The sequence below is a fragment of the Lissotriton helveticus genome, chromosome 5_1 (genome assembly GCF_964261635.1).
Source record: "Lissotriton helveticus chromosome 5_1, aLisHel1.1, whole genome shotgun sequence".
Taxonomy (NCBI): domain Eukaryota; kingdom Metazoa; phylum Chordata; class Amphibia; order Caudata; family Salamandridae; genus Lissotriton; species Lissotriton helveticus.
The window spans coordinates 2,069,150,429-2,069,294,607 of NC_136065.1; the positions used below are offsets into that span (position 1 = coordinate 2,069,150,429).

The following is a 144,179-nucleotide window of genomic DNA, read 5'->3' on the forward strand; positions in this document are numbered from 1 at the left end:
TACCACATAATGGCGCCCGAACAGGGACTTGCCCTTTCCCCACGCGTCGGTGAAGCCACGCCGACCCCCTGACCCTCTGCAGTCGTGACGGAACTCTTCTGCGCACCGGCAGATATTTCTGCTTCAAGTATCCCTCAGGCCCACGGAGGAGACGGAGGAGGCGGTCCAGCATCCAGACGAGACGGTGGAGGAACGTGGCGAGTCCCGACCAGAGCCCAAGCCGAGAGTCCAAGGTCCGAGGTATCCGGAGGCCCACCTGTAACAGAAGTCCGAAGTTCGTCCGTCCGGCGTCCAAGCAGTCCCGTCCAGTCTGAGGCCTTCCGTTCTTGCTGCCCGGTGAGTACCGTTACTGGGGTAGTATCTAGACAGGGTCAATTCAATTGACTCTGGTCCGTGGGTTGGTGGTACACAGACCCACAAACGAAGTGTCCACTTCGGTGGATACGGGTCCTGACGTGTCTCTTTATGAGACCGGTAAGTTTCGTACTGTTTCAGCAGTGCATCTAGTTTCTGTTCCAGTCAGTTCTGTTCTCGAGAAAATTCATGTATTCTGTTTTCCGTATCCCAGGTAGTATTCTGTTCGAACTGTTATTTTAAATGTTCTTCATGTATTTTAATGTCGTGGTATGAATGGGGAATAAGTATCGTGTTCATTGTGTATTGTATTGTGTCTAGATTACAGTCCAGTTATGCCCTTGTATTCTAAGTTACGTCAGTTAAAAACTAGAAAGGGTCTGCTGGAAGCAGCAGTTCCAGTTCCGCCTAGGGACAGTCCAGGTCATTTTATGTATCAGAAGCATGGCATAAGTGCCATACTATATCTAGATTTATGGGTAGAGTATACCAAACAGTTAGAAGAAAAGTATAGATGGCCCGTATCGGGTACATGGGATGCCGAGTGCATCATGCGAGTAGAAGAGGCATTATGGAAAAAGAAAGCCAGACAGTCACAGAAAGATGCCATCGAGTTATGGCGCAAAGAAGCTCATAAAAGAACTGAAAAAGAAATCAGAAAGTCAGAATTAAGTAGAGAATCCTTAGAACGAGCACAAGAAAAAGAACTAATCGAGATAGGTGAACAAGTCAAAGCCGAACAGTCAGACAGACAGAGGCATGCCCTTATTAGGGGTATGTATCCTCTCCTTGCCGAGGGCTTGCCAAAAGCGACCCCAGAGGCATCCAGTAATTTCCCGCCACCATTAGTTCCGACCAAGCTACGTCACAAACCGACCGCAGCTGATATTTTTATTTCGTCCTATTTGGACGACACAGTCCCAGAATATGCAAATCCTGTTCGCGCTCCGCCAGTCCCTGTAAATCAGGCACTTCCCGCTCCTCCAGACACCGGAGTACCTGTTACGGTACCCCCGGTCCAGCCCGCCATACAAGTCCAGCCTACATTTCCATTTCCCACTCTGCCAGGACGAAGAGCCTCAGTAGACGACTCTAGTTTAGGGGCCGCAGGGGGAGGTACTCCTCAAACCCCGCCGCCACACAAGCGTTTAACGACAGCCGAATTACATATGCAAGCGTCACAGCGTACGCCCAGACATCAGACTGTAGCAGAAATAAGAAAATCCCTTGCCGAATGCGGCTATGATCCAGTCCCAGGCGAGGATAATATGGTTTTATATTCATTCCGCGTAAGAAAGGTGACCGAGTATCTAGTCACCTTACCGAATATGAAAGAAGATCTAGACAGAATATATCGTTTCATCCGTACAGGGGATGATCCAGAAAGCATTGGCGAGGCCATGTCTCAAAGGAAAGCTGAGACCCAGCTCATGATATTAAAGTTTCTGATCAATTGTCTAATAAGAGAACAAGATTACCCGTCTAAAGATCCGGCTGAAATGAAAACCCTGACAAGGTGGAGTGATAATATAGCCGAGGGTAAGCACAAGACCGTCGGTGCTATGGAGAGTATGTACAAGAAAATCCGTAAAGAAATAATAAAGTTACACGAACAGCGTAAAGCAGCACAAGTAAGCGAGAAAGAAAGTAACTCTGATCCTGAAGAGTTAGACGACGAGAATCCCGACAGAATAGCGTATGTAGGAAAATCTAGATTTCCAGATCGCCATTTACGCCTAGAACACAAGTCTATTTTTCATCATCCAGCACCAGAACAAGGTTCTCTAGAACAAGTGTTTCAAGCTACCGATCACATTCTGAAATCACGAATCGGATACAGTGAGTTGAGTACCATGCATGAACAAGAACTAGCCCGATCAGCAGTCCGATGGATTACTGATTCTACCACTTTTCCAGACGAAATAGTGGCACAAATGTTTCTGAAAATGCCCCCAGCCGAACAACGACTGGCGGGTATGTATATGATTCAGCACCTCATTACATTGTATGAGGGTCAACACTCTGATCCAGGTCCGTTACATGATATCCTGAACGAGTTACTCCAGTATAGATGGAAAGGTTTAGGTACCGATTTAATTAGTGTCATTCTAGAACAGCGTCACAAATATAGAACGTTTCTGAATCCGCATTTTGTTCATGTCTCACCCCCAGAAAGTAAACCATTTTACATAGAGAGACAGAATCCGTTACGAGAAGTCCACCCAGTTAGAGGAACGGGTGGCGAACTAGAACGAGTGTTTGTTTACACTCCGATTACAAAGATGGAACTCCTAGAGATGAAGAAATTAATTCCCTGTCATGATAAAGATCCAGCAGGGTTCCATAGAGAATTAAAAGACATGCTCCGTATGGGAGAATACACGTATCCAGATATAATTAAAATGTTAAAAGTTCTGCTGCCCGCAGGGGTGTATGAAAAGCTCAAGGAAAAAGAATGGGAGGTGGGAGAGAAAAAGATCGATTGGGCAGTTCTAGAAGCTGAAGACAAGGCACGAGTACCAGGTACCGGTCTTGGAGCGAAATGTAAAGAATTACCAGAATTATTAATACAAGTTTTGCCCAGATTATTGACAACTAGAAAAGAAGACTGGGATGCAATCTCAGCCTGTAAACAGAAACAAGACGAAGACATTAGTGATTTTTATTCTAGATTTGAGAAATGTTTTAGCATCAACAGTGGCCTCAAGACAAGTAGTGAGTCATACCCTCACCTTTTTGTTACTAAATTAGTCGAGAATTCAAGTCCACAAATTAAAAATCGAGTTTTGAAAGTCGAAAGTACCTGGCAAGCTAATACCCCGTCCCAGATGCTGCAGATGCTCCAATACCACCAGAATAGGATCAGGGAAGAACAAGAACACGAGAGAAAACGTATGAAAGACACGAAAATGAAAGTACTAGTTGCACAATCTGTTCCTCAAGACAGTCAGAAGAGGGGTCCGAATCAAGCCAGTCATCCTGCAGCTCCCGTTAAAGGGAACTGCAATTATTGTAAACAGCCAGGTCATTTTATAAACGAGTGTGCAGTTCTGAAACACAACATAGCTACTGGTAAGACTAAAGAAAGACCACGTCCGCCTAGACAAGAACAAGTTTCACAGACTCCTCAGCCACAGAATGCACCACAGACAGTTACAGCACCGCAGCCTATTGCTGCAACACAGCACGTTACACAGCAGATGTACCAGTATGCACAGTCTGAGTATCCAGAGTACCAGCAGTATTCATGAAACAGCCTAGAGAGGGAGGTAGGCTTGCCTCTCATCGAGATACCTGTAGATCAAGAAGGTCCCTATGTTCACAGTCAAGTATTAGGGAAAGACAGAAAGTTTTTGATTGATACAGGGGCAAGTAGGACCACAATTAGTCACGCCGAAGTTCCAGGGGCTCCGCTCTCAGGCTCAAGAAATGTTTCCCTTGGATTTTCAGGAAAACCCATTGTAAATGAAATATCAAAGCCAGTTACTCTAGAAGTAGGTCCATTGTCCCGCACTACTGATCTGTTACTTACTAAGTCATGTCCAGAAAACCTATTAGGCATTAAAACACTGAAAGAGTTAGGTGCAGTTATATGCTGTTCCCCAGAGGGAATACGATTGTTCCTACGTGACTTTAAGGGTCACTATGTATTACGAGATTTTGATCCCAGATTGTCTAATGTTCCGCAGCATCTATGGGCGCAAGGTCCAACTGATGTTGGTTATATGCAAATCACACCCTATCGTGTGACTCTCAAGCCAGGTGTGGTGTTACCACGAATCAGACAGTACAGATTGCCACCTGAGGCTGTAGCAGCCTTATCCAAAATTATTGACGAGCTCATGGCTCAAGGAGTGGTTGTAGAAACTGACTCCAATGTATGCAATTCCCCGATCATTCCAGTCATGAAACGTACTGATCCAAATGCACCCCCAGTATATCGATTAGTGATTGACCTACGAGAACTTAATAAATGTATTATTCCTCAGTACCCAGTCGTTCCAGATATCTCTTCCCTATTGACAGCCATTGATTCCGAAGCCACGTTCTTTACTGTAATCGACCTCAAGAACGCGTTTTTCAGTGTCCCTATTCATCCAGACAGCCAGTTTCTTTTCGGATTTTGTTTAAATGGAAGGAGCTATATGTTCACACGCGCTCCTCAAGGTTTCACAGAAAGCCCTAGCATTTACAGTCAAACACTTAAAAGACAACTAGACAACATTCACATGCCAACTGACACTGCCCTGCTCCAGTATGTCGATGATCTCCTGATCACAGCCCGTTCTGAACGTGCTTGCGAGCGAGCATCTCTTACAGTCTTGTATTTCCTAGCCGAGATGGGGCACAAGGTGTCCCCTTCTAAGCTTCAATTCTGTGTCCAGCAAGTGGTCTACTTAGGACACTTACTGTCCAAGAGGGGTAGGCAGTTGACACCAGACCGTATCCAGTTAATAGCGAGTCTTCCTCAGCCCAAGACCCAGAAGGAGGTACGTGCTTTTATCGGCCTTACTTCTTACTGCAGACAATGGATTCCTCAGTATGCATTTCTAGCCAAGCCACTGATACAGTTAACGACACAGGAGGCAGCCGTATCGACTGTCCTCCCTTGGACATCTGAACATACACTTAGTTTCAATGAGTTAAAGAAAGCCCTATGCCAAGCTCCAGTTCTAGCGACACCGAACTACAGTAAGCCTTTTACACTTTTCGTCACTGAACGCGAAGGTACAGCATTATCTGTTCTCACACAAGATCAAGCAGGACAATACAAGCCCTGTGCTTATTTTTCGAGCACATTAGATCCTGTAGCCCAGGCTCTGCCTGCGTGCCTCAAGTCAGTTGCAGCCACAGCACTAGCTATCAGACAAAGTGATTCCATAGTCTTAGGACACTCCTTGTCAGTACAAGTTCCACATTCCGTGGAAGTTCTTTTAAACCGAACACAAACTCAGCACTTGACAATTGCACGTTTAACAGGTTATGAATTGACACTGTTCCAGCCACACATAGAAATCAGACGCTGCAACATCCTGAACCCTGCTACACTGTTACCATCAGTTACTCCGAATTCTGCCACACATGACTGCGTGGAAGTAGTTAATATTACGACAAAGCCAAGACAAGATCTGACAGATATTCCGTTACCAGACCCCGACCTGACACTTTATGTGGATGGTTCATGTATGAGAACAAGTACAGGAGAACTAGTCGCCGCGTATGCAGTGACTACCGACACCGAAGTTATTGAAACACACCGTATTGACACCCTGTCCGCTCAAGCAGCAGAGCTAGTTGCTCTGACACAAGCCTGCATGCACGCCAAGAACTTGAAAGTTAATGTTTACACAGATTCACGCTACGCATTTGGAGTTGTACACGACTTCGGAGTGCTCTGGCAGGAGAGAGGTTTCATGACTTCTCATGGAACCAAGATTCAGCATGGTCTCCTTATTCAAGCTCTGTTAGATGCCATACATTTACCGACATCTATCGCTATCATGAAGTGCAAAGCACATACGAAAGTTACTGACATTATTTCTCAAGGTAACGATTTAGCAGATCGCACAGCCAAGCTTACAGCACAGACTCCAGACATTCCAGTTAATCCGACACAGACACACACTCCAGATCCGATTACATGTATGACAGTTAAAGACCCTACACAAGATGTCATAGACATACAGTTACATGCTACTCCTGAAGAAATCAAGAAATGGTCCGAACAAGGAGGGGTCCAGACAGATCAAGGATGGTTAACGAAGGGTAGAGCCACATGGTTTCTCCCCGACTCTATGGTTCAAGTCATTATTAATACCGCACATAGTCCAGCACATTTAGGAGAAAAAGCTATGTTAGACAGTATCCAGAACATTTGGTTCAACAAGCATTTACGAGCTGCAGCCAAGCAGAAAGTCCGTACCTGTATGATATGTTGTCAGTTTAATCCAGGTAAAAGTGTCCCGGTGGAACAAGGTGGATTCCAGCCTCCTGACCACCCTTTTGAAGTCCTCCAGATGGATTATATTCAGATGGAACGATGTCGAGGTTTCAAGTATGTCCTTGTAGTTGTATGGGCTTTGTCCAGGTGGACAGAAGCATATCCAGTCCCAGATTACACAGCCGCGACCACTGCCAAGCAGTTGGTTCGTGAGTTCTTCCCCCGTTATGGACTCCCTAGAGTCGTATATTCTGACAACGGCCAGCCATTCTCATCTGAGTTAATGAAGCATGTTTCCCTTTTGTTGGGGTACCAGTGGAAGTTTCATTGTGTACGCCATCCTGAAGCAGCCGGTCTCGTAGAGAGACATAACCAGACTCTGAAAATCCGTATTGCAAAAGTATGTAAAGAGAAAGGTGTGGACTGGCTAGTAGCTCTGCCAGTCGCTTTATTTTATATGCGCATGGTCGCACATTCCAGATCAGGTCTGTCCCCGTATGAGGTCGTTTTCGGCCGCCCCCCTAACATGTGGGGTACTCCTAGACCCCGAAGTATTACCGATGTTTCAAGTAATATGCTGACAGATTACTTAGCTTCCTTGATGTCTGCCCTCAACTCTTGTCGTTCACAGGTTGCCGCCGCATTTCCAGACAATACCGAGGTGGCACCGCATGAAATCGTTCCAGGATCCATGGTCTTGGTCCGCAATTTTGACCGCTCAAGTCCGCTGGAGCCACGCTGGAAGGAGCCCCGACAGGTCCTCCTCGCCACCCGTACAGCCGTGAAGTTGGAGGGTCGCAAAGGCTGGGTGCACCTTTCACATATAAAGAAGTTTTATGGACTGAAACCCATCTCAAAGAACATTTCCCAGGATTTGAAGGATTGCCAAAATATTGTTCTCAAGGACTGTCCCGCAAAAGACATTGCTACAAACCCTCCCCTGTTAGAGAAAACTCCGCAACAGGAGTATAAGTTGAAACTCCGGTCTAGTAAAATAAGTCAGCCAGTTTGATTGTCTAAGTCCTCCCCTAGGTGAAACGGGTAGACTGTTTCTGACATGTATAAAATAGACCCCCATAGTGAGAGAGTTAGTCAAAACTCAATTCGATGTATCGTTTTTCTATGTTTCATATTATTTCTCAGCATTATGATTTCCTGCACCAGTTATGCATTTTTCTTGTATTTCCCAGTTCTTCATGTAAATAAGTCTGCTAATGCTACAATAGAACACACGTTTAGTGATCTGCCTCCTCATGAACTCTCTTACCGCCTCGCTATGAAAAATAATTCTTTCATCCGCATGTTACATTACTCACATCAGACCAGCAATGCCACTAATTGTTGGGTGTGTGGTCGACTCCCCCCTTTCCAGATACCGAAGGGAGTTCTGCCACTTTTTCCTTATCCATTTTCACATAATGGTTCGTGTGGAGCATGGTCCACGTTAACGTCATCCTCAACAGATATGTCTTTTCTTAACAGTACATGTTTCCCAGACAAGCAAGGTCTTCCCCACAGAACCGGGTTAGATCTAGAAAATGAAGTTTATAATTTAGGTAACTATTCTTCGAATTTCATGGTCCTGAATGTTCAGTCTGATACTACTCCAGACTTACCTGCTATTTCAGTACTACCAGTCAAAGGCGAATTATGTGTCCGAAATAATGGTTCCGTACACGTAGGACATAGTGATTGTACTACTATTGTCAAGTATAGTGACAGTGGGAAATCTATTTTCAAAGCTTCACGTCATTCTTATTTTATTTGTGGTCAAACTGCATATGTTCGTCTGCCCCTCGATTGGGAGGGAACCTGTTACATTGCCTTCCTACTGCCACCAGTTTTCCTAGCCCCACCTGATTATCATAGAAACACACATCTAGTACACATTAGACATAGAAGGGAGTCCCCCATTGTCGATTATACTGAAACTACTCTAGAACAGTATACAGATTTCAATAGAGGTTTCTTTTTCTTTATAGGACCTATCCAGAATAGTAAGCTGATCCGTAGGTTAACCAGAACCCTTGAAGCAGTAGTCAATGAGACTGCCTCTGCTCTAGGTAACTTAACTGAAGAGCAATCTGCTATGAGATTTGTCGTTTTACAGAATCGTCTCGTCCTTGACGTCATACTGGCCGATAGGGGCGGGGCCTGTAGAGTCATCGGATCTAGTTGCTGCATTTTCATTCCAAATAACGCGCCGTCTGTTTATTCAGCTATAACCAGACTCCATAAAATTGCCCATCTGTTACACCAAGATCCAGGCACCTGGACATGGTCCGGTTGGTTCTGGAATATAATTTCTGCCTGGGGATGGAAAGTCTTGTCCTTTCTAGGTATTGCAGTAGCGATCATATTCAGCTGCTGCCTCTGTATACAATGTGGCCCTGCGATTTGCGGCATCTGTGCTACCTCTTGTATTCCTAGTCCCAAGCCCCGTTCTAAATCCCGTTCCAGGATAATTCGAGACGAGCAAATGATACTGTATGAAATGATAGATGGTATCATGAATATTGATGTTTCCTGATGGAAACGTAGTGACAAGGAGGGAATGTGGAAAAGTAAATTTTGCCATGTTCTGTGTCCCTACGTGTCATCCATCATATGTTATGTGTGCATGATTAAATATGCATATGCATTCCCTATGTTCGATTAATGACGCCATTACAGTTGTGTCCACCTCTAGTATGCCAGTTTCCAGTTCTCGTGAATACTACGAATATCAGGCCTATGTAAAGTTACGTTGCCACGTTTCTCAGTGTGCACGTTATTCCATTGTAAAGTCCCCGTTTCTAGGCCTCAAAAGGGCCTGGACACCAGATTCAGCTCCTGTCTCCTGAAGCCTCGCTGAGGAGCGATACAGCCCCCACCTGTATCCTCGACCCTTCACTTACTTCCTGCCTCGCAGTGCCCGGCTCACCCTGGCTCTGCCTCTGAGTCTGCCAAGAATATGTTATGATTCCAGTTATCAGTTCAGTCCTCCTTCTCTGCATTCCTAAAGCTACTGAATCGCATCGATAGTTTCCGTCATTGTCTAGCCTTCACGTCTCCACGTTAGAGAAATACTGCATTTAATGGTCATTTAATATTCTTCATCACGCACTACATGTAGAATAATGCATGGTCCAGTCTTAGAATCAAGTTAGCCTTTCCCCTCCTGACTTCTAGTTTATATCAACATGTTCTCTAAACATCAGACACTAGATACTGTTCAGGTACATGTCGCCCTGACTCTCCAGACTTCAGTCTCTGCTCCTAGCACAGAGTTCATAGCCCCCAGCTTCTCCTAGTAACACGTCATTGCTAGTTTGCGTGCACCATCAGGTTAGAGGTCCCGGCTCCTCAGGTAGCCCCCTCCATGGTTTCCGCCCCATTCATGACATATTCTGTTACGTTTGCATCACATGTCTATGTATACGCCCTGTTACACCTCTTTTCACCCTTATCTTTCGCGACTGCTACGCGTCACGCCTATTGCTCCACCCACTGCTACGCGTCACGCCTATTGCTCCACCCACTGCTACGCCTATTGCAATGTAATGCTATGTGTTTGCGTTATGTATATATGCTCATGCACTGTTATTAAAAAGTGATCCCTTGTCCCGATCCTGACCCCGGCAGCGCTGCTGGGCCTTGCCATCCTATTCCTGTATTTGCTGTATTAAACCTGCAAAACTCCTACTACCTCGAATCTTGACTCTTATTTATTGAGCTATCTGTTATTCATTTATTCATTCAAAAATAGGGTATTATTTATTTATTTACCACAACCTGAATCTACGGCCTGGTCTCCGTAGGCGGATCTTTCCTGCATATCCTAGTGGGGGGGTGGCAGTGCCACATGCATACCTATTCTGGACCTTTTTGCCTTAACGGCCCTTCCTGCCCGTGCCCTGCGCATCCCCACTCGGCCAGTGGAGCAACCGAGGGATCCGGAGATGCATCCTTGGGCTGTCCTCACGCCACGCTACCCTTGTTGGTCTTCTTCTCGACCAACTCCGGGTCCTGTTGGCAGGAATACTTTCTTCAGCCGAACGGGCAGCAGTCTCACTCTGTGCTGTGCCCCCTCACCCAGGCCCCCTGCACGTGACATAACGCCCTGAAGGCAATGATGGAATGGGAGCGGTCCCGCCACATCCCCTAAGGATAACCCGGTGGCAGCCCTGTGGAACAAATCGGGACCAATTGCCACAGTGGACATGACATTGTCAGCCGGGGGACCCTCTGAACCTGTCACACAGCCCTTCACGACCACCTTCATGCATGTACTCAAATCTGAAATTGGCTCACTTCACACAGAGATCCAGGCCTGTGTTAAGGAATTCCGGAGGGATGTGATGGAGCTAGGAGGGAGAATGGACGATCTTGAAAGAACAATTGATGCCCGCTTGGAAGTTCAGGAACACCTTTGGCGATGCCTAGCCATCCTGGAAGAGCAACACATCGAGTTGCAGATTAAACAGGAGGACTTTGAAAAAGGGGGTGTCGCAACAACCTGCGTCTAAGGGGGATTCCAGTTGGGGCTGAAGGCTCAGACATTATGACTTTTGTAGCAGACCTGTTTCAAGACATATGGGGGGATGACGACGCATCCCTACCAGCCCTTGATCTCGCCCATCAAGTGCCTGTCCCGCCAGTACGCCCTGGCCTCATTCCTGACATCTTGGCCCGGGTCCATTTCTTCACAGAGAAAGAAGCCATCGTCAGGGCGGCACGAGCCAAACTCAGGCACTCCCATCCAACTGTTCCAGGACCTTGCGCCCACCACGATCCGACACCGCAGAGACTTTCGACCCATAACAGATAAACTACAGGAGCTGGGAATCCGCTAACAATGGGGACACCTGTTCGCACTTATTTTCCAGTGGGAGTCAAAATGCCAAGTGCTGCGTTGCTTCCGAGAGGCAGCCCAGCTGCTGCAGATCCCTGACACACTGCTCGCTAGCCCCTCACCCATGCCTCCTCTGCACAGCGAGCCTGCAAAGCCCTAATGGACCAAGGTACACTGTTCAAGGCTCCCCTCCCCCCGGGGAATCCACACTTCATCCCAGGAGAAACAGGACATTATTCAGCATAGCCGCTCTTTAGAAGATGATCACTCACCCCCAGGCTCCCAGTCCTCGAAAAAACAGCAACAAAGTATGGCTGCCAAACACCTGTCTTTCCTTTGCCCCAGGTTTCAACTCCTTGAGGGGGTGTGGCTGACATCCCGAACACCAGCCACCTTCTTGACGGCATGACTACTCCGTGCCAGAACTGCAACCCAACAGCGGCACCAGACTGCGCTCCTGATGGGTGTTGCTAATCTCCTATGACCCGCCTTCACTGCTATTCCTGGGAGAGTGACATCTCTGGGATGGCCTGTGTATCTGCACCTGGCTGCTCCCCGGACTGGAATAGACCTTGGTGGCCACGTTGGCCGTTGTTTTTTTTTAGTACTATGTCTCTTTTCTCTCGCTTTTCTTCTCCTTCTTTTCTTTGCCTTATCTTGGGCGGGGGTGGTCCTGATCGTGGTGGGAGTTCCCTCTGTACAGATCGTCCTTTCTTCTCCGCGGACTGCACTAGACCTTGCAGCGACTATCATGGCCTTTGTCTGCTTTGCCTGCTTTGGTGCGGCACTGGAGAGGGGGAGACATCCTGTGCACTGCCTCTACTCTTCTGCCCGGGACAGCGTTCGCACATGGCGCACTGAAATCATGACTTCTGTACCCTGTCTGAAACTTCTCTCCCTTAACGTGAAGAGACTCAACTCCCCAACAAGCGTTTCCTGATCTGGCGATATCTTTTGCTGCAAAATCCGGACATCATATTCTTGCAGGAAACCCATCTACTGCGCAAAGATGTCTTCCGCATGGCTCATCCACGATACCCGCTCCAACTTTGGGCATCTGCACCCACTAAATCAGCGGGGGTAGCAATCAGGTACCAGGGGGACTCCAGGGTAGTCCGTAGTAAGGATGGCAGATTCCTCAAGATGATGGTCAGGATTGGGCATCGAATCCTCACTTTATGCAACACCTACACACCGAACCAAGCTCAGGACTCCTTTTTACGGGGTTTGCTGCGGGAACACATAACACAAGAAGATCCAGGTCTCATCCTGGGGGGAGATTTTAATCTGGTGTGGGAGGCGGACCTTGATCGTAGCGAAGGCTCTTTCCATGGGACGGGGGCCATGTCCTTGACCTTAAAGAAGCAACTAACTGCTCTTGGCCTCATAGATATTTGGAGATACCACTCTCCAGACGTCCGTGATTACTCTTATTAATCTCATGTTCATCGCTCTTACTCTCGCATAGACTACCTTTTCATCTCGCACTCCCATGTCAAAGACACCCTCTCGGCATCCGCGTCTGACATCTCTGTCTCTGATCACGCCCATGTGGAACTTCTCATTCAGGATCGCTTTTCTCGCCCTGGATATCCCTCTTGGTAGCGTTTACCCCTACATATCCTCAAAGACCCGGTAGATGTGGCAGAGATCCGGGAAGCTATAACGTCCTACTTCGAGACCAACGACCTCCCTGAAACCCCACTCCCACTAGTTTGGGATACGTTTAAGGCGCCGATTCGCGACACCATCACATCCATTGCCATAGATCGGGCTCGAGAAGCTCACTTGTTTGAAGACAAACTCTCCCGGGATATTAAGGCGCTTGAACGGTTGGATCAGGAGCACCCCGTGGCTCTGCACAAAAGGCGCCTCGCAATGCTCCGGGTCCAACTCCGGGTGCACAGGACCAACAGAGCGGAACACGCTCTTTTGGCTCGCGACAATGATATTATGACGGGGGTAACACGGTGGGTACGGTGCTGGCGCGCCGCCTTCGGACGCGGGCCACCAAACCGCACTTTGCCAAACTCAAACTGGGAGATGGTACCTGGGCCACCACCGAAGCAGCAAGATGCAAGCATTCCTGAATTACTACTCCCTCTATGCCGGGGAGTCGCCCGAACTAGACCAGGTTCTTGCTGCCTTGGACGCTTGCGAGTGGTCCCCGATTAGCAGCTATCACTCTCAGCTATTGGAGGATCCCATCACTCCGGAGGAACTTTCTGGTGCTTTGAAGGATCTTCCTCTCAACAAAACTCTAGGGCTTACCGGTCTCGTTCTTTCGCGCATTCTTCCCACAGCTCAAGTCACCCATGCTCCGCCTCTTTAATTCCTAAACTGACATAGTAGGACCCTCTGCAGATATGGCCATGGCTGATATCGCCTTAAACTCCAAACCGGGGAAAGATCTCACACTCTGCTCCTCCTCTCGTCCAATCGCGCTCCTAAACACTGACCTCAAACTCTATACTAAAATACTGGCTAAGCATTTGCTCCACACCTTCCTGGACTCATAGAACTGGACCAGGTGGGCCTTGTCCACCAACGACAGGGGGCAGACAATGAGCAGTGAGTTGCACATCTAATCGGGAAGGCGCACCATTGGCAGATTCCCGCTTGATTGCTATCACTTGATGCAGAGAAATCATTTGACCGAGTAGTTTGGGTCTTCCTTCGTGCTGTCCTCCAGAAAATAGGGTTGGATCCGCAGATGATTGCGAGGATTATGGCCCCCTACCTCTCCCCCCTGGCTGGGGTGCGGGTAAACGGCCAGCGAACACAACCATTCTCTATCCACAGGGGCACGCGACAGGGATGTCCCCTATCCCCCCTCTTATTTGCTCTTGTAGTGGAACCGCTGGCCATCATGATCCGCCAGGCTCCTGACATACATTGCATTCCATTGCGGGGTTTAGATCACAAAATAATAACCCTGTTTGTTGATGACTTATTTCTCACTTCATCACGCCCACAAACCTCCCTACCGGCCCTACATAAGGTGCTCCAATAGTTTGAACAGGCCTCGGGGCTTAGAATTAATTATGAAAAATCATAGTCTCTCAACCTCACGATTCTGGCGGAGGAGACTGCCTTGCTCTAATCTCTTGTCCCCTATCAATGGGCGTCACGCTCTATTCGATACCCGGGGCTCAACATAACTCCCATCGTTGCCACATGGTCCTAAGCAAGCTAGCAGGAGTGTAAACACGCTGTTGTGGCAGACTTGAGACGTGGAAATCCCTTCTGCTATCCTGGCTGGGGCGCTTAAACACAATCAAAATGTCAATCCTCCAAAAGATACTTTACCTTTTTCAAACTCATCCCACACCCATCCCGGAGCATCAAAATACAGGGCCTTCAGCGTGAGCTCACCACATTTATATGGGGAGGGAGTAAACTGTGGTTTTCTAATAAAATACTCATGCTTCTGCAGGATAGGGGAGGACTGGCCTGCCCCAACTTGTTGGAATACTATTGGGCTTCGCTCCTCCGCTTCATATTGGAGTGAATGGCATGGGAGAGTGAAAAAGTCTGGTTTCAAATGGACAGGGCAGTGACCTGCCGCCCCATCTGAAACCATGCATGGCTCTCGCGGGACGCTGGCTCGCGCAGCGCCTATATCGCGGTTCCCATTAAGGCAGTACTCAAGATTTAGGACAAATTAGCAGTACGCAGAGGCCTCACATCCTTCCCATTCCCCCTTTCCACCATCGCTCGCAACTTTCACTTACCGCCCACTCTTCACCCGCTCTACTTCTCAGACTGGACGGAGGGGGGGTGCAGGACGATTCGGGACTTCTTCAAGGGAGACACCTTCAAAACCTTTGAGCAATGTAAACAAAATTTTCAGTTACCAGAGGGGGCTTGTTATCAATACATTCAACTGCGACACTGGGTTCAGGCGTCCTCTTTGACACAGGCGGCCACTCGCCCCTTCACTGTGTTTGAGCGGTTAGTGTGCTCATTTTATAACTCCAGGGCCCTAATCTCCCGCACATACCAAGTTCTCCAACACTCACAGCGCACCACCTCTCATGCCTACCAACTGCGATGGCAATCATTCACAGACACTGATATCACACCCACCCAATGGGAACATTTGTGGCGAGATATCCCGAAGGTCTTCCGTAGCATCCCCCAGCGGGAATCCGGATATAAGGTTACGACAAAATGGTACTATACCCCTCACAGGTTGCATAAAATGTTTCCCACCTCCTCCCCTTTATGCTGGCACTTCATTAATGCACCGGATGATTTCTTGCATATTTAGTGGACACGACCAATCTTGACCATCTACTGGAAGGAAGTCCTAAGTCATATCTGACTGGTAATAGACTACCCACTGCCCGAAAACCCGCTTGCGATTGTTCTGGGCCTTGGGCCGGTGAACCTGCGTGCCATGACCCACCAAGACTGGCATCCCAGCCTTCACATGCTTGGGGCTGCCAAGCAAATCATTGCTCTCTACTGGTAAAAAGCTGAAACCCCCCCGATTAACGTTTTGGTTCATCCGCCTGTGGCACACGATTGCCATGGAACTACTCACGGCGCGCTTGCAGCTACAGGACACTAAATTCACCAAACTGTGGCACCCATTTGTGAACTACCTTTGCACACTGGAACACGCTCATCTCCTGTCCCCGAGATTGCAGGCTTTGCGCCTCCGCACCAGACTCTGCAAAAACAACAGTTGATGGACAGAATGCAGAACAATGTCATACATTCACCCCAGTACAGAGATCTGGGCCTAAATCTATCGTTTTTTTGCTCACCGTGCCATTCCAGTTTTAACCCAGCCATATGCAAATCAGTCTTGACCCTGTGCCCCATGGGAACAGTCCAGCCCGAACTGCCAAGCCAGGTCCTCCCTGGACTGGAAACAAGCATCCTAGGACCGGTTTCGGGCTTTCAGCCCTCTTCAGCCAGGATAGCTTGATTCCAGTGGCATGGAGAGCACGGGACTCACGTCTGAGCATACCCGTCCCACTCGGGGTGACAAATGCAAAACCAACAATTGATGATCAGAATGCAGAACAATGTCATACATTCACCCCAGTACAGAGATCTGGGCCTAAATCCATCGTTTTTTTGCTCACCATGCCATTCCAGTTTGAACCCAGCCATATGCAAATCAGTCTTGACCCTGTGCTCCATGGGAACAGTCCACCCCGAACTGTCAAGCCAGGTCCTCCCTGGACTGGAAACAAGCATCCTAGGACCGGTTTCGGGCTTTCAGCCCTCTTCAGCCAGGATAGCTTGAATCCAGTGGGACCCCGCCCCTTCTCTAAAGTAGGTGATTCAGGCCACTACCTACATGACTCCAGTGAACATTAATGATTCTGAACGCCAAAGTGACGACTATACCCCCTGACAACACCCTCTCCCCCGCCGCACCCCTCCCTTGAATCTCACCTCCTTTTCTTCCCTACCTATCAGGGAAGAGGTGTGGTGCCGCGGCCAGGGCGACTGATGCTGGATGCTGGGGATCACGGTTCGATCCCGGCTCCGGTGGCAGGGGCCTGCCCAGCACCATGCGACTCTGGGCAATAGCTCGCTTAACCTCTTCCATGCTCATGACTAGCTGAGCTCGTCATGAGCCACGGCGCTCCAGTGCTCATGACGAGCTCAGCTCGTCATGAGCCGTGGGACGCTCGCATGCGGGGATAATTCCCCTGCTGTGCTGAGCGTTCCACGGCAGGTAATGCACCTGTGACGAGCTGAGCTCGTCATGAGCACAGGAGCGCCGTGCCTCATGACGAGCTCAGATCGTCATGAGCATGCGGGCGCTGTGCGTGCCCCCCTCCCTCCAGCACAGCGGGAAAATAACCCCCGCAGCGAAGGGGTTAATCTTCCCAATGTCCCCCAGCGCAGAGATACCCCTTCGGGGGTGATTTGTGCCCGATACAAGTACTGTATTTTCTTTTTTCTTTTTTTACCTGCTCCTTCTCTGCTATCTCTTTCTCTATCTTCTCGTTCTCTATAGTGAATTTACTGTTAAGTTGAAATTGTGATTCATAAGAGCAGACTGGAAATGTTTGTCCCGCAGGCCACTGCATCCTGGGTTTGAATTTCACTTTGAACTATGGCAATTGGGCAGACGCCTCATGATTTCCAAAATCCTGTGAGCATACCTAAAGGAGGTCTGACCTTGTTATTGTGTCTCCTCTTCTATTCAACACTCTACACTGTATGTACTGTCTCTGAAATTGACGTTGTGGCATTAGATGGAGGGCACTAATGGACACGGTGTGCCCTTATCGCTCTTTTAGCTGAAATGAATTGATGTAATGCTGTGGAGATAATAGTTGACAATCATTTTGTGATCTGCTCCTGTATGTCTACTATAAATGCCAATAAAAACAAGTTTAAAAACAACAGTATGTGGGTTAAAATGAGTGTCCTGTATAACAATCAGGCCACCACACTCAACACAGGCCTGATTCACAGGGGTAAGCTTTAGTTTACCACTTTTAGTTATTCACAAACATCGGGCCCGATTCACAGAACTAACTTAAGACAAAATCCTAAAATTACTACTTTTGGTATTCACAGAAGTTAGGATTTTGTCTTAAGTTTGTCTTAAGACAGACTTAAGACAGACTTAAGACAAAATCCTAACTTACGTTTGTCTTAAGTCTGTCTTAAGTCTGTCTTAAGACAAACTTAAGACAAAATCCTAACTTCTGTGAATACCAAAAGTAGTAAGTTTAGGATTTAGTCTTAAGTTAGTTCTGTGAATCGGGCCCTAGGTGAGGAGTTTTATGACTGTGATCTCTACAGCTGTGTGCTGAGTTCCCCTACCAGGAGACTCCGCACGCATAGGTATAGGGGGTGATCTCATAAAACGGCGCACAAAGTTTGTACCTAAAAATAGTAAACTTATACTCATTCAATCAGAATTTCTGACATTCCAATAACCCACCTACCCCCCACACACACAAATACACTTCATGTCCTTAAGCCCGGTATCAGACTGGCATCATGGGTACCATAGGAGGCAGCCTCTGCCTGGATGCTCCCGGAGATAGCTCAGCTCAGTCACCCCAATACTGCGGTACTGGGGCTCAGGGCTCCATTGCTGCACTGACTGCGCCCACGAAATCCCCACGGATATCAATACTGCCCCCCGCCCACCCGCGACCCCACAACTAGAAAGGCTGAGCCCTTAGAATAGATGATTCACTGATTACCCCCCTGCGAATGTTAAGAACTCCTCAGTTTACTCCTACACCTGTGCTTTAAATGGGCCGGTACTGTCCGGTACGGAGTACCGGCACTTTTTTATTTTGAGAAGGAGAATAACGGCACTTAACGGCACTTCTTAAGAGTGACTTAATGCTTTTGATTGGAGGTTACCGGCACTTCTCAGTGACAAGAAGGTACTCAGGTAGAGAGTACATGCACTTCTATTTTTCCATTTCAAGCACTGTCTACACCACTGATTTCAACAACATACCCCTGATTTTAAGAGTGCCCCTCGGGTTCACGTCTCGTCCGATTATTGCACGACTGCATTCCCGGGTTAATTGACTGAACCCTTGGTAAAGTTTTGCATCCATCTGCACCCCCGTCTTTTAAGACTGTTCCCCATGGTTTTAAGACTTCACCCCCGATATTGAGGCGGCATTGCCTGATTTTGAGACAACAGCCTTGAGTTCACTGACAGCCCCTTGGTTTCAAGAGTGTGATTTCGACGCTGCGCCCTAATTTCTTTTTTTAAAACAAACTTTATTAAGTTTTCATTTAAGGCTCTTTTACATCCAATACATACCCACCCGCCCTACAGTGGACCTTCAGTACTGGATCACCACTGATGCCCCCAGTATAATTTCGCCTCATTTCGCCAAATCCGGTTTGTGCTAGTAAACTGTTCCACAGAAAGAGTGAGGCTTTTCCGGCAGTGAAAATGATATCACAGTTGATCTGTGATACAGTCTTGTGGGGTTTGATTGTGTCGCTCAGTACTCATTCCAACACTGCCAGCCTCTACGCTTCAGCACAGAAAACAAGAACCCCCCCCAACTGAACCCCCCCTCCCCCAGTACTCTCCCCCCAACCCTACCTCCCCCTCCCTTCAGACATGTTGCTTTCCCTAACAACACGTGCAACTACTCAGTATCTGTTCCATACACTCCAGTCGAGCCCTATGTCAGTAGTCCATATCGCCGCTAAGAGGAGACCTCCACCTTAATGGTCACCCCTCCCATTCTCTCATCACACTGCCTGCTGTTGCGGCCCCATGTGTCAAAGAGGACACTCATAGCTGAAGAGATCAGTCATCATCTTCGGCCGGGTTTTTGAGCAGATCCACCAACGCCACCCAGGCTCTCGCCGAGTCCCACAATTTATCATTGTCAGTCCGCCGAGCTAACTGGAGCCGGAGCGTCCCCACTTAGTAAAGTCTCGGAGCCATCGCGCAACGCTAGGGGCCGCGGCCGCCTTCCAATGGCTAGTTATTTCACTCTTGGCTAGAACTAACCCCAGGTCCAGGAACTTACTGGTGGTTTTGTTGCGGGAAGTGTGGGGAAACCAGTAGAGCAGGCACACCCCTGGAGTATTCTGCAAGTCCCTCTCCGTCACCTCTGTCAGTTTGGCCAGTACCTCCCCCCAGTATCCCTGAAGCAATGGACAATCCCAGAACATATGCATGAATGTCGCACCTTCCAGTCTGCACCGTGGGCAGACTGTATGGGAGTCAAAGAACTCATTAATTTTGTGAGGCGTAAGATATGCCAGATGAAACACATAGAATTGGATAAGTTGAAACCTTGCGTTGCGGGAACACTTCCAGGCCCGTTCCATTAGCAATTCCCAGGGTTTCTCCTCTATAGGCGTTCCCAGATCAGTTACCCACTTAGCACGCAGTGCCTCTAGAGGAGTTCTCAAGCCCTGCTAATGTCTGCGATAGCTGTGCGAAAAAAGTGGACTGATCAATATTTGGGGCATATATGCTTCCTAGGGTAATGTCCCGCCCATCCAGTCGCCCCGTTACCACCGTGTACTAACCCTCCGGATCTATCACCTGCCTCACACACTGAAATGGAATGCCCGCCCGTACCCAGACTAAGGTCCCCCGCGCATAAGCCGAATATGAGGTGTGAAAGACCTGCCCTCTCCAGCGGCGTTGTAATGCCACCCCCTCTGCCTTCGTCAAGTGAGTTTCCTGAAGTAGAGCGATCTGTACTCCCCTGCGTATTAAATAAGCGTGTATTTTGTGTCGCCGATACATGGTATGCATCCCCCGTATGTTCCAAGTCATGATTTTAAGACCTATGGAGGTGCCCATGTAGTCCACGCATGCACACACTTGCCTAAACTCCCCCTAGCGACATGTCTGACCCTCCCCTATCTGACCCAACATTCAAACTGCCCCCAACTCCCACATCCCAGGACAGGCACACAAAATCCGGGTCCCATCCAAACCAAACTGTTTATGTCCAGAACCATAACTAGGAGGGAACTCTTAGCTTACGCACAATGCCCCCAGAACCCTTACGCACAATGCCCCCAGAACCCCCCCTTCAGCCCCCCTTCCTTGAGAAAAATCTGCATAGCCAGCAAGAACCCCAGCAACCTGAAAACGTCAATCCCCACCGCAGTGCCCCACATCAACTCGGCCCCCAATACCAGTGCTTGCAACAACCCTGGCAGCAAACGACCCACATATCCTCAGTGGCTTCTTCAACCAAACATCCCGTCAGCTGTCTGCGGGGTGACTTTCGGCAGTTCCATGTCGGAGAGTCCTAGGGCGCTTCCAGATCCTGGACTCCCCGCTCCACTCTTCTCCGTGTCAGTACTCGCCGGACTGGCCACCCCTCTGCTGATATCCACCACCGCTCTCACCGCCCTCTCTCGCTTATGTTGCTGCACCATCGGGGAAGTGGGCCGCCCTCTGGGCGGAGTAGTCGCCTGTCGTTCTCGAGGAGAAGCCGCCCGCGAGGTATTCACGGCCACACCTCCGCGACCCTCCAACCAGTCCCACGCCGCCTGCGGGGTAAGAAAATAATGGGTCTCCTCGTCCGCTGTCACCCGCAGACGCCCTGGGAACAGCATAGCATATGGGAGATGGGCTCTCTGCAGGATGAAGTCCCGGTCCCGGTAATGCAAGAGTCTCACCACCATTGATCGTGGAAGGGCTCCAGGTTTCGGTGGGCGAGTCGGGACCCTATGCGCATGCTCCAGCGCATAAAATGGGGAAAGGCCCTCCAGAGCCACCTCCGACCGCAACCAGTCCTCCAGAAACCTGACCACGTCAGCTCCTTCTTCGCGTTCCGGAACCCCCACTATACGGAGATTATTGCGCCGGAAACGGCCTTCGCTATCCTCCGCCCGCAACTCGAGAACTTTGACTCTGTGAGTCACCTCTTTTAAAGAGTGACGAAGAGCTGCCACCTCTTCAGCAACGTCCTTCATGACGGTTTCATGGGTCGTCACTCTCTCCTTGAGCTTCCGGTGGTCATCCTTCAGCAGGGTAAGATCTGATCCGATGGCATCCATTCGTTTCTCCATCGCTTCCCAGAAGGCCACTATGGCCTGCATTATTTCACTCAGGGTAGGGTCCCCAGACCGTCCCGGTCGCCGGCTCACCTCCTCGTCGTCCTCATCCTCCGTGTGCTGGTCTGGTGCATCCAGGTGCAGCACCTCAAAGCCCTTATTTTTCTTCGACACCCGGCCCATCGTAGTGGTCAGGTGTAGGTAAAAGGAGTAGTGGCAGGGAAGTCCACAGTCACACACCTCCCCAGCAGGGTACCGCTGTCCCCAGTCGTCCGCTCCGAAGACCTCTGCCTCAATCGCCTCCTCAAGCGGGTGCCAAACCAATGTCGCGCGGTGATACCTCACAGAGGAACTTCAACACATGAGGACCTCACCTCACCTTCCTGGTCACCCTACCCAGCTCGTGGACCGTTGTCAGAAGGGATGGGTAGCTTATGCGATTTATTTGCGTTGCTAGTCCACGGGGCAAATGAAGCGTGAACCTACCGCTTAGGGTGCAGTGCCGCTTGTCCTCTGGCGCTCGTGTGCCGCCACCGGAGTTATGTGAGCCAATGGATCTCAAAACCGGGTGTGCTCCTTGCAAATGTCCCCCCGGTACCAGGAGCATAGATGTGAGTCAGGCAGGATCGTGGGTCAATCCCGAGCAGAGGGTCAATAAAGGAGCAGGGGCATAGTGCTATTCCTGTAAATCCCCTTAGCAACAGGGTCTAATTCCAGTGTCCTTCGTCCGGTAATTTACCGATTCCTTAAAATACCGAATCGGTAAATTACCGAATTTGAAATTTAGGCCACCTACATCCCAAATGCCCAATACCGGTCGGTAACGGCCGAAATTCGGTAATTTTGGCCGTTACCGACCGGTATTGGACCACCAACATCTGGCCCCTAATCTACTCTTTTTGCCTTGACCACCCCTATTTTTTGACTGATGATGGTGGTTACTGACTCTGATTGTACCCTGGGCTCTGCTAACTAGGCCTGGGTGTGAAATTCTGCTCCGATTACAGAGTTTGCAGAGTTTTTTCCCACCTATGCGCCGCGTAGTGCATGGAGTTCTGAATATCTGGGGGCCTTATTGACGTGTTTTTGCAGTCCTTTTCCCCTGTGCCTGGCGCACAATGGGCTGCTGTGCGTCAAGGCAGGCACCTTTGCACCATGGTTTCCATGTGTGCTGCATGAAAAAGGAAAAACAAGGAGAAATAACAATGCTTCTCCTCGTTGTGCCTCCCTTACGCCTCCCCTGCGGACGCATACGTTTTTGGCGCTGCCTCAGATTTACGATTTCTCGTAAATCTGGGTCAGTATCAAAATGCCCTGGATGTTGCTGGGAAAGCCCAGCAACACCCGTTGCACGCCCCTTTAACTTAAATAACTGCGTAAAAGGGGGACGATATTTACGAGGCAGCACTAAGCCCAAAAAGTGGCTTAGTGCTGCATCATAAATATGGAGCAGGCTCCTGTGTCACAAAGAGTGGTGTTCCGATGGCGCAAGGGGCCTCGTAAATGAGGCCCTGAGTTTTTCCCACGCGCCTGCTCACCAGCATTAAGTTGGCAAGCACTAGTGAGGAAAATCTAAATCCAGGCTTCTTCCCGGCGAGATTTCTCTATGCGGGGGTTGCAGATGGGTCCTACCGCTAGCATTGAGAAACCTTCAGCTCGCATTGAGGGAGCTACTGCTCAAGTAGAACATCTACTCTGGCGGCAGAAACAAGCAGCGCTTTTTTCACTGTGCATGGTACAATTTCCAGCGCGGGACATACACTTGTTGCTCAAAATCAGCGTGAACGGCAAAACCTACTGCACTCCGCCCCTTGCGGAACTCCGCATAGCGAAGCAGAGTTTTTTTGGTCAGTTCTGCGAACTCCGCCCAGGCCTGCTGCTAACCAGACCCAGCACCAGTGCTCTGTTTAAAAGGTATATGGTAATTAGGTGTAATTACAATGGGCATGACAACCTACCTGTATGCCCCGAGTATATGGCTGGGCAAGTAGGTTCAGAGGCCCAGTAGATTTAATGCACGTAAGTGTGCACCACTGTGGTGTCTGCTGCAATTTTAATAAACAAGTCCTGCCTTGTAGGATGCTTTTAAAATTAAATTATATTAGTAAGAAGAATAGCAGAGGGGCTTGACGGGGAGTGTTAGGGAAACTTAGCCACTTCAGTGAGATGGCTTTGCCAGATCCTTACCTTCAGGAGAGAGTTTGTCCATTTTGGAAGAATAGTGCTTTCTGGGTCAAGCATATGCCATAATTTGGAGAAAGTTGTCATACGTCTGGGTGTCACCTTGTACCCCACTGGTCTGGGGTGCCCCCATGCTTGTCGCTTAGGAACACTGGATAAATATACGAGAGCTTGCCAGCATCTCAGATACATGCCTGAACTACAAGGAGAGGAAGACGCAGCCCTGCTGGAACCCTGGCCTGCGTCCCAAACCACCTGCTGCATACTTTGTCTTGATTCAAGAAGTGAAGGAGTGGACTTCCTGAAAGCAACAGGTCAAAAGATCTCCAATTACAAGAAGAACCCAGCTGGACAGTGTCCAGGACACTTTTAATTATTTGGGCAGGTGCATTCTCGGAAACGCAGTGCCAACACCCCAGGAGCCATCTCAGAGCTTCCAAACCCTTGGATTTGTGTTGTGTACACGTTGAAGAATTAAAGATTACCGGAAAGTAAATTAGCCATTAACTGCTTTGGTAAATCATTGCCGGCCTCTGTGCTTGACATCACCTTAGCCTATACCGCAGACTCGAAGACCTGTTTGTCAGCAAGGCTTTGATGTTATAGAACAGCTTTACCTGAAATATGAAGCTTTTAATGTTTTAATGTGAAGGTCAAGATTAAGGAATTTTTCAAATTTGAAGCCACTTGTTTTTTCAGAATTTGCAATCTTGGTGAAGATGCTCAGGGCTTGTAGATTTTCTTTTTATTCTGTGAGAGCAGCAGCAGCATTGCTGGCAGAGAGGACATGATCTTTGTGCATTAGGTTGGGGTCACCAAGAGATGTGTGATCCACTATTGGGTTGGAACTGAGTGAGTGTCAATGTACTCAGTGCTGTCAGTCTTAAGGTGCTGCTGCATGTCATTCGGGCACCTGCTTAGGCAGGGCACAAGTCCCCCCCAAAAAAGTGGGGCGACGCTGACGTCATGACAGGAAGTGACGTCACAAAAGGTGGCTTTGAAAAGACGCATTGCCTCCCCTCGCTCACCACTTAGATGCGATTGCATCAGAGAAGCCAGCGCGTGAGTTGCGTTCTGAATGGTCTCCGATCTCGCCCCAGAGAGGCCAAAGAGTGAATGTGTCGAGCACCCGGTAAAATAAGTGGGGGGGATGCCGTCCACCCGCGTGGTACCCCGACTCGAGCCCTGTGCCTGGGTGGTCCTCTCACCCAGGGGCACAATGTAAAGGCTGAAGAGCAGAGGGGCAAGGATGGAGCCCCCTGGGCTCCAAAAGGGACAGTAGTGGTAATCTAAGGTGACCTGCCAGTTGTAATGCTGCACAGTGGTGATGAGTGAGGGAACTTCTACAGTCACCATTAACAACATAACCGCTAAGCGCGTTTCTGCAGGCAGGGTAGGGCACATACTCTGGATGTAAAGCAAACAGTGCCGAAGGAATGGTGTAAAACAGGCTGCCTCCAGGAGAGGTTTTCAAACAGGGCCTCTTACGGTATTTCCCCAATAATCTTGTCAGACTGGTTATTGTTGATGAGGTACCGGTGCATGTGAGATTCAGCACAGAGAATGAGTTTCGTTTCTCGAGCTCTCTCTTCCTTCAGTAGGAAGCAGAAAGCACTCCTGGCTGCCCTCCCCTCAGCACCAGTGACGTCACCCTTTGTTGGCCATGAGCATATAAGGGAAGTGTGGCAGCGATGCTCTTCATGACTAGACTGGGCGGCCGTGCAAGCAGTGTAGTATACTGAATAAAGGACTCCCCTCCTATAGGACATTCTGAGTTTCAACACTCCAGCTACGGTTCGACAACTCAGGAAGCCACTCTCCGCAACCTCGAAGACGCGTCAAGTGGAGAGGCATAGCTGCTTCCTGGAGGACGCAAGAGACACAGACCATGGTCAAGTGGATTGTGGTGGGGCTGGCTGCCCTCTGCTGCCTGTCTGTGGGTAAGTGAACGATGGGGCCCTGGGAAGTGCCTACAGATACATAGATAAGGGAATGTTGGGAGCACCACTGGAGACCATGGAGTGGTTTGTGGACTAATAATGGCTGGTATGGACCTTTAACATTCCATTCCATGCCTTTCTCTTTCTTTATTTGGGACCATTCTGCTCTCAGTAAGGGGAATGTTCTAACAGCATTTTAGCCCTTCTGCCTCAGGCTCTTCGGGGTGTTAAAGGTCCTCACCCTCATTATAGGCCCTCACAAGGAGGCACACCTGTAACTCGACTAGGGGGGCCTTTAGTCCTCGGCAGTGGGCTACGGTCCTATTATTGTTACGACATCCCTTACCAGGCCATCGTCACATTACACATTTGAGCAGAAATATCGAATATAAACGCAAAATCTTCTTTAAAGTACATAAAGCAAAAAAAGAAAACACCCTACTCAGAAACGGTGTTTAAAAACAGTATGTGGGTTAAATTGAGCGTCCTGTACAACAACGAGCCTGCCACACACGCAACACAGGCCTGATTCACAGAGGCAAACTTACACTTTTGTGTAAGTTTCCTACTTTTAGGAATTCACAAACTAGGTGAGGAGTTTTATGCCTGCTGAGCTCCCCCTAACCGGAGACTCCGCAATAGGAGCGGAGAAGTCCGCACAAATAAGAATAGGGAAGGTAAAGTCATAAAACGCCGGACAAAAACCAGAGCTTTAAGTGGTATGAAAAAACTAGGGGGTCTCTCAAAGGGGCGTGGCCAGAGGAATTAAGGGCATGGCTTAAAACACATAAGCTAAAAATGTGTGCTCAGCATGGTGTGCCGCCCGACTTGTGTTTTGCTGTTTCTGTCATTGCATCCAGATATATGATACAACAAGTAACATCATGCCTAAAACAAGTCAGGACTATTGGCTCTGTCGATGGGAATGGTTGTTAGTTGCACAAGATAAACAAGCAGCAACTATGGCTTGTATATATTATTGAAAAAGTTTCCAGTTAAAGCCCTGGTGGCACCAAGACAATGTTGCTGCTCCCGAGTTGGAAGGGAAAAAAAGAGAGAAAATGACTCTCTTTAAAGGGTTTCCCCTCTTTACAACGCTCACCTGTGCCTGCTGTCACTGCAGTCCGAAAAAAAAAAACGGACTGCCTGTACCAGGGCACAAAACAAAGCCCGATAGTGTCCCGTTTCGAGGCTCCCTTTAAAAAAGCACCGGTGAGACCCGGCCCACTTAAAGCCCTGCTTAAAACTCATTTAATCGGATTTTCCGGTTGCTCCCGGAGAGAGATGCACTAAGTCCCCCCAATACTGCGGTACTGGGGCTCAGGGCTCCACTGCACAGACTGCGCCCCCGAAATAACCGCGGACATCGTAATGTCCCCCAACTCGAAAACCCGCGCCTATGGATGATTCACTGATTGCCCCCAGCAGATGCTAAGAACCCCACAGTCTACTCCTACGCCACTGATTTCAACAACACCCCCTTGATTTTAAGAGACCCCACCTCCCCCGGGTGACGTCCCGCCAGTTTATTGCACGACTGCTACCCCGTCCCCACCTTCAGTGATTGCAGCCCTTGGTTTTGCATCCGCACCCCCGCCTTTAAGACTGTACCCCTGGTTTTGAGACCACCCCGAAATTGAGACGACATTGCATGATTTCGAGACAGCAGCCTTTAGTTCACTGACAGCCCCTTGGTTTCAAGAGTGTGATTTCGACGCTGCGCCATAATTATACGACTGCACCACTGGTTTTGAGACGGCACCCCCAATTTAAAGACTGCACCCCGCCGGTTTCACGTCCCGCCCTTGATTATTGCCCTACTGTGGGGTGGAGGCGGAGGGGTAGTGGGGATGTGGTGACTTAGTAGCGTGTTGGAGGACATGCTCGTGGTTGGGCGTTTCCGCAGGTTCTGCATGGGCTGTACAGTTCCGGTTACACTTTTGACAATATCTGGCTGCACTACTACCAATTTCACCTCTTCCCCACACACATTTTCTCACACAGACATACATTTGAACTTTTTCTCAGGTTTTCTATCACACGCATTCTCACGCACGCGTTCTCTCAAACACATGCACCCAAGCCCTCTCACGCACATTTCTCTCTCACACATGCCTTCAGTTCAGACACTCTCCCTTACCTCACAGACACTGGTTCACCCTCGCACTCTCTCTTGCTCAGACTCTCCTCTCTCACGCACACTCTTAGCTTGCTCTAACTGATGCGCTGCATCCCGTGAAGGTGTCCCTTCCTGTACATAAACAAACCTCTTTTTAAAAATGTAAATTTTGTAACTTACATGTGTAAGTTACAAAATGGCATTTAAGCTTTGTTTATGTGCAGGAAGGAACTCCTTCCTGTACATAAACAAACCTTACCTGCCTGCGCAGGCGTTACGTTTTAAAACGTAGAGCCATCGCAGGGGAAAACGCTAGGCTGCACCATATCCTTGGTAATATGGTGCAGCCCAGCGTTTCCGAAGTGGCGAAGAGAGGCGTTAAGCCAAGGCGGCTAACACCTCTCTTCGCCACTTTGTTGCTAATATGCCCCTGAGTTTTTTCCTTGCTCTTGCTTGCCAGCATTAAATTGGCGAGCGCTAATGAGGAAAATCTAAATTCAGACCACTTCCTAGCGAGATTTCTCAATGCGGGCGGTCGCAGATGGCCGGTACTGCTCAAGCTGAGAAAAATTCTGTTCAGAGGAAGCTACTGATCTAGTAAAACATCTAATCAAGCGGCCCATGGTGCGGTACCAGAACAACGTGGCCTAAGCATCCTGGGACAAAAATTATGTGGCCCAAATATTGATGCAAAATTATCACCCATTGCAGTTAATAATGGAAAATGTACACCCAGTAGAGCAAAACGCTATTCATGTCAGATAATATATTTGTTATTGACATTCTGATACAACCTTTATCTACTATCCTAGAATTGTCCTACCCTCGCACTTTTGTTTTATAGGCTTATAGGCTCCCTGCCACGTTACCCTCAATTATGCTGTCACCTGGTTTGCTTTAGAGATCCATGTGAATTGTTATATGAATCAATAATTGTTTCACTACTGCCCCATCCTTTAGTACTCACTAGTCTAATCTCCACCCGTCTGACTCCCCAATGCATTGTTTTCCAATGTCATTACAAGCATAGAGTGACCCGGAATGGGCCACACCAAATATGCTGTCTTCGAGAATCTATGTCCCGTATTTGGCAACGAAAAGTGATCCAGACTAGAGAAGGAATGCTGCACTCCTGAGTACAAAGAGAACAGCTATGCCCTGACCTCCAGGGAATACGTATGTACACCCGTGAAACCTAGAGCGTATACGAGTGCCCCTAGGTTTGTCAGACTTTCGGTCTTATAAATGGTAAACAGACATAATATCGAATCACAAATATAGAATGGACATAATATCGAAGGCAAAATATAGAATGGACAAAATATCGAATGGACAGAATATAGTGGTGAAAAATATCGAATTGAAGGTAAGTAATGTAATATCGATTTTTAAAATAGAGAAAGTCAAAATATCGAAGTATATAATATAGGTATTAAAATCTATCGAATTTTTAATAATATTGAATTTTTTAACGTTTTTTTATGTTATTTTATTTTTGCATAATTTAATTCTGTAGCGGGTTGTGGGTTTATAGGGGAATAGGGAGGGAAGTAATTTAATTGTAATTAATTAAATATGTTAATTTATTTATTGGTATTTATTTTGAATTAATTGGTAATTAATTTCGAATTGGTAATTAATTAATGTTTAATTGGTAATTAATTTTTAATTGGTAATTTCTTAAATTAATTGATAATTATGTTCATTTTATTAATTTATTTTCCGTAGCGGGTTGTGGGTTTATAGGGGAATAGGGTGGGAAGTAATTTAATTGTAATTAAATACATATGTTAATTTTTTTATTGGTATTTATTTTGAATTAATTGTTAATACATTTTTAATTGGTAATTAATTATTTTTTAATTGATAATTGATTTTTAATAATTGATGAATTGATAATTATGTTAATTTAATTAATTTATTTTTTGTAGCAGGTTGCGGGTTTATAGGGGAATAGGGTGGAATTGATTTAATTGTAATTAATTAAATATGTTAATTTATTTATTGGTATTCAGTTTGAATTAATTGTAAATTCATTTTTAATTGGTAATTAATTAATTTTTAATTGGTAATTATTTGTTATTGCTTAATTGATAAATATGTTAATCTTATTAATTTATTTTCTGTAGTGGGTTGTGGGTTTATAGGGCAATAGGGTGGGAAGTAGTTTAATTGTAATTAAGTAAATTATTTGTATTTATTTATTGTATTGATTTTTAATTTATTGTTAATTAATTGTTAATTGTTAATTAATTTGTGTTAATAGGTAAATAATTGTAATAACTAATATTCATTTGTATTTTTAATTGATTAATTATTTCATAATATTAAATTGGTAATTTATTTTAATAAATTTTTTCTTGGTATTGATATTTAATTAATTTTTATTAATATATTAAATCTTTACTTTCTCTACTGTTGCACTCTCTGCAGTGGGAATAGTAATTTTTACCCCTAGGCTATCCAACGCTTTCCCTACTGTTGCACTCTCTGGAGAGGGAATAGTAATTTTTACCCCTACGCTATCCAACGCTTTCTCTACTGTTGCACTCTTTGGAGTGGGAATAGTAATTTTTACCCCTACGCTATCCAACGCTTTCCCTACTGTTGCTCCCTCTGGAGTGGGAATAGTAATTTTTACCCCTACGCTATCCAACGCTTTCCCTACTGTTGCAATCACTGGAGTGGGAATAGTAATTTTTACCCTCTCTCTATCCAATGCTTTCCCTACTGTTGCACTCACTGGAGTGGTAATAGTAATTTTTACCCCTATGCTATCCAACGCTTTCTCTACCGTTGCACTCACTGGAGTGGAAATAGTAATTTTTACCCCTACGCTATCCATAGTTTACCCTAGTGTTGCACTCACTGGAGTGGTAATAGTACATTTTACCCTCCTGCTATCTTACGGTAAAAATATTTTATATATTTTATTAATATTATGTTGATATATATATATATATATGTGTTAAACAAAAAATGTGTATTTTTTTTAACTTAAATTAATTATGTAATAATTTTAAGGTTATTTAAGTATTTTTAAGTATGTTTTAGTTAATAATATTTATTATTTTTAAATTACTTTTAAGATATTTAAAAAATTCAATATTTTAACTAACTATATTTTTTTAAACAATACTTTTGATTCAATATTTTTGTACTTACCTGTTTGTAGATAGGACTTCGATATTTTTGTATTCGATATTTTGTCATCGATATTTTAGGTATTCTGTATTAGTGTAATCGATATTTTGTCAGTGAACCCTTATAAACAATAGTCCTACACGCATCCATGGCCAATTTAGAGCCCCCTGCTTTCATTCTCCCCTTTTCTGCTTCTTCCCCTGCCTATTATACCTTTCCTCCTCTGCCTTCTCACACACCGAGCCCAGCCCTCCTGCTGTATTAAAGGTTTGTCTTGCAGCATCTGGGGGTAGTTCTGGGTGTAGTGCTCATATTGCCTTAGCTATCACACATGTGGATTGTAGCAGATGCTCCTCCTTGCATGCCTGCCAGGGGAATATGACTTTTTATGTCAGAAACACTATTTCTGGCAGCTGCAGAGTCCCACACAGATGCCAAAGATCCCACAATGTGATCAAAAGATGAAAATATGATTAGAACTCAGTGCTCCAGGGTTAACAGCTGGGTGCTTGGAATATTGTGGAAGTGGGGATACAAATTATGTATCTGAGTTGGCTAAAATATGCACTTTTTTTGCCATAAAAAACAGCTGCGCAGAACAATATATAATATTTCCTACCATGTACGTGTTTTACCAGGAGGAAATTTAGAATTCAAGGCGAATCCTCAAAAATAAGTAATATTTTTGTGAGTCTTCTAAAGTCGGAGTACCTGGTGAAGTAAATACATCTTTGAAAAAAAATGTCTTTGTACAACGATATCAATATATGATATAAGTGAATTAAAAAAAATCATGACAAAGAAAGCAACCATTTGGCCATCCTGTTTGAATCATGTTTAATTAGCTAAGGCTTTTGTATGTTGCTGTTGACAAAAGCCCTGGGTCAACCAGACACTGGATACCTAACTAGGACAAGAGTATCTCAAAGCAAGTTAGCATTGCAGTGTGGCATCCCAACCGCCACGGTATGGTCTTCCAAAGTGAGGAAAAGCAAGAGCGCTTGCAAACGCCTTGAGAACACATGGCGAAAAAAACTTTGACTCTAATGACAAAATAACTTATAAACAGGCATTGAAGGGGCACTATAAAAAAATTGTGCAGGAGAAAAAACACTTTCTCTCTTCAAACTCACACAGACTGCGAACCAAAGCAAAGAACTTTTAAAAACAGTTAAGGAGTTCTCTTCCCGAAGTGCGTTGGCAAAGCTGTTCACGCCGACTGAGGCCTGGACGAGCCACCTAGCCCCCTACTTCCACGAGAAAATAAAAAAAAAATCAAGACACTTTCTCTTTGCTGCCCCAGGCCAATGGTGCAAATCAAGCGGTCTCCACCCTGTCCACTTGGCCATGTGGCCCGCAGCTCTCGCACTTCCCTCCCATATCCCTGGAGAATTCACTGGATATTATGAAGGCCCTTAAGGCCCTTAAATCAGCCAAAGTCCTGGCATCTATAGCAGAAGTAATTAATCCGACGTTAAATTGGATCCTAAATGACTCCTTGGAGTTTGAGACTCCAAGGAGTTCCTTGCTGGTATGAGAAGGCAAAAATACTCCCCCTGCTGAAAAACCTCAGTTAGATCCAGAAATAGCCCGCAATTACAGGCCAATATCTCTGCTTTCTTCTTTCTCGAAAGTTCTGCAAAAAATCATATGCTGAAACTAATCAAGTTTCCATCAGAGCCAGTCTGGTTTCAGGTAAAACTTTAGCACTGAAACCGCACTCCTAGAAGTCTCTGAGGCCATCAAGGAGACACTAGATAACGGTGGGAAGGCTGTGCTGATATTAGTGGACTTATCTGCGGCTTTCGATACCGTGCCCCACAATCAGCTCCTCCAGAGACTTCGGGAGTGCGGCTGTGGAGTTATGGTACTGCGGTGGTTCTCCTCTTTCCTGAAAGACCATCAACAAACGGTTTGGGCTCCGCCCTTTTCAGCACCATTCCTGTCTTAAAGGTGGGGGTACAGCAGGGCTCAATTCTGAGCCCCACTCTTTTTAATCTTTGTATGACCCCTTGGCTTATCTGGTTGAAGCCCATGGAGCCAAAATGGTATCTTATGCAGACAATACACAATTGCTCTTTACCTGCGATAAGGAGGCAGTTTTAGAGGAGAAGCGATCAATGCTTGTCTTGCTGAGGTATTCTTCTGGCTCCAATTGCACTAACTGAAATGTAACTCAGAGAAATCGGAGATTATTCTTTTTGGTCTCTCTATAGATAATGTATGGCGAAATTGGTGACCCCAGGATATGTCTTCCCCTACCTCCTCAGTCAAGACAGTTAAACACCTAGGAGTCAGTCTGGAGGATAATTTATCAATGAACCCCCAAATACAAGGTGTAGTGGGTGCCTGTTTTGGAGTACTCAAGATGCTCAAGTAGTTCCTACCCCTCCTGTCAGTGGGACACAGAAAAATGGTGGTCCAGGCGCTAGTTACATCTAGGCTGGAGAACGTTAATGTTCTTTACCTGTGAATCCCTGAATACCTGCTGACACGCTTACTGGTAGTACAAAATGCAGCAGTCAGGGCTATACTTATGCTTGCCCCTAGAACACGGATGTCCCCCCACCTGAAAGCCATGCACTGGCTCCCGATCCGCAAGAGGATAACTTTTAAAGCACTCCATGGCACGGGGGCTCCGCATCTCAGGAAAAGAGTCCAATTCTACCACCGCATCGTGCTCTGAGATCCTCTGTGCTTCAGCATGTGCCTATCCCCACATTCCATCGTGCACGAATTGGTGGTCGATCCTTTCAGGTGCAAGCAGTCACTTCTCCAGCAGAATGTGTGTGTGTGTGTGTGTGTGTGTGTGTGTGTGCGTGTGGCAGCTTTAACATGTGTAGGCAGCAAACTGCAGCTCCACATGTAGCATATCAGCCCATGTTACCCTTTAAGGCATGCAAGTGAGCACTGAGAAGTGTCTTAAGTTTGAGCAAGAAGAGTGGTAACTAGTTGTTTGGCTGCTGCCCACATTGAAAGTGTAAAAAACATTTTTTCTACTTTGACCCTCGGATTGGGGCCAAGAAGCATTGCCTAGAAGTTTGGGTATTTTAAGAGCAGCGGGGAAAAAAACAATCCTGAAACTGGCCATATATTGATTACCTAATTTTAAACAAGGATGTATGTTGCTTGTATTGCTTTGCTTTAGTGGCAGACAAATACTTTGGTTTGTTTAAATACTTACTTCTAAAGACTTTTTTTGATCAAATATTATTGCAATTCCTCTTTGAATATCTCCTACATCAGATTTACATTAGGCTTATATGATTTTAATGATTATATTATTTACCGCTCCAAATGGGTGTAATGTGGGGTAAACGAAAATGTAGCTGTCACTTTCAGGGGGCAGCAGCTGAAGGACACTGGCTTATTCCCATTTTGTTCTGTATTGCTCATTGATTGTATATGCTATAGTCAAATCTAAAATACAATGTTTACAGGCAATTTAAATGAACTCCAAAGAGAAGGCAAAAGGAAGTGGACAGAGAAGATAAGTCGGATTTGTTTGCATGCGGACTCTTGCGCCGTGGATAATAACACTCGTGTACACTTGTATCCAGAGGAGTACAGGGAGTAGGAGGTAAAACAAAGCAGTTTCCCTATGCTCGAGTGGGCAAAAACCACTGAAAAGCGCATGCGCGGGTGTGCACGCATGTGCAGTTTTCTTGAGCAGTATCCGAATGGCGAGAGAGAGGAGGAGGGCAGCCCGGGGACGCCCCCGTAAAGAGGTAAGTGGTTTTTACTTGTTTTAAATTACTGCTAATGTATATCTTAAATAGGAGGGTGGAGGCGGGGGGCGTAGCGGAGCTACGCGGAGTGCCACAGAGTTTGTAGCCAACTCCGCGTAGCCCCGCTACGCACACTATGCCCAGGGTTAATATTAGCATAGAGGAGTCCTCATAGCCGGTGAATTCCAACGTCTCCTCCGTAGTGCCATAGATACTACCAGCATTTGGACAGCATAGATAATAGAGGTGACCCCTAAACTGGCTCTGTACAATCTTATTAGTGACTTTGATAAAGAACGTATAATTCAATTCCCACCATACCCTGCAAGACCCATTGTAGGTTAAAGGTAGGAGAATAAGAGGTGCCTTCCTTTTAACTGATGGCAGGAAGCCAAATATCCAACAATCCGTCGCATTATAGCCAAGATGGACATTATGTAAAACCGGAATGACTGTATTATTCACATAATGCAAGTGGTGTGCTTGCTTATGAGGGGCGAGGATTATGCACTGATGCCCTGGTATTGGTGTGGTGACTGGTGGCACTGGCTTGGTGACTGGGTGGTTTTCTTCTAACCACCAGAACAATCCAAGCATTTCTAATATTATTATCAGAAGGCCTAGACACACCACAATTTTCACTTTTTTGTTTCAGAATTGTTGTATCTTAATAGGGATACCAGATACTGGAGTCTTCTTCTTCTCCTGCCACAGATCAAAGGGCGATCTCCTAAACGTTCTCAGTTCAATACTTTTAGTCTTACCCATAATGTATTTCTCATGTATTACATACAAATACCTGTTCTCATTTGCATTGCAGGTCTATGAACCTTGAGCTTCTGGCAGGCTGCCAGATGTATGAGTGTGTAGGCCGTAAGGCACTCATTCCGCTGAGTGTGGTTAGGAATTCCCCTGAGGGCTCTTGTCAGCCCCACCCTTTGTCCCTGAAGCATTCTTTTACGTGGTATCTTGTGAACGCCAGATCTTTGATCAAGAATAAGGTAGAATTTGGGGACTTTGTGTCCCTTCGAAAGCCTGATTGGTTATTCATCACAGAAACCTGGGCCAGAGATTGCTCAGGGCCTGATTTGGTGGAGGCCATCCCCTCTGGGTACGCTCTTGCTAGACTTGATAGGGAAGGTAGGATAGGGGGTGGTTTAGGAGTGCTGTATAAAAACATCTACTCCCTCGGATCCCTATCAGGCCCTATATTTCTCTTTGAAGGTCCTACCAACTGAAAGTTTTGTTGGAGTAGTGACCTATCGGCCTCCTGGACCCTAAGTGATGTTCAATCAGCATTTCAGTAATCGAATAGAGCCCTATCTGGCAAGATCAAATATAATTCTCCTGGTGATTTTAATTTTCATTTGAAGAAGACCCTGTGTACAGAAACGCAAGTATTCTTGGAAACTATGGATTCTTGTGGTCTCGCCCAGCTGGTTAGGAGCTCCACTCATACAGCAGGACACATTCTTGATGGCATTTTTTCTAAGATCCTAGGATTGAGGTGAAGGATCCTATACCACTCTCCTGGACTGATCATTATGCCATTCCATTCCATCTGCAAATTGTAGGATCTTACCCAGACTTAAATATTAAGAACAGGGTGGAGATGAAGAGAAACTTTAGGCTCATGTACAAGAAGGACCTTCTTAGCAGACAATCTACAACAGCTTTTTCAATTGGCTTTCGGCAGCCTTGGATTCTCTTGCCCCCCCTTAAAGAGCACTATGTGGCCAGACAACGCCCTTCGGCTCCTTGGTTCTCGGAAAGACTGAGAAAGCTTAGACAAGTATGCCGACACCAGGAAAGGAAATGGCGCCGGGATCTTACATCAGTCAAAAGAGATCTACACAAACGTAGACTGAGAGAATACAAGCTAGCTATTAATGAGGAAAGGGTATCAAATTATTCTAGAATGACAGAATCCCTAAAGTCCCCAAGGGAACTTTTCACTGTGATTAATTCCCTCCTAGCCCCCAGGGCCATTGCTAACACTGACGTATCCCAGTATCTTTGTGATAAAATGGCATGCTTTTTTCATGCCAAAATCAAGGATATATATCCCCCCCCTGGAGACTTTCAATGCTGGAGGGATAAAGGTAGATCTCCCATTGGATCCTCTGGTTGCGGAACATTTGGTAGCTCCTTTGAAGGAAGTGTTATCATACGCTGATGACACTCAAATTTTGATTACTATTGTTGAGAGTGTTGAAGCATCAGCGGCAAATTTTAAAAACTGTATGAAGGCAGTGGCTTCATGGATGGTAGAGAACTATCTAAGACTCAATGGGGATAAAACAGGTTTTAATTTTTGAAGACATACAGGAGATTTGGTCAGAGGCCTGGTGTCCCGATACGCTTGGATCCTGCCCCCACCCTGGCCCTAGCGCCACAAATCTAGGCATCATCATTAACACCTCCCTTTCTCTGGGCCCTCAAATAAATAGAACAGTTTACACCTGTTTTGGGATGATAAGGACCCTTAAAAAGATCTCTCAATTTCTCTTCTTCCCCTCGCGGAAACCTGTAGTTGTGGCCCTTGTGTTGTCTAGATTAGACTATTGTAATTAACCCTGGGTGTAGTTTGCGTAGCAGCACTACATGTAGCTTCACGTAGTATACTTTGAACTTCACATAGTCTGCGTAGCATAGCTGATGACACTGTGTACTTGTCTGCACTGTGAAAAAATTGCAAAATGCTACCTGCACAGTGCCAGTTATGATAAAATAAGTATCTCTATCAATATATGCTAAAGAGCATATACTAATTTCACAAAAGTGAAACTGAAAAATTAGCAAGCAGTGAGAGAGGTGATGATTTTGGGATCCTCCCTAACCTAGGGGGAGTACCAAACAGATGCCTTGAAAACAAAAAAGCACATCTTATTGAACGATTTGGTGGTGGTCCCATCCTCTTAGGACCACCCCAAGCACAGTTATTGGCAAAAAAAAAATTCCAACCAAAGGCCCTGCAAAGCATTATGGATGAGATTAGCAGTGGGCAGTGAATATTATTTAGTATCCAATATTAAAATAATTCTACAAAGAGCTGCAGTTCAACTGGTGGTTACTCGATGTCCCTCACAAGTCAAATGCAAATGCTTGATGAAAGGGTTTCAATGGTTTTGCATTTGACTCGTGAGGGACATCTAGTAACGACTAGGTGAACTGCAGCTCTTTGTAGAATTATTTTGATATTGGATACTATAATATTCACTGTCCACTGCAGCTTGATGTAAGAATAATTTCAATGCTTTGCATTTGACTCGTGAGGGACATCTAGTAACGACTAGGTGAACTGCAGCTCTTTGTAGAATTATTTTGATATTGGATACTATAATATTCACTGTCCACTGCTAATCTTGTCCCATAATGCTTTGCAGGGCCTTTGGTTGGGATTGTTTTTTTGCAAATAACTGTGTTTGGGGTAGTCCTAAGAGGAGGGGACCACCACTGAAGTTCAACAAAATGTGCTTTTTGTTTATGTTCTTTGTGTTCAAGGCATCTGCTTGGTCCTCCCCCTAGGTTAGGGTGGAGCCCAAAATCATCAGCTCTCTCATTGTCTAATGTTGTCATTGATCAAGTTCATTTTTGAGAATTGGTTATATGCTTTTAAGCATGTAAAATTGCTTTGTCAAAGCATCTGAGGATATTGTTCATTGAGCTGCCAAGCACAGTTTTTGTACTGCACTAGTGCAATTTGTTGTAATGCTCTTTACATGGGCATAAATATGGGGCTTGAGCATCACTTCAACTAGTGCAAATTGCTGCTGCTAGGATGGTGATGGCCCTTCCAAAATACCACTGTATTAAAAAACTATTTCGGCGATCTATCCCCGCTAAGATCTTCCAGCAAGAACCTGGTGATAGTCCCCAGGTTTAGGAAAGCCAGATGGGGGGGTTGGGCTTTCTCGCTGGCTGTGGCTTAACTTTGGAACTCCCTTCCTCTTTCAATCACGGCTCTGGAAATTCATTTTCTGTTCTGTAAGGCTTTGAAGACCTGGCTCTCTACCATCTCAAATCTGTAAACCTTTAACCTATGGGCATCTATGGACCCTGATCCCTTTCCGCAGCGCCTTGAAGCCCCTGGGCTAACTTCGCACTTTATAAACCTTTTATTCATTCATTCATTCATTCTTGGTGAGTGTATGATGCTTTCCCTAATACTTGTTTTTATGCCCAGACCATTCTTTTTCCTACCCTTGTTTTCCTTGGATAGATAACCTTGTTTCTGCAGGGCTCTTCTTTTTACAAAAGACAAACAAATCAAAAGCTTCTAACAGCCACAAGCAGAGTAACGTGTCTAAAACATCCTAAAAATCCCTATCTACTCTACCAAAGAATATCAAGAGTGTCCAGTGTACTTTGCTTCAAAGTCTCCCTGGCAAGCTTAAGCACAGGTCTGGACATTGGCGGTCTTGACCACTGGCTATCTCTCCAGAGATGGTTTCTTTAATCAAAGTCTACAGTTCTTGACAGCCCTTTGTGCCCTTTGTCTCAAATTGTACCTAGGCGAATCACAATCTGGATGCTCAAACAGTGGAATTGGTATCAATGCGGGCCCAACGGGAGTGAGGTTGATCAATCGATGCACTACCTTTCTTTCTCCAAACAGTTCACCATCACCAAAAGGTGCTTGCTGTGGAATTTATTCGCATTCAAAATCAAGAATTCCCTCCTTCGCCCATTGAGAAAAGGGCAAAGGCAATGGAGCTTTCTTGAGGTCACTGGCATGTATCCAGTGATTATTTCCAGTACAATTAACAGCTGTCTGGGTGGTGAGTAGCACTTGCACCAGGCCTTTCCAGTGAGGTTCAACGCTGGATTTTCTTTGGAATTTGCGGGTCAAGACCCAATCTCAAGGCCTCTGTGTGTATCCAGATCCTTCAAGGCGAGGTGGGAGACTGGCCTTGACCTGTAGATGAATGAGATGCAAGTCAATTGTTCACAATAGTCAACCAGCAAAGGAAATTCAATTTCAGAAAATGTCTATGGTTTAGGCCTCCCCATGATGACTTCATAGGGAGATAAACCCATTTTCAAGTGTGCAGTGGTGCAAATAGAAAGCAATGCTATTGGTAAGGCGTCAGGCCATTTTAATGTACTTTTTGCACGTCTTTGCTAACTTATTCTTCAAAATATCCTTATACCTTTCCACTAGGCCTGCAGCCTGTGGATGGTTAGCAGCATGACATTTTTGCTTTATTTGTAGTCCATTACAGAACGGTTCCATTACTTTCAAGTGTGGCCCGTTGTCACTCTAGAGGACACATAGCATACTGAACCTCGGAAAGTACTCCTTGAGGAGCACTTTTGCTGTACTCAAGGCTGTGCTATCCTTCAGGGGATAAACCGCTACCATTTTGCTAAAGGCACGGACCATAACCAAAACATACTTCAGTTTGCCTACTCTTTCCATCTCAATGAAGTCCATTTGGAGGCTCTCAAACGGGAGGTCGGGTGGGGCAAAATGTCCTGGTGGTGCAACGGTGCCTTTACCAACGTTGTGCATGCACAAATCATACAGTTCTTGACTAAAGAGGCAGCTGTTTTTGCTATCAAGGGGTTCCACCAAACATCATCTAAGGTCTTAGTTATTTCCTTCAGGCTGATATGAGCAGGGCTAGGAGCTATAGTGACAACTGCGTTGACATAACAATTTGGGAGCATCTTCTCTGTTTGTCTAATAATTCTACCCAACATTGGGTATTATGTAATCTATCATACATCTGCGATTTCTCTTTCTGTTCCGTGGTAGCTTCCTGTTGTATCTCTCTAACGCATTCTGAGGTATTGTTGAATATCGGTACTTAATGTACCCATGTAGCTGGTCCTACAACATACATTAGACTCTATTCAGATCTGGCTGTTTGCTTGGCTGTTTCACTTGCAAAAGAATTTTCCTTACCTATCTCATCAATAACCTTTTTATGGGCACTGCATTTAATGATTGCAATGCATTTTAATAACACTAATACATTTAACAATTTCACAATCAAATAAGCGAGCGGACCCTCCCGAGCCATTTTCGGCCCCAGGGACCCCATCCCCCGGGGCATAGCCAGGTGATTGGGGATCGTGGGGGTGCCTGAAGGTCCCCACAGTCCAGTCTGGCTCCCTCCTCCTGGGGAGCTGGCATTGCTTTTTACACCTAGGAAACTGCTGACGTGCAGCTCCCTGGGGGTAAAAAGCAAAGTGTACTCGCCTTGACCAAGCGAGAGCAAAATGCTCTTGCTTGGTCAAAGCTGAGCACACTGTATTCTATGGGATGGCCGGAGCAGTTCTCCTGCCATCCCATAGAAAACTTCAATGTCCCGGGAGTGAGAACTCCGGGACATTGATGGAACCGGCCCTCAGGGTGGTGTTCCCCAGGGCCAATTATGGCTCCAGTGGCCCCCAACCCATTGGGAAACTAGCCCCTTGGAGGTAGAGATCCCTGGGATCCGGGGGGGCCTCATGGCCCGTACTAAAATGTATAAGTCCCAGAGAGGTGGCAGTCCCTGGGGTTGTGGAGGCCCCCATTAGTCTATTTATTATTGTTCCTGGGACCTGGCCCACCCGGGGGCCTAAAAGAAACGAGTCAGCGTTTCGTTAAAAAAATATTTCTGCCAGATTTGCAGATCCACCGCAAATCTAGCCGAAAAGTTTTTAAAACATTTTTTTTTCCAGCCCAGGGGGTTCCTGTGGGACTAGTAATCATGAGGGTCCACCTCAACAAGGGTATGTGTATATCCTGTTGTTGTCGGAGTATACACAATGTTTTAAGATACCCCTCACACACCAAAAGGGCCCTTGGTGTCATGCTTCATCATTGGGGTCTTCCCGCCCGGCTGCCGGACGGGGCAGTGCTGCAACAGTGGCTTCCGTGTTGTCACACAACACGGAAGCCACTGACGAAGGAGAAAGCACATCGAGGCTGGGGTTGACTGGACCCTCTAATACCCTTCTGTCCAGCGTTGGCTCATGGGGCATTGTACCTACCTTCCCAAGCATACTACATAAGTATCCAAGCATTAGCTAGGGATCTGTATAAAAATAAATTATATCTATACACATTGATTATTATACTATTACACATATTTGTACATACACTTTTTTTAGTAAAACATTAGTGAGTGACAGGGGGATCTGACCCCGGTCCTGACGAAGGGGCATGTTGCCCCGAAACATGTTGACCTACACAGGAAAATAAGCCCATTAACCCGCTTAATTTTTCCGACACCACATTTTTTTAACAATACCAGCCAGTGCTTATTAAAAAGTTTTTTCTATCACCAGGCCAGGTATTTTTTAACATCACTTTTTCTATATCACCCCTGACCCTACTGACACTCACTCCCATTCACTCACATAGCACCCTCATTTGAAAGGTGCTCCGGCGTAGTCGCTTGTTGCAGCACTGCCCCGTCCAGCAGCCGGGCGGGAAGACCCCAATGATGAAGCATGACACCAAGGGCCCTTTTGGTGTGTGAGGGGTATCTTAAAACATGGTGTATACTCCGACAACAACAGGATATACACATACCCTTGTTGAGGTGGACCCTCATGATTACTAGTACTTTCGCAAGAGGAGGACGTGCCCATCTCGGTGCAACTCAGCACCACCTCTTCTCTCCCTCTTTTTGATTTTTTTACTAGGTTCCTGTGGGACCCCATGAGCAGGCCCAGTATGTCATGGAGTTTTTACTCTGCCCCCATTTCCTGCTTTTTAACCTTTTTTCCTAGCTTGAAGTGTTGGGAGCCAAACAGATTGCAGGCTTGAGATAGGGAGGGTTCATGGATCCTCCCCGGCCACAGTTGTATATCTTAGAAATCTTTAAATTTCTTAGGAACTAACTGAACGGATTTACACCATTTAACAAAAAGAGTGCTTTCTGAACCAAGGGCTACCTTTTTGCTAAATTTGGCAGTTTAGCAGTTCCGGCTGTAGCTGTGTCTAAAGTTTCCTATGGAAATGAACAAGGAGAAAACGTGTTTTGGAACCCCCCCTTTTCTCGGCCCATGCTTGACGAATCACCATGAAACTTTGAACATAGCAGCTGACCTGACAGCCCCATTAACTTTGAAAAATTTGCGAATATTCGTCAAATGCCGCCAAAGGTATTGCCAAAAGAAAAAACTCTTTTTCTGTAGAAACAGGGTCCTAACTATAACTACCTACTGGCGACCACCAGTAGGTAATATATATATGTGTATGAAAAAGGCTTCTGGGTGCAGCCGAAACACGTTTCTCCTGGTTGCTGGGTCGAGGTAGGCCTGAATCAATAAAGAAGCCTTAAACCTGCAGCCCTCGTGTGCGCTTGCTCTTCCATTGGGAGTAGGGGTTGTGCTGATTATATATCGTTAATATATATATATATATATATTCACTGAAAAAACCATAGGTTATAGACCATATATAGTTAGGAATTAGCATTTAAAAAACCTTATTTTACTCACACAAAACCATTGAAATTCCATATATAGTTAGTTGCACTAACTATATATCGCGCACCCGCAATCCACTGCTGATGATGTCACATATTACATCATTCATGACATGGTCAGTGACATCACTGATGACATCACTGATGACATCTCAAATGACATCACTGATGACATCACTGATGACATCTCAAATGACATCACTGATGACATCACTGATGACATCATCCAGTGACTGTGTGTTTCTGTAAAGTTTAAATATGTTTGATATATTGAAGAATGAGTGGATGTATAAGTGTCTGGATGAAGGATTTAGTAGGTGCGTGACTGACTGTATGAGTGAGTGAATAAATGTGTCGTACTAAATGCATGGGTTAGTGACTAAACTGTCTGAATGTGTGCTTCAGTATGTCTGTTGTGATGTAAACTGCTGCATGTGTTGATCATTAGCTATACGAGAGGCTATATGTGTTATTGATTGGTTGCCCAAGTATTTGTATGGGAGATTGAGTTTGTGTGGGGGTGGCTGGGAGGTGTGTGACTCTGTGCATAGATGTGTGAGCAGTTGATTCACTAGGTGTATGAGTTCAAGAGTGCATGTGGAAACAGCTACATGGGCGGTTGACTGTGTGCATGAGTGTATTGATGAGTGAATGGATATCTCAATGCTACATGTCATAGTAAGTACATATGTAAAACACAGTACATGTGAGAGTTGGCATATATAAATAACTGTGCATGAGAGCCACTGAATGTGTGAGTGGCTGTATGGATCATTGTGAACTTGTATCAGGGATTGTATAAGAGAGTAAATATGTGTTAGTATATGTTTGAATAAGTAAGGTGTGTATAGCTGTATAGTTGAGGAAATGGAGGTGTGATTGATTATTTGCATGACTGACTGACTAGGTGTGTGAGTAACTCCATGGATGAGTGACAGTGTGTGTCTGTAAACACTGAGTGTATCTAAGGTTATATTAGAGTCTGAAGAGGTTTATCGTATTAGCACAAGAATGATGTCAAATGAGATGTCATCAGTGATGTCATCAGTGATGTCATTTGAGATGTCATCAGTGATGTCATCAGTGATGTCACTGACCATGTCATGAATGATGTAATATGTGACATCATCTGCAGTGGATTGCGGGTGCGCGATATATAGTTAGTGCAACTAACTATATATGGAATTTCAATGGTTTTGTGTGAGTAAAATAAGGTTTTTTAAATGCTAATTCCTAACTATATATGGTCTATAACCTATGGTTTTTTCAGTGAATTTTCAAGGTTTTTTAAATGCTAATTCCTAACTATATATGGTCTCTAACCTATGGTTTTTTCAGTGAATTTCAATGGTTTTTTAATAGCAAATATCATAAGCTGTCGAATGTCAAGTACGTGGTAAGTAAAAACATTTTCATGTTTATGCACACTGATCTGCCCCCCCCTCATTTCTATTAGGAGTACTCTCTCTTTGCAGATAGTGAAGGGTAGTTAACGCAGGCCTTTGCCCCCGTTTTAATCCGTCGTGCCTGCTTCTCTCTCCATTTGATTGATTGTTATCCAAGCATTTACTGTTTTAGAATTGGTTCTCTTTGGTTCATTCTCTATTTACAAACAAGCACAGAGTCGCAATACTCTGTTTAGTCTTTGCAGATAGTGAAAAATCATGTAAAAAAAACAAAAGGAATCGAGCAAAATCAGTAGGCCACTAATGGGATCTCTTTTTGACCTCGCTAAAATAGAAACATTAGGAACAACCCCTCATGAGAAATACGAAACTAGTGAGTTGAACTGAACTCCACACCATGATGGCTGCAAGACAGCTCGGCTCCGCCACCCACCCCGCCCAAAATAACGATAAACTCTATGCAAATATTACAAATATATACAACACACCAGCAAAGTAACAGGGTAAAACATTTTATTAAATAACTATTTACATAACTATTTTATACTTTTTGTTGCCCGATCCGGCTAGCTCAATCGATCGAGCATGAAACTCATGCACTCTGATAGTTCAAAGTTTTGAGGAGTGCTTGTTAGACTGTCTGAAGCTTATTTGCACCTGCTACAGCTTCACTATTCTCAATGTAAGTGGGGGCTGTTTGAGGACGTGACTGCATTTGAAAACAATGTGATGCGGTGCCTCCCTGAACCGCTTGACGGAGGCCCCCGAGGGACGGTGTGACGGCGCGGACTCGGAGGGGGCGCTTGGCTCCGGCCCCCTCCCCAAGTCGTGTTGCCCTGGTGTGGCCTGAGATCGCCCCCGACATAGGTGGCCGGCTCCCGGGGTCAAGCGGAACTTTTTGCCTTTTGGTGACTCTTCCATTCTGGACCTTGTCCCACAATCCGTTTGACCTGAAGACACGCTGTAGTGGGGCGCCCCTTTACCGTTTCAGTTGCCATTCCGCCCGCTTTTGCTACACTGTGCCTCTTCCGCTATTCAGCTGTTTACCGCCCGCTCTTGCGACTACAGCGTTTCGCTCACCATGTAGTTGAGTTGCTCCCGCTCTTGCGGTGCAGCGATAGGTGGCTGCCACAGGACTCTCAAAATGGCGGCCGGCTCTTCAGATTTGGGCGTGGTCCACTAAAATGGCCCTGCGACACCTTGGAACTCGGACGCTTGTCTGCTAGGGGTTGGGCTCCATTCTCGAAAGCGTCCCCTCTGCCTTGAAGATTCTACAAAAGTCTTGGGGGCCCCCGACTCCCGCAGGCTTCTGGTGGGGAGCGGCTGCCATGATTGCTCGTGGAATGGCCACGACGGAGCTACGAGATGGTGGTGCTCTCATGCTGACGCCAGCTTCAGTCTGAAACATCCAGAAACACTGTAGACTACCAATTCGATCAGTTCCGGTAGCGCCCCAACGTGACCCGGTAGAGAAGAACTTGCCCTCCCCTCTTTGACTGATGGTTCTTGTTGCCTGTCCCTTCTGTTGTCATTTAGCAGAACTATTTAGCCTGCTGAAAGGGGTTGTGTTCCGACCGCTGGTTGGTGGAGACATTTTGACTATATTCTGGACCTGCGTTGTCGCGTAATGCGTCATATGACGCGCCGTGTTAGCGCATCCGGAAGTGCTCCGGTGCGCGAAGCGCAGCTTCCCGGAAGCGATCCGGGGCGCGGCGCGCAGCGCGTAACGTAAGCGTAACAGGTCATGTGACTTGTTAATAAAACTTTTCATTGGTTTTCATTTTACTTTTCTTATTCTAATGATGAAAGGCTTGGTCATATGACCTAAAAATTACGCTTTTTATTGCTTTCGAACATTATTTTTTCTTAAACATATATGTTATAATGTTCCAGGCTAATGTACTTTCCCGGAAAATTTACAACTGTCCTGCAAGTAAAATATATTCCTTTTTCGAGAAAAAGGGCGTTTCTTCGTCCCATGACGGAGCCGTTGAGCAAAAGAGGCTCGGCCTGCTGTCTTAGTCGCCGATACGCCTGAATATCAGATTCTTATCGATCACTTTATGTTGCAGGAGTAGAAAACACAACAGCCCTTGACCATTTATCTTTACTGCGTTCCTGCGTATTATACCTTTTACCCTTCATGTAATTGGACTGCTTTATTTCACTTGCCTTTTACTGATTCGAAAACAGTGACTATTATTAAAAACTTTAGCAATGTAAATACTACTACCATGTTTTCTTTTAAAAACCTTTATTGTGAAAATGTCAGTATACAAATACGGGCCTATAACCACGTGGGCCGGCCACGGAGCAAACTGTAATCGTATATGATGAGGAGACATTTACACTGTAGAGGAACGTAACGGGCGGGCCATTAGGTTGCAAGAACTAAGGTGTCTAACAGTTGCGGAATCGGTGGACGTACATTTTATAATTAAAATACGACAGGGCCAGTTACAATAAAATTATCTAGATATACATTTGCGGGCAAGTACCATGGGTGACGTTAATTCGAACTTTCAATAGTACAGTAATCAATAACACATCAGAACTTAATATCAATAGGGATGTCGAAATATTCAATCAATTCTCGTCCCCGCCCGCCATGTGCTTCAAAACTGCATACGCATCTCGTGATATGAAGGTTGTGCAACCAGTACACAACAAGGAGTTACAAGTCCCATTTATTCCGGCGCCATTTTGGGCGAGGACGGGCAGGTCCAGGATATAGTCAAAATGTCTCCACCAACCATCGACTATGATGATGTTCATATGCTGTATTTATTAGAGTAACACTCATCTGTCCACATGAAATTAATTTGCCACAATTACCATAACTATATTTTTTTTCGGTTCCTCTGGAGAGTACATCGTGGCAGATGAGGCAGGTAACGTACCGGGCATTTACCTTTTTTGCATGTAGAGGAAAGGAAAAAAAATTCGAGCGTCCGAGTTCTAAGGTGTCCCAGGGCCATTTTAGTGGACCAGGCCCAAATCCAAAGAACAGGCCGCCATTTTGAGAGTCCTGTTGCAGCCGCCTGTCGCTGTAGCAGCAAGAGCGGGCGAAACTCAGCTAGACGGCGCTCCACTGAAGGAACATAGACTTGCTGTGGACCTTTCATCTTTTCAACACACACCAGTGCGGCAACTTGCTAGACACCACCTCGGTGCCATCCGGATCTCGGCGCCCCACTGCAGATGAAGTGCCTCCACATGGAGGGAGAGACTCGTTTGCGCCGCCTCCCCCCCGCTTCTCAGAACTCTCAACTATGACACCACCTCGGTGCCATCCGGATCTTGGCGCCTTGTGCTGGTTCTGGCCTATTCACACATCGGTCCGCTACTGACGCCACCTCACAGGCCAACGGGGCACCCCACGCCGACTTTCGGCACAGCATTGTAGGATGGCCACACCAGTGCGGCAACTTGCTGGACACCACCTCGGTGCCATCCGGATCTCGGCGCGTTGTGCTGCCTTCGGCCTATTCGCCGCAAGTGCGCACGCAACTCAGCTGCATAGCGAGTGAAACACCAAGGGGCGCCCGACTGCAGCCGAGGAACCTCAATCTTGGGGGCGACGCACAGCATCACATTGCTTTCCAATGCAATCAGATCCTCAAACAGCCCCCACTGACTGACGCGAACTCACAGGCCAACGGGGCGCCCCACGCCGACTTTCGGCGCAGCATTGTAGGATGGCCACACCAGTGCGGCAACTTGCTGGACACCACCTCGGTGCCATCCGGATCTTGGCGCGTTGTGCTGCCTTCGGCCTATTCGCACATCGGTCCGCTACTGACGCCACCTCACAGGCCAACGGGGCACCCCACGCCGACTTTCGGCGCAGCATTGTAGGATGGCCACACCAGTGCGGCAACTTGCTGGACACCACCTCGGTGCCATCCAGATCTCGGCGCGTTGTGCTGCCTTCGGCCTATTCGCCGCAAGTGCGCACGCAACTCAGCTGCATAGCGAGTGAAACACCAAGGGGCGCCCCACTGCAGCCGAGGAACCTCTATCTTGGGGGCGACGCACAGCATCACATTGCTTTCCAATGCAGTCAGATCCTCAAACAGCCCCCACTGACTGACGCGAACTCACAGGCCAACGGGGCGCCCCACGCCGACTTTCGGCGCAGCATTGTAGGATGGCCACACCAGTGCGGCAACTTGCTGGACACCACCTCGGTGCCATCCGGATCTTGGCGCGTTGTGCTGCCTTCGGCCTATTCGCACATCGGTCCGCTACTGACGCCACCTCACAGGCCAACGGGGCACCCCACGCCGACTTTCGGCGCAGCATTGTAGGATGGCCCCACCTGTGCCGCAACTTGCTGGACACCACCTCGGTGCCATCCGGATCTTGGCGCGTTGTGCTGCCTTTGGCCTATTCGCACATCGGTCCGCTACTGACGCCGCCTCACGTGCCAACGGATTTTCTACGCTTTTTATAGCCCTATGCCGCATAACAGGTCATGTGACTTGTTCATAAAACTTTTCATTGGTTCATTTTACTTTTGGTTTCCTAATGATGGAAGGCTTGATCACATGACCTAAAAATAACACTTTTCATTGGATTAACATTTTTTTTTTCCCAAACGATGAAAGCCCCGCCTTGTTTCTGGATGTTTCAGACTGAAGCTGGCGTCAGCATGAAAGCACCACCATCTCGTGGCTCCGTCGTGGTCATTCCGCGAGCAATCATGGCAGCCGCTCCCCACCGGAAGCCTGCAGGAGTCGGGGGCCCCCAAGACTTTTGTAGAATCTTCAAGGCTGAGGGGACGCTTTCGAGAATGGGGTCCAAGACCTAGCAGACAAGCGTCCGAGTTCCAAGGTGTCCCAGGGCCATTTCAGTGGACCAGGCCCAAAAAGGAAAGAGCCTGCCGCCATTTTGAGAGTCCTGTGGCAGCCGCCTATCGCTGCACCGCAAGAGTGGGCGCAACTCAGCTGAATGGCTGGTTTTTGGCACAGTGTACCAAAAGCGGGCGGAATGGCAACTGAAACGGTAAAGGGGCGCCCCACTACAGCAGATGAGCCTCCACCTGGGGAGGCCCGTTCACGCCGCCTAACCCCCCCCCCCCCCGGGGCGCCCCACGCCGTTATTCGGAGCAGCATTGTAGGATACCAAAACCAGTGCGGCAACTTACTGGACATCACCTGGGTGCCATCCACATCTCAGCGCATTCTGCTGCCTTGGGACTATTCGCACAACAGACCGCTACTGACGAGGCCTCCCCCCGCACCACCCGGGACGCCCCACGCCGTTTTTCGGAGCTGCATTGTAGGATACCAAAAACCAGTGCGGCACCCAGGTAACATCACCTGGGTGCCGTCCAGAACTCAGCACGTTGTGCTGCCTTGGGACTATTCGCACAAAACACAGCTACTGACCATTGTTGCTTCTTTTTTCAAAAAAATGTTTAAATGTATTTACTGTTTTTGTTGCGTTGTATATATTTATAAGTTATTAAAGTTTTATAATCCTACTACTTTGTTGGAGTGCTATATATTTTTTATGTGACACATAATTGTAAAAACTTTGATGTACCAAGAGGCATCCCTGGAATCTTCCGCTTCAGGCTCGGTCCCCTCCCCAATCACAATACAGGATGGTTTTCAGATAGTAGGAACGCGTGTGGTGTGACGGATCTCATCGGGTGGGGGCCTTGATCTACTGTAACTCCTTTGAAGAGGGGTGATTCTTTACAGCTGGGGCCATAAACTACATCTGCAGGGCTAGGTGATAGCCTGGGACCGGCCTGGACAATCGGACACAGAGGAAGAGGAGTGTCAGAGGGTGCGGTAGTGAATAGGGCGTAAGGGAGGTGTCGGGCGGGCACAGGGTGTGATTCTCAGGGAAGCGCAGCGCAGATGGGGGGAGGTTTATTGCCCATGCATAAGACAGAGAGCGGGGGTGACCAGTGCCTGGGGGAGATGCTTGCGAGGGTGGGGAGCCATGCTAAGGATCGACAGCGTGCAGAGAGTGGGTCTGGTCAAGGCATCTAAAATGGCTGCCGTGCACGACAAAAGTGTGGCATTTGAAAAAAGGCAAGATGGCGCAGACAATGTTTATCAACACTTCCTGATTTCCTTCGAATCGAACGTTAACAGACGTTATCTCTCCCACACTACCGGTCCCCCTGGGCTTAAACGCCGAGATGGTAGGGACTGCATCCCGTGGAGATAGGCCGAGACGTCACTCAGCAGAAAAAAAAAAAAAGTCTATAAACATACAATAAGTTAAAAGTCAATCATTCTTGTTTCCTTGTAGTACGCTCCCCAGTCCGCTTTCCGTTACGCGTACCGGGCGCACCCCACGAAAGAAAACGATGTTTTTTTTTTTTTGTTGCCCCACGGGGCCCTTTTAAAGCCTCCACATCAAACCTAGGGGGTCAGGGAGGATCTACTATGCCCCCTTATGGTCATTTGCCCCTTCGCTTTGGCCTCCTCTTGTCTCTTGATCCTACCGAGAGACAAGATGGCGGCCGCTACGGACTGTTTGGAATGTTTACAGACACCGGAGAGCCAATCAGCTTCGCTTCGCAAAGCTCCGTAACGCGAAAAGTACGCAAAACGGAGCGCTACCCGGGACGCTGTCACAGATATATATCTTTTTTTGAACGTTAATTTCTCAAAATCCACTGGAGCACATATATTGAGACCTAGCAAAGGCACATCGGGCTACCGGTCCCTACAATTTTGCCAAGTTTCGTGCAAATCCATTCAGCCGTTCGGGCTAAAAGTGAGGCCAACCGCCCTATGGAAATTAACATGGGAAAAACGCGTTTTGGGACCCCCCTTTTTTCTCGGCCCCCCCTTGACGAACCCCCCCCAAATTTTCGGGGGCTGCTCAGAAACAAAATGTTCCATTTTCCTGAAAATTGCAGCCAATTCCGTCCACAAACGCCAAAGTTATTAGACATAGAATTTTCAAAAATTCCAAAGAGAAAAAATCCTAACTATATATACCTACTGGCGACCGCCAGTAGGTAATATATATATATATATATATAAAAAACGTGGACCAGTTTATGATGTGAGTAAACTCACCATTGTACCTACTGATGTATATATATATATATTCACTGAAAAAACCATAGGTTATAGACCATATATAGTTAGGAATTAGCATTTACAAAACCTTGAAAATTCACTGAAAAAACCATAGGTTATAGACCATATATAGTTAGGAATTAGCATTTAGAAAACCTTATTTTACTCACACAAAACCATTGAAATTCCATATATAGTTAGTTGCACTAACTATATATCGCGCACCCGCAATCCACTGCTGATGATGTCACATATTACATCATTCATGACATGGTCAGTGACATCACTGATGACATCACTGATGACATCATCTAGTGTCTGTGTGTTTTTGTAAAGTTTAAATACGTTTTACATATTGAAGAATGACTGGATGGATGGAAGACTGAGTGTGTGTGTGGCTGGCTGGGAGGTGTGTGACGCTGTGCATATCAATGTGTACTTGTATCAGTGATTGTATAAGAGAGTAAGTATGTGTTAGTATATGTGTGAAAAGTATGGTGTTCTGTGTTTAACTATAGATGAGGAAATCGAAGTGTGATTGATTCTTCACAGGACTGACTAGGTGTATGAGTGCATATGATAGTGTTCTAATAATAACTGACTGTATGTATGAGTAATTGTATGGGTGAATGAGTGAATGTGTGTGTAGACGTACGAATCAGTGAGTGCGTATGTAGTAACTGGTATTGGTGTGTCATGATGTCATCAGTGATGTCATTTGAGATGTCATCAGTGATGTCATTTCAGATGTCATTAGTGATGTCACTCAAGTATGGTGTTCTGTGTTTAACTGTATAGATGAAGAAATGGAAGTGTGATTGATTCTTTACAGGACTGACTTGGTGTGTGAGTAACTCCATGGATGAGTGGCAGTGTGTGACTGTCTGCATAGGTGTATGAGTGCATATGATAATTTAATTTAATTTTAATTTAATTGCGTGTTTATATAGCGCTAGGAATCGACTCCCGGAGGAGTATCTCCACGCTTCGACCGCTGGGGAACCCGTCCTGGCTCACCCTGAGAGATGGTCCCTGATGGGTATCTCTAAGGTGCGACCAAGCATCCCCGGCGGTCTGGGGGGGGCGTTGTGGAGATGAGGCAAGCTGATGCCCAGAGTTGCCGAGTGTGGTTTCTGACTAGAGTAGGCACCGAGGCGAGAATTATCGAGTCCGCTGACCCTGGTCCACGACCCAGCCGCGTCGGGAATCGAACCCTGGTCCCGGGCCGTTCTCTGCTTACGGGTCTGCCGCCTCTAACCAGTGAGCCACACTTCTCCACTGATAGTGTTGTAATAATGAGTGACTGTATGTATGAGTGATTGTATGGGTGAATGAGTGAATGTGTGTGTAGACGTAGGAATCAGTGAGTGCGTATGTAGTAACTGGTATTGGTGTGTCATGATGTCATCAGTGATGTCATTTGAGATGTCATCAGTGATGTCATCAGTGATGTCATTTGAGATGTCATCAGTGATGTCATCAGTGATGTCACTGACCATGTCATGAATGATGTAATATGTGACATCATCAGCAGTGGATTGCGGGTGCGCGATATATAGTTAGTGCAACTAACTATATATGGAATTTCAATGGTTTTGTGTGAGTAAAATAAGGTTTTCTAAATGCTAATTCCTAACTATATATGGTCTATAACCTATGGTTTTTTCAGTGAATTTTCAAGGTTTTGTAAATGCTAATTCCTAACTATATATGGTCTATAACCTATGGTTTTTTCAGTGAATTTCATTGGTTTTTTAACAGCTAATATCTGTAGCTGTAAAATTTATTCTTCTTTAAATCCAAAAATATATTTTATATGTTTATTAATAATTTTTTTTTTAAATATTTTTTTTTCTTCGTTCCCGCTTCGCGAATCGGGAAGCTTCCCGTTAGCTGACCTTGATGCCGCGAAATAGACCGCGAGCCGGTAAACGTTTCTTTACCGCAACTGCCGCGTTAGAAAACAACATTGTGACGCCTCCCGTCCGCATGACGTTTCGCGTTGTCGCGTGATACGTCATATGACGTGCTACGTTAGCGAACTGGTACGCTTACCGAGTCGCAAAGCACAGGTTTCTGGAAGCAAACCTGGAGGCCCTGCAAAGCGCTTAACGTAAACACAGCAGGTCATGTGACTTGGTAATAACACTTTTCATTGGTTCATTTCGCTTTTGGTTTCCTAATGATGTAAGACTAGGTCATATAATCTAAAATGAACACTTTTCATTGGTTGAGAACTATTGTTTTTCCCAAATGATGAAAACCCCTCCTTCTTTCCTCACTCTGACTTTCATCTTTGTGAGAGAAAGACCCTTTGTTACCAGTGAGCAATGGCTTCTTTAGTAGCTTCAGCTGGTGCTTCCCCACCACCTCCACCACATCCAAGGAAGAGTGGACCACCTGCTCAAGTTATAATTCAGCAAGAAGAGGAAGAAGAAGAACAGGACGACGAGCACGAAGAGAGGCACTTTTTGCCTGAGGAGCCCAGGACGTCTCACCGGAAAGAAAACTTCATTTGGCAATTTTTTAAAATTCCCAAAGGTCAGAAAAAAGTAAATGCAAGATACGTAACTTGCCTTATATGTCAAGATAGACTGTCCAGAGGGACCGACAAAAAATACAGTTTCGGAAACTACACAATGCATCGCCATATGACTAGGTGGCATCCTAACAACTACAGTGCTGCACAGTTTCGTAACGACCTAGATAATCTCCCTATTATGGCCAGAAGATCTGTTGTACCGGAAGTAACGGGACCAGAGGGCAGGGAGATGGTGCCAAATATTCAAACGAGATTTCATGAAGTAAAACACGTCTGCGTACATTGCAATGGATTCATTTGCTACGGAGAAAGAAGCATCACTCTGATCAACAGAGCTATTGACTATCATATGCAAGTTTGTACGAAACACCCCAAATAATAAATACTTTTTTTTTGTTTTGTTGCTCCTGTTGAGCCCTTTACAATGAATCGTTTTCATTGCCCCCTGCAAGAAAAACCCCAAAAAATATAAAACTGTTCAGAAAAATTCAAAAAAAGTAAAAAAATGTTCAGAAAAATAATAAAAAAAATATAAAACAACAAAAACAATTAAAAAAAAAGTTCTTTTCAGAACTACCTCCCCGTTATTAAAAAATTGGTACAATATTTGGAACTGTGCCAACCTCTATTTCTCGTAGTTCGCTTCCCAGTTCGCTCGCCGGTACGCGAACCGGAAGTGAACCAAAATTTTTTTTTTTTTTTAAAAACAGTAAGTATAAGGGAAGGAAACAGACACTTATGTTAAAAGAAAGACAGCTATAGGGGAGTAAACTAGAGATACTATTACCCGTAATCCACTGCTGATGATGTCACATATTACATCATTCATGACATGCTCAGTGACATCATCAGCAGAGGATTGCGGGTTTTTTGGCAACGTGCCTTATCCACGGTTTAATAACGCTGCCTTTTGCTTTATATAAGTTTTCAAATTGTATGAAATATATACCAACAGGTCGTTATGAACCTTTAGGTAGTGCTTTTCTTCATGAGGTCTGGTCGCTTCCATACACATACAGATGTTTCAAAGATGATCAAGAAGTTTATCTGAATGGAGAGGAATGCACTGAGACGCCAGATCATTCACTAATGTGTAGGCACATACAGTTACACGGTTCATGCAACAAACACCGACCAAATATGGCTTGCGTGTTGCAAGGCATGCCAGTTCCTGCTATCATCCCCACGTTCAAGTTGTTGGAAAATGGTAGTTATTTGATGCTCAATAATGAAGATTGTTCTGGGTTAATTAAAGGTATTCCTTTTATCGTAACAGTAAGTGAACGGGTTATTTGCTGCAGAAATGTTCTATTTCCTCCCACACATGAACATAGGGAGTTTTCAATCTGGCCACAAATACCAACCTTGGGAGCACATTTCAACGGCATGGCAAGAATAAGAGCTCTTTTGTCTCAGAGAGAGGTGGCCTTGAGTTCGGCCCGTGAAACTTTCGTGCTTCACATAGCGAACACCCGTACAGAGGTGCAGACCCTTTTAAATACTGATTCGCCTTTGCATTTCAGCGACATGGTTCGGACTATCTTTGACGCGTCCTCCACAAAGGCCCTGGCGCACTTTTTTAAAGTTGTTACCAGTGGTCTCGTGACTTCATTTGAGAAAATCTTTGGAGTCATCCCTGCTTTCTTTCATTCTATTTTTTCCACTCTGCTTCGTGGATTCCCATTTTTACTTGCATTACCAGCGGACGCTCTTGTGCTTTTTTACATTTTTAAATATGGATGTCCCTCCTGTGCAAGCTCCCGCCCTGCAGCTGCTGACACTGTTCCGCAATCGCATGCTAGAATATTATGGCACAATGCTGTTGGCGATATTAAGCACGGCATATGGATTATCTTTTCGATTCTCCTACTTCACCTGTGTCCAGCCTGTATTTCACTGCCTGACCTGTGATTTCGATTGGGCCATTGATTTGTGTCTCTGCGGACCGGTTTCTCCTGACGTCGACTTTAATCAGCTGATGAGTCCTATCATTACTCACGAGTTGGTTTGTCCTGGCGAAAGGATTATGGCTGTGGCATTGATGCATGGACTAATTGGTCCCTGGAATTTACTGGCGGCAACACAGTCTTTCTTGGAACAGAGCTTTCTTGAAAACCCACCGAGCTGTCCTCTGATGGTGATAGAGGATCCGGTGCTGGGAGAGCACGTATGTTCTTTTCCGCTTTTAAATTGGATGGCTGAACTCTTTTCGGATGAAGACGGTGACTTCCTATTGGAGGCTGTTGCAGCTTATTTTGCATACACAGTTATGTCATAGACCTTTTTCATGTTTGATATGCTGAGTACTAGCATTTCATTGACAATTCATTGACTTATTTGTCAAGTTTTTATTATTTAGCTTGCCTATTGGCTTAAGACTCGATAAAGTACTTGGCTGTTTTATTTTTCTTTAGCATTAAATTTTCCTAGTTTTTAATGTTTTACCTTGCGGACCGTCCACATATAAAGTTGCAATCTGCTCTCATGAGATGGCACTTCTATTATCTTATTCAGTTCGTTTCCGGATCATGGGGAGGTGTCATCTAGGTCCTGGATATCTTTACACCGTGTTAAGTTAGCATGGGCTCATTACCGGTTTAAACGCCATTTTTCCTTTTTTGCAATTTCTGCACACGACACTTAGTTGTTGCTTTAGCTTTCAACCTAGTAGTTCATCGTGGTTTACATGAGAATAATATGTTATTGCTCTACTATCTGCTTTGCTTGTTAAACTATATCTGTACAGCGAGTGCTGAAGTTTCAAGAACAACACGATACAGAATTGTTATGAGGTCTGATCTCCACGACTTCATACTCATAACATAAGTGCAGCTTCTGCCAATTCTGGGCATGAGGCGGGTTTTATATTGCTTTGCCGAACACACATACACAACAGTTGATGCGGTTCACATGAAGAGAGAGCTGGTGTATGCTGATGTGATTCCTTCAAATCTAAGACACTAAAGTATGGGCACGCCCTAAACCAACACAAACAGACCTTCTTAGCAAATAATATAATATGTGTATTAGGGAGGGTGAGATATAAGCAGCCGCGGGCCGTGGAGGGAGTTACGGTGGGGCAGGGAGGCGGGGAGGGGGAGGGGCAGGGTGGAGCCCTCTCCACCCTGCCCCTCCCCCTCCCCGCCTCCCTGCCCCACCGTAACTCCCTCCACGGCCCGTGGCTGCTAATAAGTGTTGCTAACTCTTATTCATTTACAGCATGTTAACATACTGTCACCATTCGCTTTTTATGTACTAGTAACTATGCTGGTAATTTTGCTACTGATAATATGTGTACTTGTATTATCTAAGATACTACGCCTGAGAAGACGGCATTAGTAAATAAACATTTCAAATACACATGTGTTCTTCTTAACTCCATGTTCTGGTTTCTAAGAAATATATAACGACCGACTGTTCATGAGTTCCACGTATCCTGAGGTACTATAAGTTCATATTCTGGATTGTCTAAACATTGAGAGTTTGTTATATCCAATGTGACACTGTACCTAGCTTGCTAAGGGGTTTTTGATTACTAAGGTGAGTTTTGGGACACCCTAATTCGCCGAGGTTCCAATCCTCTGTCCACAGTTCTGTGTGAGAACAGAAACCCTGCGACAGGGGCACCCCCGACCCTTGCTGGAGCTTCATCACACTTGCGATACAACTCCAGCAATGCGCCACCTTTACTGCACAGATACATCACGCATCTGTGCTGTTTTTGCCCCATGATGCGCCGCATTGTAAATGCAGCACACCATAGGTGACGGAACAGCGGCACAGAATGACTAACACATCCCTGGTGATGCGCCAGTCATCATAAATCTATCCCTATGCTTCTTATCTTGTTAGAGATGAACCGCCATATGTATCATCAAAGTTTTTTGCATTTCCTAAATAGCGAACTTTAAGGAATAAATAGCGATTCTTTACCATTCCTAGTTTGCGATGAGCTATTTGCTAATTACAAATTACCCATTCATTTCCTTCATTTCCATAGGGCGGTTGGACTCACTTTTAGTTCGAACGGCTGAATGGATTTCCACGAAACTTGGCAAAATTGTAGGGACTGGTAGCCCGATGTGCCTTTGCTATGTCTCAAGATATATGCTCCGGTGGTTTTTACGAAAATTAACTTTGAAAAATATATATTGGGCTACATTGGCCTATATATATGTTGGAGCCCAAATGTAGCCCAATGTAGCCCAATGAAGCCCAATGAAGCCCAATGTAGCCCAATGTAGCCCAAAGATGGCCGCCAGAGACAAAAAAAACAAATGTAGCCCAAATATCAGCCAGATGTAGCCCAACTATAGCCCAGTGACAGAATGACCAATCAGCTTCGCAAACCTCCGTTACGCGAAGCGGAGCGCTGTTACAGATATATATCTTTTTTTGAACGTTAATTTCTCAAAATCCACTGGAGCACATATATTGAGACCTAGCAAAGGCACATCGGGCTACCAGTCCCTAATATTTTACCAAGTTTCGTGCAAATCCATTCAGCCGTTCGATTATTATTATTATTTTTTTTTTTTGCCCCGCGGGGCCCTTTTAAAACCTCCACATCAAACCTAGGGGGTCAGCGAGGATCTACTATGCCCCCTTATGGTCATTTGCCCCTTCGCTTTGGCCTCCTCTTGTCTCTCGATCCTACCGAGAGACAAGATGGCGGCCGCTACGGACTGTTTGGAATGTTTACAGACGCCGGAGAACCACTCAGCTTCGCTTCACAAAGCTCCGTTGCGCGAAAAGTACGCGTACTGGAGCGCTGCCCGGTCCGCTGTTACAGATATATATCTTTTTTTAAACGTTAATTTCTCAAAATCCACTGTAGCACATATATTGAGACCTACAAAAGGCACATCGGGCTACCAGTCCCTACAATTTTGCCAAGTTTCGTGCAAATCCATTCAGCCGTTCGGGCTAAAAGTGAGGCCAACCGCCCTATGGAAAACTCAATGTTAAAAACACGTTTTGGGACCCCCCTTTTTTCTCGGCCCCCCCTTGACGACCCCCCCCCAAATTTTCAGGGGCTGCTCAGAAACAAAATGTTCCATTTTCCTGAAAATTTCAGCCAATTCCGTCCACAAACGCCAAAGTTATTAGACATAGAATTTTCAAAAATCCCATAGAGAAAAAATCCTAACTATATATACCTACTGGCGACCGCCAGTAGGTAATATATAACCTGTTGATATATATATCAAGAGCTCTAGAAGCCCGAAACGCGTCGTTGCTGGCTGCGGTATAAGAACAAAAATAAAAACATACCTAGCCTGAACTGCTGTGGTCGGTCTGAGTTCCTGCTTCGCCACGTGACGGAAGTGGTTGGAATTGCTGGTGCATATATATATATGTACTCATAAATCATAAGGTGGGGAGAAGGAAAAAAGAGTTGGATCCAACCACTTTCCTTGGAACGTAATCTTATAAATCAATTGTGGGGGGGGGTTGGATCACTTGTCCTGCTAACCTGGGTTTTCAGGTTGCTGGGATGTCCCTTGGTAAAAAACCCTCATACACGTGAGTGGGTATTTTTGTTGGTAGCGGTATATCTTGGTTCTCCGCTGATGCACTCTCGTGTCTGCATAATCACGGGGTTAGTTGGTATGCATCCTCCGCCAGGAGGTTGTAACCCGAGGTTAAAAGCAGTAGTGTCCAGTGACAAGTGATGAATGTGAAATTTAAAATAACTCGGACAGCCAGAGTGAATATTTATTATTCCGGATTCGAGTTAGTGATGAAAATATAGGTCGATATGCGTAGGGAGAATTGTTAAGGTTCTCACGCTATCAATTGTCGTAAAGTTAAAAGGTCGACTAGTTTCAGCCCTAGTTGCCTGGAAGGTCGGTGGGCTTTCTTCAGGACCAAGTGATATATGTGTTGCAAAGGGACATACTAGTCCCTTGCTGGTTGAAGGTCAATGTGTGCCTCCGCGCACTTCGTCCTGCGCTCCCACGGGTAACAGGGAGTCTGGGGGAAAGGGCTCTTTCTGTAGCTCCACGTTTCCCGCACAACTTGTGCTGAATCTGCCGTCCTGTACCCGGTGTACACGGGTACAGGACCGTCCTGTACACAGACCGTAATTGAGGTGCAGAAGGCCGAAAACAGGCTTGGGCCCTGGTGCCACTGTACCTGCTGCATCATTGGCAGGTAAACCTTTGTCTCCACTCTCCCAACTAGAGACTGAGGACCCACTAGAAGCTCGATCCAGGCTTGAGCCTGAAGTGTGGCTCTGGCTCACCTTGAGGTCCTGTTGGAAGTTCAAGGCCATAACGAGCTGAGCTTTCATGAACCTTCTGCCTGCCACCCTCAATCTACCCAGGATGTGGCTTTACGGCAAGAGCTTCCAACTTTGGAACTGGACAAGCTAGGTTCGAGTCTCGGCATTGGCTCAACATCCTGTGTTTCTGGGCAAATCTTCAGTGACTAAAAGAAACAAATGTGGCCTTGTGTAATGTAACTGCGTTCATGTAAAGTGCTCAGCATCTCCAGATTGAGTTTGCACTTTATATAAAAACTGCAGAAAACTTCACAAGGATGTGAAAACAAAAGGCCTCATTCATGAAAACAGCGTTGCATCACTTTTCATTGCGGCCTCCTTGCGACACTAATGATGCATCATATTTACAGTATGGCGCATCATGTCGCAAGGAGTTACAAATACGTCAGTATTTTTTATGTATCTGTAGGTGCAAAAATGATGCATTGCTGGAGTGTGTCCCAAAAGTGACGCAACTTAAGCAATGGGTCATTACACATGGGCAAGTCCCATGTTGATAGTGCCCGCGTCAGTCTTTTGCCTGCCATGTTGACTCATTAGCGTCCAAGAAATGGCGCAGTGAAATCTTATAGATTTCACTTCGTCACTTCTAGGACCCTTTCTTGCGCCAAAACGCCCCCCCCCCCCCTGCATACATTATACCTGGCGCAGGTATAATGTGGCGCAGGGTTTTACAAAGTGGCACATCTACTGAGATGCATCACTTTGTAAATATGACGCAACAAGGCACATTTTTTATGCCACTGGTGCATCACAAAATTGACGCACTTGTGGTGCAAAAGTGAGGCAATGCCTCATAAATAAGCTCCAAAGCGTTAACATCAAAATGGGAGATTTATAGATAGCCATTTAGTGGCTTATTTGTACAAAGTGAAAATATAAATCCTGTATAAATTGCAGCTTCCCCACTTAAAATGTGCGATCTTTGGCAAATATTTCACTTCACCAAAACTCGCTTTCTTCATATTTGCACAAGTAAGCATGTTCAAATACATAACCCATAAACACAACTATATAAAAACCTACTGTGTTTGATTTAATGGACTAATGCATGGGTAACATTTTCCCGGGGGCCGCAAAGTTTGGTCTGTGGTGTGACCGAGGGTCGTACTTATGCCAAATTGGGAGTAGGAGAAGCAAAGCACATATATCTAGTACCTGTCTTTAAAAATGAAGGTTTTCCTAAAGTTAAGGGCCTAGTTACTTCCTTTCCCTAACTACAATTAATCTTTAAATAAGTGTTTGCTGTATATTTAACATTTGTTGTCTATGCTGGTGCTGAGTCAAGTATACAGCAGCCCAGTGCTGCTGCTGCCCAGGGAGCCGTATGTAAAGGTCAGGAGGGCCGCATGCGGCCCCCGGGCCGTTCTTTGCGTATCACTGGACTAATGTTACTCTATAATAACCTGGCCACATACACGGTCCACAAGACAACTGTCTTGCCTGTTGGTTCACTAATGGCACTGCCACCAGTGTAAGGATGGGCAGGAATATCTCAAAGCTCATGTTTAAAACTCTGAGGCTTATTTACAAGCCTCTTTTTCGCATATTAATAGTGACGCATTGGCGCAGCAAGGGGCTTGTAAATAAGCCTCTACCACTTCTCAGTGCAGTGCTATTTTGTGACATATTAATATGAAAGCTTCCTTGTGTTAAAGAAATATACTTTTTTGAATTTTGAAGAGACTTTATCATATTTTATGTGAGGTTTGTTGTGTGTTTTACATTGCAAACATGTTCAGGGATCAGCTCGTGCATAGGCCAAGCCAGATCCTTAGCTCTGCTCTAGCTCAGCTCTCCCTGTTAATTTGTTGGCTAGCCCACATTTACCCCCAAAAAACACACTGCCGAATTGTAGTTTTACACTGTGAAAAAACACATTACAACGTTCAAGCCTTCAGATGGAGGAAGCACTTAACATGTGCCTTCTCCATGGTCTTTAGATTTTTACTATGATTGGGTGGGCCAAAGGTCATGTTTGGGTGGGCCTGGCCCATCCGGCCCCTCTGCTAGAACTGGGCCTGATTAGACTGCAGGCTAAAGGGGAACAAGAAGTGGGTGCAATGTAAGACGTAGACTGGGAGACAACCTTGATACATGCTTGGAAAGTTGCGATCAAAACAAGTTTTAAGCTTATTTAACTGAAAGTGATATACAGGGTGTACTACGATCACAGCTGCTTGTTCTTAAGCATTGGCATAGCCAATAGGACTCGCTTTTGGGAACTTATATGTATTTAGTTATGCAGCACAATATCCTTGGTGCAACAACGTCAACTGCTGCACGGCTAAACACTTATAAGGTCCCAAAGGCAAGACCTATTGGCTATGCCAATGCTTGTTAATCAAACCTTTTAACCTTTTGTTATGTTCCTTCTTATTCACTACATAATCCCACTTATTCAAAGACTCGAACTGCGTATGTCTAGGTTGTGGCTTCATTTCATAAAGGGCACACCAAGTTTTCAATCTTTCTCACATTAAAATTACCATGCACAGGAACTGCATCTGCTTATCATCAGCAGTGATCTTATTCAATTTTGTAAGCCACAAACACATGTGTAACCCCGGATTCAATAACATTTTGTAGGCTGGTGTACTAGCTGGGGGCAAAGCCTCTCCCTCATAAGTAGTATTAACAGTTTTATTCAAATGAGCACCCATTGTAACTTTAAAATAACTATAAGACTTGTGATTCGCACAAAAGAGCTTTGCAATTCAAGACAAAATAAAAAAAACAACACAAAATGTTAGACGTATTTTCAATGACCAAAACATGTAGGAAGGAAATCAAACTTACACCTGAAAAGGAATGTTGGTATAGACTATTCTAATAGCACCACTACCAACACTCTTAGACAAGTTCTTCAACAGTCTTTGGAGAAGAGAGAGAGAGAGAGAGAGAGAAGTGATGCGAAAAAAAGTTACAGCCAATGTTGCCTTGTCCTGTGGAAGAATAAAAAAAAGAAAAAAACGGTGAAGAAGCATACCTTAACTCTTGGTTATTGTTAGCTGCTGATGGCATTTGGTGCATTTTATTTCATATAATTATTTAATTTGCTTCAGCCCTAAAATGGTAATTCCAGGATTTTTTGTAAACTGGGAGGGACTAGAGAGTTCCCTAATTCAATAGTTTGAATGCAATTCAAATCAAGCAGGTGGGAAGGCCTTCCAGTAGAAGAGATGGCCAAGAGTAAAAAGAACAGGTAAGAAAACACATGCAGCAACGCTGAAGGAGAGAGGGACACGGTGAAAGAGAACAATAGTGTGGCAGATGAAAGGAGTTTTTGTGACATGCTTTTTTGAATCAGAAGGTGTCATGTGGAACGGAAATGCAGTGCTCCTTCATTGTAAGAACACAGGTTTTTAAATAAGGGGACCTCCTGTTCTTATTTGCCCGTCTTCAGGTGTCCTGCTTCTTATAAGTCTGGGGCAGGTAACAAAAATAGACTTATGGCACAGTGCAACAGATACAAATTCATATTCCATATTACAAGTAAGAACATATAGGGTGCGTGGCATGCAAGGTGACAGAAATCCAAATGCACAGGATGAAGACAACAAGGGCAAACATTAGAGCAAAGTGACACTGCAGGTTCAGGGTACTGATGCTATAACGTTTATCTCGTGGCTTCCGTTAACAGCAGGAACGCCAGACAAGCAACAGAGTGAGCCAGTGAGCAAAGTAGGTGCGGGTTTGTTTTATACAAAGGATACAGCATGAAAGCAACAAGTGTCACATCTAACATCTGCTGTCTACATAAACGGTAATGTTCTTAAAACGTCTGGCTGAAATCAAGAAAGATTCAGAAAAGGGGGTGGTGATGGACAGAGCATCTGAGTTAAACAGAACACTCATACCCAGTCAAAAGATCAGGGCTTGATCCATCACTGTTTTTTAGCTCACTAAAATCAAGAGAGAGCTGAATATGACCACTTTGTTTTTCAAGCACATTTGTGCTTGTCACAGTAAAAGCAAAACAGACTGCTGGCACTGCAATTGTGTGTTTGCTGGCCCGGGAGTGGTGCGTGCATGCACGCGCAGTCTGCTCTTTTTGGAAGCACATACTCGTGCTTGTGGCGCGCCCCTTCTCACTCCCGCAAGGTGGATGCCGCCACAAGCACGAGTATGTGCTTCTAAAAAGAACAGAGCGACAGCTAAAGGTCCTCCTATGCAGCGCATGCACACTGCGTAGGCGAGACCTAAAAAGGGGAGAACGTCCTCCCCCAAATGTCTGAGATGTGACGACACCGATGGCATGTGTTTTCCAGACACTCTGGGGATGCCCCTCATATGAGACTACTGGCGGGAGGTCACTGGGAAATTGACTTTAGTTATAGAGACATCTGTCCCACAATTCAACTATTGGGGATCCTGAAGGACTTCTACTTGCCACAGACAATTCCTTTTCTGCACATTTGAAAATTGCCACACGTGTTGGAGCTGTGGACGCAGAGGATGGGGGTGTAAGAGCAGGCTTCCTGAATGGATAGGGAGCCTGTGGGCTCTCATTATGTGTGAGGCCTTGATGGCTTCTGTGTCTTGGAAAGTAGGTCATGAGAACCTGTTGTGGGAGCACAGCTGGGTTTTCGGTGCTGTCATGGACAGTTGTGTGTTCTGTTGTAACTCAAAAAACGAAATAAAAAGTTTTTAAAAAAATAATTCAACATAAACGCATTCTATGAAAAGTGCTTTGGCATATGTGTTATTTGGACTCAGTGAGGCTCAGTTCAGGCCCCTAATGCGCAGTGTCATCAAGAGGCCTTTTTTCATGCAGAGTCCTACACAGTGCACTAGTGATATCTGCCCTCAGTCGGTCCACGGCACAGGCACATTCAGGAGGGTGGAGGGCGGGATCCTGTATTATTTTGTCCTGCCCACCCACCTTGCCACCTCCCTGTTGGTTGCTTCGTTGTCTCACACAGCTCTTCTTTTTTCTTGCAGGGGAAGCTTTGACATGCTATTATTGCCCATTGGGCCTCTGCATCATACCCACCACGACGACGTGCTCCTTTGGTGAGATGTGTGACACTGCCACCGCCACGGTGTCAGCCAGCATTGGTGAGTAGCGCAAAACAAGCACGCACATGCGTATGTAACACATAGGTAATGCACTCCCAGTCACACACACACATGTCATGCCTTTATACACGAGGACTGGTCACTGAGCATAATGGAATGCATTTACACTGGAACTATCCTTTTAAAGTCTTGCCGAAGCATCACTTGCACTGTCTCTTCGACACATGCTGTATCTAGGAGATGGGCTTAAAACAATGCCCATCTCTTTCATTGGTTCCTCTTGCTGTCCTTTAAAAATGTTGGCTTTTCATTGATGAATACACTTAGTAGTCTCTCCTTTTGGAATTTTGTATCCTCCCATAAGGCGTGCCCCTCTTACATGTGTTCTTACTGTTCAGGTTATTAATATTGGAAAAAAACTATGTTTTAGTTGGCCTGCCTCTTTGCTTGTTAACTGTTCTGCTTACTTGTGCAATGAAACTAAGGTTGCTTCATTTGCTCGCCTTCTCTTTAAATCCCCGATACACCCCCTCACCACTGCTTTGATCTTTATGACCCATACAGCTAGTTTCACGAAAGGAAATTGCGCTCGCAATAGCTGCGAATTCGCAATTCCGCTCGCAATTTGAAGGGAAGGAATTCAAGAAACCCAAACAACCAAAGTAGTGAACTCGCTATTCAAAAATAGCGAAATCGCTATTAAATTCGCAGAATCCTGGAGGATGGGCATTAGCGAATCGGAAATTGCGAGGACCCATGGATTCTGCGAATTTAATAGCGAATTAGCAAAAATGCCATTCATGAAAATTCGCTAAAAGCGAAAAACGTGAAAATCGCTATTTGCGAGGCGCAATTTAAGAAGAACTCAAATCAGGTGGTAACCAGTACTGAAATTTTTTTTTTTCAAAAAACAGTTAGATCACTCCCAACAGGTGCAGGGCTGATGAAACACATTTAAGGACATGCAGCTGGAGCCTGGTGATTCCCACAATGCCTGGACTTTACATGCTGGTGAGGCGGCGTAGGCTGCAGCGAGCTGCACGTAACAGACGGAGGATACAGGAGCGGATATTCCGCCAACGGGTCACCCTTCTGGGCCAAACCAGGGAGCAAATCTATGCCAAGTACCGCCTAAGTGGCCCAATGATCATCAAGCTGATCCAGGACCTAGACCCCCTGCTGCAGCATCCAACAAGGAGAACCAATGCCGTGCCCATGCATGTCCAGGTCTTGTGCTGCCTGCACCTACTGGCCTCCGGAAGCTTCCAGGGGATAGTTGCTGTTGCTGGGGGTATATCCCAGCCCACCTTGTCCCGCTGCCTAAGGAGTTTCCTGGATGCAATGCTGACCCGGCTACACCACTACATTTCATTCCCCACCACCCAACAGGACCTAAATGACACCAAGCTCAAATTCTATAACATTGCACAATTTCCGCATGTTATTGGATGCATTGACTGTACCCATATCCAAATCTGCCCACCAGCACAAACGGAATACATGTACCGCAATCGCAAGTCCTACCACTCCCTCAATATCCAGATGGTGTGCAACGCAAAGAATTACATCCCGGACATAGTGGCACAATATCCAGGCAGCACACATGACTCCTTCATCTTCCGGCACAGCGGCATTCACACATGACTGGCAAGGGGAGACTTTGGCGAAGGACACCTACTGGGTAAGTACACATGTCCCCAAATACTACACTTTGAGCATGTATCTGTGCAGATTAGGCACTCACCCTCTGCTCATTACCTGCAGGTGACAGCGCCTACGGTCTACGTGAGTACCTCCTCACCCCATACCTCAACCCTGCCACACCACAGCAACGGCGTTACAATGCTGCACACATACGGACAAGAAATTGCATAGAGAGGACATTTGGCCTATTGAAGAGCCGTTTCCGCATACTGCACAAGACTGGTGGGGCCATCAAATACACACCTGAGGTCTGCTGCCGCATCGTGGCCGTGTGTGCAATACTCCACAACATTGCTACCAAGCGCAGGATACCAGTGGAGATATCTGGCAGTGAGTCTGAAGGTGACAACCGGCCGCCTCCACATGTACGTCATGCACGCGGAGAAGATCCTGCTGAGGGACACAGGCGCCGCAACCACATCACTATTAACTGTTTCTAGTGCACCCATTCCCCTATCACAACACTGCACCCATGCATGACTAATGTAATAATGACATGAGTGTGAATCATCTTTGACCATTATTCTTTATTGTTTATGCACAATAAATTGGCCTTTAATCATTGAACTGTCTGATGGAGAGAGTATTGCTCCATACCTCCCCATACTGGGGTAGGGGCTTAGCAGGGGTTGACTGCATGGCCTCCCTCAGAGTGTGTGAGTCCTTACGGTCGGTGACGACGAGACGCCCCAAGTCGTCTCTCTGCATCCTGAGGGACGGTGTTGGCCCCAGTTGCTGATGTTGCCCTGCTGCTGCGGCGACGTGCAGGCATCGTTGGCAAGGATGCACTGCTGTTGGTTGACGCAGCCTCACTTGCGCCGTCAGCCCCCTCTGGTTCTTCATGGCCAGTGGCCTGGCGGCCGAGCACTGCTGCGGTGAGTAGGTCTAGTGACCTTGCCACATCCTGGCAACACTGCACCATCTGGGCCTGCATGGCGAGTGACCTTCGTGCCAGCTGTGATGTAGCATTACCTACTACATGATTGGACCTAGTGTAGGCCGATAGGCGGGACAGTAGTTGGCGGTGGCGTCGGCGGGTCATGTCCTGCTGGGCTACAAGCAGCTGGTTGTTTTCACGGACTGCAGCGGTCATCTGGGCTATGTGTTGGCCGTTCGCCTGCATCTGTGTGAGCATTGCTGCCATGTGACGCGCCTGTGTGCGATGCACCGCCAGCATGCGGCGTTCGATGACCAGGCCTGGATCTGGTGTTTCAAGTGCCCTGCCGGTGCCTGCTGGGCCCTGGCGCTGCTGGCGCCTCAGTGCGCTGGTGTGTGACCTGGCACCAGCTGTGCGCCTCGTCTGCCTCTGGGGTGGTGGTGGTGGAGCCTGTACCACTGCTGTGGCTGTTTGCTGGGGTCTTGGCTGCACAGCTGTGGCTGCAGGGGTGGCCCTGTCTGCACGGGGTGGTGGTGGTGGTGGTGGGAGCACTGCTGGTGGCTGTGATGGGCCGGGTAGTTGGGAGGACTGGCCCTCACCCTCAGTGTCCGCATGCAATGTTGATACATGCATGCAGCCTTGCTTTCCCTGACTGGCTTTTGGATTTACTTTGCATTGACTGCTCTGGCAGTGTTGGGCTAACTGCGGGTACATGATTACACTACAACTTCCACAATGCAATGGGGCTTTTTTGGTGAGCATGGTCTGCATTGTTGGGGATGTCATGTTGCTAGCTCAGGACTTAAGGGCATTGTTGGGGGACTGGGTCGCAGTCGCATGTCACTTACCTTCAGGTTGTTGGCTGGGTCGAGATGAGTCCAGCTGAAGGACCCCCACGCAGGCTTCAGGCACAATGGTGTCCTCAATCAGGTCCTCCAATGGGGTGTTCGGTGTGGCTACAGGTTCCCCTCCACCGGTGGCCAGTCGCTCCCCAAGCCTCTCAGCAATCCGCTCCTTAGAACGACCTCTCAGGTCGTACCAGCGCTTTTTTAGTTCGTCAATTGTGCGCTGGGTCACACCAACAGAATTGACCTTCGCGCGGAAGCGCTGCCAAATCCTGCGCTTCTCTGCCTCTGGCACCCTCCGGGAGTCTTTTCCAAAGAGCCGGGCATAATCCTTGCAGGCCCCCTCAATTAGGTGCTCCAGTTCTAATTCTGAAAACTTAATTTTCCTCTTTCTCTCCTGCCCACTGCTCCCTGCTGCATCCTGGGACATGTTGGCAAACTTTTTCTGGCTGGGGTGCTGCACAGTGTTGGTTTTGGTGCTCCTCAGTTTCCTGCTGCCACTCCCTGGCTCTGTGTTCTGTTTGTGGGTGTGGTGAGCCTACTTCCTGGTTGTGATGTCATCAGTGGGCTCGAAATGCGACTTCCCGTTTTTGCGATCTCGCTGTTAGCGAGATCGCAAATAGCGAATTCGCAATTTCAACATCAAAAATTACGGATTCTGCGATTATTTAGCTATTGCGGCAAGATCGCAATCGGCAATTGCGATCATTTGCGAATCGCATTTTTTCATTGCATTTGTACATGAATTGCATTCTGCGATTATCAAACTGCGATTCGCAAATTTTCGCAATTTGCTAATCGCAGATTGGTACCTTCATGAATCTATATGATAATCTTCCCTTGTGTCCCATCTCATAACTCTGCTGGCAGGACCCCTCCACCCTTCGAGGCCACTGCTGTTCTGCACGTTTTTGTGATTGGTTACTTTAGGCATAATTTGCAGTACAGTGCCCTCGTTTAAGATCCCTTTGCTGTTTAATATCCCTTTGCTGTCTAATCCCACCCCACAACACTGCTTGCCCTCCGAAGATGCTGCATTAAATTCTTATGTTATCTTACATTACTCCACTTTTATTTATATAGCACCCCTATGGGAAATTAAGCAGCCCATTATAACAGGATGTTGAGCCGAGCATGGATCCCCAGCTCACCGGTTGCCAGCTCTCACCGCTGCGCCATATTATTACCCTAGCCATGTTACAGGGTGCAGTACCATATGTGTCCAAAAGAGGTCCCACAGGACGCTTAGTGACAGCATGTGGTACTGCACCCTGACAACCCTGCTTTTTTTTGTGCAGTGGGGGATGTCTTGGGCTTCTTTTGGTACGAGTGTGCTTGCTTCTCACTTCTTTTCAATGGAGGTGGGGCTTGTTTTTATCTTTGAGATTCGCCCACACACTGCCAGCAGTAGCTGAGCAGGCACAGCTCTCTCTCCTCCTCCCTCTGTGGTAATATTATTAATTCGGACTGATCGGGGTTAACAACACTAACAGAGTTCTGCTCACACGTTGTCATCAGTGCTTGGATCTTGTTTCCCGTGGGACGCAACCAGTCGGTCATCCCTTTCTGTTTTGTTTTTAACCTGTGTGTTGTAGTTTCTCCTTTAATAATGCACATTCTCCGCCTAGAATGTGCCTATGTCATTGCTGTAGAATGTGTTGTGTGGGAGTTAAGTCAGTTATTCCCTGGTCGCTGTTTGATCAACTTGCCTCCCTGTTGGGTCTCAATAAACCTCTACTTCAACATCTGCTGTGTCTCTGACTTTACATCACTGGCGACGATGGACCCAACAGGTATTAAAGAACCCTGCGTGATTTTTTTTTAAGAACTTCTTTTGTGGAGAATTTTGTCAAAACGATCTAAACCTTATTCTAATTGGATTTGACTATTGTGCGAGCGCTACGAGAGAAGTAACATCAGCAACTGAGCTATGAAATCACTCCTCCGCAAACCACTCCTCGGCAAGTATTTTCTTTCTCTAAAGTTTATTTCTGCCCAGTGAGTGTCTTGCTGTGATGCCGCGAGCTACCTCGAGCGCTGTGTGACGCCTTGTACCTCGAGCGCTGTGTGACGTGAAGCTGAAGCGGGTGCTTTCCGTGAGCCGATGTACTCTTCCTTTGTTTTGCTGACGCGCTGAATTTGACGCGCACGCAGCTCACGAAATGTTTGTGACACGCTTGAAGCTGGCGCACACGCACACGACGTTCCTGTCTCCACGCGCATGCCCAAGAGTGACACGCATGCCGTTTTACACGCATTCAGCGTGTATTTCTTAATGTTCTCTCGTTTTTGTTTATCTGAGGTAAGTTTCTGGATGTTCCGGCGCATTTTCGACCAACGAAACGGAAAGTGTGGAAAAAGGATTAACTTTGAGGTATGCAGAATTTAAAGAAGAAGGAAATACACATTTTTTTTTCTAAAATATTGTAGGAATCAGTACTGTGTGCCAAGAAAAGAAGTACTACGGATTTTGTGACTATCTATTTGGTAATTAACAAAAACAGACTCCATTTCTTTATTTTTCCTTCATTATTTTAGTTTGTTGTGTTAGCTTGTTTACTTAATTTTTTCCTCTTCAGGATGTCGTCTTCTGCAAGTGGGATGAACCAACCACCTCAATTTTTAAGTGAACAGGGTGAACCAATTTTGCCATGGAAGAAATGGAAGCCAATTTTTGACTCTTATCTATTAGCTATTGGTGGTGAAAAGTTTTCCGCAGTCAGAAAACAAGCTGTTCTGTTAAACAATTTAGGTATTGAAGGAAGGAATATCTATGATAGTTTGGATCCCATACCTATAGGTAGAGGTGCTGGTGAACCGTCTGATGTATATGAAATGAGTGTACTACTTTTGAAAAACCATTTTGGTGCTCGAATTAATGTTGTCATGGAGAGACACAAGTTTTTTATGCGCATTCAAGGAAAGACTGAAAGAGTTGGAAATTACGTTGCAGCTCTTAAGTCTCTTGCACAAACTTGTGAATTTGAATTGTTAACTGACTCTCTCATCCGGGACCAACTGGTTCGTTGCACCAATGATTTGAAGATTCAGGAAAAACTTTTGTCTAAAAATCCTAATTTGAAGGAGGCCATACTTATCGTTGAGAGTGTTGAGCACACTTCCACTTGGGTCAAAGAGATTAGAAAAGGTCCCACTCAGTCTGATCCTGTTTCTAATATTAATAACGAAAATCGACAAATTGTTCAACCTGAAATGAGTGTGGCTGCTGTTAGTAAAACTCCTTCAAAGCTGGAGAAACCATTTTTTAAGACAGAGAAGCCCAGACAAAACTTCAATTCGAATAGAGAAAATAAATGTAGATGTCCAAGATGTGGAAGTGAGAGACATGGACCTAATTACCCAAACTGTTTCGCTAAAAGTACTGTTTGTAGAAATTGTGGTAAGAAAGGTCATTATGCTAGGATGTGTAAGAACAGCAAAGTCAATTTTGTAGATGAAGATGAAGAATTCTCTCAGGATTCTATTCATTGTATTACTGATTCACAAGATGATGTTGTTAACGGAGTGAATCTAGTTGATGATGATATTGTTGTCATGCCCTCTTGTGACGTTCACATTGCCAACAAAGTTGTTCCTATGCTGGCTGATTCTGGTTCTTTAAACACCCTTATAAGTGATAAATTCTGGTTCTCTAATTTTGATGGGAACAAGATCAAGCTTTTAACCCCTGACATTAATCCTGTGGGGTATGCTAAACAAAAGATTGAGTTGATTGGTTACTCCATCCAGACCATTGCTTTCAAGGGTAGAGAAACAGTTGGTAAAGTCTATGTTGCAAAGAGGGGGGATAATCTTTTGGGTTGGCGTCATCAAAGAAACCTGGGTATCACCTTAAATCCCAATGCCCCAGAACAAGTTATGTTGGTATCTCAACTTGGAGATTTTTCTGACATTTTTGAAAAATTTCCAGAAGTGTTCAGTGATGATTTGGGTCTTCTTAAGGGATTCAAGCATAAGATTATTTTGAAAGGGAATGCAAAACCTGTTGTGCACAAAGTTAGGAAAGTGCCTAACCTCATGATAAAACCCCTCCAAAATGAAATTCACAGATTGTTGAAGTTGGGCGTGGTGGAGGAAATTGAATGCTCAGAATGGCTCGCACCAATTGTTTTGACACCTAAGGACAAGGGTACCAAGATTAGGATGTGTGTGGACCTCAGGAGTCTAAATGGTTCAATTTGGGTGGACAGGCAACCTTTGCCAAACATTAACGAGATCTTGACTAGATTAGGTGGTGCTACTATTTTTAGCGTAATGGATTTGTCTGCGGCGTATCACCAAGTTTTGTTAGATGAAGGATCCAGACATCTAACGTCGTTTGTTACTCCCATTGGTGCTTATAGATTTATCAGGATGCCTTTCGGGTTAGCCAGTGCTGCTGCTTGCTTTCAGCGGGTCATGAAGAATGTCTTATCGGGAATTGATTCTGTTTTATTCTTCCAGGATGACATTCTTGTATATGGTAGTGATATTGTCAGACATGATGATGTTCTATTTAGTGTTTTGACAAGGCTCAAGAAATCAGGCCTGACTTTAAAACGTGAAAAATGTAAGTTCAGGGTCAAATCTGTATCCTACTTAGGGCACAATATATCGGGGGAAGGTATCAGTCCTAAAATTGATTTGGCTGAGGCCATTCTTGAAACCCAAACCCCCACTAACAAAGATCAAGTAAAGTCTTTTAATGGTTTGTCTGAGTATTACTCTAAATTTATCCCTAATTTTGCTAGTGTTATGCAGCCTATTAGACTACTTTTAAAGAAGGGCGCAGTTTTCAATTGGGACAATGAATGCTCATCAGCTTTTGAAACAGTTAAGTCTCGGATTGCAAAGATGCCTACCTTGGGGCATTTTGATGTACACAAGAAAACGATCCTGTCCACTGATGCAAGCTTACGTGGTTTGGGGGCTGTTCTTTCTCAACTGGTGGATGGTTCAGAGAAGGTCATTGGTTTTGCCTCCCATTCTCTGAAGGGCGCAGAGGAACGCTATTCTGTTATAGAACGTGAAGCCCTTGCTTGTTTTTGGGCTATCAGGCATTTCAGGTTCTACTTATGGGGTTTACCTTTTGTTGTCAGGTCTGACCACAAACCCCTTGTGCAGTTATTCTCTTGTAGGAATGTAGAGTGTACCACTCCAAGGATTAGGAGATGGGTTGAAGGATTTATGGAATATAATTTTTGTGTGGAGTATGTACCTGGACTCAAAAACATCCCTGCTGATTTCCTCTCTAGGTCACCCCTTGATAAGTTAGCTTTGTGTGATCCTGAGGCTCCTGTTGTTTCATGGGTGAGGGAATCTGCGTTGAATGAAGCAGAATGGAAAGAGAGTTTTTTGTGTGACCCGGCCAGAGATTTTATAATGGGATTCACGGTCAATGGTTGGCCTACTTTGAAGGAGGTTCCTGAAACTGCCAAGGGGTATTGGAATGTGAGGGATGAATTAAACATTGTCCATTGTGAGTTGTTCAGAGGTGACAGGTTGGTTCCTCCGCTTGGAATGAGAGAGAAGATTATAAATTTGGCACATGAGGGACATCTTGGTCGTAGCCTCACCAAGGCTAGAGTCAGAGAAACTTATTCGTGGCCTGAGTTAGACCGAGAGGTTGAAACAGTTGTAAAGGATTGTAGTATTTGTGCTGGCAATGATAAGTCTAGGAAAGTCAGTGTTGCTCCTCTCTCCCCTGTTGCTATTCCTGAACGTCCTTGGTCCAAAGTAGCTGTGGACATCATTGGACCTTTTGAGAATTTGGCTCCTTCAGAAAGATTTGTGGTTGTCCTGGTTGATTACACATCGAAATGGTTATCTGCTTCGTGCATGAATTCTGTTATGAGTAGAAATGTTATTGAATTTTTAAAAGATGCCTTTACCTGTGAAGGTGTTCCCGACATTTTAGTTTCGGATAACGGTGTTCAGTTCACCTCTCAGGAAATGTCCGATTTCCTAAAGGATTTATCTATCACTCATCATAGGACTGCTCTTTATTCGCAGGCTAATGGTCTTGTTGAGAGCATGAATAGGCTTATTAGAGCTTGTGCTCAGTCTGCCTTGGAGAGAAGGCTTCCGTTGAAACCTATCCTCAGGGAAAAACTATGGGCACACAGGAACACTCCTAATAGCGTAACTGGTGTTTCGCCTTTCAAGAAACTGAAAGGTAGAATTGCTGGTTCAAAACTGAATCCTTTGTGGCTTTCGGTTAAGGACAGAGGTTGTGTGCTTAAGGATGTAAGAGTGGAGAGTTACCAGGAGAAATACAAACAAAGATTTGATTCCTTAAAAGGTGCAAAGAGTGTTTCCTGGAAAGTTGGTGATTTTGTTTACATTAAAAAAGCGATTTGGTCACCCAAGGGTGAATCAAAGTATTTTGGGCCTAGACGAATTGTTAAGGTTATGAAAAATGTTGTTATGCTTGCTGGTGGAGATGTTTGGAGTATGTCTCGTTTATCGAAGTGTGCAGAGGGGGGTGGTATTGTGGAATCTGGTTCTAGCGGATCTGCTAGCGGATCTTTTCCTTCCACAAGTTGCTCTTCCTGTCATTCTCCTCGGAATGTTTCTTCCAATTTCTTACCTCAAAATGTTTCCTCCCGCAGCACAAGTACAAGAGTTAGAAAGTCTCCCCTGTATCTTCGAGATTACTGTCCCAAGTGAATTGTATTGTCTTACCATCTTTTTGCTTTGTATTTTTTTGCCTTTTTCTTGTTTTGCATTCTTTGTTTTCCTTTGTTTCCTCTCTTTGTTTTTGTTATTATAATAAGGGAGATGTGTTGTAGTTTCTCCTTTAATAATGCACATTCCCTGCCTAGAATGTGCCTATGTCATTGCTGTAGAATGTGTTGTGTGGGAGTTAAGTCAGTTATTCCCTGGTCGCTGTTTGATCAACTTGCCTCCCTGTTGGGTCTCAATAAACCTCTACTTCAACATCTGCTGTGTCTCTGACTTTACATCACTGTGTTTTGTAAATATGGATGCTGAGAAGAAGGGGCAGTGCAATGTGGGCTGCAGCATCACAGTTATGTGCTTCGTCTTGTTTTGGGGAATTACAGCACGGCTGCGGGCTCCGTCACTGCTCACGTGTCCACGTAGCAAGACTAAAAACCTGACAGATGTAGTTATTACCTAAAGTCCCATCCGAATACAGGAGCATCCAAGTGGCGTCACTATGGGGGTGCGGACCGCACCGGGTGACACCCTCACATGGGGTGACACCGTGCAGGCCTGCCAAGTATCACATAGGACGTGACGCTAACGCATTTCTAGCACATCTGACACCTGTGCATGCGCCCGGGCCGGCAAGCTTCACTTGCCAGTGCAGGCTCGATAACAGTTAAAAATCTCTCTGTGCGGTGCTACAAACTTACAATATGTCCTCTGCTGCCTGGAGACTCTCAGGCGGGGGCCGTGGCCTGCCCTCAGCAGAGTCGTTCCGTTGCAGGCTCTGTGGCGCCGTGGTGGGGGGATGTGACGCCAGCCATGTTCCACTTTCACTGGAGAGTATTTTGCATACACAGCAGATATAAATCATTGCAGCTATTTCAAATAGTTTTAAACCGAGATAAATTTCCCTTTGAAGTGGAGGCAGGACGCAAAGGAGATTTACGGAACGAGTTTGCCGTGCATTTCATCTCTTTCTGTGAGAGTAGGAGCATTGAGCTTAAACACAATCCTTTGCAGGAGCCGCAGGTTTGCTATTTTTCGTGAACCGAGTGCATACCTGCTTTATTGGTGTGTGAAGTTCAAATATATATGCTGTCAAGACGGAACATAAGAGCTCGAAAGCACACAATGTGGAAATCTATTGTTTATGGGAGCCCGGCCTGCTGAAGGTAGTCACCTTGCTCACGCCACCCGCGAGCTGCTCCACATCAGGTGTGAACTAGTTGGGTGAGTCGCACTATGAATAGGACCAGCTTCCATGTTTTTGTACAAGTCCCATGAACATTTGTACTGACGTTTCAACTGTCAGTTTAGGGCAAAAACCCACGGAAACAGATTGGAACACCGGTGAACAGGAATTCAAAAGAAGCAAGCATTTGCAATGCAATCTGTTTCGTCGCCTTTGGAACCTTACACGTATTTATCCATGCAGCACACTATCCTGGGTGCTGCATTGTGACCTTGCGTCAGTCAGAAGCGGCGGGCCGGAGCTGGGGTAGGACTCGACTGCCACTGGCACGGACACTATCTGTGCACCTGCTGCGCCTCATGGTTCCAGGACTGCATTTGCTGAGGGAGTAGTTGCAGCCACGAGACAGACCTTTCGAATTGCCGCGCGCATCCTCAAAGTGAGTGCCTCTAAAGTTACAGGGAGCCCTGCTGACGATGCAACCTGTTAGACAGGATCGCAGTGGTTGGAGCCTAACAGAGGGTGGGAACTGTTTCCTTTTGATTAAGAATATGACTCTTGCGGAGGTAGCGCTGTGTGGGCAGCCGCGGGAGGGGGGGGGGGTGTTGGGGGGCACAGGTGACAACTTACAAGTTGGAGCATGAAACCGAGATCGTCTGCGAGAAAACACATTCTGAGGAGCTCCCCAACAGCAGAGACCCTGCTGGAAGAGCCTGAGCAGCGATTCTCGAGATAATGGAAAGTCGGTGTCTCTCAACGCACTCAGCATCAAGGTAAACAGCGACGCTCATGCTGTTTTATAACTATCATGATTCGTGACATTAGGTTTGTTTTAAGATTCGGCATGAAGTATTATGCTCTACAGCTTTACGTTTAGTTATCTAATGCTAAAGTACAGACTGTATATTTATTAGCCTTCAAGATGCAATCGTGCTACTAAGCAGCAGGACTAAATAAACACTAGCTGCAAGATTGCATCTTTCTAATCAATGACAGGGTGGAGTGTATATATTAAAGGGCGAGTCTTTTTTTTACAGTGCATTCTGCGAGCAAACTGATCTCGCTCGGGCCTTGAATTTAGCGCCTGCGAAAGGGAATGTGTCGGAGTTAGTGCTCAGGGCGCAGTTGGGGTCAACATACTTGAGCAGGTATGCATTTAGATTAGGCTGTATGTATGTTCATTCAATCTTTGACCTCTGTGTGGAGTGTCATAAATATGACTCCAGTGATTTTGGTGGGAGCAAGACTCCAATGGGGCTTATTTACAAGCCCCTTGCGCCGCGCCATTTTTAATATGGGAAAATGTGACGTACCAACTGTGCAAGGGGCTTGTAAACAAGCCCCACGACTGCTAAAGCAATGGTTTAAGTGGGTGGTCCCTCCGGGTCTCAGACCATGTTGTAATTAAAAGTTAGCATTGCAACTGGTGTCACTTATGGGCGTAATAATCATTTCCCTAATTTTACCGTCAAAAGCACTGCTCAATTTCTGACCAATGGATGAATTTCAAATATGTGATTTAGCTTCTGTTTATATTGCACGTGTTTTACTGGTCCCGGAGTAGAATGCTACTTGCCGAAAAAGTGCTTCGACGCCTCGTCAGGGGTAGTAGTAACTAGTAAGGGCTATATAAATGCAATTACAATACAATACTTAATCTTCCATTCCCAAAGAGCGTTTATTAATTTTTGGGTGCTATGTTTCTGTACTCCGGCAGCTGAAAGGAAGGGCACAAATTGAAACTGTGCATGTCACATAAAGCTGTCCCTGGGCTGGCGCTCTGCACACCAGTCGTGAGGGGGTGACACCATGAGCTACCGCACTGGGTGACACCAACCCTAGTGACGCCGTGTGCCGAGAGGTAGCCGAGGTTATGGTTCCTCATTGTGCATTTTGTTTTCCCGCACAGCTTCTTTGCCGTTTAATAGAGATGTACATGTTAATGTTGCTTGGAGCCCACCTTTATTCCTTTCACGCACTTTGGCGTATATATTTTTGATTTGGTTTGGAGTGGTGTGCATTGTTATGGGTACTGAGACAGTTTTAATTTTTATGCTTGTTTGACGTGTTGCTTCTGTGCAACTTGGTCTATGAGTAGTAATTGTATAAACTAAGTACTTTATGATGATTATAGGGATTTTTTGTCAGGGTGCTGGTTGATACAAGAGGCCTGAATATTTAGCTCATTGAAGATGTCATCACACATATAACCAATCTGATAAATGGATTATTGTGTTTTGCAACCAGATTTATTACGGTCTTGTTACCACAGGGGTCCCAATGCATCTGAAACTATTGTCCACAAATTGGATAACCAAGTTAGTTCCTTTATACTCTAGATTATCCAAGGATAGCTAGGCTGAGCAGTCAAAGCCATGTACCCTATCCTCTGTCATATGCATAATGGGACCCATGGCCAATGCATCTCTGGTACTAACTCAGTAAGAGACTCTCACCTACCGTCTCTATGTTATTGCTTCATATGTACCTCATTCCTAATTAAATGTTTTATTCCATATTTCTTTGGGCAATAATTCTGCTTGCTAACGTTTTTCTTATCCCAGTTTGCTTAACCCATTGTTTAGTTTGTCAAAGTCTAGGGTATAGATTTAGTACGTTTCTTGTACAGTCTGTGCCTTGTTGAGACTGAAAATGGGCATAATGAAGAGAACTTGCCATAGATCTAAATGTTGAATGGTTGGACGTTCACAAAATATCTATTGACTGGAGTGACGAGATTGACAGGCATTTTAACTGTTTACTTGAAAAAAAAATCCCATGCACGTTGATGGTTTTGATAAGTGCAGAACAATAACATTAGATTCCGAATGACTAAGAGTCTACCTCGTTCCAAGGGAACATTGATGCTGCTCACTATTGAATATCATGGCGGGTACTTCTTTAAAAAGAGAAATAGCACTCACCCTTACCATTGACAAGCTTTCTCATTGGAAATTCCTAATTATTAGTCCACTAGACAGTGCTGCAGCTGCTTCTCTAGTCCCGTCTGTAATTCCTCATTCTAAGTTCTCTAGGCAGTGCTGCTAGCTGCTACTCTGGTCCCATCGGTAATTCCTCATTCTTAGGCTGCCAGGCAGCGCTGTCATTCTTAGTTTTCTAGGCAGTGCTGCTAGCTGCTTCTATGGTCCCAGTTGTAATTGCTCATTCACAGTCCTCTAGACAGTGCTGCAGTTGCTTCTTTGGTCGTGTCAGTAATTCCTCCATTCCCTGGCGGCTGGTGGTTAGGCGGCAAGTGGTTATGAAGTTAGAAGGGTACACTCCATGTGAGGGCTGGAGGTCAGTGGTGAGCACTGTGGGTTCAGGAAGGCGGTGGTAACGCATCAATGGGTTTTAAAGCTCGAGGGGTAGGAGCTGTCCGAGTGTCGGAGGACAATGGTGAGTCCTGTATTCCCATGATGCTTGCAGTAAGGCAGCAATGAGTTTTAAAGCTTGAGGGGTAGGTGCAGTGTCAGTGCTGGAGGACAATGGTAGCCATGTGAGTGCTGGAGGATAGTGGTGAGCCCTGTGGGCCCCGGTGGGTGGCGGCAAAGCAGCAATGGGGTTTGAAGCTTGATGGGTAGAAGCTGTATGAGTGCTGGGGGACAGTGGTGAGTCTTAGAGACTGATGGAACAGGCAGACACCAACAAGTACGTTGTAAAATAGATTCTGTGATAGAACAAGGACCAGAGGAACAGTAGCTGAGTTGGACAACGGTGTAAAAGATGATGCCAGGAAGCAGTTGCAGAAAGAGGAGGGGAGCAATGGAGAGTGAAATAGAAGATAGGCGGGTACACGGTCTGTAATGACCAAATGCTAGGTCAGCGTTCTCACATCATCCATTCACAGCCATGCCCTGCAGGCAGACAGCCAATCATCATCCTGCTGCCTCAGCTACATAGGCTGCAGGCAGGGAGGAACGTCTCCTTCGCTATGGCAGAGGAGCATTGCCCGCCTGCCAGCAGCTGCACAACTTGAAAAATAAAATAAGAAACCATGTTTATTATCGTTTTATTTGTCTCCTACCTTGTAGTCTTGGGCACAGTGCCACTGGATGACAGGCGCTGAGGGGGAGTGTTGGGCACTGCCTTTAGTGCGCATGGCGGTTTGGCCAGCAGTCGGATTCTGGCCAAACTGTCATGCACACTGCAGCTCTCTCCAACCCAGCTATGTTGCCCGGTTGGAGAGAGCAGGCACAGGCTCCCAGTCTCCCTGGGAGAGCAAATCGAGGGCGCTCAGGCCAATCCTGACGCTGCTCTCATGGTGTGAGTGCAGCATCAGGATTGGCCGCAGGGCAGACTGGGAGCCTGAGCCTGCAGTAGAGCCAGAAGAGGGGCTATGCAGTGGGATTCAGGTACGTTTTATTTTGTTTATACGTTTTTTGTTTTGTTCTTCCCATCATCCCCTGACCCGCCACTTGCCCCCAACACCAGGCGTGACTGGCTGCAGGCACACACTTCCTAGCGTGCACTCGTCTTGCAGCCCACCTACTACATTCACAGCAGTGTCACACTCCCACAGTCATGCTCAAACCTGAGACCTCATCTCCAGACACAACGTCACTTGGGGGTCATAGATCTCTACACATGTTGTTTATTATGACATACAACAGTGTGTGTTCGTACCCGAACTTATTAAATTAGAAGTGATACTTTCTGTTGATATAATCAAGAACCCCGATCTGTGCTTCACTAAGGAAAGTAGGTCAAATGACCACATCAATGGCTCAATGTCCGCGGACCCGATAATTCTCGCCACGGTGCCTACTCTAATCATGGGTCCCACTCTGCAACTCTGGGCAATAGCTTGCTTAATCTCCACACCGGCCCTAATCGCTAAGGATGTCTGGCTTCACCTTGGGGTGTCCAGGAGTGGGCGCCTCACAGGAACAGGCCAGGATGGGTTCCTCAGCGGTACAACATGGGGACACACTGGCTAGTGTAACCAGGTGCTTTATAAGCTCAGTTACTACTACTCCATTGTTACCATGGACATTGTATTAGACTTGGCCATTTGTGTGATTGTCCAATGCATTTTGGGTGTTATAGTCTGAACTAATTCGACCAACACACATGAAATCAATGTTTCGTAGGTGAAATGGTCGGGACTTAAGCTATTGACTGTAATGATCTGGAGTAAGTTTGTAATCCTAAACACAAGGTGACACAGCAGACCTTAGCCAGAAAGTAGCCTTTTTTAAGCAACTGTGGAGCGCTCATCTTATACTACTTGACATTGCAACATGAAGAGTTAGAATTTACGTTTTGCAGTTGTTTCCTAAATTCCTTACTTAATTTTCCAAAACTTTCTATCCACAGGCACTGCTGTCCTTCTCTAAAATGCTAATCAGCTCTTCTTTTTCAGATAAACACTCTGGTCCAAAAGATGACTTTGATTTTTTAGAAATTAATTTAGATGCAACTTTTATCTCTTCAGACTCTTGCCTTTCAAAGAGACAATGCACATTATATATTGTAAGAGGAAACAAGTGAATGTGATGCGACTAACTCTAAGGCAACAGATGTGACTGATTCTTCCCCAGTTCAAGCAACTTTCCAAGCCAACGGCCTGTTGTCCTCGTATTAACCCTTCCCCTTAGAACAGTACCAATACCTTGTTGTAATGTCAGAATTGATGACATTTCTCTTTTTGTTTCCTTTTTCCTCTAGTGGGCTTGAGCATAAAGGGGAAAGGCTGTCTGAGTGCCTTCAGCTGCGCGATCCCCTCCACAGAGAACTATAATGGGATCGAGGTTTCTGTTTCCCACTCCTGCTGCTTCGGCAGTCTCTGCAACGCCGGCTCCTTGGCAAGGCCCTCCCTGCTGGCGGGCCTGCTGACCCTGATGGCTACACTGCTGATGACATTCCTCTGAGGGATCCACATGCTGATACCATCCGCCCTGCTGGACTCAACAGTGACAGAGAAATCAATGATTTTCTAGAGCTTGTTTGGTGATTTTCTCTTTCAGACCTGACATTGTGGCAATAGTAGAGTCTTAAGATGGGACACAGCTGAAGGGTGGCTGAAATGCGACTCACTGTGTGCTGCTTTGTCAAAACATTGACCTAAACATTAGGAATGTATTTTATCCAAAATAAATTGAGAAAATATTAAAATTAATACTTTGTTAATCCAATAAATAGTGTTATCCCCTTTTCTACTATAGTAACTTGCACTTTTTAAGAGCAACTCAATATGTAATCCTTTTTTTACCTTTCATGGTTGGTATTTCAGGGGAAACCTTTGTTGCGGAGGTGTATTAGGATGTCAATTGTTGTGATCTCGAGGGGGAACGACAGGTCAGCGTGCTGTCCCTCAATGCAGTATTTCACCCTCTTTTCACTCCAAGTATTTCAACATTGTCATTCCCCTCGCCCACCCTCTCCCAGTGTATTATTTGGGATGGACCCATGCACTCTGATGAAGCGGGGCACGCCCACACACACTATTTTGAATTTGATGTTCTCCCATTAAATTATATGCTATACTTTGTATTTTGCCTTAGTCTGTTTTCTGTGGGTCTGTGATGCATTTTATGCCTTGTCTGGACACTTAATTAAATCAGCAAGGGTCAAATGTTTAGTTTCATAGACACCCTATCTCCCTCAGCTTTCATTTGACATTCCATGAAACTGTATCAGTATTTTATTTAGTCAGTAATCGGTTATTGGTGTTAGCCCTCCTCCTGAAAACTGTAGCGTCCTCCCCAGCCTGTTTACTCTCCAATGAGTACACAGCCCAAAGGGATTAGTGTTACACGTCTTCATTCATCAGCATGTAAATGCAAACTCAACATTCAACCTGCATTCACTTCACTACGCTTGAACACTTACGTCACAGGTCCACAGAGTCCATCAGTAGCCAAAAGGGTTCAGTAATTTCTAATTCACACAACACTACACCTTCCCCTTTGTTAAATAAAAAAAATCAATTTTTTTACAACTATATACAAAATTACATCTCTTTAATGAGTCTTTGTGGTGTTCTGATCACATTTCCTGATCGTCGGAAACTGGGAACAGGCAGTCAAAGTGTCGGTGAGCTGCGTTGGTGATGTGGAAGCAACAGCAGTCAAGGGATCTCCAGCTGCCTGTTCAGGCCCAGTCTTTACATTGACATCAATGCCTGGCGAGTGATGAGCCACATGTCAAAAGAGCGAGGAATCTTGCATAATGGACTTCCCCAGACATTGGGCAGTCACCATGTGTCCTTTTCTGGTCACAACATACAAGAATTCAGCATTAAAGGGAACATCAGATTTTCGCTTTCTAGGCTGACGGACATGCACTCGATCTCTTCTAGTAAAAGTAACATCTTTTGCATGCCGTTGCTTGTCTTAATAGGCTTTCATTTCCTTTTTACGATCCAATTCTTTTGTACAGGTATCTTCCTCAGTACTTGCTGGACTGTTGGTCCATTGAGGTAACATGGTGGTCATGGCTCTCCCGAACATCAAGGTTGCAGGGCTATCACCTGTGGTCAAGTGAGGGGTCGAATGGTAAGCTCGAACTGTGGAATTCAAGACAGTCTTAAGGTGAGCTTCTCCAACACAGCATGTTGAGCAGCTTTTTTTAAAGAACTCATGAAATGTTCTACAGGGCCATTGGCCTGTGGCCAAAGAGGTGTGCTCTTCTGATGCTTCACATTGAGATGACTGAGAAAGTCTGAATTCTCGGCTGTTGAAAGGTTGGCCATTGTCAGATTTTAAAATCCCAGGGGCACCCCTTGTCAGAAAGATGCCATTTAATATTTCAATGATTCCTTCTTGAGTGATAGAGGAAAGATCTTCCATCAATGGAAAATGGGAGTATTCATCAACAATCACCATTGAGTTATGTCCATTCTCAAGAGGACTGGAAAAGTCAGCAGCAATTCTTTACCATACATGCTTTGGCAACTCTGAGATGTATAAGGTGTGTTGGGTGGTTTTCGATGAAAGGCAGATGCATAAATGACCGGCCTTTAATTCTCTTTCCACCCTCTCATCGAAATGAGGAAACCAGGCTCTGTCTCGGAGAGCTTGTTTTGTGGCAACGATTCCATAATGTCCTTCATTGGCCACTTCAATTATATATTATTGCAAACTCGCCAGAACAACAATTCTCCTTTCTCTCAGGATAATGCTTTCTTGTGTAATAGACAGTCATCTTTGACATTTTTAAACGTTAGGTATTCACTGCACCTGATGAGTGGTCGAGAGTGCTGGTTCCACGATTGATGGGCTATCATGTCTTTCAGTTTTAACATGTCACTATCTTGACTCGTGGCAGTGACAATTTGTTTCAATGAAATGGCAGCTAATGTGCTTGATTTCACAATGAAATTTATGTAGGCTTCAGCCGTCTTAGAAGGGGTACCAGGACACTGCACTGGCACTCTCGAGAAATAGTCAGCAGGATATTGATCTTTTCCTAGACAGTGCATCATTGTGTAGTTGTGCTCTTGTAACCTTAGACCCGAATGTTGAATGTGGGATGGTATTTCTGCCTTTGAGATGATCAACAATGCTTGATGATCGGTCAGAAGTATGAATGGCTTTCCATACAAGAGTACATGGAAATGTTCACAAGCCACACCACTGCTAAACTTTGGGGCATATTACCAACAACTAGCGATAATTATCGCTATGTTGGCTTAGCGGCAATATTTTTATCGCCGTGCTGCGGCGATTTTTATCGCTTAGGAACCTTGCTATTATCAAGGTTTATCTCCTAAGCGATAAAAATCGTCCGAAATGCATGAATATCACTGAAAAGTCCGCGATATTCATGCATTACCGAGCTAATGCTCTTAGCCATGTTATCCACCTACCATTGGATAACATGGCTAAGAACTGCTCAGGGGCAGGTGTTAGCTTTTGGAGATATTCACGCTTAGCGCGAATATCTCCGAAAGTTGGTAATAGGAGATAGCGATGTTAGCGACTGTTTCCAGTTGCTAACATCTTGCCACGCCCACTTTGCATGTCATTATTGATAAATTTCACTGACATGCAAAGCGGGGCCCAAGATGGTCGCTATCTCCTACTAGCTGTCGCTAACTGGTGTTAGCGACAGCTAGGTAATAGGGAGATAATTTTATCTCTGCTTTCTTGGCTTTTAAAGCCAAAAAAGCGGAGATAAATCCCCTTGATAATATGCCCCTCTGTTTCTCAGTTTGTGAATTAGCACATTCAAGTTTGAGACAGACTTTGCTTGCGTATGCCACAATATGCCTAAAAGCATGTGGGTGTCTGCTGTGCTGGGAAAGGATTGCACCTAATCCAATGGGGTTAACGTCAACAATAACCTTTGTATGAAGCTTTGGATCAAAGTTTGCCATTTCAGTAGAATTCTTGATGACTTGTTTGATTTTCTTGAAGCTTTGCTCGCACTCATGTGACCAATGAAATGAAACATTCTTTTCTGTTAAGACTCTTAGCAGAGCACTGACGGTGGCATAGTCTTTTATGTATCTAGAACAGTAACTAGTCATGCCAAGGAATGAACATAACATGGAAATGTGTTAATGGCGACTGGCAGTAGACAACGCTTGCGCTTTAGCGGGATCAGATGTCCTAACCCCATCAGAAAAGATATGACCAAAGAATTTTAACATTGTCTTATGTAGCTCACATTTATTAGCATTCAAAGTTAAACCTGCATCAGCTAGCAAACAACACACGTGAGAGCTTTATCATGCTGCTTATGGAGAGCTCTGAAAACGAATATGTAATCACTATAATTGAAAGCATTTACGACAGGCTGTATGCTCTGTCGAACATGATGGCAAATCTCTGCAGCACATGGCACACCAAAACGTAGTCTTTTATATTGGAACAGAACAATATGTGTAAAAAAGTTTGTAATGTACTCGCAATTCTCCTCGAATTCCAAGTGATGACATCCTATCCTTTATTTAAATCAAGGTGAGACAAGATCTTTGCACCATTTTGTTGTGATATCATGGCATCAGTATGCAGACCCGGATGTCATTCTCTTTCAGTTGTCTTGTTGGCTCGACACATATCAATCTCCAAAATTAGAGAGTCTCCCAGGGACCAGAAAGGACTGGGTAACAAGAACTATATCAGAAAATTTTTCCTTTCTGTGTATTAGTCTTTCAGTTGGTGACCATGAGGCCTACACACTTCAATTATTATCACTTTTTTGATTATAATTTTTGATAACCAATAGTACGCCACACATGGATGTAATTCTTTATAACTCTCCAAGATTTATTTTTTATAAAAGGTTTTTATGAAAAGAAAGAGAAACATATAACATTGGTAAACCTTGTGAATACATCTATAATTATAAAAAGTGTGCTCTGTTACACTCTTTACCACTTTCTAACAAATCCAAATTACGGTATCTAACGCAGAGTCACACCACAGTTAAAATGTTTATGTAATCAAATTAAATACATGATACAAACAATTTATACATAATAAAAAGTCCCATTGTCGACGCGTTTCGGTGCGTAGAAGTACATTTGTGGCACCTTCCTCAGGACAGACGAAATATTAAAACCAATGATTTAAACTTCTTTCTAAAAAAGACAAAATAAATATAATCAATACTTTATTCCTATAGAGAGTTTTTTTAGACTAACTGTGGGCTATTTTAGTAGAGTTCACTATTGGTATATTTAATGCCCTTACTTGAAGTATAGGGTTTACGGTCCTTGTATTAACTTTTCAGGACTTCTTCACTTTTCGTTTGGCGTTCGCATAAACTCGCTCACACCATAAAAATTTTCTTTCAATGGCCTTCTATGGAGGGAAAGCATGGAATTATACACCATACTGGAACAGGGTATTGGCTAATTTATCCCTATCTCATATGTTACTTACTCATAGGGTTTTGGATGACCCCTTAGAAAGGATGTCTTATCAAAGTAGAAGCATTTTTCCAAAATATGGTCCGTATAAATTCTGCAATTTTGCCGCGCCTATAAAGAGTGCACAGTTACTTGAGGGGTTTTTTTTATCTTCATTTACAGTTACTTATTCTGCATGGGATCAATCACACCTATACATACCGGTAGCTTTTGTCACTGTTGCCGGCACCCAGGCTGTTCTTGCTCGCACCCACTCACATAGTCTCTTTTTACCTGTGCTCAAGTGACATAGACTTATATTTTAGTAAGTTCAACGTCTTGTTTCTTACATTCATACCCTGACACAGGATGTGGTGTACATACCTAGTTGGGATGAAGATTTCTTTTAATCGCCCAAGGTGCAGCTGTTAGTTTTCTTTAACCGCTACTGATTTAACCCTTTGGTGAAGATTTATTTACACTTCAATCTTTTCCAACCTAAACAGTAAACATAGCATATTTTAGTTGGGTACTAAGTAAGTCGATTTATTTTGCTTTATCACACTCGCATGATTGCACTATATCGCAGCAACCGGTACAGGTCGCTACTGCTGGGGCTTTGACCAAGTCTAAGGCTCCTTTCCATGGTGCCCGGTTTGATCAGACTTCAGTGCTATATTAGCGCTATTTGCCCAAAAACGTTTACTCTGGTGTTGATCATACATTAATCTAGGATCAGCAATCTACGTCCCAGGGGCAAAGGTTCCCACTCCTTATCAAAAAACCCCCCCGCTGCCTGACTCCCAGGGACAGAGTGCTCACCTTTTAATTACAGGCATTCGGCGGACCTTCTGGCGACGGCTTCCAGCTTCCGGCTGCTTCTGATGACATCGGTCAGAAGCGCCGGCCTTATATACCTATTCCTATGTTTAATTGGTCTCAATTATTCAATTATGGAGCAACTCCGGCGCCATAGTTGTAGTTTTCACAACTATGGACATGGTTGGAAACTACCGAACTCTCGGTTATTTATTCATCCATATTTTATGGTTCGTTAACGCGACCCAGAATCAGGCAATCGTTTTCCTAAATTTGTGTAGTCCACAGAGTTGATCATACTCTCAAAGTGTGACTCGCACTTACTGTTTGTTTTCTTCTAACATCGCGGCACCCGTATATCAGCGCCATTTTCGTAGTTTTTAGTAATAATTCTTTATGAACTACGGGGATGCGTGTTCGAGCCCCCTATTCTCCTGGAATTTTTTTACTAATTTCCACTTCTTTGCTTTTACGGGATGACTGCGCACTCAATATTTATACTTATTTTCGGAATATAACACGGACCCTTGCCCTTGTGTTGAGGCTATTTTCTAAAGTAAGCACCGTCTTCTACGGACTCCGTGGTTACCGGTTCAAGTCATGAGCTCGCTATGTTACCCCAATAACCCTTTGGTTAATCATCCATATTTGAACATAGTTACACATTGTATGAAAACCTTTGTATGTATATTTAAACATTCCCTTTTCATTAACATTACCCAGATGTCGATATTTTTAGAGACAAACAGAAATTATTTCTTTTGCACAGCCAGGTTTAATTACAGTGTTTCTAGCAACAATGTGTCATTTACTTGTAGTCCCGGTTATGCATACACCCCACTACTGTCTTTCCAGGGCGAGATAATGGTAACATATATTTCATACTCAGTTCTTAATGTTTACCACAGACTTGATCCTAACCCTATGATATCAAGAGACAGGTCTACTTCAGTTACCCAGTTCATTAAAACAAATCCAGTGATCAATCCTATTCAGACAAATGGTCAATACACGGAATATTACAGCATGTTTGTCACATTCTACAAGTATTGCACAAGTTCCATGGGGGAGGGGTGTATCAACATATATCGTATTATCTAATCATTCTGTCCCACTCCTCCCGGCAATTTAGTCCGTGGTAGTATGACTTGAATTTAGACATATAAAATTGATCCCTTTGTTTTCGTTTTTTATTAAGGTCACCTCCTCTAGCTGAAATCTTGATCTTTTCCAAAATGAACCACTTAAGTTCATCAATGTTGTGTTTTTCCGCTATCCAGTGCTCTAACAATGGGGCGTTCTTTTTTTGATTTCTGATCGCGGAGCGATGTTCTGTGAGTCGTAGGCGCATTTCGCGCCCTGTCTCACCAATATAACATTTGTTGCATGGACACAACAATAGGTACACTACATTTGTAGTGCGACAATTGACGTGTTCATTCATCCAGTGGGTTATTCCCTGCACCTCCAACTTGTCAGTCTTAATGATATTCTTACAATGTGTGCAGGAACCACAGGGCAAATTTCCCCTAATGGGATTATTGGTCACAACGTCTCTTTGTCCTCCTCTTTTTGGCTCTTTAAAGGTATGAACTAGGTGATTTCTTATGGTCTTGTTTCTCCTGTACGCATAAACTGGTTTTGTCATAGGTGTTGTTCCTGCTTTGTTTAATATGGTCCAGTTTTTGTTTATAAGGTTCTTTACTTTATTACTGAAACCATTATAATCAGTAACCATAATAATTTTTTCTTCATTGCTGTGCTTTTGTTTAGATGATACCTCAAACAGACTGTCGCGGTTGTAGTACTTTGCACGCTTATATGCTTGTTTTATTAAGCGTTTGGGATAGCCTCTTTGGGCGAGCTTGGTTTTTAAGTTTGCAGCATGTTTTTCATAGCTCGTTCTATCACTACAATTCCGCCTTATTCTTAGGAACTGACTAAAAGGTATCCCATCTTTTTGACATCTGGGGTGGTAGCTTTTATGGTGAAGGAGCGTGTTTCGGTCAGTTGGCTTTACGAACAGGTCCACATTGAGGACTCCTTCTTTTTCATGGATTTTTATATCAAGGAAGTCTACTGCAACTTGGCTTTTGTTTGAGGTAAACTTAAGGTTAGGATCCCCACAGTTTATCCATTCTAAAAAGGTGTCTAAATCCTTTTCCTCGCCCTCCCAAATAAAGAAAATGTCATCTATGAAACGTGACCAGCACTTCACATTCTCGTAAAACGGACACATTTCATTGTAGATATGTTGGATCTCGAAATTACCTACATATAGGCATGCCAGGCTGGGAGCACATGTGGCTCCCATACTGGTGCCCTTGATCTGACAATAATAGTCCTGTTTGAATAAAAAGATATTGTTTTTTAAGATTATCTCTATACATTCTAATATGAATGTATTTTGTGAAGTTAAGTCACCATTTTCATCGCTCAGAATGCCCTTCATCATCTTAACGGTGTCTTCTTGCGGGATGTTTGTATACAACGCCTCGATATCAAGGCACACCAACCATTGTGTGTCTTTATTAAACTCTCTCCCTTCTATTTTTGAGATCATGTGGGTAGTATCTTTTATATACGAGGGTAATTTCGTGACCAAAGGTTGAATGAAGTGGTCAACGTATTTACTGAGGGGCTCAGTCAAAGATTCTATTCCCGACACTATCGGGCGCATTGGAGGATCTTCCAAATTTTTATGCACCTTAGGCAACCCGTATAGTGCCGGGATTTTGGGATTTTCATTTATCAGGAATCTGTATTCCTCCTCACAAATGATATTGTCTTCTTTTGCAAAGTTTACAACATCATGAACTTTTTTCTTAAGATTATTCCATTCCCTCACATTGCTAGGTTTGTAGTGTAACTCATTATTTAAAAGTAATAACATTCTACCTTCATAATCTTCTGTGTCTAAAACCACTATGCTGCCACCCTTATCTCCAGGTTTTATCGTTATTTCATCGCAGGAAGCTAGGGAATTTAATGCATCCCTTTCCTCTTTTGATAAGTTGTTTTCAGTCCATGCCTGTGTGTCTAATAGCTTTTCTAGGCCAATGGTCACCGCTTTTTCGAACGTATCTACCTCTGGTCCTACCATCCCGATATTGGGAGTCCATGTGGACAAAGGTTTTAGGCCAGATTTGTTGGTAGTTTCTCTATCTTCCTTGCCCATGAAGAACTTCCTGAGTCTAATTTTTCTAAATAGATCCCTTACGTCCCTTTCGATATTAAATCTACAGCCTATTGTGCTAGGGGCAAAACCCAAACCCTTTTCTAAGACACTCGTTTCATGTTTACTCAATACTTTATTTGAAAGGTTAATTATTGGGGCTTTTAAGACTTCACCCTCCGTTTTCTGTTCCTGATTAGGGAATATGGGGTTTTCTCCTATTAGTCCCATTCCTTTTGGCTGCGAGTCCGCATGTATGGTCTCCTTGTCATTCCCCCTGTTTGTTGATTGCCCTGACGTCCCCTTCCCCGGGCTCTGAAACCACGTTGTTGTCGCCTCTGTGGCTGACCTAAAAAAACTGGTTGGTATTCTCTGTTTGTCTGGCCTCCTTGTCTTTCCTCGGTTCTATTTCTAGGGTCCTGATGGTTTTCCCCTTCTGATTCAGAGCTGTGATAGGAGGTATCAGAGAACGTTACATTCTTTTTGTGATACCGGTTCCTGTTGTAGTTAAAGTGTTTCCCATTATATTCTGTAGGTGCTGGTTGCTCATAATAGTCTTTTTGGGTATATGGGTACACAGTTTCGATTTTATAATTAGCTATATCTTTCCGCAGCTTATTTGTTTTTTTGTTTATCATGTACTCCTGGTATCCATTAATGTCCTCCTTTATCTCATCTAGTTTTTTCTTAGCGTCCTCCAGCGCTGTACTATCATTTAGTTGTTTTTCAAGGGTCTCGATTTCCTCCCTCTCTATTATGATTATAGCTTGGGCAGTCTCTATTATGAGCAACATCCAGTCGCGACTGCATCTATTCGCGATTAGTGTCCAGCTTTCCTTGAACTTCTCATTATTAACGAACAATCCCGGTTCGTTCCTAATTTGAAGTCCTATTGGTATAATCCCTTTCCTACAATACTGTATTATAAACTCAGAATGTAATTCTGTTCTTATCATCTTTTTCTTTAGGTTCCAGAGTTTGTTCCACCTCTCATCATCGTTTTTAGTAAGTGTCATGGAATTTATTGTTTTAGATGAATCCCCTATCAGTTGTTTAAATTGGTCTTCTGAAAAACCAAACGTACGTAAAGTATCCATTTTATATATTGCTGCGCCCACTCTCCAGCCGAAAGGCTGTAGAACAATCTCCAAAATTAGAGAGTCTCCCCGGGACCAGAAAGGACTGGGTAACAAGAACTATATCAGAAAAATTTTCCTTTCTGTGTATTAATCTTTCAGTTGGTGACCATGAGGCCTACACACTTCAATTATTATCACTTTTTTGATTATAATTTTTGATAACCAATAGTACGCCACACATGGATGTAATTCTTTATAACTCTCCAAGATTTATTTTTTATAAAAAGTTTTTATGAAAAGAAAGAGAAACATATTACATTGGTAAACCTTGTGAATACATCTATAATTATAAAAAGTGTGCTCTGTTACACTCTTTGCCACTTTCTAACAAATCCAAATTACGGTATCTAACGCAGAGTCACACCACAGTTAAAATGTTTATGTAATCAAATTAAAGACATCATACAAACAATTTACACATCATAAAAAGTCCCATTGTCGACGCGTTTCGGTGCGTAGAAGTACATTTGTGGCACCTTCCTCAGGACAGACGAAATATTAAAACCAATGATTTAAACTTCTTTCTAAAAAAGACAAAATAAATATAATCAATACTTTATTCCTATAGAGAGTTTTTTTAGACTAACTGTGGGCTATTTTAGTAGAGTTCACTATTGGTATATTTAATGCCCTTACTTGAAGTATAGGGTTTACGGTCCTTGTATTAACTTTTCAGGACTTCTTCACTTTTCGTTTGGCGTTCGCATAAACTCGCTCACACCATAAAAATTTTCTTTCAATGGCCTTCTATGGAGGGAAAGCATGGAATTATACACCATACTGGAACAGGGTATTGGCTAATTTATCCCTATCTCATATGTTACTTACTCATAGGGTTTTGGATGACCCCTTAGAAAGGATGTCTTATCAAAGTAGAAGCATTTTTCCAAAATATGGTCCGTATAAATTCTGCAATTTTACCGCGCCTATAAAGAGTGCACAGTTACTTGAGGGTTTTTTTTTATCTTCATTTACAGTTACTTATTCTGCATGGGATCAATCACACCTATACATACCGGTAGCTTTTGTCACTGTTGCCGGCACCCAGGCTGTTCTTGCTCGCACCCACTCACATAGTCTCTTTTTACCTGTGCTCAAGTGACATAGACTTATATTTTAGTAAGTTCAATGTCTTTTTTCTTACATTCATACCCTGACACAGGATGTGGTGTACATACCTAGTTGGGATGAAGATTTCTTTTAATCGCCCAAGGTGCAGCTGTTAGTTTTCTTTAACCGCTACTGATTTAACCCTTTGGTGAAGATTTATTTACACTTCAATCTTTTCCAACCTAAACAGTAAACATAGCATATTTTAGTTGGGTACTAAGTAAGTCGATTTATTTTGCTTTATCACACTCGCATGATTGCACTATATCGCAGCAACCGGTACAGGTCGCTACTGCTGGGGCTTTGACCAAGTCTAAGGCTCCTTTCCATGGTGCCCGGTTTGATCAGAGTTCAGTGCTATATTAGCGCTATTTGCCCAAAAACTTTTACTCTGGTGTTGATCATACATTAATCTAGGATCAGCAATCTACGTCCCAGGGGCAAAGGTTCCCACTCCTTATCAAATAAAACCCCGCTGCCTGACTCCCAGGGACAGAGTGCTCACCTTTTAATTACAGGCATTCGGCGGACCTTCTGGCGACGGCTTCCAGCTTCCGGCTGCTTCTGATGACATCGGTCAGAAGCGCCGGCCTTATATACCTATTCCTATGTTTAATTGGTCTCAATTATTCAATTATGGAGCAACTCCGGCGCCATAGTTGTAGTTTTCACAACTATGGACATGGTTGGAAACTACCGAACTCTCGGTTATTTATTCATCCATATTTTATGGTTCGTTAACGCGACCCAGAATCAGGCAATCGTTTTCCTAAATTTGTGTAGTCCACAGAGTTGATCATACTCTCAAAGTGTGACTCGCACTTACTGTTTGTTTTCTTCTAACATCGCGGCACCCGTATATCAGCGCCGTTTTTAGTAATAATTCTTTATGAACTACGGGGATGCGTGTTCGAGCCCCCTATTCTCCTGGAATTTTTTTACTAATTTCCACTTCTTTGCTTTTACGGGATGACTGCGCACTCAATATTTATACTTATTTTCGGAATATAACACGGACCCTTGCCCTTGTGTTGAGGCTATTTTCTAAAGTAAGCACCGTCTTCTACGGACTCCGTGGTTACCGGTTCAAGTCATGAGCTCGCTATGTTACCCCAATAACCCTTTGGTTAATCATCCATATTTGAACATAGTTACACATTGTATGAAAACATTTGTATGTATATTTAAACATTCCCTTTTCATTAACATTACCCAGATGTCGATATTTTTAGAGACAAACAGAAATTATTTCTTTTGCACAGCCAGGTTTAATTACAGTGTTTCTAGCAACAATGTGTCATTTACTTGTAGTCCCGGTTATGCATACACCCCACTACTGTCTTTCCAGGGCGAGATAATGGTAACATATATTTCATACTCAGTTCTTAATGTTTACCACAGACTTGATCCTAACCCTATGATATCAAGAGACAGGTCTACTTCAGTTACCCAGTTCATTAAAACAAATCCAGTGATCAATCCTATTCAGACAAATGGTCAATACACGGAATATTACAGCATGTTTGTCACATTCTACAAGTATTGCACAAGTTCCATGGGGGAGGGGTGTATCAACATATATCGTATTATCTAATCATTCTGTCCCACTCCTCCCGGCAATTTAGTCTGTGGTAGTATGACTTGAATTTAGACATATAAAATTGTTCCCTTTGTTTTCGTTTTTTATTAAGGTCACCTCCTCTAGCTGAAATCTTGATCTTTTCCAAAATGAACCACTTAAGTTCATCAATGTTGTGTTTTTCCGCTATCCAGTGCTCTACCAATGGGGCGTTCTTTTTTTGATTTCTGATCGCGGAGCGATGTTCTGTGAGTCGTAGGCGCATTTCGCGCCCTGTCTCACCAATATAACATTTGTTGCATGGACACAACAATAGGTACACTACATTTGTAGTGCGACAATTGACGTGTTCATTCATCCAGTGGGTTATTCCCTGCACCTCCAACTTGTCAGTCTTAATGATATTCTTACAATGTGTGCAGGAACCACAGGGCAAATTTCCCCTAATGGGATTATTGGTCACAACGTCTCTTTGTCCTCCTCTTTTTGGCTCTTTAAAGGTATGAACTAGGTGATTTCTTATGGTCTTGTTTCTCCTGTACGCATAAACTGGTTTTGTCATAGGTGTTGTTCCTGCTTTGTTTAATATGGTCCAGTTTTTGTTTATAAGGTTCTTTACTTTATTACTGAAACCATTATAATCAGTAACCATAATAATTTTTTCTTCATTGCTGTGCTTTTGTTTAGATGATACCTCAAACAGACTGTCGCGGTTGTAGTACTTTGCACGCTTATATGCTTGTTTTATTAAGCGTTTGGGATAGCCTCTTTGGGCGAGCTTGGTTTTTAAGTTTGCAGCATGTTTTTCATAGCTCGTTCTATCACTACAATTCCGCCTTATTCTTAGGAACTGACTAAAAGGTATCCCATCTTTTTGACATCTGGGGTGGTAGCTTTTATGGTGAAGGAGCGTGTTTCGGTCAGTTGGCTTTACGAACAGGTCCACATTGAGGACTCCTTCTTTTTCATGGATTTTTATATCAAGGAAGTCTACTGCCACTTGGCTTTTGTTTGAGGTAAACTTAAGGTTAGGATCCCCACAGTTTATCCATTCTAAAAAGGTGTCTAAATCCTTTTCCTCGCCCTCCCAAATAAAGAAAATGTCATCTATGAAACGTGACCAGCACTTCACATTCTCGTAAAACGGACACATTTCATTGTAGATATGTTGGATCTCGAAATTACCTACATATAGGCATGCCAGGCTGGGAGCACATGTGGCTCCCATACTGGTGCCCTTGATCTGACAATAATAGTCCTGTTTGAATAAAAAGATATTGTTTTTTAAGATTATCTCTATACATTCTAATATGAATGTATTTTGTGAAGTTAAGTCACCATTTTCATCGCTCAGAATGCCCTTCATCATCTTAACGGTGTCTTCTTGCGGGATGTTTGTATACAACGCCTCGATATCAAGGCACACCAACCATTGTGTGTCTTTATTAAACTCTCTCCCTTCTATTTTTGAGATCATGTGGGTAGTATCTTTTATATACGAGGGTAATTTCGTGACCAAAGGTTGAATGAAGTGGTCAACGTATTTACTGAGGGGCTCAGTCAAAGATTCTATTCCCGACACTATCGGGCGCATTGGAGGATCTTCCAAATTTTTATGCACCTTAGGCAACCCGTATAGTGCCGGGATTTTGGGTTTTTCATTTATCAGGAATCTGTATTCCTCCTCACAAATGATATTGTCTTCTTTTGCAAAGTTTACAACATCATGAACTTTTTTCTTAAGATTATTCCATTCCCTCACATTGCTAGGTTTGTAGTGTAACTCATTATTTAAAAGTAATAACATTCTACCTTCATAATCTTCTGTGTCTAAAACCACTATGCTGCCACCCTTATCTCCAGGTTTTATCGTTATTTCATCGCAGGAAGCTAGGGAATTTAATGCATCCCTTTCCTCTTTTGATAAGTTGTTTTCAGTCCATGCCTGTGTGTCTAATAGCTTTTCTAGGCCAATGGTCACCACTTTTTCGAACGTATCTACCTCTGGTCCTACCATCCCGATATTGGGAGTCCATGTGGACAAAGGTTTTAGGCCAGATTTGTTGGTAGTTTCTCTATCTTCCTTGCCCATGAAGAACTTCCTGAGTCTAATTTTTCTAAATAGATCCCTTACGTCCCTTTCGATATTAAATCTACAGCCTATTGTGCTAGGGGCAAAACCCAAACCCTTTTCTAAGACACTCGTTTCATGTTTACTCAATACTTTATTTGAAAGGTTAATTATTGGGGCTTTTAAGACTTCACCCTCCGTTTTCTGTTCCTGATTAGGGAATATGGGGTTTTCTCCTATTAGTCCCATTCCTTTTGGCTGCGAGTCCGCATGTATGGTCTCCTTGTCATTCCCCCTGCTTGTTGATTGCCCTGACGTCCCCTCCCCCGGGCTCTGAAACCACGTTGTTGTCGCCTCTGTGGCTGACCTAAAAAAACTGGTTGGTATTCTCTGTTTGTCTGGCCTCCTTGTCTTTCCTCGGTTCTATTTCTAGGGTCCTGATGGTTTTCCCCTTCTGATTCAGAGCTGTTATAGGAGGTATCAGAGAACGTTACATTCTTTTTGTGATACCGGTTCCTGTTGTAGTTAAAGTGTTTCCCATTATATTCTGTAGGTGCTGGTTGCTCATAATAGTCTTTTTGGGTATATGGGTACACAGTTTTGATTTTATAATTAGCTATATCTTTCCGCAGCTTATTTGTTTTTTTGTTTATCATGTACTCCTGGTATCCATTAATGTCCTCCTTTATCTCATCTAGTTTTTTCTTAGCGTCCTCCAGCGCTGTACTATCATTTAGTTGTTTTTCAAGGGTCTCGATTTCCTCCCTCTCTATTATGATTATAGCTTGGGCAGTCTCTATTATGAGCAACATCCAGTCACGACTGCATCTATTCGTGATTAGTGTCCAGCTTTCCTTGAACTTTGTCAGGATTCTTGCTCTCTGTTCGTTGTTCTGGCACACTGGTTTGCGCATGTGCCATTATTTGGAGTGCCTATGCCTGTTTTTATCGTTGTGCCGATAATGCTCATTGTGCCGAAGGAGTGCCTATGCCTGTTATTATCATTGTGCCGATAATGCTCTTCTGTGCTCCTAGTTACTGATGCTTGTCAAAACGCATTGTTACAATCCCTTTGCCAATACCCCTTTGCCAATGCTTGTTGCTGCAGTTCTTTGCCTTTGCTCGTTTTGTAACGTTTTTGCCAATGCTTGTTCATATCCTGCCTCTGAGTTCCCATTTCGAGTTTGCTGCCGAGGTCTTTTCTTCCTCTGCAGCCTCCGTACATCAGGCCTGAACTATAAAAGCGGCCACGCCCAAAACACCGCGCGGATTATTCCTTCCTGGTTCCAGAGATCGGAGGTTTCCTGCTTTGGTCTGCTCTTCATTCCAAACAACGGAGGACTTCGAAGATGCTTCCAGCTATCCAGTTTCCTGCTTAAATGGTAGTAATCTACCACGAAAATCCGCTTGCTGAAAACGCAGGTAGGATTTATCCAATTTCAGTTTACCGGCTGGTGACACTTTCAAGAGGCTCGTAGAGGGGGAACGCGAAGGGCGTTACCTCTGTAATTCTCTGGACATTATTTTTACCGAACTCTGATTATTGGACCTAATTCTTAGTAGTGGTATTGGCAAACTGGCTCTAGTTTCTGGTTCCGTTTAAAGGCTTTTAAACGTATTTCTCAGAGGAAGGCTGAGTCTCAAATTACCTTTGGATTTCCTATTTTGCTTCCTAGTATAAGAAATGTCTAGTACCTAACTAAAGCTGTGAATTGAACAGTGTTCTTGAGAATATAAATACGTATTATGCTGAGAACTGTAGCTTTGATTCTGATGTTGAAACCTTTAATGAATCTTGGAGAGTAATGTGATATGTATGTAATTGCTTTCTGCCTGACCCAACTTATTCCGTTTTATGTACCTGAATATAAAGAATACATGGTGGAAAGCAACTCTTGTTTTTTCCTTCTATAGACTGTGTTACTTCTTTTGCCAAGGAAAACGGGGAATCCCAGTATTTAGTGTTTAGCAGGTTTTAGGGTAAGGCTCCTGAGAAACTCAAGAAGGGGCTAAGCAACCAAGGCCCTGACAGAATAATCCGCCCACGAATTCTGTTTCTCCCGAGCTAAACCAAATGGATGTCACCATGGAAGATCTGTGTGCAATGATTGGGAGCTTACAAACTGAATTAACTGTTAGTAGAACTGAAACAGCAACCTTAGCTAATAAAGTTGTTCATTTGCAATCACGTTTGGACTCTACATCATCTGCAGGTCAACATCAAACAAATGTGTCAGGTTCATCGCCCACTGTTTCAGTTACTGTTCCTTCTACTGTTCCACTGGCCCAGCCTGAGAGATTTAGTGGGGAACCGAACAAATTCCAAACTTTCCTAACGCAGGTGCAGTTGCATTTCATGGTTAAACCAGCTTCTTTCCCGAACTCTCAGTCGCGAGTTGCCTTTCTGATTTCCTTCTTGAGTGGTGACGCAGCCATGTGGGCGGTTCCCCTGGTCCAATCAGATGATCCAATTTTATCTAATTGGCTGCAGTTTAAACGAGAGTTCGAGAGAATTTTTGATAGACGAACCATTACAGGATCTGCCGATAGAGAACTACTAGAATTAAGACAGGGAAACAAGGAACTAGTACATTACCTAACTCAATTTAACCGTCTTATTGCAGAGACTGACTGGCCAGAGGCCAAGAGGGCAGCTCTTTATTATCAAGGGTTACGAGATGAGCTGAAAGACCTTATTGCACCAATCGATCCCCAACCTCGAACATGTGCAGATCTAATTGCACTCAGTCTACGTCTGGACCACCGAGTTGCTGACCGCAAAGGAGATAAAAAAAGAACAGATGTCAGAATCTTTTCTAGAGCTAAGGATAGGCCCCTTCCCAGTGCCCAAGAATCTGCAGAACCGATGGAAATAGGAAGTTTGAGGAAGCCCTTAACTTCCGAAGAAAAAGAAAACCGGCGGAAGAATGGTCTATGCCTCTATTGTGGAAAGAAGGGACATTTCGTTAGAGAATGCTCGCTTAAACCTAAGAATCCTTGGCCTCGAGATAGAAAAGAAACTAAGTCGGAAAACTAGAGAACTCGAAATTGGATCAGGAGACTTTTTCGAGTTGGCAATCTCCTCTTGAACAAGTCATCGCAAATACATTGCAACTAACAGTGCCTCATCTCACTTTGAACGTTTCTTTCAGACTACCTAACCTAAACCAGATCTTGGTGGCAGCTATGATTGACTCTGGTGCCACCGGAAATTTCATAGATTCCAAGTTCATTGCAAAAACAACAATACCTATAATCATGAAAGAGAAACCCGAAATAGTCTACGCAGTCGACGGAACCCAATTAACTTCAGGAATGATCACTCACTGCACCTCTCCCTTAGAAATGGTTTGTGATATGGGTTCCAGACAACACCAAGAAACAATATCTTTTGATGTTATTGACGCACCCCAATTTGGAGTTATCTTGGGCATCCCCTGGTTAACGATGCATAATCCCACCATCAATTGGACCGAACGGACTATTGATTTTACGTCCTCTTGGTGCAAACAGGAATGCTGTGGGGGATCGGTAAAAGATTCCAAGAACTCCCCAAGTTCCTTTCTGCGCACAGTATCTGCCCTTTATGTCTCCACAGCCGCTGAGCAAGACATAGCTCTTCCTCCCATCTATGAAGAGTATACTGATGTGTTCTGTGAACAAAAGGCAGAAACCCTACCACCACACAGAGACTATGATTGTGCCATAGACCTAGTGCCTGGGGCCAAGATACCCTGTAGTAGAATCTACGCCTTGACCGATCTAGAGAACAATCACCTTCGGGAGTATCTGGATAAGTTCTTGAAAAATGGCTTCATCCGACCTTCCAAATCTCCAGCAGCTTCTCCGCTCTTTTTTGTACCTAAAAGTAATGGAGAATTGCGCACCTGTATCGATTACAGAGCACTTAATAACATCACTATCAAGAATAGGTATCCATTACCTTTAATTCCGGTGCTTCTGGATCAAGTGCGCTCAGCCACAATTTTTACCAAGCTTGATTTGCGAGGCGCTTACCACTTGGTCCGTATTAGACCAGGTGATGAGTGGAAAACCGCCTTCCGAACTCGCTTTGGCTTATTCGAGTATCGTGTAATGCCCTTTGGCTTATGCAACGCTCCGGCTGCCTTCCAATTTTTTATTAATGACGTCCTTCGGAACTTCCTGGATAGGTTCGTCATAGCCTATATCGACGACCTCTTAATTTTTTCATCTTCAATGGAAGAACACATTCGACATGTGAAGATCATCTTAAACACCTTAAGGTCTCATGGTTTGTTCTGTAAGCTGTCTAAGTGCGAGTTTCATACCACCAAAGTCGAATTTCTTGGCTTTATTCTTTCTCCATCTGGAATTACTATGGCCCCAAGAAAAATCCAAGCAATCCTTGATTGGCCTACCCCAACTTCAGTGAAAGATATCCAACGTTTTCTTGGATTTGCGAATTTCTACCGCCGATTCATCAAAGATTTTTCAACTTTGGCCACGCCCTTAACCCAGCTGTTAAGGAAGAATGTTAAATTCGCTTGGTCCTCAGACACTGACTCCTCCTTTCAAAATCTCAAAAGAACCTTTACTCAAGCACCTGTTTTGCGACATCCTGACTCGGACTTACCTTTTATTGTAGAAGCGGACGCTTCTGACTTCGCAGTAGGAGCTATTCTATCACAAAAAGATCAAGAAACCAATGAACTACATCCCATTGCCTTTTTGTCCAGAAAATTTTTACCTGCGGAAACCAATTACACCATTGCAGAGAAAGAACTCTTGGCCATTCGTTACGCCTTCAAAGAATGGCGTCACTATCTACTTGGAGCAAGACACACTGTAACCGTATATACAGACCATCGGAACCTGCAATTCCTAAGATGTGCAAAAGCTTTAACTCCCAGACAACTCCGTTGGACATTGTTCTTTGCTGAGTTTGACTTCATCATAACTTTTAGACCTGGAATCAAGAATAACAAAGCAGATTCTCTGTCACGATATGACCATAAGCCAGATGATGTCCTTTCAAATCCCAGACCTACTAGTATGCTCTCCGAAAAACAAATTATTGGAGCCACTATGTCCGATGTTTTCTTTCAACAGATTAGACAAGCAATGCCTATACCTAAACTTCTTTCCTGGGTCCAGGATGGACCTAATAGAACCATTCATCAGAATCTACCCTTCTTCTCCAGTCTCTTATTTGTTCAAACCAAGAAACTACAAACACAAGTTTTACAGTGGTGTCATGTTAGTCAATTGGCTGGTCATCCTGGAATCACAAAAACCAAAGAACTGTTACAGGGAAATTTCTGGTGGCCAACCTGGAAGAAGGATGTTCAATCTTTCATACAAAACTGTGATGTTTGTGCCCAAGCTAAAACTGAACATGGTCGAAAGAAAGGTCTTCTTCTTCCGCTTCCCACCCCAACACAGGTTTGGGAGGACATTGCTATGGACTTTATAACTGATTTACCGGAAGAGAAAGGTATGAACACTATCCTTGTGGTGGTAGATCGTTTATCCAAGATGGCCCACTTTATCCCTTGCTCTAGGCTTCCTACTTCGTCTCAATTGGTCCAATTACTCCTGGAACATGTGGTTCGTTTACACGGACTTCCCAGATCCATTACTTCAGATCGTGGTTCACAGTTTGTCTCGCAGTTCTGGAAGGCCTGGTGTAAAGCTCTTCACATCACCTGCAACACCTCCACGAGCTTCCATCCAGAGTCGGACGGACAAACTGAACGAGTTAATCAAGTCCTGAAACAGTATCTGAGATGTTTCCTGTTCAAGAAAGAGGGTTCCTGGTTAACTCTCTTATGGGAAGCTGAGTTTGCTTACAATAACCTACAGAATGCCTCCACGGGTTTGTCGCCCTTTTTTGCCGTCTATGGTCGACATCCTCATTTCTCACCCCTGCTACTGGCTCATCACAAAACTCACATACCTTCCTTGGATTTGCATTTCAGGGAAATGGAGCGCATCACTAAAGCTTTACGAACAAATGTATTAAAAGCCAAAGCCACGTACAAAAAGTTTGCGGACAGGAAGCGTCAAAAGGGGCCAGACCTTCATGTAGGAGATGTGGTGTGGCTTTCTACCAGAAATTTTCAGTTCAGGAAACGCTACAAGTTCCATCCTAAATTCATTGGTCCATATAAAATTGTTCAGTGTGTGAACCCAGTGACTTACAAGCTGCTCCTTCCTAAAGGTATGAAGATTTACCCTGTGTTCCACGTTTCTCTGCTGAAGAAAGCAGTTGTCAAGCGGCGGGCTCGCCCTCCTGCGCTTCATGTGAAAGGTCAGGATGAGTTCGAAGTGCGTTGTGTTAAGGATTGTAAGCGAGTTAGGGGGAAGCTGTGGTATCTGCTTTCCTGGAAAGGCTATGGCCCTGAGGAGGACTCTTGGGTCTCCGAGTCCAATGTTCATGCTCCCCGTTTGGTGCGATCTTTTCATGCCCGGCACCCAATCTCTCTGTTTTAAGGTCCTGAGAGGGGGGTGTCTCTTTTTTTGTTGGGGGGCACTGTCAGGATTCTTGCTCTCTGTTCGTTGTTCTGGCACACTGGTTTGCGCATGTGCCATTATTTGGAGTGCCTATGCCTGTTTTTATCGTTGTGCCGATAATGCTCATTGTGCCGAAGGAGTGCCTATGCCTGTTATTATCATTGTGCCGATAATGCTCTTCTGTGCTCCTAGTTACTGATGCTTGTCAAAACGCATTGTTACAATCCCTTTGCCAATACCCCTTTGCCAATGCTTGTTGCTGCAGTTCTTTGCCTTTGCTCGTTTTGTAACGTTTTTGCCAATGCTTGTTCATATCCTGCCTCTGAGTTCCCATTTCGAGTTTGCTGCCGAGGTCTTTTCTTCCTCTGCAGCCTCCGTACTTCAGGCCTGAACTATAAAAGCGGCCACGCCCAAAACACCGCGCGGATTATTCCTTCCTGGTTCCAGAGATCGGAGGTTTCCTGCTTTGGTCTGCTCTTCATTCCAAACAACGGAGGACTTCGAAGATGCTTCCAGCTATCCAGTTTCCTGCTTAAATGGTAGTAATCTACCACGAAAATCCGCTTGCTGAAAACGCAGGTAGGATTTATCCAATTTCAGTTTACCGGCTGGTGACACTTTCAAGAGGCTCGTAGAGGGGGAACGCGAAGGGCGTTACCTCTGTAATTCTCTGGACATTATTTTTACCGAACTCTGATTATTGGACCTAATTCTTAGTAGTGGTATTGGCAAACTGGCTCTAGTTTCTGGTTCCATTTAAAGGCTTTTAAACGTATTTCTCAGAGGAAGGCTGAGTCTCAAATTACCTTTGGATTTCCTATTTTGCTTCCTAGTATAAGAAATGTCTAGTACCTAACTAAAGCTGTGAATTGAACAGTGTTCTTGAGAATATAAATACGTATTATGCTGAGAACTGTAGCTTTGATTCTGATGTTGAAACCTTTAATGAATCTTGGAGAGTAATGTGATATGTATGTAATTGCTTTCTGCCTGACCCAACTTATTCCGTTTTATGTACCTGAATATAAAGAATACATGGTGGAAAGCAACTCTTGTTTTTTCCTTCTATAGACTGTGTTACTTCTTTTGCCAAGGAAAACGGGGAATCCCAGTATTTAGTGTTTAGCAGGTTTTAGGGTAAGGCTCCTGAGAAACTCAAGAAGGGGCTAAGCAACCAAGGCCCTGACAAACTTCTCATTATTAACGAACAATCCCGGTTCGTTCCTAATTTGAAGTCCTATTGGTATAATCCCTTTCCTACAATACTGTATTATAAACTCAGAATGTAATTCTGTTCTTATCATCTTTTTCTTTAGGTTCCAGAGTTTGTTCCACCTCTCATCATCGTTTTTAGTAAGTGTCATGGAATTTATTGTTTTAGTTGAATCCCCTATCAGTTGTTTAAATTGGTCTTCTGAAAAACCAAACGTACGTAAAGTATCCATTTTATATATTGCTGCGCCCACTCTCCAGCCGAAAGGCTGACGAACAATCTCCAAAATTAGAGAGTCTCCCAGGGACCAGAAAGGACTGGGTAACAAGAACTATATCAGAAAAATTTTCCTTTCTGTGTATTAGTCTTTCAGTTGGTGACCATGAGGCCTACACACTTCAATTATTATCACTTTTTTGATTATAATTTTTGATAACCAATAGTACGCCACACATGGATGTAATTCTTTATAACTCTCCAAGATTTATTTTTTATAAAAGGTTTTTATGAAAAGAAAGAGAAACATATTACATTGGTAAACCTTGTGAATACATCTATAATTATAAAAAGTGTGCTCTGTTACACTCTTTACCACTTTCTAACAAATCCAAATTACGGTATCTAACGCAGAGTCACACCACAGTTAAAATGTTTATGTAATCAAATTAAATACATGATACAAACAATTTATACATAATAAAAAGTCCCATTGTCGACGCGTTTCGGTGCGTAGAAGTACATTTGTGGCACCTTCCTCAGGACAGACGAAATATTAAAACCAATGATTTAAACTTCTTTCTAAAAAAGACAAGATAAATATAATCAATACTTTATTCCTATAGAGAGTTTTTTTAGACTAACTGTGGGCTATTTTAGTAGAGTTCACTATTGGTATATTTAATGCCCTTACTTGAAGTATAGGGTTTACGGTCCTTGTATTAACTTTTCAGGACTTCTTCACTTTTCGTTTGGCGTTCGCATAAACTCGCTCACACCATAAAAATTTTCTTTCAATGGCCTTCTATGGAGGGAAAGCATGGAATTATACACCATACTGGAACAGGGTATTGGCTAATTTATCCCTATCTCATATGTTACTTACTCATAGGGTTTTGGATGACCCCTTAGAAAGGATGTCTTATCAAAGTAGAAGTATTTTTCCAAAATATGGTCCGTATAAATTCTGCAATTTTACCGCGCCTATAAAGAGTGCACAGTTACTTGAGGGGTTTTTTTTATCTTCATTTACAGTTACTTATTCTGCATGGGATCAATCACACCTATACATACCAGTAGCTTTTGTCACTGTTGCCGGCACCCAGGCTGTTCTTGCTCGCACCCACTCACATAGTCTCTTTTTACCTGTGCTCAAGTGACATAGACTTATATTTTAGTAAGTTCAATGTCTTGTTTCTTACATTCATACCCTGACACAGGATGTGGTGTACATACCTAGTTGGGATGAAGATTTCTTTTAATCGCCCAAGGTGCAGCTGTTAGTTTTCTTTAACCGCTACTGATTTAACCCTTTGGTGAAGATTTATTTACACTTCAATCTTTTCCAACCTAAACAGTAAACATAGCATATTTTAGTTGGGTACTAAGTAAGTCGATTTATTTTGCTTTATCACACTCGCATGATTGCACTATATCGCAGCAACCGGTACAGGTCGCTACTGCTGGGGCTTTGACCAAGTCTAAGGCTCCTTTCCATGGTGCCCGGTTTGATCAGAGTTCAGTGCTATATTAGCGCTATTTTCCCAAAAACGTTTACTCTGGTGTTGATCATACATTAATCTAGGATCAGCAATCTACGTCCCAGGGGCAAAGGTTCCCACTCCTTATCAAAAAACCCCCCCCGCTGCCTGACTCCCAGGGACAGAGTGCTCACCTTTTAATTACAGGCATTCGGCGGACCTTCTGGCGACGGCTTCCAGCTTCCGGCTGCTTCTGATGACATCGGTCAGAAGCGCCGGCCTTATATACCTATTCCTATGTTTAATTGGTCTCAATTATTCAATTATGGAGCAACTCCGGCGCCATAGTTGTAGTTTTCACAACTATGGACATGGTTGGAAACTACCGAACTCTCGGTTATTTATTCATCCATATTTTATGGTTCGTTAACGCGACCCAGAATCAGGCAATCGTTTTCCTAAATTTGTGTAGTCCACAGAGTTGATCATACTCTCAAAGTGTGACTCGCACTTACTGTTTGTTTTCTTCTAACATCGCAGCACCCGTATATCAGCGCCATTTTCGTAGTTTTTAGTAATAATTCTTTATGAACTACGGGGATGCGTGTTCGAGGCCCCTATTCTCCTGGAATTTTTTTACTAATTTCCACTTCTTTGCTTTTACGGGATGACTGCGCACTCAATAAAAGTAAATCTTGGAGAGTTATAAAGACTCGACACATATCAACACAGATGCATACAGCTCCCTCACTGTCTTTTTTTAATACTACTGATACACTGATTTTCGGCCATTACCGACCGGTATCAAGCTACCTACTTATGGCCTTAAGTTACACTAACTTTTGAGGGACACTGATCTCTACAGCAGTTATTCAACCCACTGACCTACTATGTGAAAAAAGCTCTTTCTCTTGCTAAACTCAATTTAAATACATCTGAAGTTTTATTTCACAAGTTTCTCCAACATAACTCCCACATTTCCAGTTCCGAAGGATGGAATGCTGAGCTTGTATTTAGTAAATGCCACTGCTATTCACCATGGCTAATAACCATTGACATTGACGACACCAATAGCTCCTGGATTGCCGAGACCTATTGGCTTTGCCAATGCTTGTTATATTAAAGAGGGCCTGGCAGCTTTCCTACCCACTAAGTTTACAAAATCAGAAATGAGAAAGCCAATCGTTGATATCCAGCACAAGGCCTATTGGATTTGAATTTTTTTTTTTTATGGTTTATGTTCCTTTAAAAAAGAATACAAGCATCACATTTTATTTTGCTACTGACCATGTTGGTGGATAGTTTAGCTGTGCTACTTTAAGTTGCAGTCTGTTGCAAAATCGTCACTTTGAGTGACATCTAGTCTCGAGCATTATATGTATGTGATGCCTCTGATTTACAGTAAGTGAAAATGGCACTGGTTTTACTCATTTGGGTTGTGTATGCAGGTGTAGGTGGGTGGCATGAAGGGGGATGTATGAGCAGCAAAATTTGTTGGCTGGCCCAAACCATAGGGAAACTGTGATGGTTACTGTAGTGATCAAATCCTCAATGTGACCAACCTCTTTGGGAGCTGTAGGTAGGGGTGTGCTGGTGCTAAAACCCAACCCTCCGCAACCTGAGGGAATAATGACCAAGCCTTTCCTGCTACCTGAGCTTGGGGGACCACTTCGGGCAGTGCCAATTGTGGACCGCCCGTGAAAAGACTTATTTATCCAGAGACATAAACCATGATGTATTACTTTTTCCTTGAGTCTCACCAGGATTGAAACAGTGGCATAATGCAAAATGATGATGTCCCCTTGAAGAATGTCAAGAGAACCCCTGAGTCTCCCATATCTCAAGTTCAAGTTCAAGTTCAGGAATTTATATAGCGCACTACTCACCCGGAGGGTCTCAAGGCGCTTGGGGAGAGGGTTCATAATTTATTGAATAGCCAGGTTTTAAGTTCTTTTCTGAAGGAGAGGTGGTTCTGTGTAAGGCGGAGGTGAGTGGGGAGTGAGTTCCAGGTCTTAGCCGACAGGTAGGAGAAGGATCTGCCTCCCATGGTGGATCTTTTAATACGCGGAACTGCGGCGAGGGCTTGATTGGTGGATCTGAGTTGGCGGGACGGAGTGTAGAAGGACAGCCGGGTGTTGAGGCATTCGGGTCCTAGTTTGTAAAGGGCCTTGTGTGCGTGGGTGAGGAGACAGAACGTTATTCTTTTGTTGACGGGGAGCCAGTGAAGGTCTTTCAGGTGGCCGGTGATGTGATCTTGGCGAGGGATGTCTAAAATGAGTCTCGCTGATGCGTTTTGGATGCGTTGGAGCTTTTTCTGTAGTTTGGTTGTGATTCCGGCGTAAAGGGTGTTTCCGTAGTCCAGACGACTCGTGACCAGTGCGTGGGTGACAGTTTTTCTTGTCTCGGGGGGGATCCACAGGAAGATTTTTTTGAGCGTACGAAGTACGTTGAAGCAGGAGGATGAGACGGTGTTGACTTGTCTGGTCATCGAGAGTGAGGAGTCTAGGATGAAGCCAAGGTTGCGTGCGTGGTCTGTGGGTATGGGTGCTGTGCCTAGAGCCGAAGACCACCATGAGTCGTCCCAAGCAGTGGGGGATGATCCTAGGATGAGCACCTCCGTTTTGTCTGAGTTAAGTTTTAGGCAGCTGTTTTTCATCCATTCGGCTACTTCTTTCATGCCTTCGTGAAGATTGGTTTTGGCGGTGATAGGGTCTTTGGTGAGGGAAAGGATCAGCTGGATGTCGTCGGCGTAGGAGATGATGTTAAGGTTGTGTTGGCGGGTGATGGGTGCGAGTAGGCTCATGTAAACATTGAAGAGGGTGGGACTGAGTGATGATCCTTGTGGTACACCGCAGAAGACTTCGGTGGCCTCTGATTTGAATGGGGGAAGTCGGACTCTCTGAGTTCTCCCAGATAGGAACGAGGTGATCCATTCCAAGGCTTTTCCCTGTATGCCGATGTTGCTGAGGCGTTGAATGAGGGTGCTGTGACAGACTGTGTCGAAAGCGGCGGAGAGGTCGAGTAGAATGAGGGTCACTGTTTCTCCGTTGTCCAGTAGTGTTCGGATGTCGTCTGTGGCTGCGATGAGGGCGGTCTCGGTGCTGTGTTTGGCTCAAAAGCCGGACTGTGAGGGATCGAGGGAGTTGTTGGATTCAAGGAAGGCGGCGAGTTGGCTATTGACGGCTTTCTCAATGACTTTGGCAGGGAATGGGAGGAGGGAGATGGGGCGGTAGTTTTTAAGTTCAGAGGGGTCTGCTGTGGGTTTCTTCAGGAGGGCGCTGACTGCGGCGTGTTTCCAGCTTTCTGGGAATGTAGCAGAGTTGAAGGAGCAGTTGATGATGTCACGGAGATGGGCTGCGATGATGGAGTCTGCTTTGTTGAAGATGTGGTGGGGACAGGGGTCGGTTGGCGAGCCAGAGTGGATCGAGTTCATAAGGCGGATGGTGTCTTCAGTGGTGATTGGGTTCCAGGCGCTGAGGTGGTTAGAGGGCGGTGTAGGTTCGGAGGGGGGTGGAGAGGATTGTTCGTTGGAGATGTTCTCGAAGCTGTTATGTATGTCGGCAATTTTGTTGTAGAAGAAGGAGGATAATGAATCGCAAAGGTCTTGGGTGGGAGTGATGTCGTTTGAGTCTGCGGTGGGGTTGGTGAATTCTTTGATTATGTTGAATAGTTCCTTGCTGTTATGGGCGTTGTTGTCGAGTCGATTTTTGAATGCTGATTTCTTGGTGGATCGAATCAGTTGGTGGTGTTTGCGGGTGGCTGCCTTGAAGGTGGTCATGTTATCGGTGGTTGGGTTTTTTCTCCATGTTTTCTCGAGAGTGCGGCATAGCTTCTTGGATTTCTTTAGGTCATCGTTAAACCAGGGGGCCTTTTTGCTGTTCTGTTTGGTGTGATGGTTTTTCAAGGGTGCTAATTAATCGGCGCTGTGAGTGATCCATTGTTTGAGTTTGGTGGCGGCTTGGTTTGGGTCCGATGAGAGGGCGGGTGGGTTTTGGTTGAGTGATGAGAGGAGTTGGTCAGTGGTGACTTTGTTCCAGTTTCTTCGAGGAATAGTTTGTGGGGAGTTGTGGGTCGAGGTGGTTTTGTAACTGAAGTGAACGCAACTGTGGTCCGTCCAATGGAGAGCTGTGGTGTGATCGAAGGAAATGTATTTGCTGGAGGTGAAGATTGGGTCGAGTGTATGTCCGGCTACATGGGTGGGGGTGTCAACTAGTTGTTTGAGTCCGAGATTCGCCAGGTTGTCAAGGAGGGTGGTGGTGTTGATGTCGTTTTTCTTTTCCAGGTGGAAGTTGAGGTCTCCCAGTAGAATGTAGTTCTCGGAGGCGAGGGCATGTGGACTGATGAAGTCAGTGATGTCTTCGCTGAAATGTTTACGGGTTCCTGGGGGTCTGTAGATGAGGGTGCTTCTAAGTGTGGTCCTAGGGTCGGTGTGGATCTGGAAGTGGAGGTGTTTGGCGGTTGAAAGGTTATCGTCGGAGCTGGTCGTGATTTTGATGGTGTTCTTATGGACGATGGCGATGCCTCCTCCTGTTTGGTTGGTGCGGTCTTTTCGGATGATCTTGTAAGTGTCCGGGATGGCTATGGCGATGTCGGGTGTTGATGATGCGTTCATCCAGGTTTCTGTGAGGAAGGCGATGTCCGGTGACGCAGTGTCGAGTAGGTCCCAGAGTTCGGTTGCGTGTCTGTGGACCGAGCGGGTGTTCAGCAGGATGCACTTCAGGTGGGTAGAGTCGGAGATGTGTTCGGAATCGGTGGATGTGGTATTGTTATTAATGCTGGTAAATTTGCAGGAGTGGCAGGCGAAAGGACCGTGGGTACGTCCCGGGGCAGCTTCGAAGCATTGTGGTGTATGTCCAGGGTTGAGGGCAAGGAGAGTAACGGCGTCATATGTTATGCGGGAGGAGTGGGTATTGCGGGGGCCAGGGGGTTTGGCGCTGGGCGCGGTCCAGGCGCGGACGGGCTTACCTTTGGCGCACCTTCGGCGCGACCGCTGCGCGTGACCACTGCGCGCAAATGCATCAGACATAAGAGGAAGGTGGAGAGGGGAGGGGCGAGGGAGGGTCAGCTGGGAGGCGGGGGCGGGGCGGATAGCCGAGCTGGGAGGCACTACAAACAACAAACAAAATGTCGGCGAGCCAAAAGGCAATCAGGGCGATATTGGGGCACAGGCTAAGCAATGCAGCAGACAATGCGAGATAAATAAATAAATAAAAGTGCACAATTACGTGAGAATCGGCAAACAGGCAGAGTACAGCAGCACTGGACAATAATAAGCACACGAAGCACAGTCTGGCGGCACAGCGCTCCTAACAATCAAATTATTCCTTAGTAGCGCGAGATGCCACAATGCTAGCAGTACACAGATGTCAGCTTTTGAGCAATTATAGTCCGAGCAGCGCTACGATACCAGCTCGGGTCAGGAGCAGCGTGGGGGAGCGACCGCCTTCGTGAGGCTCAGGACAGTCACAGCGCTTCAATCGGAAGGTGGGATCTGAGCTCGTAGTGGGAGGGAGGGTCAGAAGGGAGGCGGGGGCGGGGCGGATAGTCGGGCTGGGAGGCACTACAAACAACAAACAAAATGTCGGCGAGCCAAAAGGCAATCAGGGCAATATTGGGGCACAGGCTAAGCAATGCAGCAGACAATGCGAGATAAATAAATAAATAAAAGTGCACAATTACGTGAGAATCGGCAAACAGGCAGAGTACAGCAGCACTGGACAATAATAAGCACACGAAGCGCAGTCTGGCAGCACAGCGCTCCTAACAATCAAATTATTCCTTAGTAGCGCGAGATGCCACAATGCTAGCAGTACACAGATGTCAGCTTTTGAGCAATTATAGTCCGAGCAGCGCTACGATACCCGCTCGGGTCAGGAGCAGCGTGGGGGAGCGACCGCCTTCGTGAGGCTCAGGACAGTCACAGATATTCATTGGCCAATGAATATCTCACAGATATTCATTGGTCTTAGCAGGGCCGGCTCTAGGCTCACGGAGGCCCTGAGCAGGGAGTGTAGGTAGGGGGCCCGAGGCCGCCAAATCCCTGCCAGGGGCTGCCACGCAAATATGTATCTAAGGATATATATTGGCGTGGCGGCCCCTGGGGTTTGGCGGCCCTGTGCAGGTGCACAGCTTGCACATGCCTTAGGCCGGCCCTGGTCTTAGGGTGAAGGGGGCCATCTGTGTGGCTGCGCCCCCCCATATCCCACACCGAAGGGTCTATAGTGGCCGCTTTATGTACCTGGATTAAAATGAGCATCGGCTAAGATGGCTGCATTGTGAAGATTTCCTTCCCAAGTTCTGAAAATCGTTACTCGTATGAACTGAGGAATCAAGCCTTGAAAGCAAAAAAAAGAGACTGCTTTGGCAGCACGGAACCGAGACTCAGCTGCCGTGGCAAGCAATGAAAGAAGCTGTAGGCTGTGCCCGGCCAGGGCCATGGAGAAGGGACTCGTGGCCTAAAATGGCGATAAACCATATTGGGGTTATCCCTGCTGGGTCCTATGATGGAAAGGAAAGTTGACAGAAAGGCTAGGGCTTTAAGTGGTACGAGAAAAGGGGATTGAGTCTAATGAGGGCATGGCTTAGCATGAAATTCTTTCTTAGGAGCATGGCCTTTGTGATTAAATTGTTTGGCTTAAACAGGAAAAATGTAATCCTGTGCTTACTTTTGTACCACGTGCACTGACCAGCTGGGCACGGTATAGTGTTTCTAAATCATGTGTTTCTACCAGCAACTCCTTGAGGGCTGGCTTCCACACCCACCCCTCACCCATCCATCACAGGTGTCAATGGTCAGGTGACTCTGCTAATAAAAGGGTCCGGGCGCCCGTGCCCTGACCAGTTTCACACTATATCACCCTATGTCTGCGTCATGACTATCTCTGCAGTAGGGACTAAGGCATTAAACTTTACAATGGCGACAAGTGGGTTGACCCTCCTGTGTAAGCAGGCAGCAGCTGTAATGTTTGGCGAGGAGGAGAGCGTAGCCTGAGTGGAAGGAAACCTTTGCCAGCCCTAAGATGGTGCCTGCCAGTGAATCACATTGCAGTAGCTGCCAGCAGAACAGCAACCAGAGCAGAAATGGGTGTCACTGTCAAGACTTCGATGAAAGACGCAACCAGCACAGTATGCTGTAGCTTGTGAGATAGCTATGTACCATACCATGTGCGGCACCCGCATACTCCCCAAACAGTACCAAAAAGAGAAGGGAGAAGTACTGTCCAGACGAAGCTGGTTACTTCAAGCTCAACGCTACAGCACTTGCATGTTGAGGTCGTTTTCTGCATTACCACTGCCTACCGCGGTGGCTGTTGGCTGCTGGGCCTGTCCTGTCGAGGAAGGAGTAAAGCACCCAGTGGTGTGTATTCCTGGTGGCCCACCACTGCAGTGATAAGGGGAGACCTGTGTGGGCAGTAAGACTGAGTAAAGAAGGAACACCCACTGCGGCATGGTGTGGGAGGCCAACAGGTGGTCGGCCGGTAGCGAGAAGAAGTCTGCCATGGCCCCTTAAGTAACGCCAAACAACCAGCATGTGCCAATCCCAAGGAAGTTGTGAAGGGCAAAGGACAAGCTGCCATGCCGCACCAATACTGCAAGCCTTCCCCTCTCACGCTTGACATGCCTGCATGGGGAGACGTGAGGGCACTGACACAGTGACATCCCCCCTCCTTGTACCTGCAGTAAGGCATCCTCGGTGGCTGTAGGGGATCCATGGTCGGAGCCTGTGCCGTGGCCTTCGAGGAAAAGCTGCCTAACTGTAGATGGCCGCACCCTTCCAGGGCCGTAGGTGACTGTAGGCAAGGGTATCTCAACGATGGTTGGAAAGCTCTTGAAAATGTGGGCCTGACCAGCTTCTCAAGAGCCATTCGACCCCCACACCGCTAATGGTGCCACAGCAGAGCCACATATGGGTGAAAGGTCTGCAGCATCAGGAAAGCTGCCATGACCTGACTGAAGTAGTAGTAACAGCGCCACCTGGCAGCGTCTCCGATACCGTGCCCTACACTGAAATAGCAGTCAATGCCTGAAGTGACCCCAACGCCCACCCACTCCGCCGGCCACACGCTTGATCCCATCTTCTCTGCTAGCCCCCATATGACCTTCAACCACACCACCGAGCTCTACTGGACCGACCATCGCTGCATCCACTTCACCTACCAGAAAATCAGCATGCACCACCACACTCAACAGATCCCCCTGCTGCAGCTGGAGCAAAATCACCCGCCGACCCCACCAATGGCGATACAGCCGCCTGCAACCTCAGGCGTTGGATCGACAACTGCACCAACACTCTCGCCCTGATCAAGAAACCCTCCACCAGACACACCAAGTTTCCTGAGAGGCAAGATGGCCGCTGTAGCATTGTAGGTGCAAGTCGCATCTAGACCCCTCTCCGACCTATGGATGGTCCAGGCACCTGATCGGCTATAGTGAGGCAGTATGCAACGGAGGTTTTGCTGGTTGAAACTCGAGGGACAAAGCGGCATATATCATAGCCTGAAACAAGGTCTATTTCAACTGAAATCATTACTTTGGGAGTTACGAAAGGCTATTGGGACTGAGATGGCAAATCGTGCAAAAGACAAGCAGACTTCAAGCTTCGGACCAGCTAAAGAGACATGTCAAAAAGATCCAGGAAGAACTGGTACTATTCCTAAAACTAAAATGCCCCCCCCCAACAAACGCTCTACACCCACGATCTCGATGGCTTCCAAGGCTCAGCAACGGAAAATTGAGAAGAGTGAAAGAGCCGCCGAGAAAGACAGAGACAAGGAGATTAAACCGAGTGTTGACACTCGCAGCGGTGGTAATAGCAATCAATCAAGTCAAGCCAGTCAAGCGGGAAAACTCACTACGGAGAAAAAGAAAGGCGACCTCACCTTCCGTCAGCCTTCAGTGATAGAGATCTTCAGCAGCAAAGTACCCCCGGCGGCTCCAATAGAAGGCACAGCGGCAGCCATGGTCACAGAAAACTCTCCGGCAGCCGACTTTGGAAACGGCGTCCTCGAGGACGCAAGCAAAAGCGTTACTAGGCAACCAGCACAAACTGCACGTACAGAGCTCACGCTTTCCGCGGAGCAGCAAGCAGCAAGCGAGTCAATTACCGCCGGAGGGGAGGCTGAGCATACCGACGTGGAGAATGAGGTGAGAGCTGCGGATGGGGCTGAAATAACAGAGTCACTGAGCACAGACCCTTTGCTAGAAGCGCTACGGGAGGTGGAGGCTGGAATCTTAGAAAAACAAGTACAAGCTGGGAATAATGTACATAAAGATTTCGTTACTAGTCCTAGAACACGGCAAGGGCAAAAGGAACAGCTTGACATTGATTACACAGAGGGTTCAGAGAGTGCGGAGGGAGCTGAGGGGGATAGATTTTTCTCAGTCCCCGAAGAGTCAGACTCTACCATAACCAGCAGTGAAGATGAGAGGGATGAGAGGGATTCAGGAGACTCGTGCTCTAGTTCTGGAAACACAGGGGGCTCTAAAGGGAAAGGTACACAAAAAAAACGCAAGTTGACAGGCAGGAAAACAGGCTCTCCTACAAGCTTGCATAAGAGCACTCTTAAAAAGCTGATCTGGGACTACTCCGCTACCTCGAATCTCTACAAAGAAGATGTGCAAGACACCCAAACTGAGGCCGGGAAACTAGACATGATATTTGCAACTCTAAAGCAAATTCAAATGGAAGCTAGAACGGAGAGTAGAAGAGCTAGGCATGACACCAAAAAAATCCAAGCTTCTATCAGGAGAATAAATAAAAAATGTGAGGAAGTGGATGAAAGAGTCACCGAAGTTGAAGAAAGGACTGGCAGGATAGAGGAGGAAGTGACGGACTGGCAGGCAAGCAGAGAAGAGCAGTCGAAGATAATGGAGGACCTACAATGGAAGGTGGAGGATTTGGAGAATCGCCAGAGGCGCAATAATGCCAGACTCCTTGGAATAGAGGAAGGGGCAGAGGGGCAAGACCCCAGAGGCTTCGTCATTAAATTGTTAAAGGGTGCCTTCCCAGAGGCACCATGGCAATGGGAACAAGAGGTGCAGAGGGCACACAGGTTTCCGCTCACGACAAGGGGGAAAAAAAGAGGCGATGGTGTACTTCCAAGAGCGATGCTAGTATTTTTTGGTAATTTCCTGGCGAGACAAGAGCTGATGGATAAAGCCAGACCTGACTCTAAGAAGACGGTGGATGGAACAACATTCTTTGCAAGACCTGACTTTTGCCATGTCACAGTGGAGAGGCGGTGGAGGCTCAGACAATTAATATCAGCATTTCAGAGCCAAGACGCCGAGGCATATTTAATGTTCCCGGCAAAACTAAAAGTCATCGTTGGTGGTAGAGTCAGAATGTTCTTCTCAGAGATTAAAGCTGGAGAATATCTAGAAGAGTTAAAAGAGATAAAGGAAAAAGGGGGAGCTAGAAGATAGTATCAAGGGGATGTACTAGCATAGGGGGGGGCGGGGAAAAAAGGAAAAAAAAGATAAAGGAGATGAAAAGAAGATTAAAAGAAGATAAAAATGTAAAGAGCGGTAAAGAGAAAAATGGAGAAGCCATGTAAAGGCCGGGGGAATAGGATTTATCAGGAGTAGGGTTTTTTTTGTGTTGGTAGGGGAGGAGAGGGGGGCGACGCTGCAATGCACAGTGGACACGCATAGGTCAGGAGTGACCTATTTGCCTGTCATAGGGGGGGTGGGGCAGCAGCTGGGGAGGGGGGTTACAGAAGGGGAGGGAGGTGGGGGGGGCACGCTTGTTGGTTGGAATAATAATACAGTACAGGTTGGCAAAAAATCATTATGTTGGGAGGAAATGTTGGAAGTAATGGGCATGGGCATGAGCACTTGAAAAGTTGGAAAAAGGAAAAAAATGATAGATGGAAACTAGGATAATTACGTTGAATATATGTGGTCTAAATAACAGGGAAAAAAGACAAAAACTGGGGGCACTACTGCGTTTTTGGAGAATTGATGTAGTCTGTCTTCAGGAAACGCATGTAGCTGTTAAAGAGAAGTACCTGTTGGAGCAAATGGGTTTTGATGTTCTCGCCTATACAGGTCAGGTAGAAAGATGTAAGGGAGTTGCAGTGTTGGCAAGGAAAGGCTGCACAAAAGTTAAAAAGAAAAAGGAGGATAGCGAGGGGAGATGGGTAATGCTTGAGCTGGAAACAAATGCAAGACGATATACAATTGTCTCAGTGTATGGCCCAAACGACGATGAACCTGATGTTTTTGAATTTGTGGATAGAGAACTAGCATTATGGCCAGAACCCGTGATATGTTGCGGAGACTTTAACATTAACGGTCTAAATGGTCTGCTTGAGAAGGATGGGGGGAGATATACTGGAAGAAAGAAAAAGATACGCAGATCAGTACAAAACCTTGCTCGTCATAATGCTTTAAGCGATATGTGGGCGGAAAAGAATCCAATGGGCTCTGGCAGCACCTTTTATTCTGCACCACATAAGTCAATAGCAAGATTGGACTATTTTCTCATTTCTAGTTCTCTTGTAGGTATCTCCAGAATAGAACGGTTCCCCAGGATAGTGTCAGATCATAATCCCCTGGTTTTAAGTATTCAAACCGCTCAAGTTAAAGAAAGAATAAGCTCTACATGGACGTTTGAAAGAGGGTTGCTAAAAGATGAGGAATATATTATAAGAATGAAAGCATGGATAATACAATTTTGGGACATTAACAGGTACTCAGCCTCGGCAGATGTGGTATGGGATAGTTTCAAGGCAGGTATAAAGGGGGAGACACTAAGCTATACAATTGCAAGAAATAGAAGCGAGAAGGAGAAAACGGAAGAAGAGATAAGAATCCTCTGGACACTGGAAGAGGCTTTAGTGGAGGCAATAAGCAAGCGGGAACCATTTGAACCGATATTACTCGATTTGGAAACTCAAAAAGCAGAAACAGGCGTCTTTTTAGCACAGAAGCTAGCTAGGAATTACTTAGCAAAAAAAGAGAAGTGCTACGAATTCAATGAAAGGGTTGGGCACCTCCTGGCAATTAGAACAAGACAAACGTTAGCAGCAGGGGAGATAAAAGAGGTTAGGGATAGCACTGGGACAATTTTAAATAAGGTGGAGGATGTACAGGAGGTATTCAGGAGGTTTTATGAGGTCCTATACGAACAAGTTACAACTACGGGAGATATTGAGGAAGAAAGTATGGATTATCTAACACCAAGACCACAGACAGAATTTAGTATAGAAGAGAGGGATAAATTAGACGAGGTGTTAACATTTCAGGAGATAAGAGATGCAGTAACTAATCTTCCATCGGGTAAAGCAGCAGGACAGGATCAGATACCTGTAGAGTTTTATAAAACTTTCTGGGATGCCATAGGTAAAGATCTGTGGGCAATTTGCTGTTTAGCACAGGGAGGTAGGATTGTCCCAAAGTCATGGTCCGGTGCGGACATTATTGTGATCTTAAAAAAGGATAAACCATCAACTGAACCGGGTTCATATAGGCCAATTACTCTACTAAATGCTGATGTGAAGATATATGCCAAGGCTTTAGCTAATAGGCTGAGTAAGGTCATAGAGAAAATGGTGTCCCCGGAACAACATGGGTTTATACCCGGTAAAGGGACCACCCAACACACCAGGCAAATGATCACTATCCTAGATGCAGCAGAGGCCTTTGGAGACCCTGTCGCAGCAATCTTTTTAGACGCCGAGAAGGCCTTCGACAGGGTTTCCTGGGCTTACTTATGGAAAGCGATGGAATGGGCAGGAATAGGTAAGGGATTTATGGTAGCAATTCAGGCACTATATAGACAACCTACGGCTAGGATAAGAATCAACAAATCCTACTCAAAAACGGTACAGATCGGGAGGGGGACAAGACAGGGGTGCCCAGCCTCCCCGTTGTTGTTTGCCATCTATTTGGACCCTTACCTGAGAAGGTTAACAGCTAACTGTAAGATCATGCCTGTTACATTGCATGAGAAAGATTATAAATTATTTGCTTATGCAGATGATGTGGCGATTATAACTCCAGAACCAGCGCAAGCACTGGCTGAAATCGAACAGGAGGCAAGGAAATTTGGTATGTTTTCAGGATATTTAATAAATAGAGGGAAAACACAGATAGTGCAGAATAATTATTCCACCTTTAGAGATGCAAGAGTAGTTCAGGAAGCAACATATTTGGGAGTCAAGGTGACGGCTGAGCTAGGAAAACTGGTAGAGATAAACATGGGACCATTATTAGGGAAGGTTAAGAGAAATTTGGAGAGGGTTAATAATCTACATTTGACACTAGTGGGGCGTATTGACTTCATTAAAATGGTTACTTTTCCCAAATTTTTATACTTTTTTAGGGCAATCCCTCTACTGTTTGATGTGATATGGTTTAACAAAATAGAAGCAACACTGAATGGTTTAATATGGGCACAAGGGAAGACACGTAGAGCTTATAGATTTTTGACATTACCAAGGGAAAAGGGAGGATGGGGGGCACCAGATTTCAGATTTTATTATTGGGCGGCAGTATTGCAATATTCCAAAGGGCTATTAGGAGGCAGCGCTCATCAAGAGGAGGGGGCAGGTATAGAGAATGTTTATAAAGCACTGATGGGGGAAAGGGCAGAGAATGCTCTGGTTAATACAGTAGATTTTGCCTATTTCAAACATACTAGATTTAAGACCTTGGCGGCAGTATACAAAATTTGGAGGGTTATTATGAAGAAAGTAGGTTTAGGAAGATATAATAGATATCTGAGGCTATACTTGAATGTCGATTTGCCAACAGAAATATTTTGGGATACTGCAATGAAAGTTTGGAAGGATAAAGGAGTTAAGAAACTAGGAGACTTGCTGGATGTGGAAGGGGGGTTTCTACTATTTCAAGAAATCCAATATAGATTTAAAATACCTGGAAACAACTTCTTCAAATACTTACAAATTAGAAGCTACTTTCATTTAAAACAGGGGGGTCCAGTAGGTATGACAAGTTGTAGGATTATGGATTATTTAGGGAGCGGCTTAAGGGGATCAATTAGACAATTGTATATAGAATTACAGGAGTATAAAATTGATGATAGGGAGAAATATAGCAACAAATGGGTTGAACAAGTAGGGGCCCACCCAGATGCTATGCAAGCTTCATTAGATCTAGGAAGAACCATACTCTGTTCAGCTACCTTACAAACCCAACATTATAAGACCATCTTCTCACTATATCACACACCAGCTAGAATTGCACAATGGGGGGGTAGCACTGGTATAACTTGTCCACGTTGCGACTCATCGAGCGCCAATCTCACGCATATGTTTTCGCAGTGCCCACAGCTATGCACCTTAAAAGCGGCAACAGAGGGATTTCTGGAGAAATCTTTAGGACTAAAAGTGAAATTAACAGATGAACTGTTAATATTAGGCATCAGTATAGGCGATAATAATACCTACCCAGAATTTTTATTTGTGGCCACAGCAGTCTTCAGATTAATTATTGCGAAAGCCTGGAAAGATAAATCTGCACCGACATTTCAAATATGGATGGCAAGGTTGTTACACATATATAATATGGAGAAAGCCATCTATGATAGGAAAGGCAGAAGGGCAAGATTACTGGGGGGGAAGATCTGGCGCCCTATAGAAGAGTGGAAGAATAGTAAGGCATAAAAACTCTTTTTCTCCTTGGGTTATGTTAGGCTATGATTTATTCTGATTTGCTTTATATGCTCAGCCTGTGGGTGTTTGGTTTGGTTTTAGTTGTATGATATTATATATGAATGTATAATGGTGAGAAAACCCTGTACTGTATTCACTGTATTGTAATTTACAGAAAAAATGAAAGAAAAAAAAAAACCAAAAAAAAAATGCACCAACACTCTCGCCCTGATCAAGAAACCCTCCACCAGACACACCAACAAGAAAGCCAGCTGGTACACCGCAGACGTCCAGGCCTCCAAGCAAACCTGCCGTACACTAGAGAAGAAATGGCACCACGAACAGACACCAGACAGCTACGCTGCGAACAAGATTGCCATCCGTAGACACCATCACCTCATCAGATCTGCCAAAAGGGCTTCCTTCAAGGACTGACTCGACAACAACGCGCACAACAGAAGAGAGCTCTTCAACATCGTGAAGGAACTCTCCAACACCAACAACATCCCACCATCGCAAGACCTGTGCAACTCCCTTGCCACCTTCTTCCATCGCAAGATCACATACATCCACAACAGCTTCAACAACCTGACCGCCCCGACACCCACCGACACCTCAGACACCACGGCCACCACCGACCTCGATCCCGTGCTCGCCTGGACCTACAAAAACGAAGACAACACCATCAAAATCATGAACACTATCCACTTCGGCTCTCCATCAGACCCATGCCCTCACCACATCTTCAAAAAAGCCAGCGCCACCATTGCACCCCATCTCCGCAAGGTCATCAACATCTCCTGCAACACCGCGACCTTCCCGGAGAGCTGGAAACACGCCGAGATCAACACCTTACTCAAGAAACCCAAGGTGGACCCGAGGGGCCTCAAGAACTTCCGGCCCATCTCCCTGACCCCGTTCCCGGCGAAGGCCATCGAGAAGACCGTCAACAGACAGCTGACCCGCTATCTCGAGGAGAACAACATCCTGGACCCCTCCCAGTATGGGTTCGGCAGCAACCACAGTACAGAGACTGCCCTCATCACTGCCATCGATGACATCAGGGCCCCTGCTGGACAACGGCAAAACCGCGGCCCTCATCCTCCTAGACCTATCAGCCACCTTCAACACTGTCTGCCACCACACCCTACGCACACACCTCAACAATGCAGGGATCCAAGACAAGGCCCTGGAATGGACCACCTCCTTCCTCTCCGGCAGAACCCAGAGCGTCCGCCTCCCCCCTTTCCATTCCGAAGCCTCCGAGATCATCTGCGGCGTACCCCAAGGATCATCCTTCAGCCTGACATTGTTTAACGTCTACATGGCACCACTCGCCCACGTCGCCCGACTACACAACCTCAACATCATATCCTACGCCGATGACACCCAGCTGATCCTCTCTCTCACCACGGAACCGCTCACTGCCAAAACCAACCTCCATGAAGGAATGGAAGCCGTCCCTGAGTGGATGAAGAACAGCCATCTGAAGCTGAACTCGGACAAAACAGAGGTCTTCATCCTCGGCTCTACCCCTCAGCCTGGAACGACTCCTGGTGACCTTCCGCTCTGGGAGCAGCATCGATAACCACCGACCACGCACGCATCCTGGGGTTTATCCTCGACTCAAAATTCTCCATGACCAAGCAAGTCAACGCCGTCTCCTCCTCCTGCTTAAACACCCTCCGCATGCTCCACAAGATCTATAGGTGGATCCCCACCGAAACAAGAAGAACGGTCACCCAGGCCCTTGTCAGCAGCAGGCTGGACAACGGAAACGCCCTCTACTCAGGAGCCTCGGCCAAACTCCTGAAACGACTACAATGCATACAGAACGCCTCAGCACGCCTGATCCTCGACAACCCTCGCCACAGCCACATCACACCAGACCTGAGATATCTACACTGGCTTCCCATCAACGAGAGGATCACCTTCAAGCTCCTCACCCACGAACACAAAGCGCTCCACAACACCGAATCGGCTTACCTCAACAGACGACTCACCTTCTACACCCCGAACCAACAGCTCCGATCCGCCGACCTCGCCATCACCACCTCCCCCTGCATCCGGAGAGCGACCACCAGTGGCAGATCATTCTCCCACCTCGCCGCCAAGACCTGGAACACCCTCCCCATCCACCTATGGCAGACCCAGGGACTACTAACTTTCAGGAGGCTTCTCAAGACCTGGCTATTCGAGCAGTAGCAGCACCCCTTCCCCCCCCCCCCCAGCGCCTTGAGACCCCCAAGGGTGAGTAGTGCGCTCTACAAATGTTTGATTGGTTGATTGATTGAATGATTGATTGGAGGCTCACGCTGTCGACTGCGACATGTCCAAACCACATGGCACTAGGGAAATCCAGCATGTTTCCAGTACTACATTGAAAGTATAGGAGGCACCCCAGAAACGACTGGCATAGATAGAGCCACAAGCCCCCTGTGGACTGCTTATCGTTTGTAGAGAGAGACTGTTAACCCCTCAGGGTGCCCCAGGGAGCCAAAAGTGGCACCTGCCAAGAAAGTGGCTAAGAGTACAGTAACAGCAAAAGGAAACCAAGTCAGCAGCAGCTCAGCAAAATACTGCTGAGGTAGCAAGGCCAAGTGCCCATGAAAGAGAGCCTGTGAGAGAAAAAGCCACTCGCTGACACAGTCTGTGCCAGACCTGTAGGTGAGAGAGTTCCTCTGAGAAAGGAAAGAAGAAAGGGAAATGCAGAGGCCCTACCAGTCATTCACCCCTGCCACCCAGAATGGCCATCATTGGTCCACTCAGCATGCAACATGGAGTGATGGACCGTGCCAAGAACACACACACTTGGGCAGGTCCAAGTGTCCCCACGGCGTAGCCTTGAGGTGCAAGGAGTGCATCCTCAAGGGAAGACGAAGAGGTGAAGAAGGAAAGGTAATCCTCCAGCTAGGGAGTGGTGCACCAAGAAGATCCCTCGGAGAAGGGACAGAAGACCTGAGAGAGGTCCATGATGAGAAGACCAGTGCAAGGTCCACCATGAGAAGAAGAGTCAGGTCCTACACAGAGGAGAGCCAGGGAGGTTCCAGTGAAAAGAAGATCACAGCAATAGGCCTGGTCAGGAGACAAAGCAGAAGAGTCAGTCCTAGGGGTAGGACGTGACCAGCGAGGTCCAAGTGAAGTACACGTCACATGGAAAGGCCTGGTCAAAGGAAGAAGAGAAGAGGAGCATGACAAGATGGTATGAACAGGAAGAGAAGAGAAGAAAAAGAAAATGGAAAAGGGGAGAAGAGAGTGGCATGAAACACTAGATTGCAAAGAAGATGAAGGGACAAGAGAAAGGTGTGTAGTAGACACCTGCACACCGCAGTTCACTGACAGTTACCAGGGAGTTTCATTGTTGTTAAGTGCATCACTAAGACCACATAAGGAGTACTGGACATTTAGAGTAAAGCCCTGTGGCTGTGAAACACCCGGAGGTCAATAAAGTATCTATGGTGCCATTGGGAGGCTGGCCACCCAGAAACCGTCTGTGAGCCACGGTGAACCTGGCACCTGCTGAAGAGAGCACTCTAGACCATTGTACCATCTACCCATGGGATTGCGCAACGAGGCTTGGACATGTTCCTGTTGGGAGTTCATCAGTGACTCCTTGGCATGGCCTATGAGAGGCCCCGCACAGCCTACGCAGTCCCGTGGCAATCCAGGGCCTCAAGGGATTCCTGTGAGAGGGAAATCCTGTCAAGAGAAATGTGTCTGCAGCTGCTCCATGACAGGTATCGGGAAGCACAGAAAGTGTGTATGGAGACTGGGTCACTCCAAAGACTATCCTGTATATGCCTGTGAACTGGAGCCTGGATGGCAAGAGTACATAGATTCTAGAACAACCATCCTTGCGGCGGAACAAGTGACTTTTATGTGGTCTTGTAGGCGGTTTCTCAGTGGCCACTTTGAGCGGTCTGGGAGACTTTCCGCACCAGACAGTCTTGTAGAATCCAGTGTAAAGGGCCCGGGGATGTCCCTTGAGAGGGGATTCCTGGAAAGAGAGGGAAGCCTGAAGTTGCTCCACCATCGGGCACTGGGAGGCACTGCGGTACCTGAGGAAGGCTCTTGAACCATCTCAGTGATGTTATTTGTCTTTGGAGGCTTGCTATCCATGGAGCTGGGGTGCCTTTGAAACAATGTCAGCAGCAGCCTCCACTGCTGCTCCAGATGTACCGTCATGTGAACTTTGTAAATAGACTTTCACGCAGTGAGACCAGGTGGGACAGGACCCACAGTGCCCAGGTGGACTGTAACAACATTGACGGACTTCATCCAAACTGCTATTCATGCCCAGAGTAGTCTGGTGAAACTAAGGAGGCGTGTTGTGATGTCGGGGGATCCCAGCTGCACCAGTCCCCTCATCTTGTCCTGCAAGCAACCTGAATAGACTCAGTGGAGTTTTTGTCATGGTATTTTGTTCTCTCCCATAGGTTGGATTTGTCATCCATTTTCAATAAAGTTTGGGAGGGATGTAGTGACCGGCTGGTCACAGTCTAGTGTTTCTAAATTATGTGTTTCCTTCAGCCACTCCTTGAGGGCTGGCTTCCACACTCACCCCACCTGCATCCATCAGAGGTGTCACCAGTCAGATGACCTTGCTTATAAAAGGAGCCAGATGCACGTCCCTTGGCCAGTTCCAGACTATATCACCCTGTGTCTGCATCATGACTATCTCTGCATGAGGGCCCGGGGCCCTAAACCTTACTCCATCGACCAGTATTTTAGTGCCTTTCTGTGAGCAATCATCAAAGACATGTCACACTGTAACGGACACTCATCTAGAACAAGCCAAACCTATTGGCTGAGCCAGTACTGTAGTCAGTATGACATAAATGAGTAACAGCAAAGATTTTAGAGTGAATAATTTAAATTTAAAAAGTTTCCATTTTGAAAATATGAGCAGATTAACCGGGAGAAGGGGAAGAGGTGGTAGTCTTCGAAGTGTTTCAAGTACGCCCTCCCGTTCTTCCAGTCACACCACTTTTCTCTGTTGTATCTCTCTTAGACAACTACGCCTCTTTCCTCCCCCAAATCTTTCTGTTTTCCTTTATTTGGTTTTTTCACACTACATTTCTCTGGTCTTCAGTACCCTCTTTTCACTTACTCCTGTGTGTGCTTTCTAGCATCTCCTTCACTTCTCTGCCCTTCACACACACAATGCACCCACTCACCTACAAGCACTGCATTTTCTTTTACTTTCACACTGTCAATTTTTCGGCAACAATTTCCGGAGCGGGAAACATCCTTTACAACGGAACCGCTACAAAGCGGTACCGTTACGACGCAGTTTTAACAACGAAAGTCGTTACAATGACTTTCGCTGGAGGGTGCTCTAGGATAGGGGATAGTATAATTTACTATCCAACACCTTCCCTACTATCCACGGGGACTGGTGTTGGAATAGTAAATTAAATTAATCACTATCAGCGCCCCCCCAACGCAAGTCGTTGTAACGACTTGTGTTGTTAAAACTGCGTCGTAAAGGGACGCGTTGTAACGGTACGTGTTGTACCGTCATACATACTCAGGAGCTGTGTACCTCCTTCACACTTTTTGATAGAATTACAATTCCATTTGGCATTCACGACAGTTGCTCTGAACGAGCTGCAGAGAGGCCATGGATTGGATGACCATGTATTCCGAACCCCTTTATGACCGACTGACAAGCATTGTTAGAAACTCGCACTGCCTTTAACCGCAACTTCAGAGCAGAGCTCACAATTTTGTCCCATTATAAACTCCTGCCCACAGCCAGATCTCACATAGACACCTAGAGACGACACAATTCACACTAAGCTCTGTAGAAGATTAATACGTTGAATGACATTTTTTAAAAAAGCACCACAATGTTGAAAAAACAAACACACTCAGGGAATGCAAGACTACGTAAAAAGTGTGCAATGTAACCTGGAATTACAACATTGATGTGGATCAAGTGAACAGTTTCTAAAGTCATTGTTCTTCTGATTAGTGTTTTCTGCCTGTAAAGTTACCTAAAGTTAAGCAAGATACAATAGGGCCGATAAGGATCTGTTTCACTGTCCATTTTTTACTACTGCCGGGTCTTAGACCTAGATTGACCCAGCCCACTTAAAGCCCTGATTTATTTATTTATTTTTGAGTTTTGTATAGCACAAACTTGACCCAAAGGTATCGGAGCGCTTTACAGAGTTTGCACTGCAGCATTTACAAGAGTTACATATGCAGTAAGAAATATACGATAAGAATATACAATAGAAATATACAATAGACAGTGAACTCTGGGACCTACTCGACACCACATCGCCGGACGTCGCCTTCCTAACAGAAACCTGGATGAACACCTCATCAGCACCCGACATCGCCATATCCATCCCAGACGCTTACAAAATCATCCGAAAAGACTGCACCAACCAAACAGGAGGAGACATCGCCATCGTCCATAAGAACACCATCCGAATCACGACCAGCTCCGACGATAACCTCACTGACCGCCGAACACCTTCACTTCCAGATCCACACCGACCCCAGAACCACACTTAGAGGCACCCTCATCTACAGACCACCAGGAACCCGCACACAATTCAACGAAGACATCACTGACTTCGTCAGCCCACATGCCCTCACCTCCGAAAACTACATTCTACTGGGAGACCTCAACTTCCACCTGGAAAAGTAAAACGACAGCAATACCACCACCGTTCTGGACAACCTGGCCAATCTCGGACTTAACCAACTTGTCGACACCCCCACCCACCTTGCCGGACACACGCTAGACCCTATCTTCACCTCCAGCAAGCACATCTCCTTCGATCACACCACAGCTCTCCATTGGACGGACCACAGCTGCGTTCACTTCAGCTACAAAAAGACCTCGACCCACAACCCCCCACAACTTATTCCTCGAAGAAACTGGAACAAAATCACCACCGACCAACTCTTCACATCGCTTAACCAAAACCCTCCTGCCATATCATCGGACCCAAACCAAGCTGCCACCAAACTCACACAATGGATCACCCACAGCGCTGACGAATTAGCACCCATGAAAAACCACCAGATCAAACAAAGTAGCAAAAAGGCCCCCTGATTTAATGATGACCTCAAGAAATCCAAGAAGTCATGTCGTACTCTCGAGAAAACCTGGAGAAAACACCCAACCACTGACAACCTGACCACCCTCAAGGACGCCACCCGCAAACACCACCAATTGATCCGATCCACCAAGAAATCAGCATTCAAGGATCGACTCGACAACAACGCCCACAACAGCAAGGAACTATTCAACATCGTCAAAGAGTTTACCAACCCCACCGCCGGCACCAACGACATCACTCCCTCCCAAGACCTCTGCAACTCCTTATCCTCTTTCTTCCACAACAAAATCGCCGACATACATAACAGCTTTGAAAACCAGTCCGAAGAACAGTCCACTCAACCCACCTCCGAACCAGAACAGCACCCTCACAACCTCTATTCCTGGAACCCAATCACCACCGAAGACACCATCCGCCTGATGAACTCCATCCATTCAGGATCACCAACCGACCCATGTCCCCACCACATTTTCAACAAAGCAGACTCCATCATCGCACCCCATCTCCGCGATGTCATCAACTGTTCCTTCAACTCCGCTACCTTCCCAGAAAGCTGGAAACATGCCGAACTCAGCGCCCTTCTGAAGAAACCCACAGCAGACCCCTCTGAACTTAAGAACTACCGCCCCATCTCACTCCTCCCATTCCCTGCCAAAGTCATTGAGAAAGCCGTCAATAATCAGCTCGCCGCCTTCCTTGAATCCAACAATTCCCTCGACTCCTCACAATCCGGCTTCCGAGCCAAACACAGCACCGAAACCGCCCTCATCGCAGCTACAGACGACATCCGAACGCTACTGGACAACGGAGAAACAGTTGCCCTCATCCTACTTGACCTCTCCGCCGCCTTCGACACAGTTTGCCATAGCACCCTCATACAACGCCTCAGCAACGTCGGAATACAAGGAAAAACTCTGGACTGGATCATCTCGTTCCTCGCCGGAAGAACCCAAAGAGTTCGCCTCCCCCCATTCAAATCAGAGGCCACCGAAGTCATCTGCGGCGTACCCAAGGATCATCACTCAGTCCCACCCTCTTCAACGTTTATATGAGTTCCCTCGCATCCATCGCGCAACAACACAACCTCAACATCATCTCCTACGCAGACGACACCCAGCTGATCCTCTCCCTCACCAAAGACCCAAACACCGCCAAAACCAATCTACACAAAGGAATGAAAGAAGTAGCCGAATGGATGAAGAACAGCCGTTTAAAACTTAACTCGGACAAAACGGAAGTCCTCATCTTAGGATCATCCCCCTCTGCCTGGGACGACTCATGGTGGCCTCCGGCCCTGGGTACAGCACCCAAACCAACGGACCACGCCCGCAACCTCGGCTTCATCCTGGACTCCTCCCTCTCTATGACCAGACAAGTCAACGCCGTCTCATCTTCATGCTTCAACATCCTTAAAAACAGGGCAGATGGCAATCAGAACACTATTTTTAATTTAGTAAAATCTTTCACTAACCCCACAAATCTAGAGCGTGAAATCAAATCCCTCCCTCACAGGAACTATGCAATGACATTGCTGAGTTCTTCGACAAGAAAATTAAAGACCTAAAGATAGACTTCTCAGACATACCACCCCAGCCAATCAAGACCCAGGAGGAAGGAACAACAAAGGAACTTACAGGTTTTAAAGAAATTAATCTAGAACAATCCAGGCAGGCCATCCTTTCCTGTAAGTTAGGCTCACCTTTCGACCCTTGCCCGCCGAAAATCCTACATGCATTGGTAGACACAGTAAATCCCGTTATCAACTAGATCATCAATGCCACTTTTAGGCTGGCAAAAATCCCTGACATCTGGAAAACCGCTGCTGTCAAGCTACTCCAAAAAAAGAAACTTTCGGACCCCATCACCCTCTCCAAACTCAGACCTATTTCACTATTACCTTGCCTTAGCAAAATTACTGAAAAAATAGTCAATGCCCAACTTAAGAGTTTCTGCAAGAATCTAATACCGTGCATCCCAAGCAATCAGGCTTCAGACCAGGCCACTCAACTGAATCAGTGCTGCTACACATCACCGATACCCTCAAGTTTGCCTTGGATCGGGGCAAGAAAGCTGTACTGATTCTGTTGGATCTATAGGCGGCGTTCGACACTGTCTCTCATGACATTCTGAGAAACAGATTAAAATACAGCGGAATAAAAGACAAGGCTCTAGCCTGGATTAAATCATTCCTAGACAAAAGGCATCAGATTGTAAAACTTGGTAGTTACAAATCAGGAGGAAAGTGGCTGTCATCGGGGGTTCCCCAGGGCTCATCCCTGAGCCCTACCCTTTTTAATCTTTACATGTCACCACTTCTCTCTCTGATAGCGACTTTCGATATTGAATCGATTGCATACGCTGATGACACACAGTTGATCCTCACCCTGGACAAAAATTCCACAGCAATGGAAGAGAAGTTCCACCACTGTCTCACTGCAGTAATGAACTGGATGAAACTAAATCACCTCATATGTAATAGCTCCAAAACAGAAATCATGCTGTTCGGAAAGTCTACTGTTTTTAGACCCACCCAATGGTGGCCCTCGGACTCTGATGCCCCACCTACTACAGTCGACACTGCCAAAAACGTAGGAATAAAATTCGACCCCACACTATACTTTCACAAGCAAGCACTTACCATCGCAGGCATGTGTTTCCAAACTATAAAAACTCTCCAGAAATGTTTTGACCTACTCCCAATGCCCGCCAGGAAGACTGTTGCAGTAGCCCTGATCTTAGCTCATTTGGACTACTGCAACAGTCTATATGCAGGAACAAAAAAGACGATTGTGAAAAGACTGCAGGTGGTCGAGAATTCTGCGACGAGGTTGGTACTCAGGCTCCCTAGGCACTCTTCCTCAGCTGAGGCACTCAAAGTTCGTCACTGGCTACCAGTTCACAAAAGGATTCTCTTTAAAATCCTGACCATCACTTACAAAGCTATGAGTGAAACTGGACCAGAATATTTAAGATCCAAAACCAAGCCCTATAACACCAAACGAACATTGCGGTCCACATCAGAGAATCTGCTAACTGTCTCCAAATGCAAATTAAAAACCCGGGGTGGGAAGACCATGGCTGTACTGGGGATAAAAGCTTGGAACACCCTACCCACTCAGCTGAGGCACACTCATACGGAACTCACTTTCAGGAAGCTCCTCAAAACATGGGGCCTTGCGTCAGTTTTGCGCTTCCGATGCGTCACTTTTTGTGACGCATCGGCGGCGTAATACATGCCTCCTGTTGTGCACTATTTACAAAGTGACGCATCTAAGCAGATGCGTCACTTTGTAAACCCCTGCGCTACATTATACCTGCGTCAGGTATAATGTATGCAGAGGGGGCGTTCCCCCGCAAAAAACCCGGATTAGTGACGCAGTGAAATCTATGAGATTTCACTGCGTCACTTTTAGGACGCTGTTGTCTCACAGCAGGCGTAAGACTGACGCAAGCCCTTTCACATGGGGCTTTCCCCATGTGTAAGGACGCATTGTTGGAGTTGCGTCACTTTTGTGACACACCCCAGCAATGCGTGACTTTTGCGCTTACAGATACGTCAGAAATACTAACGTATCTGTAACTCCTTGCGACATGATGCATCATACTGTAAATATGACGCATCAATCATGTCGCAAGGAGTGGGCACTGAGAAGTGACGCATCGCTGGGATGTATGACGTTACAACGCATACTTTTACAACGCCTACCTTTACAACGCGGTTTTTACAACGCATACCATTACAACGCATAATGCTTTTAGGCGCTGTATAGTGAATAGTTTAATTTACTATTCCAACTCCAGTCCCCGTGGATAGTAGGGAAGGTTATTGGATAGTAAATTAATCTATTCCCTATCCTAGAGCGCCCCCCAGAGCAATGCGTTGTAATAGTTTGCGTTGTAAAAGTTGCGTTGTAATGGTAGGTCGTTGTAAAAGTTTCATTGTAAAGGTTGTTTACCCATCGCTGCTTTCACGCAGCGATGCGTCATTTCTCATAAATGAGGCCCATGGATCTTTGCCATCCCAGACCACCTAGCGCTTTCACTAGTTTAATTTTTCACTAATTACATTTTTTCCTCTCTTAGTTCCCCTTCCTCTGTTAAACATCGCGAGACGCCCCTTTTTCTGTCCGCAAAGCGCCAAGATGCTCCTTGGAGTGAATGTCGCGCTATACAAAAACTCTTTCATTCATTCATTCATTGAGAAGAAGTAATTTACGTTTTTTCCTGAAGTGAAGGAATGATTGTCACATAAATCCTGTGGCAGAGCATTCCAGATTTTAGGGGCATTCCCAGAAAAGGAACGGGTGAGTGATTTTTCTTTCTTAAATTTGGTTGGAATCGGTAGTAGAGTATTAGAGCTTCGTAGAGGCCTCTTTTGGCATGCATTTAGTAGTTTGTTAGTGAGGTAGATTGTTTTTTCAGTGTAGTGAGGTTTGTGGGTTATGCAGGCCGTTTTGAATATATATCTTGTTTCAATTGGTAGCCAATTGAGTTTCTTGAGTGTGGGAGTGATGTGTTGAATTGACTTTCCCGAGAGAGTAGTCTGGCCGTTGCGTTGAGTGTGACTTTCAGATTGATAAACTGTGTTTAGCAGCTTTACCACCCAGCGATTGTTGCATTCCCATAGTCCAGCTTAGAGAGGACTAAGGATTGCACCACAATCTTTAGGTCTTCAGGACAATGAAAGTTTATTTTTTTGTTTCGGCAGGTAGAAGGCATTTTTTCCCGAGGCACTAATATGCTCTTTCATGTTTAGATTTTTGTCAAGTGTAATCCCTAGTGACTTGACAGACTTGGGCATTGATAATTTGCAGTTTAATGCAGTGAGGTTGTCAAGCCAGATATGGACAGGATAGGACTTTTCTTTTGGTTGGATGAAGAGGAGTTCGGTTTTGTTAGGGGTGAGCTTTAGGTGGTTGTTGGTCAGCCAGGATTGTACCATGGAGAGAGTGCTGTTTAGGGGCTTTATCTCGATAGATGATGAGATTTTAAAGTAGAGTTGGGTGTCATCACCATAGAGAAGGTAGGTAATTCTGGCTTGTTTCAGGATCACTGCAAGGGGTTACATATAGAGGATGAATAATGCAGGAGATATTATTGAACCTTGGGGAACTCATGGGACAGAAACTGCTGTTGTTGTGGAATTGTTTAGTTTGATTAGCTGAGAACGCTGGTTCAGGTAAGAAGCAAACCACTGTAGGAGAGTACTGTTTGTGCCTGCACGGTGTGAGTGGGTGTTTAGGAGGAAGATATGCTTGATGGTATCAAAAGCCATTGAGCGGTCCAGAAGGATTAGAAGCCAGGCTCAATATATGACGTTACAACGCAAACATTTACAAAGCATGCTTTTACAATGCCGTTTTTACATCGCAACTACCATTATATCACATGATTTTACAACGCATGCCATTCCATGCCATTCCAATGCATTTTTTAAAACTACCATTACAACGCATTCCAACTACAACGCATACCATTACAACGCAATATACTTTTAGGGTAACAGTAGGGTAAATGTTGGATAGTGTAGGCGTAAAAATTACTATTCCCACTCCAGTGAGTGCAACATTGGGGTAAGTGTTGGATACTGTAGGGGTAAAAATTACTATTCCAACTCCAGTGAGTGCAACAGTAGGGAAAGTGTTGGATAGCGTAGGGGTAAAAATTGCTATTCCCATCTACCCCAAAACCCAAACCCACTCTAAAACAAAAAAAGACACCATTACTTACCTTAAAATACGTTGTAATTGGATGCGTTGTAATGGTATGCATTGTAATGACATGCGTTGTAGTGACATGTATTGTAATGGCATGCGATGTAAAAGCAGCTGGGTTGTAACAGCTGCATTGTAAAAGCAGTGCGATGTAATGACTGTGTTGTAATGGATTCTTTCCCGGCTGGCCCGGCCGTCGTCACGAGATCTGTGTAAGTCATGAGTGATGTTCAGTAGGGCAGTCTCTGTACTGCAGCCTTTCCTGAATCTCGATTTTTCAATAGTTTAGCAAGGAGAGGGAGGTTAGTTATTGGTCTGCAATTGTTAAGGTCATTCTGGTTGGCATCTGGCTCTTTGATGACAGCGGTGACTTGGCCGAGTTTGATGGAGGTCGCATGGAGCCGCTCGATAAGGAGTTAATGGTTTCAGTCCTTGAAGGGGAGATGGTGTGTCTGAGATTTTTTGACAAGCGCAAAGGGAAGGGGGTCAGAGAGGTGCGCTGTTGGCTTCATGCTAGCAAGTATTTTGAAGTCTTCTTCTTTGGAGATATTTTCAAAATCAGTCCAGGTTGATGGGTGATGAGGAATGAGTGGCAGGCAGAGATGCCCAGGACATAGAGATGAGGGCAGCCTTCTGAGAAGGTAGCAGAGAGTGGTGTCGACATCCCTGGGTGACTGATGGCTGCCTGCTGAAGGAGACAACAAAAAAGAAGGTACTCTGGAGGGAGCAAGCAGGAAGAATGAGCCTGGCATGGGAGGGTGGGAGAAATGGGATGCCATACAGGAGGACCATCTGGCTCCTTGAAGGTTAGACTGGCCTCAGTGTGACTGCAGCAGGGCCAATAGCGGTATGCGATTCTGTGACTGCAGCTTATTTGGTGAATAATTATGAATTTGCCACATTTGTCACATAATCCATCATAAACTGTATAATCTGCAGTTTATAAAAAAACATTCTAGTTTAAATGGATTGAAAGTTACAAAAAACTTTGGGACACATGTTCACGTATAGTGGAAGGCCCTTCGAAAAAGGTTAGTTAGTCATTTTTCAATTGCATATTTGGGTGTTAAACTGGTACTAATGAGGTGGAATATTTGCTCAGACAGTATTGCCTTGTGGAGGGGAAACGTCGTCTACAACGCGGTGTTTACACCGCATGACTTTTTCCAAGCAGCTATTACAACGCAAGTCGTTACTACGACTTGCGCTGGATGGCGCTGTGGGATAAGGAATGTTGTAATTTTATATTCCAACACCTTCCCTACTGCTACGGGGACTGGTGTTGGAATATAAAATTATAAAATTCCTAAATCCGAGCCCTCCAACGCAAGTCGTTGTAACGACTTGCGTTGTAAAATCTGCGATGTCAAGTACCGCGATCTAAAAGATCACGTTGTACTGACATACATCCCTTGTGGAGGAATGTCAAAATAATTAAGTAATATTATCAAAATATGTGCAGCATTATGCTGCATAATTTGCCTATTCTTCGTGCATGATTTAGTCAGCCCTGCCGCATGATATGGCGATCCGCTGCCGCATATTTCCAGTGGCCCTAGTCTGAGGGCAGAAAATGTGAAATCCAGAGGAGGTACCTATATTGAGCAGGAACACTGGTAGAGGGCATGCTGGCAAATGACTGACTACCAGTCATGGGGTAAGCAGCCATGACCCACCTTTTCCACTGAAGAATCAACTAGAGAGAAATATGGGATACGGAGAGTGATCCGGGACTGTGCAGCAACCACTCAAACCCCCAGAGTATGTCGAATGCAACTACTGCACCTCAGTCTTGCACAGACTCTGGACTTGCAGATTTTGTCCCATTTCTCACACACAAAGCTCACTACAAATACATCTACCTGTGAGAAGTTGGCCTGATATATAGTGCTCACTATTCTAGTGATCACTTTGTATCATACCAAACAACCCTTATTGATGATTGGTTGTAAGTCAACCTGATAGACCAGCTATCCTAGTAGCATGGACACGTGCAGTCTTTAGGCTAAACTCTAGAGGGCGTGTTAAGCCAGCTGTTTTACCATCACATTTACCCTTTGAACACCAAGTGAAAGGACACCACACAAGTTGTTATGAAAATAAAAGTATATTTATTTATAACAGTACTACCCTGAACTCTTTATGAGTCAGGGACCTAAGCACAATACAAAACTCTTAAAGAAATACAGTCGCACAATTTACACAAATGCCCGAGGGGCACGAAAAACCATATACTACAAAAGTGGAATGCGAATTACTAGCAGGTAAGTAACTATTCTCATAGGCTTTGGGATTGCTAGGACTGGACTACTGAACCTTTAGATTACAAGCAGGAGGCCTAGGGACGTCGTGTGCAGAGTGGGAACTCTCACGCGTAAGGCGGGAAAAAGTCTATGGAGGTTAGTAAAAGCAAAGTTAGTGTTCTCGGGCGAACCCGACTAGGTAGGGCTGAAACGACAAAGGATCCTGACACTTAGATAGTTAAGCTATGCTGGAGCACCGAAATGCTTAGGTTACGTAGCCCAGGGGCTGCGGCTGCATAGGTCTGAAAAGACGTCGGGAATCCTTGTTGCAGACTATGGAGCCTGAAAGAAGAAGTTGCTGGCAGGCGACCAGTGAGGAAGTTCGTGGTGATCCAAGCCTGGATCGATGAAGAAGGAGACCTGTAAGCAGAGGGGACCAAGTTCTGAATCACTAGCCAGTGATTAGGTGGGCACCAGAGTGGCACCGGACGAAGTCACCTCGACCAGGTGAGTGGGCGACGCTGGGCTCTGCAGTCTCTCGGACCAGGAGGCGTTGTCGGCGACCAGGATGGAGGTGTGAGCTGTCCCACGAAGGTGTCTGCTGTCGACGTCGCTGGACCCAGGATTGGGGCAACAACTCTTGGCAAATGCAAGCCCACGCGGTGGACTCAAAATGGCGTCTGGAGTGGACCAGGAGGGTCCGGGGTGCTCCTCTGTTGGAGGGGAGCAAGGGCCAGTCTGGAGCAACCAGACCAGCGGGGTTGTCGTCGTAGTTCGTCGTCAAAAGGGCCACTAGCCAACGGGCAAGTGACCTGGACAACGCGGTGAGCAGCAAAGAGCAGAAGGGCCCCACGCAGATCTCGTGGATGCAAGGGGGCTGTACTTCGGTGCTGGAGCTGCTCAGGGTTGGGGCTTCTTGGTCCCCAAAGCACTTAGGCGAGGGTCACTCGGTGGTCGTGCTGGGCAAGCGTCGTGCAGTCGTGAAGATGGCCGGTCCCTCGAGGTCTCGTCACACCCACGAATCTCAGCTGGGCTGATGATGCAGGTAGAGGTCAGAGGTGCCAGGGAAGCCGGTTCTCGTCGAGCTGGGCAGTCTTGATCCGGAGGAGAGACTTACAGCAGACCGCGATGCTTGGATGGTGCCTGCTGCTGCAGGGTGACTACTCCTTAGTCACAAGGGAGAAATCTTGAGAAGAGTCTTGAGTTCCTTTCGTGGAAAGTCGGTTCAGGATTCAAAGATGATCTGATTTGGAAGGGGGCCTGCTCCCACCTTTATCCTGAGAAAAGGGGCTGGCACGCGACTAAGTCCTGCCCTATGCGTGGGACTAGGAGGGGGGTGGTTACACCCCTCTCCTTTGTCCGGTCTCTCCCCAGCTCAGGGGCTGGTGTGCCCCCAGAACTGGTTTGAGCCGGCCTATGCATAGTGAGCACCGGGGTGCCACTTGCAGTCACCTTCCTCTAAAGCCCTGCCTACCTGGGATACACAAAATCCTGTCTGGGATGGTGCTAGCACCGCCCCTGACAGGAAACCCTTTGTCCAGGCCTCCGTTGCTGGAAGGACTCCCAGCAGCAGGAGGTCAGACTTGTTTCTGTGGTGGCAGCATCCATTTTGTGATGCTGAGGCTTGAGTTAACTTTAACCGGGGTTCACAGTTACATACATGTCGTGTCCCTCTAGAAGGGTGGAATGCTAACCCCGTCACCAGAATTGGCGAGGGGTTAGTATTCCAATTCGTATGACACCTTACTCGACATGTTTTGATAAGGTTATACCAAAGTTAGTATTTGACCGCGAGGTACATAATGCATTTAAGAGTATATGGTATAGCGTTATCATTGAACAGCTATTAGGACTTGGTTCCGCAAGCTGCAAACGGGCTCAGCTCATGCCAGAGCACCATTTCACATTATTCCAAGCACTCTGCCTTCAGGATTGATAAGGCCTGCCATAGGAGTGACTGATAGGAATATATGTGTCCATTTTAGGGTTAGATATAGGTATACTATATCTAAAGCAAAGGGTGATTACACCACCTTGCCCCAGCTGTCAAGCAGCCAGTTGTGTCAGTTTTGGATGGCCAGCCAGGGGTGGCATAATACATGCTTCAGCCCCTGGTAGACCCTGGGTACACCTATGCCCTGGATACCTAAGGTATACTGTACAGGGACTAATAAGGTGACTCAGTATCCAATCAGATGTGTACCTAGGGTACACGGAATCCATTTTAACAGAGAGAGCAGTGGGCCTGGGGTCCTGAATAGCAGGGCCCCAGGTCAACTAAGTCAGAAAACCAGCAAAACACCAGGCAAAAAGTTGGGGGCAACCATAGTCAGGGATCTACCTTCCTACACTACCCCCACAGTATTATCGGAATTTCCATTGTAATTTCAAATACCCTCTGTATCATGTAAATAAATATGCATCCTCAGCAACACCCAGAAACATATTACTGTTTTTATATTCACTTGAGCGTACACATCCTGGCTTCCCAATGAGGTACCCTTCTGACTCGCTATCATCAAATCCTCTACAAATAAAAATTGAAATCCAAATTTTGCCACCTGCTACTCTCATCGATCTTTCAGACACTTCAATGACCATAACAGGATCAGACCATCTAGACACCTTTTTCCCCACCACCACATCTGATTTCTTCAACCAAACCCAATTACCCGGCTTGATTCTGGATTGGGTGGGTTTTCCTCTCCTTTGATGCACCAATAACTTCAACTTCTCCTGGTAGCTTTTCATACACTCTATGTTCATCCTAAATTCTACATCAGTACCCAATAAATAACCCCCTTTTACCTTCCATAGAGCCAGTTTGGTACCCTGTTTTCTGCCTCTCATCAATTCAAAAGCAGACAAAACAAAAAATGATCATGTGTGGTTCTATAAGTCAATAAAGCGGCTTGCAGCACCTTCTTCCAAGGTAAACCACATTTAACAGCCATTTGTACTGACTTCCTTACAATGTGATTAAATCTTTCCACATGTCCATTTGAATGAGGGTACTAATTATCCATTCTTATGTGTTTTATGCCAAACCTGATGAGATAAACCTTTGAGCATTCTACTTACAAATTGGGGCCTATTATCAGAAACTATTTATTCTGGAAAACCCACTCTGCAAAACACATCTTCCTAAAACTGAATAACCGAATAACAACTTCTGAAGTAATTGTATCTGTTATCCTGGCCCGAGACTATTCCGAGAAATAATCAATTAAAAGAGTGGCATAATATTCTTATCTAGATATCACCCAAACAGGACTAAGGATATAAATGCTTATCTTCCGGCAAGGTCCAGACGGCAACGCAGGACAGTCAGCCACCCCACAGGAACAACGTGAATCCTTCACTAGTAATAGATCCACAATTATTTTTTTACTGGGAGCCAAGTACTCCATTGTAGCACTTGACCCTCTCAAGGCCTACTCAGGGGAGGTGGGTCCACTATCACCCCATTTTCCTGGTATGCAAAAGTACACTCAATAAATTATTGTCCTGTCAGTAGTTTTTTTTTTTAAAGGAAAGCACTTGTATTACATGCTGTGCATTTAATTTCATAGATATGTACATCATGTAGCTGTGTGTACCCCCTTATATCACATATATTTTCCCACCTCATACCTAATGCAACATCACAATATAAGGGGGTGCCATTTTAAATAAGGCAGGCCTACTGGCTTTCTCTGTGTGTTGCCACTTTAGTAAAAACACCCACATGTTATATTTAATAATGAATCATTAAAATCAATGGCAACTAGTATTCAAAAGCACAGTTGGACCACAGCCTGCTCTTAAAAACGTTTTTCGTGACCATTCGCAAGGAGGAAAGGGGCCGTTTGGGACCCCTTAGAGTTTGCGGCTGGCTTACCTTTTTGAATCGTTTTGGCCACCACAAGTGTGGAAGGGTATGCTCAGATGTGAGTCCCTTGCTCACTGCACCATCAGGATTCAAGCAAGCCGGGCCGAAGACGGCTGTAATGCCAGAAACCGCTCCCCGGAAGCTTGTTTCCTTTCCAGTAAAGAATTGGCTTGGTAGTTTGGTCTGCCCTGTTCCCATGATGCACTGGGCCAGGGTCAGACTAATTTGCATGTAGCCAGGTTCTGAGCTGGGATGGTGCAGTGAGCTAAAAAACGGTGATGGATCAAGCCCACCTCATACCTAATGCAACATCACAATATAAGGGGGTGCCATTTTAAATAAGGCAGGCCTACTGGCTTTCTCTGTGTGTTGCCACTTTAGTAAAAATACCCACATGTTATATTTAATAATGAATCATTAAAATCAATGGCAACTAGTATTCAAAAGCACAGTTGGACCACAGCCTGCTCTTAAAAACCTTTTTCGTGACCATTCGCAAAGAGGAAGGGGTCCGTTTGGGACCCCTTCCAGTTTGCGGCTGGCTTACCACCTACTTAAAGTAAGCAGTAGACTGCGAACGTTTTGCGACTGCATTCCATACATCCCCCTGTGCCTCAATATTAGGAAGGGATGCCCTTGACATGCCCATTGCTTTATACCGTCCGTAAACCCTATTTTGCAAGTTGGTAATAGGTATCCGACTCGCATAATAACGTTAGTACATGTTAAAAGGCTATTTGGTGGTCGCTAATGGCCCGATTCTCAGTTTCCGACTGCTAAAAACTTTTGTACATGTGGCCCTCAGTATGTCCTAACAGTAACATTTCCAACATGTCTTTTTTTCTGTGGAAAAGTTAGCAGCCCCTTTGGCTAACACAGAGCCACCAGCTGATCTCTCAGCCTGGCTAATTTCTGGCTGGGAACAGAGAGAGTAAACAAGTGGCCAAACAGATTTTTCCAAGGGCATGTAGCCCACATGTAGCCATACCTCTGGAGTGGACTTCCAAGCTCCTACCATCCAAGGAAGGGTTCAGACAATTTGAGAGTGGGCAGAATAGTGCACTCTAGGACTGCCAGATGCCACACATAGCTGCAAGTCAGGTGGGATCCTGGTAGCCCATTTTCTAGTGACTGCCGGAAGGTGGGAGGGATCCTGGTAGCCCTTTGACTAGTGACTAAATATGGCACCCCTGGCACCCTGAACCGCATATCACAGAAGAACAGGAGAAAGGACCGAAGAAAGACTGCACTGCTGACCCCTAGACCTGGTAAGGGAGGCTGCACTGACTGCTGGACTGCACATGTCACACCTTGGACTAGCAAAGAGAAGACTGTGCCTGTGGCTCCTGGCTCATGGAAAAGTCACTCCCAAAGCCCAGACATAAGAACTGACACCAAGGGTCAGTCGACTGACCCCCTGGAACCAGCAGCTGAAGAAGCCCATTCTGTCAAGTCAGTAGCCACATTATTTGAGTCACTGCTGGCTGCAGTCGGGCAACCCAAACGTTGCAACAGAGTCTACTGCACCCAGGAGTGTCATTTGAGTCCAGATTGGTCGCCAAATACAGACACCAGCCTTCACCAAAGAACACTGCCTGGACCTACTGTGTCCTGAGATCGGTAGCCCAGCCACAGCAGGTCTTTGACTGGCTCAAAGAGTACTTCAAGGGACCCAAACCCTGTGGCCAAAGTCACCCCTCCGTACCCGTGGACCGAGAAATAACCACAAGGACACCTCAGTTGACTGCACAGTACCCAGAGCAACCTTCAGTCAAACACAACTCTTTGACACTTTTCAAAAGTTTTCAAACTTTATGTTTACCAATGTTTGTTTGCACTTTGGAATAAAAAAAACTGAAATTTATGTTTAAAATCTATATCTCTGGAACCCTCCATTGGATTTTGCTCACCTTGGTGTCTAAAAATTCATTTAAATATAATCTATTTCTTTAGATTGGTATCGGATTTCTTTCATGTTTAGCGTGACTTTCCTATTCCATTAATTGGTGCTTCTACATGCTTTACACTAGTTTCTTTGTTAAAGCCCTGCTGCTCAAAGCACAGCTGCCCAGGGTTAAGCTAGAGGTTTTACAAATCAGCCTCACTAGACCAAAGACAGTTTTGCGAGGGTATTACACTGTAAGCTTGCACAACCATACAATATAATACACCACAATCCTCACAGATTGCATGCAAAAGTGCTCTGTTTGAAGTGTGGTGTTTGTTATGAAAGCCTGACTGTTCAAGAAAAGCATCAATGGCCAAATTCCACTCTGCACAGTCCTGGGGGCCCATCAGGAGGTAGGGCGGATTGCCACCGCCCGCATGGCGGTGGCGATCCGCCCTACATCCTAGCCCGCCCGCAAGCCCATTTCCCCCTGCCACATTAGTGTGGCGGGGGGACCGCGGCGGACGGGAAGACCGTCTGCCGCTTTTCTGCCCGGTTAATAAGTTGACCGGGCGGAAAAGGGTTTCATATGGTGGCGGTGTATGCTTGACACCACCATCCATATTAGGATGCAGGCGGGAGGGTGCCTTTCCGTGGCGGTATTGCCACCACGGAAAGGCATGCGGTGTTTGTGGGCCCGTTGCTGGCCCTCAGGATGTTGGAGGGTGGGGGCTGGCACATGGGGGGTACCTATGGTACCCCCCAGCAGTTCCATGCACAACATGCCTTCCTGGCATTGTGGCGGTCGGTGCTGAGTGCACCACCCGCCATGGTGCTGAGTGCACCGCCGTGTCAAGAAGGCTGCAGGTTTTTGGTTAGTTTCCATGGAGAACTCTGCGCAGATTGAATGCTGAGGCCTTCACAGGCAACAGGTTATGTTTCCTTGCTAATTGCAGCACCTGCCTCATTTGTTCATGTCACAGGAAACATGCAAGGATGGTCTGCAGACGAGAAGAGTCAAAGGAGCTGTGCAATCTTATTTTGTGAACACCCTGTAATTCAAGGGCACGGGTGAACATTGTTTCCAGAATTTTAGGCAGGCACTGTGTGGAAAAAAACTCCATATCTCTGCTCGCTAATTGTTACCAGACACCTTAACACCTGACATTGTACCATGTGGCTCGGTCCTCTAAATCCTTGATTTTCTTCTGAAGATGCTAGACATCTTGATTCAAGTCAGACGCACCATTCATACAGTACATCATGTCAGTCAGCCACTTGTCAGAGGAGTCCTGTTTCTGATATGCCCACTGTTTTCGGATACTTAAATGTCTTAAGAAAATTCTTTGGCTCTTACCTATAACTGCTAAACAAAGTGGTGGTTCAAGCCCAGATTATATTGAGGCTGGAAAATGGAAAAGTGCTTTATTTAGGTGTTCCAAAAGAAATACTAAAGGACTTCAGATTGGAAAAAATTCTACTGTACCGTTGATTGTGCCCATGCATCTATCTGTTGCACCTCGTCTACGCTCTCTTCATTTACCGACGACAGTGAAACATAGCATATCCATTTTAAAGCTTTATGCCTTCTGCATAGGGCATTGTACGGTGGTGGTCCTTCTTAGCTTAGAGCTCTGGTACCTCACGGTTCCCGGATAGAATATCGATGTAACAAACATCGATGTTCTAAATATCGGGAAATAAAAATATCGACTCCCAATACTTAAACAGGTAAGTAGAAAAATATTGAATCAAAAATATGGAAGTAAAAAATATTGATGTAAAAAATATTGATTTTGAAATAAAGATAAAATAAAATTAATGTTAAATATATAAAATATTTATATTATCTTTAACAAAATTAATTACATTTATTATATATTTTAACTAAATATAAAA

At 45.4% G+C, this 144,179-nt stretch overlaps 1 protein-coding gene across 1 annotated transcript; it reads left to right on the plus strand.

The window, feature by feature from the left end:
* Positions 1 to 25,466: 25,466 nt before the first annotated feature.
* On the plus strand, positions 25,467 to 82,921 carry LOC144756305 (uncharacterized). The gene is made up of 3 exons (XM_078646001.1): positions 25,467 to 25,747; positions 65,401 to 65,517; positions 82,436 to 82,921. Exons 1-3 carry the CDS (start codon positions 25,696 to 25,698, stop codon positions 82,636 to 82,638), a joined length of 372 nt encoding a protein of 123 aa, XP_078502127.1. The 5' UTR covers positions 25,467 to 25,695; the 3' UTR covers positions 82,639 to 82,921.
* Positions 82,922 to 144,179: the final 61,258 nt, after the last annotated feature.

What these genes read in the sequence shown, in the direction of transcription:
- LOC144756305 (XM_078646001.1), top strand. Translation starts at nt 25,696, where the DNA reads ATGGTCAAGTGGATTGTGGTGGGGCTGGCTGCCCTCTGCTGCCTGTCT. An exon ending in CCTCTGCTGCCTGTCTGTGG is followed by an intron (nt 25,748 to 65,400) that starts GTAAGTGAACGA and finishes TTTTTCTTGCAG; the next exon opens with GGGAAGCTTTGACATGCTAT. An exon ending in CACGGTGTCAGCCAGCATTG is followed by an intron (nt 65,518 to 82,435) that starts GTGAGTAGCGCA and finishes TTTTTCCTCTAG; the next exon opens with TGGGCTTGAGCATAAAGGGG.